This window comes from Sinohyriopsis cumingii, chromosome 2, assembly GCF_028554795.1.
Source record: "Sinohyriopsis cumingii isolate HCF-2022 chromosome 2, ASM2855479v2, whole genome shotgun sequence".
Taxonomy (NCBI): domain Eukaryota; kingdom Metazoa; phylum Mollusca; class Bivalvia; order Unionida; family Unionidae; genus Sinohyriopsis; species Sinohyriopsis cumingii.
In genome coordinates, this window is record NC_142962.1 from 10,332,742 (window position 1) to 10,476,920 (window position 144,179).

Consider the following 144,179-nt stretch of genomic DNA (forward strand, 5'->3'; position numbering starts at 1 on the left):
ACCCCATCACACACTCCACCCGCATAGCCATCAATAAATGTAACACACATTTTAGTAACATACGGGTAACTGCCGTCCATGCAGAAACACTTATGCACCAATTGATTAACCAACTACCAATTGAAGATTACCAAGCCGACCCAACAACAAACTACGGCACAACGAAATGGACCAATATCAAACCATTAGTTAACATAAAAAAACACAAATTGGCAATAAAAAAGACCAGGAACTAAAACTAAAAACAATTATCACTACTGAAAGTATGACTAAATACCTAACGTAATTAAAATATACACTGAAGGGTCCAGAATAGCAGACCCCCCCAAAAAAAACAGCAGCAGCAGTGGTGGTACCTGAGCTGAATATTAAAATGGGCACAAGGCTACCTAACCACTGCTCTATTTACACAGCTGAGTCCTGGGCCATCCTGGAAGCCCTCGGATGGATTAAGGACAACATTCCCAAAGCAGTGATTATAAGTGACTCGCTGAGCGTCATAACATCTATATTGAAAAAAAAACAATACTAAATCAAGAGAAAATTTCCTTAGGCAAACATATTTATCAATTAAGGAATTATATAACAACAAACAACTAACCGAATTCATGTGGATACATTGACATTCAAGGAAATGAGTTAGCTGACCAAGTAGTGAAACAAATACTAAATGAACCAACCCACATAGCCATTAATTACGGTGTGAACAAACTCCTAAGCATAACCAAAAACTTTATTGATAGCAAAATGGCAGGAATACTGGAGTCAAAACACCAAAGGCAGGAAACTATGCTCTATTCTAAAAGATATCAATAGAAATAAGAAACCAGATAAAGTCAACAATAATGATCAAAAACCCATAACAAGGATCTATACCGGAAAAACCAAATTGGCCAGTAGCCTTGGGCAATACATAGGACCTCAACCCCACAACCCAAATTTCTACCACTGCCGGGTTCCAGAAGACCTATCCCATATATTCAACACCTGCCACAAACTAAAAAGAGAAAGAACAGAACTAAAAATGGAGCAAAATAAGAATGGATACCCGGAAACATACCCAGAATTTTTAATGAATAACAACCCTAACCTCAATCTCACCTATATAAATATAATAAACTTTATACACGAATCTGGGTTACAAAATAAAATATAAAACCAAAATTACATAATTAAATTGTTATCAACTAGGAGACTGGCTAATAAACCAAACGTTATGACCAATAAGATCAGATGCCTTTGACCTGTCTTAAGTGACCCGAGTTCTTCGGCAAAGAAATCTATCTTTTCCAAATAATGTTAGCCAGAAAATAACATAACACACTAGTACAGGCTAACAAACCTAAACATATGGAACAAATAAGATCAGATGTATTTGACTCGTCTTAACGACCCGATTGATCAGCAAAGACATCTGTCTTATCCAAATAGACATGTTGTTGTTGTTGCATTTTTCAGCACACGATAGGCTATACATGGCGGCCAGTATTAATGGTGGAGGAAGAACCCGTTAAAATCCCGAAAAGAACCACCGACCCACGAGAAGCTACTGGCCAGCTTTCTCACATACCCACATTGGCCGAATTCGAGACTCGAACCCACGAAGACAGAGGTGAGATGGCAGTGATTCCAAATAGACATAGCCTAGTAATAAACATCACATAATTATTATTCAGGCTAAGAAACTCAAATATGGGGGGGGGAAACAAGATCAGATGCCATTGACCCGTCCTAGAGACCCGAGCAATTCGGAAAAGATATGTCTTAGTCTTAATTAAATAAACTTAGCCTGAAAAAATGTAAGTAACACCAAACAAATCCAAACAGATAAAATACAAATAAGGCAACTAGGAAACAGAAATATGAAAGGTGGGGGGGGGGAAACAAATTCTTATAATTATTTGTCTTCTTTCGTATTCCTCCTTCAACGTAACCAATCTTTTCCACTTTCTAGCAAGCACATAATACCACTAATACCTCCGAGATCTCTCTAAACGAAGGTGACAGTCATATTTATACCACGAGAAATTCAAGGCCCCCAAAATTAGAGCATATAAGGTGGTCAAACACCCAAGACCACCAGGGCCCGCTACACAAAGTAGCAAACGTTAAACAACTCTAGGAAAGAAGGACCCCAAATTAACATATATAAGTGGTCTAAACACCAACGACCATCATCAAGCCCAGCAGCACAAGGCTGCAAACAAAACAACGTAAAACTAAACAAGACCCTAAAAACAGAATCCTTCGTATAAGGTGGTCTTAAAAGTCGAAGACCATCAAGATCAGCCACACAAGGTGGGAAACTTTGCTAAAAACTGTCACCTAAGATAACTCTCCTAAGCTAAATTCTGAACTCAGAACAGCACAGAGGTTTTCAAAATTGTGTAGGACGACAATTTAGACCAGATACCCTGAAGTCTAGGAGCACCGACCTGTGACCTTGGAGCCGCCCTTCCACCCTCGCCTCCCTTGCTACGGCCAGACATAAAAACAACACTGCACGCCCTTAATACTGAAAATCCAGTACCAAACATATGAGTGTGTGATGGGTTCATTCCCACTCATACATACCTAAATGCAGCTTAAGTAGTGACAAATGAATAGGTTGAGTGTGTGCTGGGTCTATTCCCACTCGCCTTCAAGCCCTCCATTCAGACAGGACCTCTTGTAAGGTCCACTGCCTGACGGCTTAATTAAAAAGTGCTCCCTGAGTACATAAATGCCTGGGAGAAGTGGTTCCAATTCCTTACCCTAGGAGTAATTAAATAGCCTACCGTGTAGGCATAAAGCAGAGGTACATGCTCGAAAGAGCGCAAACCTCTAAATTCCAACATAGATAGATAGTCATTCGCGCCATTCTACACAGAATAAAAGATGAGCATAGACTTGTTTAACCAGTTAAAGGACAGTTGGTACTGGATGGTGGATGGCACCTATGTGGTGGAAAGGCTAGAGAAGGAATAGAAGTATCCAGTTACCAAGGACTTTGTGAGAAGTCAAGTGACCGGTATGAAAGTAGCCAGGGATCTGGTCCAGGGCATGATCAAAGAGGAAGTCAAAAAGTTACGAGGCTTCGTTCTACTTCCGTATGTGAGAGTGGGCAGCTTGAAGGAGGCCCTTGATAATGTGATGAAAGTAAGGTGTTTTTTGGATAACATACTGCATTGGACAAAGCGGTCTTTTATGAAGTGGGGGATAGAACAGCTAAAGAAAGCAGTAGAACTAACGAGAAAAGTATTGGAAGAAGAAGTGAAGAAGATAAAAGAAAGGTGGAGAAAAAAGAAAATAAGATCAATTTGACAGACCAAATGAAAACTGGATGAAGATGCAGGGAAAATTTAGATCGATGGACCATCCTGACTGGATACCAGAGAAAGAGAAAAAGAACAAGACTGTAATGATTGACAAAGTAAGGAAATGGTGGAAGAACTGGACAAAATAGAAGAAGCCAAAGGCGCCTTTTAGGGTCACTCAGATGCCTCGAAAAGATTTGCTTTCTTGCCTACATTTTTTAAAAGTTAGTTCTATAGTTATTTATATAATGTCCATTCTCTGTGTTATCTTTGTCTCTCTCCCGCCAGTTGCGTTCCCGCCAAGCGTTCTATGTTTTTTTCTCCGCTCTTTGGTCCAACTGAGGTCAGCCCCTTGCTACATTGTTGCTAATCGTCTGTACCGTGACGTCACCTTCCTTCCATTCCTATTATCCCTGTATTAATGATAAGTCCCATTGTCCCTATAATAATAATAATAATAATAATGAGGACTTTGTATAGCGCCTAATCTTTAGAAGCTCTAAGCGCTTTACAACATTAGACAACACCTATAAGGTAAGAAACAGAATAATATTATTACAAAAACAAACAACATGAAATTAGAAAAACATTAAAAAAATAAAAAACATGCTGAGAATATTTCAGGTAGGAAACATTATTAGGTCTTTAATTTTGTTCTTGCAGTCGAAATAAGTGAGTTTTGAGAGCCCTGTTGAATGAGATCACTGTGTCTTTGTGTCTAAGTTCAGTGGGCAATTCATTCCACGTTACTGGGCCCTGGTATGCAAAAGAACGCTGTCCATGTGACTTTGTTTTCATACTTGGAATAATGAGTATACGATTGTCAGAAGAGGAGCGTAAGTATCTTGCAGGTGTTTACACATGGGTGGGGTCAGATAGGTATGTTGGACTAGAGTCCGACAGTGAAATGTAGCACAGAGAACAAATTTTGTGTCTGATTCTGGATTGAATGGATAGCCAGTGTAGGCTACAGAGCAGCGGGGAGGTGTGCTCTAATCGTAGTACTCTAAGTATTACTCGAGCAGCTGTGTTTTGAACTTTTTGAAGTTTCTGGAGTAGATATTGAAATTAACCAGACATAATTGAGTTACAATAGTCCAGTCTTGAAAGTACTAATGAACACACGTGTTTTAGTGGCATCAACTGAAAGATATTTGCGAATTGAGCTGATGCGTCTCAGCTCAAGATATGCAGCCTTGCATATGTTCATGACATGTTGGTGCAATGTGAGAGTACTGTCCAGAGTAACACCTAGGTTTCGTACTGATTGTGTGAATTTAATGTTGGTGTTGCTGATATTTATTGTTTGAGATAAAGGATGTGAATGAGAAAGTCTTTGTGTTGTGATCAGAATGGTCTCAGTTTTATCATCATTCATCTGCAGCTTGTTGCAAGTCATCCATGATTTCACATCAGAAATGCACCTCTCTACACCTTGGATGGTAGCATCAACTTCAGTTGGGTGGCCAGATTTGTATATTTGGGTGTCCTCAGCGTACAATTTGTGAGACATTGGATGATGATCTATGACACTTGAGAGCGACTGAGTGTACAGAATGAAGAGAACAGGTCCAAGAACAGACCCCTGTGGAACACCACAACATAGATCAACTGGGCTGGAGTGTATTCCATTTGCAGATACAATTTGTGACCTGTTGACCAAGTAGGACTTGAATAACAGTAAGGCTGTATCATGAATGCCAAATACATGCTGGAGACTGTGAAGTAATATATCACGTTCTATTGTGTCAAATGCTGCAGACAAATCAAGGAGGGTGATGACTGTAATCTTTCCGCTATCCAACGCAGAGAGAATGTCATTAACTACTTTTAGAAGAGTAGTTTCAGTACTGTGGCAAGGGTGATATGCAGATTGTACATTGCTAAAAAGACTGTTTGAATTTAGATGAGATACAAGCTGGGATAGAACAACCTTTTCTAAGATTTTTGAAATGAATGGGAGATTAGAAACTGGGCGGTAGTTCTTAAAGTCGTTATAGTCTAGTGTTGGTTTCTTCAGCAGAGGCTTTACAATGGCAGGTTTGAAAAATGATGGGAATTTCCCAGATGAGAGAGAGGTATTAATAACGTCAGTTAGTGAAGGCAATACTGGATCTAAGCACTCAAGCAGCAGTGATGTTGGAATTGGATCAAGTTCACATGACTTTGGTGCACTCTTCATCAGGATTGTACGTACGAAATCCATAGAGACAGGTTCAAATGCTGCTAATGGTTGCCGTTCAAATTCTGTATCCCAAATGTATGGTGACGACGAGTCAATTGAAATTGTGGTGTCAAGCTTATCTCTAATCTCTATACAGGCCCAATACGTTTTTGACTGGATTTTCCCTAGTCCCATTACAGGCCCAGGGGGTTCTGTATTGGATTTTCCCATTGTCCCTGTATCGCCCCCCTTCACTACTGACAAGCTGTCTCAGTATACATCAGGTAAAATTTTACCATTGGGTGCACAGTACATGATAACAAAATTTGATTGACATAATTCAATCAAAATGGCTGCTCACTCAAAAACACAAAATTCAGGTAATACTGATTATCTAACAGCGGGGCAATCACTCAAATAGTGGCGGAAAATTCAGCAAATCAATAGAATAAGATTTTTATATTTAAAAAAAATGTTGCTTATTTACATTTTCTTCAGGCTTCTTTTTGGAGTTTCTAGCTGTCTGCAAAGGAAAATGTTATTCCTTTTTCGCACATAACTGTCAACTTGTTGGCCTTATTTACTGAACAGATTTAAATATTTCAGCAAATAATTTAATCAAAAAGCAAATTCATAGCTAACTGTTTTCTTAGTATTGCAATGAATATCAAGCAAGTTCGCAAGCTTTTTCCTTGTTGATGTCACTTTTATATCTTACCCAATACACATATTCTACTTAAAAATGGTTTCACGGTGACTTGAAGGTTTCTCGATAATGGAATACTTTGCCATGAAAGGGGGTAATTGATAACGGCTTTTCTCTAATTCAATTATTGCCCGAGAGCTTAGTAAAATTCGTACAGTATGTATACGTTCAGTATCATTTCACTAACGGGTGTCTTTGTTCTTTTTTGTTTCTTAAACCTGATTACACATACCTTTAAATGGCGATTATTCAGTAATTTGGCTCTTCATATACATCCATATTATTTTTGGAAGATCGCTATTTACGCAAACACATACGACAAAACTAAATGTTAAAGTCGACATTTTTTGATCGAGGTCAAACTGAAGGTGTAATCCAGTACCAACCAGATTGAATATCGCGAGCTGCGAAGTCGCAAAAAAGCTAATCATATTGACAAAAAATTCGTACTACCCTACATTGATAAAATTAGACCCGACATGCTCTTTTCTTGACCCACTTTAATACCCTGCCATCATGGTAAAATTCCAGAGCGATCACACTTTTTTGGCAAGGCAGTTTCTTGATGGTGCAAAGCATATAACAAGCAGGATAGAATAGGCTTTTGTTAAAATCTGTTAGTAATAAACTTTAGAACAAACAAAATTAATTGAAGACGAGTACATGCACCTACATGATCACTTTGAGATGCATATGGTACTAATATAAATTAATTGACCGATATGTAAATAGTGTGCCGATCATTTTCTTCTAGAATAAGATAAACAAATGTGACCTTGAATAAATAACTCAGTCATTATTTTGGTTAATTGGTTAATACAATCACATCTTCCTCCTAGTCATGACGCTATTCAAAGCATTTGTTGTAATATGTCAACTGAAGGTCACAATCCTTAATACATACAGGTCTCTATTACTGCGATAATAGTTTTAATTATAGACTGTCAAGGTGCAGTGATACTAAATTTAGAGCGTTATCACTGAATGTGTAGGTAATGTAGGAGATAAGTTTTCAGAAGCCCTTGGTTCATCGCTCGACTCTAGTATAACACATTACTGAATTTATGACAACAGTTACAATTCCTTTGATATTGGTCTGATGGATTTGTGCTGATACCAAAAACAAGGTATTTTATCCTGTGGCGTTTGAAGATGAATTAAGATCAGTGGGTGTGGTCACTTGTATTCAAATATATATTCTGACCATGATCATAGGCAAAAATATAGGTAATTGACTATAAATATATTTTAATTAATTGACTAAAGTATTTTACAGCCTCGAAGTGGTAGTTATAAAGATTATATTAACAGCAGCAGAACTAGTGGTGGTGGTGGTGATGGTTTGATTAAAACTAGTGAAAACATTGACAATATTTTATTTTTATGGAATATTTGGTTTTGTTCAGATGATGATGATGATGATGATTTTTGTTATTATTATTCAACAGGAGATAAACTTATGTGACCAACACAGAGACGTTTACAGCAAATCAGAATGCTCATCAAATACACGACCAATTCAAGTAATGCTACATACGAAACAAATCAAGATTCCGGAGAAAGTCATTCTGCATGGAGTGTACATAGCTATATTTGCCTATCTCTGACCGTTTTGCTTGTTCCCTTCATCGTGTGTAGCAACAGCGTGGTTGTTCTTTCTGTGTATAAATTCAGACGTTTGCAGATGCCGACAAATTTCTTCGTTACTTCATTAGCAGTTACTGACCTTGTGACTGCATGTGCTCTTCCATTCTTCATAGCAATAGAAATCGTGGACAGAAAAGCCATGCAAGTGTTGCTTTGTATTTCACCCAGTCGTGTTGTTATGACAGCGGGTGGTGTCTCCATCATGATTCTCGCCATTATAGCTTATGACCGCCACACCGCCGTTATGAATCCGCTGGAGTACATTCGGTTAATGACGAAAAAGAAAGTACTAATTCTTGTGGTAACGACTTGGTTGTACAGCGGTTTGATTGCGTGGATTCCGGTGATTTTGGGCTGGTACGACACAAAAGAATTTATATCTGAACATTGCTCCTCAGAAATAGTAAATAGAAAAGCTCAGATATTTTTTATTGGTGCTGTTTTCGCACCTTCGTGTCTCGTTATTCTATTTTGTTATGCAAGGATCTTTAAAGTGGCGAGACATCACGCCAGGGCAATTGCTGCAGTTGAAGCCTCCCTCAGGGAAAATCTGGAAATGCAGTTTATCAAGAAAGACACGAAGTATGCCACAACTATAGCAGTTGTAATTGGAGTATTCATATTTCTATGGCTTCCCTATCAGATATTTATGTTGGTTGAAAGCATAGATGCCAATTTTCAGAACCACTGGGTTCGAACCTATCTTTCTTTACTAGCTATTTTTAACAGTGGACTTAATCCCTGGGTGTACACATATCAGAACAGCGAATTCAGGGCGGCTTATAAAAAGATTCTCGATTCATGGAAGTGCAAAAGACGCATTTCTGGCGGAAACGAGGACCGTCGAACTAGCATTATGTCTGATATTAGCAGCTTGGCTAACATTCGGTTAAGTAGAGCCAGTAGTCGAGTTCTTGCTAGTGATATAATATATGTCCTGAGTAGACAGATGGGTCAGGAACGAATGCAGGAAGCTTTGTCCCGAAGGCTTTCCATAAAGGATACTGCCATCAGTGTAGTGTGTTCGCTGCCAGATATACTGCAGATGTATGCGCAGAACAACCAACAAGAGCTTCTTCGACAAACAATAAAGGAGGAGTCGGACTGTGATAGCGACTATGGCACTAGTGACGCTATTGGAGGGGTTCTTGGAGAAGAGAATGATGAGCAGATGACAGTCGCGAACGTACAAGATGAAAATAAGGAAACTACCGCGTAGTTTGAGGATAACATTTCATAACGAAAGAATTGTCTCAAGCTACAATGACCTAGATGAACAAATCTATATTAATGAAAACTCTAAAATAATAATCAATATGTAATAAACATCTTTTATTATAATTCAGTATAAGCACCATTATGTGTCTGTCTTTTGATTCTTGTAATGTTGATTTTGTCGATGATCTATTCGAAACAGAGATCGAACGACAGATTTAAGGACCGAATTAAATCCCAAATTTGATTAGAATCTCATTTTCTGGACCCACTTAAGGAAGCTTACTCTCATATACCTATCATAATACATACAAAGGGAAACTGTCTGCATTTTATATGCTATGAGGTATTGTGATCTTTTCCCTATTTATTCTCCCGACATGAGCTGAGCTGGTTGCTTTTTATAATGTTTTAGTCTTACTTTCCACAACTTTTTTTTTTTGTTGTTGCTTATGGCCACATTGGTCTTGCGACTGTTTTCTGATGAACTATCCAATTTCCTTGCCAAATTTATCAAACTCTTTAGAAAGGATTCGTGGTGCATAATATAAACTGACCAATCCCAAGAAATTTAGAACTTCTGAGGATGTTTCTGGTCTCCTGGCATAATGCACACATTTGACTTTGGCCACAGAAGGGTGAATATCCAATTCAGGCTAAACAAGTCCCCAAACCTCCAATTTCAGTAACCTTAGAATTATATGCTGATTGTAAAATATCTTTCTTTCTGTCCTCATTAGTAGCCTTGTCGTGATCTGTTAAGTCCTTTATATGTATGGTGATGTCATGAGCCATGTTTCGGGCACAAGTCCTTTGTATTTGTACAATCCTTTACGGGAAACAACATAGGTGGGGTGCTCGTCTTCGCTAAGTTCCAGTTGCTGGAAGACCCATTTTGAAGCCAGTTTCCTCAACCAAGCTTATCTCATTTAATCTATATACAAATTAATCCGTTGTCGGAATAGTGTGTCTCTCTGTAATAACCGTGTTATTGGTTGGTCGATTGCACGTAGAAACAAAGTCTAATTTCCCCAAAATTCTTTGTCGTCGCAACTAAACTCACTCATGGTGATGGACAGTTACTTTGCAAAGATGTCAATTTGTTCCGGTTGTGTAACTTAGCGTCCACTTTTTCTCGTCCACAGAAATAGTGACTTGCTCATATTTCAATTAACCGACACTCTCAAAATAACGCTTGTATTTTTAATTAAGCGAAATGCACACGATACTCTGTTTAAGAAGAGGGAATGAAACTGCAGATTCTTTTCCTAACAGTCAATAACTAAACATTTTGTCATCTCCAACTCAGGATCTTCTATGCTCTTCCAGGCATTTGGAGTGGCTTTTTACTCCATGTACCCATTTCTCTATTCTTTCTGATAAACATGTTAAGAGACATTCGAACCTAGGTCCACTGGTAATGGCACCCATCGCCTAGGATCCAGGAATAACACTTTCCGTTCCCGTTGATGTATATTTGTAATTTTCTATAATTTCTTCTATACCACTTGATTTCTGTCTTAGGAATCCATAATGACTACTTAAATGAGAATTAATTTCGATGTCGACATGCGGGTGTCTGCTACGCACAAATGCTCACACCACCGACGTTTTAGCATCATTTTTTGGCGATGTGTTAATGCTCAAGGTTGTATAGGGACTGGTGCATGCAGGCAAGGCGATGGCTGCAGTTTACCCGCGGACATGGTTCGCATGTCGGAAAAGCAAGAACTCAAAACGTATCTAACCTGTATTATTTATTCGCGTTTGTAAACAATTATATTAGCATTACAAAGTGTTAAATACAGGGATAGCACTTTCCGTTATGTTTGTCAGAACAATAACTTAAAGTAATAACTATTTTAATGTGATTATGGTTTAAATTGACAATCACCTTGGTGTGAGAGCATACGATTTTTCATAAAGTGACAATCACCAACTGCGTGGGTTCGAGTCTCAGCAAACGTGGGTACGTGTGAACGCTTGCCAGTACCTTCGCGTGGGTCAATTGTTCTTCCCGCGTTTTGCAAGGTTCTTCCTCCACCAGTTACACTGGCCCCCATGTATTGAAAAATGGCGTTAAACCCTACAACAACACAAACGTGTGGGAGCATCAGACTAAAATGATTTACACATTTCAATGAAACTAAGATACTGAAATGACTTGCACCTATCCAGCTATACTAATGAAAAATCATATGATCTCACACCAAGGTGATTGTCAATTGTCCACTGATGTCATCGTTAAGCAGTAACTTATTGCTCTCCATACGCCATTTTAATGTTGTTATTGTTGTGGGCTGGACGCCATTCTTATGCAGCCAGTATAACTGGTGGAGTAGACTCCAGAAAGAACCATCGACCCACTGGAAGCTACAGGCAAGCTTTCTTACACACCTACATAGGCCAAGCCTGCGGCTCAAACCCACGCAGAGAGAGAGAGAGAGAGAGAGAGAGAGAGAGAGAGAGAGAGAGAGAGACGAGTTGAGTTGGCAGTGATTGGTACAAGTAATCGCTGTTAGACCAGTCGGCCACCCGGGCCCAATTAGATAACCTATGATATGTTTTTGGGGGCTTCCATTAATAGAAGGTGGAATCCACCATATTGGTTCCTTTTTGCACTTGCGTGTTGTTTTCTATTATATTTCCTATGGAAGCCCAAATCCTGTGGGTTTCTTGCGCTTCAGTTGACTTTGTATTGCGAGGTCATATGACCTGCTGCAACGCATTCAGGGAGCTTGATCTATCCAATATAGGCCGTCGTCACGGATCTGCCATATTTAGGCCTTTCGAACTACCTCGGTTTATATCGCGAAGTATCATGATATTTGGTTATCCTCGGATTTTATCAGTAAATCATATCGAAAGTTGGATATCCTCAGATTTTACCGTTTACACTTGTCATAAATTTAGGATATCCACTGATTTTATCGACAGGTTATGTTTTAAGTTTTGAATATAATCAATACCTACACGGGATATATCTCATTCGCTTAGCGCACCACTGCCGTTGAAAACTGTAACGTGCTTGGATTCAGCGTTGACTGATTTGGTCAGATGCACAGAGAATCCACGTCTGAGAGTTTAAGTTCTCTCGTGACATCAGAGAATATGATTAGAGTTTGCGTTAATGTCGCGGTTGCTAAAAGAAGCATGGTCGGCCTTGATTGCCTGCTAGGATTAATCACCGTGTGGGGAGGCGGAGCTTGAAATAACAGAGCCTCCAAATAAGTCTAAAAATATTCGTGTTTACACAAAGCTGAAGGGTGTTTCAAAATAGAACTGATGGAAACCACTTTGCCCTTCTGGTTAGTCCAAAGAATATCAAAAAGATAGTGCCAGCTTAGCAAAGTACAATACTGTACCAACGTTGTAGTGGAGAGTACATCACGGTGACTCAAAATTGTGCTTTGATCAGGCAATATTGTTTAATGTGAACAGCTGCGAACTTTGAGAACGTGACCATGTCACTGTTCACGCCAGATGGCATCGTCGTCTATATTTCAACGGATCAGAGCAATTATGTTTAGCGCCGAATGTGACTTTGAGCATATCACGACAAAAGCCGCAGATGTATGTCAGTGGCAAGGGACAGGTAAAAATACTGCATGTGTCCACGTGGCTCTTTCGCACTGTGAAGCCATGGTTGACGTTGGGTTTGTTGCCGGTCATTGCAAAGACTCTGTCAGTTCCCGTGTTGTTGGAAGCCTCTGCCTTGCTGCACTTGGTAGTATCGGCGTGGTCTGTTGCATTCCTTGTAACCATCAGCGATGGGCCGGCATTGTGGCCGTAGTCATTGTTATAGCGAGTTAGACCGATGCTGGTTGTGGTTACGTGAACGTGATCAAGGCATTGCTCAATCTCTTTGTCATAGATGAGATTTCAGACACTGTTGAACAGCGCAATTATACCGTTGTTGACAAATACAACTGTCCGCTGCGTTGTAACCTGTCTCATCGCCCTTTGTGAGTTTGCCGACTAACTCGATAAAGATTTCGAAGGTTAGAAAGTATCGCGATGTGTAATCCACACAACCCTTTTGATATCGATCGTTTGCCTGTTACTAGCTGTATTGCAAGTCGCGGATGCTGCGGTCACTGAGCAAAGAGGCCTCGATATTGAGGGCTGGGTTTTGAACGGTTTGGAAAAAATACTATTGCAAAAGATATACTGCCTTACGTTTATCTTTTAAAATGGTGAGAGGCGAAGGTCCATGTCCAAGCTTACGACAACATCTCGCGTTTTCGAAAGACGTAGTTTTGACTGCAGCGCCATTAGCCAAACTTTCAAGGACAGGCTGAACCAGAGCTGCAATTTGTTGAAGGGATACATCAATAACAGCAATTCGTGCCACCTTAAGGTGTAAATTTGTTGGGGCCGCCATATAAAGCTTCATCAAAGAATTTTGCTGATTACTCTTGCGAGGGTTGACAGTGCTTTCTTTGCCTGACTTGCGAAGGTCGTCTTGATAGCATCGACGGCATGCGAGGCGATGGCCTTGGCAGCCGGGTTGCGGTTTTGGCCATTGCTAAGGCGGTCACGAGTGCTGCCCCGACTACTGCACGAAAAACCTGCGGGCGCGGATGACTCATAATCGTACATTGCTTGAAGGGGCTGTTTCCGTTGTGGACGACGACTACAAGCTGAAAAGATAAGTGCAGATTTTTATTTGCGAATATTCTTAAAGCTGAATACAGTCGCGGATTTTAAGGCAACCGTGAATGTCTTATCGTGGAGGTCGAGTACGTTGTCATCCATGTCTGTAAGAGCATAGAGCAGTTTACTGATGTGGGGACTTTGCATGACATGTGGACAGGCCAGGGTGGTGCTAATGCCAGGAGCCAGAACCAGAACTAAATTCATTGATGTAAGTAAACGTAAACGTAACAATAACATTGTCACATTATGAATTAACCAGTTATCTCTAATAACTATTTATAACGACTTAAAACTCGGCAGCGAATGTGTCCTGTATTAAATGAGGCAACTATCTCTAATTTTAAAGATTTAATGGTCATGCCTCCATGCCTTATTCTTGATTCCTTTTCTTGACATTGTAATGGCACTACCCTCCCACTTGTCAACATCTTCATTGCTTTCCTTATCGACTAGCTCCGACGCTCTCTCATCACCAATAAAGTTGTCAAATTCAATGGAAATGTCCCCGAAAACTTCGTCGTCACTTATTGTGTGTGTGTGTGTGTATTGGCATTCCGATTTTTCCCTCACATTTCATACGGCTGGCAGTCGTTAATACGCATCCTCTCCACCCCGAACCGGCAGCGGACACAACTGATGGACAAACACGCCTCCAAGCGGCTCCAGCCAGGATACCATATCGGCTGGGACAAAATAATCCTTTTACATCTTTTATGTTAACTTAAAATTTAACAACTGTCTTCTATAAAATTTGTGACGAAAATTGATTCATGCACTTTTTTGTAAGTGCTGACGCATGTATTGAATACTAGCGTTGGGACACCTTTCTTGAAGCTGCATATCTTGTTATTTGGCAGATATAATGTTTATTATTTTTGTCATAAAATTCTTTTAGGATGCAAAGTCTATGATAAGCATTTCATACTTTCTGCAGATTCATTTTGATTATCGAGTGTATTAATAAAGCCCTGGAAAATTATATATGTGTGTGATTTAGATTTTTAAGGTAGCTTTAACAATTCTCCAGTCATATCGCTACGATGTCTGCAGTATGGTAGTTTAAATTGACGTCTAGCACTGGGGCATCATGCCGCAGACATGTAGCATGATGTCCCACTCAGTCACAGTATCCTGACACCAGGCCGACCAGTCCTAACACTAACCTCTTAACGCTGAGCACCTAGGTACCATTTTAGAAGTCGGGGTTCGAACCAACGACCTCTCGCGTCCAGGGCGGACGCTCTAACCACTAGGCCACCGGAGCGGTCGGAAAATTATATGCCTGCACTTAGTATGAAAACCAGTTGAACTGCAATTTGACAAATCCCAAGATCCTCTGCACTCATTTTATTACAAATAGCACAATAAATTCAAAACCGATAACAAATACAATCTGTTATTGTACCATTCTATATGAAATATAAGGAGACCATTCTTATTTCTCACCCCATTAAAAAATCCATAAAAATGATTTGGACACACACACCTTCCATACCGTCTCCTTCCCTTACCAGGTTTTGGGGATTAACATGAGAATATAAAAACGTTTAAGAAAATCATTTATTTCCTCCATAAAAATGACATATATCCAATAAGATAAGGTAAATATAAATTACTTTTTAAAAATTCAACCTACTTTAAAATCACAAGTAAATTTTAATTTAATCAAGGAGTTTATGCTTTCACTTAAAATATTGGGATCTTCATGAAAGTACTTTAGTTGGTACTAGCTACACTAATGCATAAACTTGGACAGCTGAGTGTGACGGATGCCACTTTCTAAATTGTGCTTTTCTCCTCTGATTTCTTTTTAGTGATTATTCTTTTGATATGACTTTACTGCAGCCATGCTGAAATCACTAAATAGCAACTTGAGCTGACCAGTATGAAAATGACACAATGCGAAATTATTAGTTTTCCTATCACTTACATTTTGTGTAAATATTGTCTTATCAGGAGGTGGGGATTTTGGGTATAGCATTTCACTGTTTAAGTTCCCGAATGATGCTTTACAAACATGGGAACCCATATCTTGGGTTATCCGAGGATTTACCTCCCTTTTTACTGTGCCTAATATTTCTCATTTGTAGCATGCATTTGACTTCAGTGAAAAGGTGCTAATTATTTTATATATGCTCCACCAGAATTATAATTTTTAAGCACTTCTATATGCACATTTTGTACAGTTACTTACAAGAAATGCGACAAACGTCTTTTTTAACTTGCCTTCACTAGATTTTGAGATTTCACAAAGAATTGTACAACTTATGTTGTACTGTCATTGTGCATAGCAGGTACTACCACTACTGGGTTCATCAGCTATGAAAATAATTATCCTGACATGTTATAAGGTAATTCAAGTGGGTCAGGTAAAAGATGAAGTGTGAAGGTGTCTCATTGCTGTTGCCCCATATGACAGCTTCTCAATCAAAGACAAATTAAAGGAAACAAAAATTTCTTAACTTTGCACAGTTTAAGGTTGAAATTTGTTCAAAACAGCCCTCGTTTTTGTATTTGATAAGTGTTTCCCCTAATCAACTCATCTGTGAATAGCTCATTGGATAGTCTCATGTATACAGGTACACAACACACACACAAACAGAAACTAAATCTGTCATTTGGCTTACATTAATTTTGAGTTAGGCTTGAAAACCTATTGATATCTTTAAGACTGCTTTCACAGTTAGACTGCACTGGAGATCAAATGAATAAATTTGTCTCTAAATTGATGGCATGCTTGGTATATGCATTTATGAATGTACATTAAAGAGGTAAATATCTCAAATTTGAGATGGCTGAGGGGTGCTGAACAGAATACCAATTTTGTTAAAATACCAGTGAATCTAACTTCTATTTAAACAAGAAACGAATTACCTGTCCTAACCCTCTGAAGACAAGCTTTAACAAAAGATGGAACACATCAGAGATATGAAATGAAATCAGAAACGTGTCCCTATGTCACATATACTGACATCGCCCCATGATGCAATTAAAATACAAGATTCTAGGTCAAGCAGGTGCCATAACTCCATAAAATTATCAAACTTGAACTAGGTTTTGTTAATGTAAAGTCTCATAACAATTTCAACTTGTGTCCATAAGTTACTGAGCAGAAATGAAAAGTGACAGATATGACATGATGTGATGAAATTAAAAGATATAGGTAACACTATATGCCCCATCTGTATCTGTGGCATGGGCATACAAAATGATCTGTGGCATGGGCATACAAAATGATTTGTGGCATGGGCATACAAAATGATCTGGCAATAAGAAAGAACTTAGAGAATACCCACCTCTTAAAGTAATAATCCAACAAGGCCCATTCATCTTTGGAACAAAACTTCTACAGACAAAATGTTTTTTTTATTGTTTTTTTAATGGAGATAACTCTTAAAATGCACAACAGACATTTTTTTTACAAGACACACTGTCTAGTCCTGCACATCAGACATTTTTCTTACAAGACACACTGTCTAGTCCTGCACATCAGACATTTTTTTTACAAGACACACTGTCTAGTCCTGCACGTCAGACTTTTTTTTACAAGACACACTGTCTAGTCCTGCACATCAGACTTTCTTTTTACAAGACACACTGTCTAGTCCTGCACATCAGACTTTCTTTTTACAAGACACACTGTCTAGTCCTGCACATAAGACTTTTTTTTACAAAACACACTAGCTAGTCCTGCACATCAGACTTTTTTTTACAAGACACACTGTCTAGTCCTGCACATCAGACATTTTTTGTTACAAGACACACTGTCTAGTCCTGCACACAAGACATTTTGTTTAGAAGACACACTGTCTAGTCCTGCACATCAGACATTTTTTGTTACAAGACACACTGTCTAGTCCTGCACATCAGACATTTCTGTTACAAGACACACTGTCTAGTCCTGCACATCAGACATTTTTCTTACAAGACACACTGTCTAGTCCTGCACATCAGACATCTCTGTTACAAGACACACTGTCTAGTCCTGCACATCAGACATTTCTGTTACAAGACACAGTGTCTAGTCCTGCACATCAGACATTTTTGTTACAAGACACACTGTCTAGTCCTGCACATCAGACATTTTTTTTACAAGACACACTGTCTAGTCCTGCACATCAGACATTTTTGTTACAAGACACACTGTCTAGTCCTGCACATCAGACATTTTTGTTACAAGACACACTAGCTATTCCTGATATAAAACATCAGACATGTTTTACAAGACACACTGTCTAGTCCTGCACATCAGACATTTCTGTTACAAGACACAGTCTAGTCCTGCATATCAGACATTTCTGTTACAAGACACACTGTCTAGTCCTGCACATCAGACATTTTTGTTCCAAGACACACTGTCTAGTCCTGCACATAAGACATTTTTTGTTACAAGACACACTGTCTAGTCCTGCACATCAGACATTTTTTGTTACAAGACACACTGTCTAGTCCTGCACATCAGGCATTTTTGTTACAAGACACACTGCCTAGTCCTGCACATCAGACATTTTTGTTACAAGACACACTGTCCAGTCCTACACATCAGACATTTTTTGTTACAAGACACACTGTCTAGTCCTGCACATCAGGCATTTTTGTTACAAGACACACTGTCCAGTCCTACACATCAGACATTTTTGTTACAAGAAACACTGTCTAGTCCTGCACATCAGACATTTTTGTTACAAGACACACTGTCTAGTCCTGCACATCAGACATTTTTATTACAAGACACACTGTCTAGTCCTGCACATCGGACTTTTTTGTTACAAGACACACTGTCTAGTCCTGCACATCATACATTTTTTGTTACGAGACACACTGTCTAGTCCTGCACATCAGACATTTTTTTACAAGACACTGTCTAGTCCTGCACATCTGACATTTTTTTTACAAGACACACTAGCTAGTCCTGACATAAAACACACCAAGATTCAATAAGATACCACAAACAATGAACAAGAAGATACCACAAACAATTAAGTACAAATACAATCTTCAGACATGAGGAGATAACTCTAAAAGCACTAACCTGTCAAAGCTGATTCTTATATACGACACAAAGTCTTGTCATGATTCAGTTGCAAACCATGCTTCATGAAGATGTCTCAAAGGATTTATCATGATTCCATTGCATACCATGCTTCATGAAGATGTCTCAAATGATTTATCATGATTCCATTGCAAACCATGCTTCATGAAGATGCCTCAAACGATTTATCATGATTTCATTGCATATCATGCTTCATGAAGATGTCTCAAATGATTTATCATGATTCCGTTGCATACCATGCTTCATGAAGATGTCTGAAACGATTTATCATGATTCCATTGCATACCATGCTTCATGAAGATGTCTCAAATGATTTATCATGATTCCATTGCAAACCATGCTTCATGAAGATGCCTCAAACGATTTATCATGATTCCATTGCATACCATGCTTCATGAAGATGTCTCAAATGATTTATCATGATTCCGTTGCATACCATGCTTTATGAAGATGTCTGAAATGATTTATCATGATTCCATTGCAAACCATGCTTCATGAAGATGTCTCAAAGGATTTAACATGATTCCGTTGCATACCATGCTTCATGAAGATGTCTCAAATGATTTATCATGATTCCATTGCATACCATGCTTCATGAAGATGCCTCAAACGATTTATTATGATTCCATTGCATACCATGCTTCATGAAGATGTCTCAAATGATTTATCATGATTCCATTGCAAACCATGCTTCATGAAGATGCCTCAAACAATTGATCATGATTCCATTGCATACCATTCTTCATGAAGATGTCTCAAATGATTTATCATGATTCTGTTGCATACCATGCTTTATGAAGATGCCTCAAACGATTTATCATGATTCTGTTGCATACCATGCTTCATGAAGATGTCTCAAATGATTTATCATGATAATGTTGCATACCATGCTTTATGAAGATGCCTCAAACAATTTTTATCATGATTCCATTGCATACCATGCTTCATGAAGATGTCTCAAATGATTTTAGGAGATATTATTCTGAGAAGAAACCAGTGGTCATAAAGATAGAAGAACACAATTTGTACTAAAACTCTAACAGCACTGATCCAAGAAAACTGAATCTTATACGGGACACAAAATCTTGTCCAGATACAAATATATACCAGTTAGTTTCATAATGATATTTAATATGGTTCAAGAAATATTAAACTTTGTTGCCTGGGGTTTTAAAAAAAGGGGGGGGTTGAACTCCATGGAATGTAGTGGCTTTCCAGCAAACCATGCTTTCATGCACGATCTGTAAAACCTTTATGAAATATCTTGTTTACAATATTAGCAGTGTTGATGCTGTCACTCTCATTACCCCGTAAAAACTTTATGAAATATCTTGTTTACAATATTAATGGTGTTGATGCTGTCAGTCTCATTACCCCGTAAAAGCTTTATGAAATATCTTGTTTACAATATTAACGGTGTTGATGCTGTCACTCTCATTACCCCGTAAAAACTTTACGAAATATCTTGTTTACAATATTAACGGTGTTGATGCTGTCAGTCTCATTACCCCGTAAAAGCTTTATGAAATATCTTGTTTACAATATTAACGGTGTTGATGCTGTCACTCTCATTACCCCTGTAAAAGTAATAGCTATGTCAAATCACAGGCAAGATAAAAAGGTGGTGGTGGTTGTGGGATTTAACACCATTTTTCAGCACATAATAGGCTATGCATGGCGGCCAGTATTAATGGTGGAGGAAGAGCCCAGGAAAACTCCAGGAAGAACCACCGACCCATGAGAAGCTACTGGCAAGCTTTCTGTGACACATACCCACATGGGCCGAATCCTGGACTTGAACCCATGCAGACAGAGAGATAAAATGGTCCCTAATCAGAGAGATAAAATGGTCCCTAATCAGAGAAGACTTGGGGCACATTTCTCAAGAACATTAAAAAGCTACCTCCATTCTATAAACTACTGTAGGATTCATTCTCTTATAATCTGTATGTATGATTCTCAGTTGAAAGGTATCTGGCAATGTTTCAAATGATAACAAGAAAGAACTTTGAGTATGTTGACAATGCAGATACTACATACATTGTATAGTAATATGTCTGTCATTATCAGCTAAAGCACATAAATGTTCCAAATCTGACTAAAATGTATTTTTTTTGCTGAACCTGGATTACTTGGATGGTTATTTTCAGCCTAGCAAACAGTAACATCCATTCCAAAATTTATATCTGTAAAAATTCAAACTATCCTTTTCAAAATTAAGTCAAGTTTATCTATTTGTAAGCATGCTGAAAAAAATTACCTATTACCTGGGCCAATAACTGACCTCATGGTAAATACCACCTTGGCCAAAAATTGCCCTCATGGTACATACCACTTTGCCCAAAAATTGCCCTCATGGTACATACCACTTTGGCACATATTTATTGTAAACTCATCCATTTCTTTTAAAACAAATTCTTCCCAACAATGCTATGAACTGTGACTAAATAATTCTCTGATCTCCCTCTCGAACTTCATAAAATGTTTCTCCATTAAACTTAAACTTTCTACCCATTTATTCTTCTCAGCCCTTGAGGAAGTCCGTAAATTTTCTGCAAATTGCAGAACATTTTTCCACATTCTGAAATAAATGAGAACAGAAAATTAACATAACAGACAATTAAAATAGGATTCTTTCCACCATAAAATACTTCTATGCTGCTTCTGTTTGCCATTTCTGACACAAAGAAAAATATTCAATGCACAGATCCAAACAATGTAGATAGGTATGATAGAATATCAGTCATCTCAGCAACTCAGTAAGGAACAGGCCATAATGATGATGGTTAAATTATTTATAACATTCTCCATGAAAATATTAAAATGTCTTTCATTTAAAGCATTTATGACAAGAGAATCATAAAGGTCACATGACAGACACATCCTGTGACATTTACTAATTAATGACCTTGACCTTTGAGCTAGGGACATGGCTGTTATATATACAAAGTTTCATCAAAATATCGTAAGATAACAGCCCAGATAAGGAAACAGGCCTTTACTTACATTTGCCCTTGTTGTGACCTTGAGCTTGAGACAGGGCATATGACTGTGCATATATAAGACACTGCCACGTCATGATAAATAACAATCTAAAATATCATTCAAATATCTTCATTATTGTAAACATTATACGTGGATAGAGATCATTGATTTATATTTTCTCTTGCTATGACCTTAACCTTGAGGTGGAGGTGAGTTGGTATGTAACACATCATCAATACATGATATATATATTTCCTATATTTTCACAAAAGTCATTCAAAGTTATACTCCAAAGATACAAGTCACAGAATTACATTTTTCCTTGCCATGACATTGACTATTCCTTTGCCATGACACTGACCAATCCCTTGCTATGAAATTGACCTTACCTTTGCCATGACATTGACATTTCCTTTTCTATGGCAATGACCTTGTCTTTGCCATGACACTGACCTTTCCTTTGTGAGGTCTTTGCCATGACACTGACCTTTCCTATGCCATTATAATGATTTTTCCACTGTCATGACATTGACCATTCCTCAGCTATGATTTTATGGAAGGTGATATGGCTAGTGTATGTGGCACGCCATCTAGTCATGATATATAATTGTGGAAGGTGATATGGCTAGTGTATGTGGCACACCTTCTAGTCATGATATATAATTATGGAAGGTGATATGGCTAGTGTATGCGGTACACCATCTAGTCATGATATATAATTATGGAAGGTGATATGGCTAGTGTATGTGGTACACCATCTAGTCATGATATATAATTATGGAAGGTGATATGGCTAGTGTATGTGGCACACCATCTAGTCATGATATATAATTATGGAAGGTGATATGGCTAGTGTATGTGGCATACCATATAGTCATGATATATAATTATGGAAGGTGATATGGCTAGTGTATGTGGCACACCATCTAGTCACAATATATAAATGGGCAAAGTTTCACAAAAGTTTATTCAATAGTCACACAGTTAATGACTAAACACGCAAATGTTAATTGATGGATGGACAGGCAATGCCATAACACTATATACCCATATTGCGGCCGGCATATAAAAAAGGTGGCATTGAACATTCTGTCCCACAACACTATGATGTGTATCCTTTGAAAACATTCACATAAAATACCTAATATCACTGTTGTCATCACTGCTGGTAAAATAACACTCATGTCCAGCTATTCAATGAGGCAACACAAAAAAAAGACAATACTCTGAATGGCTTAGTTTTCAGGGACATTAGGAGTATACAGAAAGAGATAATAGGACTCTGTCTCAATAAAGATATTTCAAAACCAAGCAGAATTATTGTTTGAAGCCATTTGCTCCTGAAAAATGTAATTCCCCATTGCCAAAGGCCCCATTTCTAATCAATTTTGAAAAATGAAATTTAGTGACCTTCAAAAATAAGTAATTATCATGTGAAGACAGCTTACCTGATCAGCTTGCTCTGTCGTGGTATGGTCATATTAGACACTGCATCCAAACTGTGCAATTGCCACAAAACAATAAAGCAAACTGTGGTGGCTGACAAGTAATAACTTGGACAGCTGAAGAAGAAAAAACAAATAAAAATAAATAAATAAATAATAATAATAATAATAATAATAATAATAATAATAATGATAATTATAATAATAATGTGTTCAGTAATAATTTTGATCAGCTTTTGATATTTTTATGTCAAGAAGGAACATATCTAGACAACTTGCTACCTCAAAAAGAGATACAAAATATTCTTGTCATCGTAACTAAAAAAAGATGAAAGAAATCCATTTTTGGACACAAATATTTTTTGCTGAAAATATTTAACCAATTATAATACATTAGCAGAACCACTAACGTGCAAATTCTTTCCTCTCAAGCCTGTTTTCAGCTTGGAAGTCAGACAAAAATGATCTCTTGGACAGAGGGATTGGTGCCAAATCAGGTATGCATATTGTCAGGTTTTAAAAATGTAACTGCAGGGAGGCTGTACCCGTATTATGATCTGCTTAGTATTATTAATTAGAGAAATAATTAAATCCAAAAATTAGTATTTTCTTCAAATATGTTACACCATCATAATACATTACAATATGCAAGTGGTGAAAGGAATTATATCCCATAATTCCAGAGAAGGCCTAATCTCTGGTCCCCTGATGTACATGAAGCAACTTCAAATTGTGTTAGAGATATGAGCATCAATTAGCATAAAGATATGTCTGGATGCAGCTTGTATGGAAAACTTTCCTCACACAAATCCAGTGAAGTCAAGTGGAAGGTGGCCTGTTATGCTACTGCTATAGATCAAACTAAAATCTTTTGTCAACCTTAACAGTGAAAGCAGAAGCCATCTTATTAAAAATTGAACCATTGTGACAGAACAATAAGACATGTCAGAACACATGGTAGATGGCATTTTGGGCATATAAAATTTTCCAGTAAATTATGCTTTTCTGATAATACTTCTGTCAAATACATTATCTGATCACAACTTTCTTTGCTACCTCTGAATCTGGCCCTATGGAAAACAATCTATCTTTTGTATAGACCAAGGGAAGCAACTCTTGCAGGGTAACTCCCTTTGCAACCTGCTAGGTGGCTACCATTATACTTATTTTGTATTTCTTTTGGTGCTTTTTCCATGAATGATAACTTAAAGGATAATTTGGTTGTGGGGATATTATCTGTAATGTGACCATGTAAGTACAATCGAAGATACATAATTTACTACATAAAGTTTTGACTTCTTGATCGAATACATTACCTGATCACTTTGCATTAGTAGAATAGGTAAGAATGAAAGGCCAAATAATGTCTGGGTCAGGTTTGTGCTTTCATGGAAGTGGTCACTGTCTGTGCAGTTACCACTACCCCAGCAAGATTCAGTTAGTGATGCATTTAGTCATAATTCCTCAGCTGGCAGCTTCACACCATTGTGTAGGTTGCAAGATTTATGTAGTCATGTGACTAGAAATGCAAATGGCAAGTACCTGGTCAAATTTCATCAATGCTGTAGTTTTGTCTAATCTGTCAGTGGATTAAAGATATAACAGTTATAATATTCCAGCATTCACAGAAAATATATCATTTTCCTATAGATTACTTGCAGGTGTGACTCAATGTAACATTGTTGATGTTTGCTAGGCCCTCTGGTAAACAGCTACCCAATGTAACATTGTTGATGTTTGCTAGGCCCTCTGGTAAACAGCTACCCAATGTAACATTGTTGATATTTGCTAGGCCTTCTGGTAAACAGCTACCCAATGCAACATTGTTGATGTTTGCTAGGCCCTCTGGTAAACAGCTACCCAATGCCCTCTAGTAAACAGCTACCCAATGTAACATTGTTGATGTTTGCTAGGCCCTCTGGTAAACAGCTACCCAATGCAACACTGATGATGTTTGCTAGGCCCTCCGGTAAACAGCTACCCAATGTAACATTGTTGATGTTTGCTAAGCCCTCTGGTAAACAGCTACCCAATGCAATTGCAAACTCCAACTTTTCTATAGGCAACTGACTCTGACCCAAATGGCTTCCACTGATATGATCTATTCTGCAACCTACGAATGATCTGGTCAGAACTCAATAAATTTAACTTTTGATTAGTTCAGTTCTGACTTATTTTATGTAATTGTTCCTCTCATCAAGTGGTGGTGTATATATTCCCGTATTTTTTTTTGACTTCCATAAATATTTGCAAAAGTCAAGGACAAATATAACATTTCTCCTGACTTTTCCCGATTTTCTGGTAGCATGGGAAACCTGGTCATTAGAATGATGGAACCATCAGAACAGACTGGCAAGTATTTAGAATCTACAGAATGGCAAGTATTTAGGATCTACATATGTTGTATGTAGCTCACTCACTCTGAAGAAAGCATTATCATAAATTGCATGTCTTATATAATAACTACTTCAGTGTGTGTCTGTATAAAATGGAAAATAGTAGCTTGAACTTTGAGGAGTTTGCCAATGGAGAGATTCCACTATAAATATTGTGAATGTGGTCTGGATATGTCAGAATTGGCCTGCAAGTCAGTGATTACCTTGCTGCAGCCAAAATCATCTCTTCCATGAAGTCTGAAATGTGTCTGAGATCATGGAACAGTATGCCTTGATTGTGATTGGAGCTAACTTCTGGTCTTCAAAGAGAAAATAAAAGAAGTTCACCACTGGAGAATGTGTGACTTCACTGATGTGATACCAGTCACTGGAAACACATGATTTTCCCCTGTATGTCATCAAATGGAGACTTTTTAGCTGTTATGATCCCTCATTTTCAACTGCCTGAGTAGAGTGAGGGTAACTCTGACTCATCTCAGTACGTTAGTCACTAATGAGCAGCCACCCACTTCTTACGGCCAGACTCCCTTGCCACCAACTAGTTTGTATTCAAAAGTACCCCTCAAGAATGGCCACCCCTCTAACACGACCAGCATATTAGTACATAAATGTAAAATGTTCCCCTTACAAGCTGCCACTTTTTATTTCAAATGTGTCCATAACCAAAAATTAATTCATATCATGATGTAAGGTAAGTAATCAGATTATCTCTACCATCGATACATGTCTCCCAATGTCGGGTTTCTGTTACTGAAAGAAGTGTTGGCTAAAGTATATGTAACACTAAGATTAATATTATATCATTGTCTATAAAAGACGACATTTACAGGAAATGGGACCAGCAATGTTATGATAGAGTTTTGAGCTTCACAATATGTTGAGTTCTTCTCTTTGATGATACAACCAGACCTAATTGTCAAGGTCATAACAGGGTCTGCATAGCTAAAAGTAGGTTTTGTGGATACACACACATACAGAAATTAACCTTGATCAAATCAGGGTACCAGACAAAGACTGATAAATCACGTGACAATAAATTTATCGATTTGTATATGAAGAAGGCATTTCGTCCACTCTACAAATGTTTTGTCTGCATAATTAAATCGCATACAGTTAGCAACATCCAAATAAGTCATTACCAAACATTAGCATGTCATCATATAAATGGAAACGTATTATTTTAGAAGAAAGTTGGTTATTCTACTCGACGACGTTGGGTGGGGAGGTGAGGGGGGATTTGCCAAACAATTTTATGTAGAAAAGACTCGAAAAAAACAAATTTATGTTGAAAAGACTTAAATAAACGTAATAACCGATAAGGAGATTATTCAGCAGCAGTGGGAACATGGAGCAAATGGAAAGAGAATTATGTATGTACCAAGATTTAAATGACATTTTTGAATGGTTTTGCAATGTGCATGACAAAAATACCCGCTTGCATATCACACTTATGTCAAGAATAGGAACTATTAATGTATATTCAGTTGAAATAAGTCTATTATTATAACAAGAAGAACCGTTTAATAATTAATGTTACTTTTAAATGAAGATATTAAGTGCTTTGAAGTACGTCGCTTTCTTACTACATACATTACATATACTTCTCACAAAATATTTAGTCCCCCTCTGGAAAGACCACCTGTCTAATAAGACCACTTTGCCAGTGTAAAAGAGGTGGCCACATAAGATGGGGATCACTGTATATTAATCATTACTTGAACAAATACAAGTGATACAAGATACAGGAGCCACCAAAGGTAACCAATTCTTGGCCAGAAAGTTGGGTTGGTTAAGATGGAAAATGAATTTTAGTTGCCACTGAATTGAAGGCAACTCATTTCCATACATAATGTGTGAATTTCAATCCTTGCTCATCATAGTGTGAGAAGGAAGATCATCTTTAAAAAGTAAGGTTCTTGAAGGAAACCTCACTCAAACATTCACAAGTTCGTTTCAATAACGACCAAAGAACATCGGAAAGGTTCCACTTAGGCATTAACAAGTGAGAAAATGGTCTTTGAAGTTCATAATACTTGATAAATTCTGAAAGATGAGTCTGCTCTATGGCTTTGAAAGATGGTGACTGAGCAGTCTATTCTTGCTAAAGATAGATGAAAAATTAGCAACTGTGGTCTAAATGGGGATCATCAAACCAATAAGTTGCCGATACACCAATTACAGAATACTGCCTACAACACCAATTACAGAATACTGCCTACTATACCAATTACAGAATACTGCCTACTACACCAATTACAGAATACTATCTACTTGGTGTTGCTACTTGGTCCTGGCTGCGGAACAATGACACTGACATCAGAGTTGGACTTGTGAATTGACCAAATCTGGGGCTGTTGCCCCCACTGATGCACTGTCCTGGAGGGTGACACATTTGGTTGGGCAATGACTTAAGTCTGATGTCCGGTCACCAGTAGATCCAGTCCCAAGAACTAGACTAAAAAGGAGTTGTCTGTTCCAGTAGACCCCATCCAATCCCTGAAAGTATCAGTGGCACTTCCTGGTTCAAGGAAATTGCCAAAAACAATAAGCAACTTCCATCTTTCAATTAGACAACCAGTGAACAGAGCTTGGTGCCCAGTACCCAGTGACAGATGACCGCTGACCAGCATATCACCCATTCTTATGCAAGGCGACCAATGCCTAGGTTTGGTGATTGGTGCCTGGTGACCATTATTCATAGCCCTGTCCAGTGAAGAGAGACCTACCTGTGGAGTCACTATCCAGACTGAGACCCCTCTGACTTAGGCACAGGTGTGCCTGAGCAATATAAAGATGACCATGCTTTCCTTGCTCCGAGAGGGTGGGACTTACCAGAGCAGTCAGAAACTTCCTTGAATTCTCAGGTGTAGGATGTAGACACCTTTAAGTTAGGAACAGGTCTACTCAAGTTATCTAAAGTTTTAGAGGACTGCTTTTTTCTGGTGCTTGAAAGATGAAAGTTGCTTATTGCTTTAGACAATTTCCAGGAACCAGGAAGTGCCACTAATACCTCTAGGGATTGGACAGGGTCTACTGGAAGAAGTGGAACAGTCAGTTCCCTTTTCCCTGCTGCTGTCTGGCCATGAGGCACAGAAAGGCATACCTGCCATATTTCCAGAAAATGTTGGATTTTTTTTAGACTCATGGGGTGTCAGTGGACATCACCAAAATAATCCACATCATCCAGGTGAGAATAACTATTTTTCATATGAACCAACAGAAAATGATTGGAAATTAAAATCTGAATAAAAGAATATAACTTGTATGTTTTCTTCAAAACATTCAAAGAAAGAAATATTTGGTAGACTTAGCATTGTCCAATATCATCACCATACACATATGTGCAATCACTAACATAATCACAACCACACTGAAATTAAATAAAAACAAACATCAAATTTCTGTCACTAAAATCCATTGGATGACAAAATATATGCTTAATTTGATATAATTATTGCTGCTCTCAATAGTTTTTTTTGTGTTCATCTTTATACTCACTTGAGATTCTATGGTACTGTTGTCCAAGCTTCCCTGTTGGATTTTAAGAGTAAATCCTGGTCAAAACTGAGTTGTTCTTGATGGCCATAATACCAGCATTTCAGAACTGTATCTGATGCAGTATGACCATGAGATATGCTTGTCTCTATAGTATGACCATGATATGCTTGCCTCTATAGTATGACCATGAGATATGCTTATTTCTATAGTATGACCATGAGATATGCTTGTCTCTATAGCATGACAATGAGATATGCTTGTCACTATAGTATGACCATGAGATATGCTTATTTCTATAGTATGACCATGATATGCTTGTCTCTATAGTATGACCATGAGATATGCATGTCTCTATAGCATGACAATGAAATATGCTTGTCACTATAGTATGACCATGAGATATGCTTGTCTCTATAGTATGACCATGAGATATGCTTGTCTCTATAGTATGACAATGAAATATGCTTGTCTCTATAGTATGACCATGAGATATGCTTGTCTCTATAGTATGACAATGAAATATGCTTGTCACTATAGTATGACCATGAGATATGCTTATTTATATAGTATGACCATGAGATATGCTTGTCTCTATAGCATGACAATGAGATATGCTTGTCACTATAGTATGACCATGAGATATGCTTGTCTCTATAGTATGACCATGATATGCTTGTCTCTATAGTATGACCATGAGATATGCTTGTCTCTATAGTATGACCATGAGATATGCTTGTCACTGTAGTATGACCATGAGATATGCTTGTCTCTATAGTATGACCATACGACATGCATGTCTCTATAGAAAAATGAACCCACATCACATCAGGGACTGACCATTTAATTGTCGGAGGGGACGGAAAGGGTCTTACCGGTAATATTTTCAAATTTAATGTGGGTAATACAGCAGTAATAAATGCTTCTGTCCAGTTGGATGTTAACACTTTATCAACACAAATCAACTATGCAACATGAGCGTATGCTTATTATTGTCTTTCAATTACTCTAATGCATGGCTAAAATCGTCCTGAAAAGCATGGGTCAATTAACAGTATTTTAACAAGATAATTAATAATAACAAAGAGAACTACCAACTCAGAATGTTCAATTCAGCATGTCAAATACATTACATATAGATGGTGCTCTTATTTTGATGGACATCATACACCCCACAATGTCTTATGTTGACATGCTGTTTGCATCATGTGCAAAGAATTAAATGCTCCCCCTTGCTGGTGTGCTTCATAAATGAGTTTTGATAAATAAATTGGGCTGGGTTTTGCTTGCTTTGCTTATTGCTTCCTGAATTGCACTTTTCGAAAATGAATTACACATAAACACTATTTCAAGAACTGAAATAATCATGCTTTGCATTTTACATATGGAGTAAAAGCCAACTTCAAAGAAACATTGCCAGTCTCCCCAAACTTGCCAACTATCTTTAATACGGAAGACTTATACATTCTCATTCAAGGCAAAGATAAGTAATAACTTTTGTTCCTCAACATGTATCAATCATTTCTTTAATTTACCTTGAACCTAAAATGAATTTTACCTATGAGCAGAGCAGTCTTCAAAGGAATTAATGCACCACCCTAGCCATCGTCAGGCACTTAGTTAGAATAGTCCGCTCTGCCACACCAGTCTTCAAATTAACTAATGCACCACCCTAGCCATTGTCAGGCACTTAGTTCATGAAATGGTTGTCATTTATATACGACTTCTTTGCCGTTTAATTGCCTCTATGACATTTTAAATGGTGGTAGTTTATATACGACTTCTTTGCCCTTTAATTGCCTCTATGACAATTTGCTGCATAAGCAAAGGATAATTTTACATTAGCTCTATGTGGGAGTGTTTACCATTAATACATGCTTTATATCACAGAAATATATGATTTTTTTTTAGGTTACTCAAGATTGTGTTTTTTTAAACATGACCAAGCCAGGTTTGGGAGTAAAAAATTCAGTATTTCTTTGCATGACATGTCATGTTATGGCAGGTGTGTTTTCTCTGCATGACATATGTTATGGCAGGTGTGTTTTCTTTGCATGACATGTCATGTTATGGCAGGTGTGTTTTCTTTGCATGACATGTCATGTTATGGCAGGTATGGAGATGGCATCCATCCATGTGAGTGCACTTAGCTCACACTAAGCAGGTGAGGTGAGTGTCTCAAAAAAACTTTCCATTGGCCATGTCTGCCAACTATATGTGACATGCAAAATGGCTGAAAGAAAAAAATAACAAACAAATGGAACAAATTCATAGATGGTAATATCTACCATAACACTGGTTCCAAATGCAGGGATATAGTTTAGAAGCACTGATCAGAATAATCAAATTGTGGAAAAAGATAAAAGCAACAAGGACTGTGGAGAAAATGTCAAATATAACACACAAATGGATATACTTGAATAAAAAAATATCCTAAAAGACACTAAAAACAGTGAAAATCTACAAGCACCCATAGGCACATATAAACCAAATGGAGTCCAATGAAAAGGACAATATTCCAAGTGAATGAAAAGACCAAGACCTCAGACAGGGATGATAATCACTTCTGGACTTGGGTCACAATTATTACTTCCAGGTCAGTACCCATAAATGTAGTCCCAGTCTATACCCATAAATGTAGTCCCAGTCTATCTTTAAATAATTTTTTCTTCTCATTTTGGTGGTGATGCAAAAGTTTGATTCTGGCATTCTTGGTATTAACAGTGCACAGTGGGTAATGTGGCATTGCTGGAGGAGCCAATTCACTCTGGGCTAGTGCCAAGCAAAGTGGAAGCAATGCAATAATAATGGGTATAGTTATGGTTATCAAAAACAATATTTTCAAAATGACAGCTGTATTTGAGATATTGGGTGTTTGAGAGGCAAAAGTTTATTTTAGGACCAACAAGACAATGGGATGAATGTGTTTTCATGGCAAACCTCCAGTAGTTTAGGAATGGTGATAACAGTCAATGGATAAAGGTGTTTTCATGGCAACCTCCAGTAGTTTAGGAATGGTGATAACAGTCAATGGATGAAGGTGTTTTCATGGCAAACCTCCACTAGTTTAGGAATGGTGATAACAGACAATGGATGAAGGTGTTTTCATGGCAAAGTTTAGGAATGGTGATAACAGACAATGGATAAAATGGCCATAACATTAACTGTTCTTTGATACAACAAGAAGAATTCAAATTTGTTTAGCACCAGTACTTTTTATAACCAAAACTCACCATGAAAGCAGCTTCTTAAGGTTGTCTCTCTGCCTTGACCTCAGCTGTTTCTTCTCAAATTGATCCTGGCGCAATTTGACAGTTTCATGAATTTGTGAAAGAACGGTGTTGAATTCCTGAGATATTTTAAGTAAAAGGCCTATAGCTTCCACTGCTCTTGAAGTAAATGCAGTTTCCTCATCAGTACTGGAAGCCTAGAAAGGAGAGGCATGAACTTCCTCAAAGTTCATCTAATAGTAATTACACTAATCTATAACTAGTAGTAATTACACTAATCTGTAATTAATAGTAATTACACTAATCTTGGCTAATAGTAATGACATTCATCTATAACTAATATTAATTACACTAATCCATAACTAAAATAATTACACTACTCTATAACTAATAGTAATTACACTAATCTATAATGATAATTACACTAATAGACAGCTAATAGCAATTGCACTAATTCATAGCTAATTGTAATTACACTAATCCATGGCTAATAGTAATTACACTAATCCATGGCTAATAGTAATTACACTAATCCATAGCTAATAGTAATTACATTAATTCATGGCTAACACTAATTACACTAATCCATGGCTAATAGTAATTACACTAATCCATGACAAATAGTAATTACAGGACACACGGTACTAATTATACAGAAGAACTGTGAACCAGTCTAGAAATGGGTGAAGAAATAATAGAGTATTTATGGGTTTGGTGGTCCATAATTGGTTAATAATGAAAATTAAAATTTTAGTAAAAATATTTTTTGAGAGCTTATCCTATATATAATTTAAAAAAAATATAGACAAATTTCTACTGATGCAATTTTAGCATTCTTACAGGCTTGACTCAGGAGTACTCAATAATGAAAGTAGCACCTGATTCATTTGGTACAGAATCAATAACATGTGTTTCATGCACATGTATATAAACCAAATGCCGCGGCTCATATGGTGTTCTCCACACATAAGCTTGCACCAAGGTTAGATGTGCATGGAGAATTATAGGTCTCATCATCAGCACCCTAAAAAATTTTAAGTTATTGAATTTTGAATATGATGGTGTTTCCATATGTTTACTATTGGAGTTGAATTAGTACAGTGTGTCCTACAATAATCCATGGCTAACAGTAATTACAATAATCCATGGCTAATAGCAATTACAATAATCTATGGCTAATAGCAATTACACTAATCCATAGCTAATAGTAATTACACTAATCCATAGCTAATAGTAATTACACTAATCCATAGCTAATAGTAATTACAATAATCCATGGCTAATATCAATTACACTAATCCATGGATAGTAGTAATTACACTAATCCATGGCTAATATCAATTACACTAATCCATGGATAGTAGTAATTACACTAATCCATAACATCTTTAAACATCAAAAGTTAAGTGATCAAATTTTGCTTTCTTTCAAAGATATATCCAAAGTGCAGGAATAGTACAGAATACTTGTGCTACTGATCATGAAATTATCATAAGCAAACCATTTTTATGAATTTAGGAAGGCAGTGATGTTTTAAAATATATTCATGTTTTGTATCAACAGAGCTATACAAAATGCACCTTGTCAGAACTGAAAGAATTTCATGTCACAAATAGGTTAAATTTATTGAATTTCAAGGAACTTACTAACTCTTACAAAAATATGTGCATACACTGGTTTTAGTGTCCAAATTTCAGATTTTTTATTTGTCATACAAATTCATTCCTCCAGAAACTGGACTGCACATTTAATGAATTTTACTCAGTATTCAAGATGATCGACAGTGAGTGATGATGAAGAAAAACAAAGTGGAAGATGTAGGTCAGTTACTTTTCTCTTAAATATGGTGATGATGTACTTCTCAGGAATTCAAAAGCCACAGCCAAATCTTCATTGATGCTACTTCACTTGACATTATTTTACTGCCAATTAAATTTTCTCTATTTTTCTTCATGTCCTCATCCAAATCCATAGCATAAGCCAAGGTTGACATATGAGACTAGTCACTTTATTGACATATGAGAATAGTCACTTTATTGACATATGAGACTAGTCACTTTATTGACATATGAGACTAGTCATTTTATTGGCTATGTGATTTTTTTTCATTGCCATATTATGATTCTGAATGTCATCAGAGGGTGACCACTTGCCAATTTGGAATCTGAAGTCACAAATGTGACCTTTTTAAGCACAACTTGCAGCATTGCTTTTGGCACATTAAAAAAAGCAATGAAAAGTAATTGACTGTTGTTCACCCATTGTTTGAACTCACATTAGTGACTTGCTTCTGTAAGAAGGTAAACTCATCTTACCTGAGTGACTGACTTTCCATGTTTATACAGTGTGGATACTCTTTTACTAAGAAGGAAATCCATCACAGGATGGGATTTGGAGAAAGCTGGAAACAAACTAAAGAAATTTTGTTATATATAAATGGCACACAAAAAATGGATATCATAATAACATATGAACTTAACAGAGTACTTTTCTGCTATTAATAAATGCATGTACTAAATTAAAATCACATAGGCACAAATTCCTCCAGTAAGTTACTTTTTATACCATGCCATTGTTGTCAAAGCAGCTCTGTGATATTAAGGATGATCATCTTAACTACATGGGTCAGGTTGGAAAACAATAGATAAATTAAATTATGAAAGAAATACATTTAAAAACTGAATGTGCTTTTTCAATTTATTCCTTTTATATTTCAAGTATTATTCTTTCCTGGAAGGCTGGGAAACGGGACGTCACACCTCATGATATTCTCTCCATATCAAAGGTCAAAATTCTTTCTTTCGTAAGGCTGTCCTGACCAAAGCCATGTATGACCGAGAAGACAGTCTGGGCAGGGGTTGAACACCTATGACCATGGTTGTTTGAGACATTTATCTTGCATATCTGACCCTTCAACTTCTGTATTATTTTTGATACTATGACCATGGGTGGGCAGGCAAAGGTCCACAACCCTCCAACTGATTGACTGTGCATCTGTTTATGAAGTTTCTAGGTCCAGAACTGAGACATGAAGGTGGGCAAAAAGGTTGATTATCAGACACCCCCAATGTGCACAAATCCAATGATAGACTGATGGAATGACCATTCCCTATGAATGATTTGATCCTACCAGGAAAATGTCGGCCAGGACACTGAGACTGCCAGGGATGTGCCTGATTTGTATGTTGATAAGGAGTTGGTTGTACCAACACAGAAAATGCCAAACCAGAACATACAGGTCAAATGATTTGGTGCCCAACTGCTTGAGGAGTTTATCAATGGTCCACAAATTAAAGGCATTGATGATAGCCTTCATTTTAAGAAGCTTGATGTGGAGAGGCAGTTCCCTTGGCCCCCACATGTTGCTAGCCATAATGAAGCCCAAGAATCAGGTGGGTTCCCAAACTGTTCATACTGTCACTTCCGATTGGGGCTGTTGCAGAGGAATTCCTGTCATGAGGAAGTCCATAACCAATCAGCACTTTGTAATTCCAATGATAATCCAAACAAATGATTCCTCTCAAATTATATCTAAACACAACATTAAATACATCTGCATATAGACTTTTAAAAAAGAACATAGGAAATAAGAACAAATTATTTGTTCAACTCTTCATCTCTATATGGGGGCACTCACCAGTTATCATGTACTTTTGAGAGAGTAACGTATGTAAGGTGAAGTTCTTTGCATTTAAAACATGCACAGTGGAGAGAATGTTGGCAGACCTCTATGCTACTTTAATGTAATGTAGCTGACATTTCTTTAGATATTGTACTTTTGGAAACTGTTAATGATCTTAGCACACTGATAACTAAAATGACTGCTCCCTTGTGCTCCAAAAAATCAGCCTGAATTTGTCTAAAGTACACTATCCATTGCAGCTATTAAAATGCAAAAATGAATTTTGCCACACTAGACAATACCAGCTTCTGAAAGTGCAATGAATGAATTACCATATATATAAAACGTAAAAAAAAGTTATCAGCTCTTTTTTTTTATAATTTACCTCTGAAGTTCAGGAAGTGAAAATGACTAAGTGGAGCTAGCACTTTTTTGAAAGGTGCACATCTGGAGTAAGAATAAGCTGTATACTCTATAACCCATAATACACCTTTCAATCATACAACAAAATAAAGGGAATTAAAGGTTCTTTGAATAATACCTAAGATATACAAGGTCTTTTTTAAATAGCCAGTATAAACAGTGAGGAAAGCCAGGGAAATTCTTTTTCTTTAAAATTCTAACCCTATGCAAAATACGAAACTGTAGAGTGCCACCTTAACACAAATATAAAAATGTATGCAATTATTTTTCTTATTTTCATGTGTGTGTGTGATTTAGATTTTTAACATAGCTTTAACAATTTTTCAGTCATATCGCTACGATGTCTGCAGTGTAACAGTTTATAGTGATGTCCAGCACTGGGGCATCATGCCACAGACATGTAGCATGATGTCCCACCCAGTCACATTATCCTGACACCAGGCCGACCAGTCCTAACACTAACCTTTTAATATTTCACAATACCTCATGTTGCAACAGAACTCACCTGACTTAACCATCCAATGGGAAATTACCTCAAACTTGTAAACAGGTATATTATTTAGACTGATTTTAAAACTTCTTAACACCTATTTATAGTGATTGCAATCTACAGTTATGCACCAAAAAATAAAGACACAATATAGACACATATATATATATATATATATATATAGCAGGAAACACATTCATGTCTAGTTTGTAAACATGAAGAACAGACAAGTGGATCACCACTAAATTATTATCCAGAGATGGGAGTTGAGTATGGAAGGTTTCAGTCTGTTTTGTACCACTGTAATAAAGTAGCTTGTACTTGACTTTCATTAAAGAAAGCCTCTGGCATTCCCCTGATCACCGATTCTTTCAGAGAGATAGTCACTAATTTCTCTGATCTTCACTGACTGGGAAAACAGCTGGAAGGACAGCATTTCTTCTTTATCATCAATGTATATTGAAGCTTTTACATTATAGTCATGCGCTGTGGGGTGGAGGGCATTCTTAAGTCAACAACACCTCATACATCTCTTCAACGAATCAGTAAGCTGGCTAAGCTGGATGAATTTGTTATACTGGTACAGATGGCTGGTTTGCCAGCCAGCACAGACCTCATGGTGCCTGTACTGTCCATGCCATGGGAAGGATGGATCTATCACAAAAATCAAATTAGGTATGTCTAGCAACCGACCTGGCATAATGAAGAGATCTATCACCAAAATCCCACAGCAGTAGAGAGATGAAACCATAGGCATGGCTAGATGGATGTAACTATTAGTAAGATTCCCAGAAAGACAGCCAGGATACCATAGTACAAAATATATCCAATAGATCTACAAAAAAAACAAGCATCTGGATTTACAGGCACAAAGGCCATGCTTAGATGTGGTTTATTTTTACACCCACTTGGCCGCTTGAAATTGGGGGGCAGGACACTCCCCAATTTGAAAGAATTACCTGAACATAAGAGAGGAATACAGGCAATTTGCCCAAAATTTATTAACCGCATTGTGATCTCTGCACCAGTCAATGTATCTGTAATTCAAAGGATATTAAATACATAGCTGTGATTGCAAATCCTTATTGTTTTGCTTCCACAGATGTAATAGTAGCTGATGGTTGTATGTGTATTGGAGGGGGGTCGTACTTTGGAGGGGAGAGGGGAGTCATCAACATTCACCACAAGGCTTGTAAGTGTCTTTGGATTAATAGTTAATATGTTTGTGTTATCTTTGCGACATTTTCAATTCTGACCTCACCAAGACAGCATTCTAAACATCCTTGGACCATATTGCATGCACACTACAAGTATGAAATACATTTAGTGAGGCAGGACATGTACATGCCTTCCCTGGGTTTGAATTATTTGCGTTTATTGCACTACATTGATATATTTCACTAAAACACCACCATGGTACAAAAAATGGGTAAATTAATTCTGCAGCTTGTTCAATAACTCACTCAAAGAACACCCATTAAAAACTGTGTGAGTGAACAACAGGCAGTGCATGCTAAAATGTAAAGCACTGCATGCATGAACAATAGCATGTTTTTCCTCTCTGTCTACAAAGACAAAATCTGAGAATTCACAAAAATGTTGGCAAAAATTGTAACAATTGTAAACCTCCTATAAAGGAATGGTTAAAACAATATAAATCCAAATTCCTGGCTAGCTGGCTAAAATTTACATTCATATTGGCATGGATATACAGAAGGTGTCTTGTACCATATGACTGTATGACAGCAAAACTTAAAAACCAGTGACACCTGGTGGCAGCAGGTGGAGATAATGGGCAACTGTGATTGCATTCTTTCTATATGATATAAATACAAATGATAATTTTTTGTCCTTTTAGTAGGGCTGGATTTTTTTGAGGTAGCTAGCTAATATCACTGACATTAATGTGATTGGGGTACATATTCAAAGGAGAAATTAAGCACTAAAAACACTGACCACTTGTCAATAGGTAATGCTGTTAATGCAAGCTATGATAGATCACTGGTCACTACTGACCACACGACTACTTAATACTGATGGTAGCTCATTAAAATTACAGTGATCACAATAAGCGTGATTGACAAATTAGCTGAATCACTAAATAATGCATCTTCTACCCTGCTTGTGTCACAGAAAACACAGTAATCTTAAAAAATACATTGGACAACTCTCAAAGGTAGAGAAAACTGTACATAAACAAAAATTACAAAAATTAATATATGCAATACATATTTTATAAACTACCATGTTTATCTATGGTTCAAGCCCAATGGAACAGTTCATTCTGAAAAGAACTGACACAAACCTTAGAAGGCTGGAATGGAATATTGTATCTGTGTGTATTAATTAGTGTCAATATAAGTGAAATTAAGCTGATGTGGTTTCCTTGAGGACAAATTAATAAAACTCTACAATGTCACTTATGGAGGTATACAGTGTCTTCATGTTCTTGTAGCAAAGGTAAATGTGCTTGAATTTCCAATTATACAATAAGAAATTAATTAAACTTTTTAGATGAAAACAAACTTCCCAGAACTGACTGACTCACTCTGTTAAAACTTCTTCTTTCTTCAACCCAAAGGACCAATGTTGGAGAATTACGTCTACAATTTCTTCAATAGTTTTGTTGAGTCCTATATCATCGTCAGTCTTGGAGAAGCAAATTGAAGGATCTCTGCACAAAAAATACTAATTACAAAATAATACAGCAGAAAAAGCAATAAATTTCATCTTTTGGGGTGTTTAGAGAAAATTTAAATTCTTAATATTTAGTCTGAATTTATAAGGTGTTTTCATGAATAACAGAAGTTGTAATTGGAAATGGCAAACACAAGTCATAACACTTGGAACGGAATGCTTTGGGATTTCCATGAAAGTAAATTTCAGTTTTAGAGCTTTGTTTATATTAAATGCTACGACTAAACCGCACAAAAACACACTTCATTATAACATGAATTCTGATGTAGCATGACCATGGCAAGACTATAAATTTTACAGTAACTTAATCCGATTCTTTTAAGTACTACAAAATTTTGGTCCCAAAATAAACACAAATTTTATTTAATAATTTGGCAATACGTGTTTTATTCTTGAAGAATTATTTTTTTATCTTACCACTGCTTCTTGATCTTTTCTGAATCTGTTATCTCATTAATTTCTGATTATTAATCTAATTATTACTGGACCATCAAAAATAAAGACACTGATTTCTCTCTCTCTTCAATCCATCCTGTGTACAAATGTAGCTCAATCTGGGGTAAACACAGACAACAGTCAGCTCAGTGATCTGGCTTATACAACCAAGCATCAAATAGTGCTGTTGTCTAATGAAACTCCTCACCCAAATTAGAAAATTACTTTACCTAATTTTAACTGACAACCACTACCTGCTCAATCAACCCTCATACACATCCGCAAAAAAATTATAATCGCCAAAATTATCAAGAGTAGTTTCGGACATTGCTGTTAACAAGCTAGGGTGCAGAGGTTTATTATTATTATCAAAGAAACCACTCCTGTTTTTTATCAGCTCTTGTGCAAAGTCAGTTACAAACAGTTTTAATGAATATTTGTCACTTTATCCTGTCCTTTACAGAACAGTGACTCAAATGTTTTTATGGAGATCACACTTATCAATGAAATCGATTGGTTTACTTCCAAACATTGGGCAGTTAAATATGTATGTTGATTGTTCATCTCAAATTATGAGGCCATAATCCTTGACCTCCTGTATCAAATTTCAGTTAAAGTGCTTTTCAAGCCAAATTACAAGTTTGTTTTTACAAACTTCCAATATCAGATTCATGCACTTTATTGTCAATCAAAGTTAGTACCTTTTGACATATCCAGCAAATATATTTTTTTCACAAGCTTGAAAAATTCATGTACAAGTTTCATTTTTCAAACCAATGCATGATATACTTTTAATAGTGGTATGCAATTACCTAAAAAATCCTTTCAGCCATTTGACATGCTTTGGTATGAAATTAAACTGGAAAGTGGACATTATCATTTGTGAACATAAATAAACAATCTTTTTCAAAATAACTGGTATGTAGGACTTGAAAACTGTGCTTATGGGTGGCAGGTCCGGGACCTGTCACCCTCTGAGGAAGCCAGGTCCGACATGCATATGAACATACACTAGTTGCTGAGCTGTTCTGAGTAACTTTAAATTCAGTACAAAAGCATAGTTATATCTATGAACTTTAATTAATGAAACAAAGTTGTTATTTTTAAACAATGCAGTTTCTTTTCTTACTGATCTTAATAAAGTGTCCAATAGTTGGTCTCTGAAAGCAACATTTTTCCTGATCATATTCAACCCACCGCCAATTTGTTTCCAGTGTTCTTTAAATGTGTGAAATGTTCATCATATTTTGCATCCTGCTTTGACTTATTCCTTTTCACTGGGGGGTGGGGCATTTTCTTCATTTTGGGGTTCCTGCAGCTTTGCCCAAGGATTAGAAATCAAGGTTACATAAACTCATGACTCATACTGATCACTGAACCATGTGTTACAGGTCAGTTCATGTTGTAGTCAGTGGCTAATTCAACCAGTCATGCAAGACATTTTTTTCAGCCAGCCATTTCTTCAAGACATCTCAGTCTCACTCAACAAGGCCTCAAGCAGATGGCTCTGGAATTGTCCAATTAATAAGGTAAAGCTTCTTTGAATGAGAGTAGACTTTAGGTCTTGGGACTTTGAGACTTAAGTGGAAGGGTACTCAAGTTTACAGGTAAAATAGCACTGGCTTACACACTTTACTATACATGTTATATCAGCCTGACTATCACATACACAGCGAAGTGTTCCAAGGCTTTGAGTAACATTGCTTGCATGTAATTTACATATATATTTGTTGACATTTTACACTTTGTTTACGAAATAATTCTGAGACTGCCAAGGAATACTTTTAATTTCCACTTTTTGGAAAAGTGGGAGGTCAAACAGACTTCTGACAAGTTTACTTCTTGGGTACAGCTGGGAAAATTGCAGGTCCCAGACCTTGGACAAAAGCTATTTTCAAGCCATGACATGTAGGGTGATTCTGTTCAAACAACCAACCTGTATTTTTTTTTTTTATCCTTGGAAGTCCTAGTCTTTTTATTTTATGCATGCATACAGAAAAACATACATCTTTCTAAGTCAATTTTGTTGTAACCCATTTAACTAAGTCAAAAATAAATAATTCCCACAGACCTCAATTCAAACTCAGGTGTTAACTTGACAGCATCATTCAATTCTGAAGTTAAATCATGCAGATGATGGATCTGAAATAAAAATGTACATCTAAATAATTTTTCCCAATGAAATAACTACAGTAATGCCTGGATACTATTTGCATCTGGTGTACGATTACATCATGGCCTCAAGGTATCTCTATATTCCTTCTAATGACCTGCGACAAAAACGTCTAATAAGTTTGATGTACAGTGGCATCCCTCATGAACAGCCTTCCCTAACCAGTGGCCACCCACTTTTTACGGCCAGAATCCCACAGCACCGACAAGCTTGTGTTCAAAAGTACCCCTCATGAAAATCCACCCCTCTAATGCAACCAGCAGCCAACATATTAGTACAAAAATGTAATATTTACCCCTCTAATGCAAAAAGCAGCCAACATATAAGTACAAAAATGTAATATTTACCCCTCTAATGCAACCAGCAGCCAACATATTAGTACAAAAATGTAATATTTACCCCTCTAATGCAACCAGCGGCCAACATATTAGTATAAAATGTAATATTTACCCCTCTAATGAACCAGCAGCCAAGATATTAGTACAAAAATGTAATATTTACCCCTCTAATGGAACCAGCAGCCAACATATTTGTATAAAAATGTAATATTTACCCCTCTAATGCAAAAAGCAGCCAAGATATTAGTACAAAAATGTAATATTTACCCCTCTAATGCAACCAGCAGCCAACATATTAGTACAAAAATGTAATATTTACCCCTCTAATGCAACCAGCAGCCAACATATTAGTACAAAAATGTAATATTTACCCCTCTAATGCAACCAGCAGCCAACATATTAGTACAAAAATGTAATATTTACCCCTCTAATGCAACCAGCAGCCAACATATTAGTACAAAAATGTAATATTTACCCCTCTAATGCAACCAGCAGCCAACATATTAGTACAAAAATGTAATATTTACCCCTCTAATGCAACCAGCAGCCAACATATTAGTACAAAAACGTAATATTTACCCTTCCAAGGCAGCTACATTTTATTATCAACATGTGTCCAAAACCAATATTTAATTCATATGGTACAGTAAGTAACCTGATTATCTTTCCCGATGTCAGGATTTCGTTAATGAATGGAGTGTTGGCTAAAGTACATGTACCATTAAGGTTAGTATTATATCATTAACGCCAACATTTACAGGAAATAGGGTCAGCAATGTTTTGATAGAGTTTTGGGCTCCAAGCAGCAGATGAGTATTTTTATTTGATGATTATGACCGGACATTGTAGTTATAGGGTTTAACACCATTTTTCAGTGCAAGAAAGGCTATACAATGAAAACCAGTATACCGGTAAATGATGGATGAAGAAACTTGGAAAACCCCGGAAAGAACCACCGACCTACGAGAAGCTATCGTCAAGCTTTCTTACATACTCACACTGACCGAGCAGGAGACTCAAACATACGCAAACTAAGGTGAGATGGCAGTGATCTGTAATGGTGAGCGCCTTAGACCAGTTGGCCATACAGGCTTATGACCAGACGTAATTGTCAAGATCATAACATGGCCAGCATAGGTTAAATATCGATATTGTACATTAACACAAAGACAAATTAACCTTGAGCGAAACGTGGTACCAGACAAAGACTGAAAAAATCATGTGAAAGTACATGTGTCATGTATAAACAAGCATTTCATTGCTACAAAAGTTTCGTCTGATAATTAAACTGCACTACTGTACAAATAGCAACATAGGAAAAAATCATTAAAAAACTTCAAAATGCCATCATGTAAATGGAGAAGTAACACATTAGAAGAATAATTAATATTTATTCGACTTGATGACAATTGGGAGAGTTCAAGAGCTCTTGCTAAATAACTATGTTAGGTAGATTTAAAAAACATCACAGATAAGAAGAATATTCTGCAGCAAATGGAAATGGGAAAATTGAGTGAATGGAAATGGGAAAATTGAGTGAATGGGAATGGGAAAATTCAGTGAATGGAAATGGGAAAATTGAGTGAATGGAAATGGGAAAATTGAGTGAATGGAAAAGATAATTACTCTCATTGCTAAGCAATGTATGTACCAAGATTTAAATAACATTTTTTAACAGTTTTGCAATGCACAGGTCAACAACACCCCACTCTCATTTCACGCCTAAGAATAAGAATTATTAATTAATATTACCTTGAAATAAGTTTGCTTTAAGACAAGAAGTATATTTTTTTTAAATAAGTTTGCTTTAAGACAAGAAGTATATTTTAACAATTAATTCTGCTTTTGAATGAAGATATTAAAAACTTTAAGTTATTTGTAGCTTTCTTACTATATACACATACATATACATAAACATACTTCTCACAAAAATGTCAGTCCCCCTCTAGAAAGGCCACTCATTTTATATGGCCACTTTCCCAGTGCAGAAGGGGTAACTGTATAAGAGGGAGACCACTGTATTCATAATAGTGTGTGTGTGTGTGTGTGTGTCTGTGTGTGTGTGTGTGTGTCTCTGTGTGTATGTATGTGTGTGTGTGTGTGTGTATGTGCATGTGTCTGTGTGTGTATGTTTGTGTCTGTGTGTTCATATAGGCAAAAAAATATTTCACAGAACCTTAGATATCATTTAACGACAAGTTTTACATAATGAATTTGTTTCTAATTTTAAAAAAATTGAAAACATTTATTCTACATGAAATTAATTCTTGTTCTTTTATTTGAAAACATTTATTCTACATGAGATTAATTCTTGTTCTTAGACATATTATGTCTGCTATCTATGAAAATATCTTTTTCTATATTAGTGTGAAATTGAGAAATTAAATTAATGTTCCTCATCAAGCTGTTTCATGTAAGATTCATTTCACACTCAAACCAAATGTTCAGATGGAAGCATCATTTCAAACTCAAACTAAAATCTCTAGACGCAAACATAATTTCACACTAAAACCAATATCTTTAGATGGAATTATCATTTCAAACTCAAACCAAAATATTTTGATACAATATTCATTTCAAGCTCAAACCAAAATCTTTTGTTGGGAACATCATTTCAAACTCAAACCAAAATCTTTTCATTCAAGCATCATTTCAGGTTAAAACGAAACAAGCAACTTCAGTGAGTTTGTTTCCTGCCTAACATCATCAAGTCAAATGTTCACAATAATGAAATCTGAAAATGACCTCTAAGAACATACTGTTAAGTTGCTGGGCAGGCATGGAAAGAACCTAGTTTCATTGTCATATCTCAAATGGCATTTGAAGAACAGTGCAGAAAAGGGGACAACAAATTTATCAGTGGCTTTCACCTTGAAGATAGCACCTCGACTGTAATATACGATACATGAAATGCCATGAAACTGAGGTGCATAAGTGTACCATGTTCCATAAGGGGCCATCCATTTAGCAAAAATCTGGCAAAGCTTGACCCTCCCCCCTCCCTGTACACATGCATACTTTTTACCCCCCCTACCTGCGTATGTACGCTTGATGCCCACCCTCACCCCTGAATTCTAGAGAACGGCCTGTATTTAATCCATGCAGAAACAATCAAGGATTAATAATATTAACGTGTTTAATCAAACAGATTGTCCACCGACATTGAGTGTCTGACTGCATCAAAGAAATAAACTGGGTAACCTTAAAAAGTTTGTCTAGTGTCAGCTAAAATTGAAATGCTGACTGAACAGTCAAACAGGTTATGTATTAGACAAATTATTATCGGGGTTTCACCACCCCACCCACCGTTTCCTATGCATATGTACATTATCAGTAGACCCCCCCATATTCAAGCATATGTATTTGGGTTAACTCCCCCTCCCTACATGCGTACGTGCTAAATGGATGGCTCCTAACTGGGCCTAAGAAAGCTTTTAGGATATAATTCAAAAGCAAGAAAGCTTGGAAAACTAACCTTCATGTTGAGACTTATAATGTGCAATGCATCTATGTGTAAGTACATAAAGCTTATGTGAAACAGTTGTAAAAACTTGAACACAGGACAAATGTGACTGAGATGTCAGACATTGACCTGTGACCAAGACCTATAAGACATGACCCAATCAACACCTTTTAGTGATGACACATAGTTACACCAAGTTTCATCCCATCATCTCAAAAGGTTCCTTTATTTTAGAGCTGGAAAAAAATGACACTGATACTGCTCTTGATGATAAGAATCCAAATCTGTCACACAATGACAGTTGCAACCCCTATACAAAACATCAAACAAATCTGTCACACAATGATGACCTATACACACCAAGTGTCACACAATGATGGCCTATACACACCAAGTTGCAACCCCATTACAAAATATAAAACAAATTTGTCACACAATGATGACCTATACACACCAAGTTGCAACCCCTATACAAAATATAAAACAAATCTGTCACACAATGATAACTATACACACCAAGTTGCAACCTCTATACAAAATATAAAACAAATCTGTCACACAATGATGACCTATACACACCAAGTGTCACACAATGATGACCTAGACACACCAAGTTGCAACCCCATTACAAAATATAAAACAAATCTGTCACACAATGATGACCTATACACACCAAGTTGCAACCCCTATACAAAATATAAAACAAATCTGTCACAACGATAACCTATACACACCAAGTTGCAACCCCTATACAAAATATAAAACAAATCTGTCACACAATGATGACCTATACACACCAAGTTGCAACCCCTAATCTCAAACAGTAGGTATATGTCTACCAAGTTCATCCAGGAATCTGAAATCTTAACGTTGTAAAGTTATAGAACAGAAATGAAAAGTGTGACAGATGTACAGACAGACTGAAATCTTAATGTTTTAAAATTAAAGAAAAAAATGAAAATTGTGACATATGTACAGACAGACTGAAATCTTAATGTTTTAAAATAATAATAAAAAATGAAAATTGTGACAGATGTACAGACAGACTGAAATGCAGATCTCAATAGGCTGGGGGACCTTTTCCCCATAAAACTGCAGCATAGCCTCTCAAGCAGCTCACTCAAACACCTTCTTAAAGATTCTCCATTAGTTTTCTCCCTAACATAATCACTTGCGGAAAAACTGAACCTGTACATACATGCATTCAATCATTAATTTTTTCATTATAAAAAATGTCATGATTCATTAAATTATTTTCTCAAATGAAAAGTCTCCAAGTTTATCAAATCACCATGAAAACTAATGAAATAATGCACATCTCATACATCTGTAATTTAGAAAATGGTTTAAATGAAAAATAAAAAGAAACAAACTACCTGTTCCTTTATTAACGCTATCCTGTGAAACTGGGATTCATAATCAAGAATGTTAATCCGCATCTTATGGAGACAATGCTGGTACTCCAGGTCCTGAAAACAATAAACTATTATATTACAATAATTAAAGAACATTATATATCAAAGGTCTTAATAAGGCTGATAATCTAAATACACCTTTTTTAAGTCAAATTTGTGCGAACAATATTTTCCTATAATGAAACCAGTGCAACTTTCAGCATCTACCTTTTCCTTTACCAAGGGTAATTTTATTAAACATGCTAATGTTTGGATCAATATATTTACAAAATGTATTCATTGTATCACTTTTGCTAATATTTACAGGCAAACATCATACAGCATCTGTAAAGAAATTAAGATTTTGTCATTTGTTCTTGTCTTGAAAGTCCCATGCACAAGATTGGGTCAAAAGTAAGAAGCCAATTACATTCACATCATGGGAGAAAAACTAATGTCGTTTCATCTTTTGAAAATATATGAAAGAAAATTACACTTACACATCTAATATTGAGTAACTTATTTCTCAGCTAATGATCGCTTACAACTGAGTCCCAAATATCAAGAACAAGACTAAAGTGAACAGACATAAATTGGATTTCATGCAGGAGGAAATGCTGAGAATCCTACCCTCTACCTGTGTGACTCAGCAGGAGCATGATTGTGCTATTAAAAGAATGAGCTTCTCCTATGTTAGTTAAGCACAACAAGAAATAATTTGTTCAGACAAATGTGCTAGAGATCCTTATGAGATTCCAAACTTGATTATCGTCTCACCATAACAAATCTCCCTGGTGAATCAAATAAATATGGCCAACTCATGTCTGGGTCAAAGGTTGTGCTTTCATGAATGGGGTGTGGTCACTGTCTGTGCAGCTACCACCAATCCAAGATTCAGTTCTCTCTTTAGCAAGGCCATGTCATTCAAATGGAAACTAGAAAATGCAGACTGAGTGTGCCCAGTCGGCTGACTCTGTTATGTCTCAAATTGAGACATTACAGTGAAGGCCTGGCTCAAGGAAGTCTTTCCTCTTTCATGAGCTGAAATCTTCATTAGTGTACCTGATCCTGTGAGAGTTCAGAGTAGAATGATTCAATAACTCCACTTAGCCAAGTGGCCAGTGCTTCTGGGGTTATGTCTTGTATCCCTGCCTTCAGCAGTAGGAACAGACTTCTTTAGTTGATGTGGATACTGGTAAGATCAGAGGGTATTACGGGGTCATGCATTATTGCTTCTCGTGACAACTCAATCAAGGAAAGGGATCAAATAGTTATTGTTGGTTGACTAGTGAGGCCGAGCTGTTCTTAGGAAGGAACCAGGTTGTGTCATTCAAACGAATGAAATGTCAGAACAGAACTGCATTGTACTTTGGATCTATGGATACTGTATGTAGGTCACTAACTCTACATGTTGAAGTCAGAGTCCTAATAAATTCAAGTCATATATGACACCTGCTTCAGTGTGCGCGCATGCGTGCGTGCGTGTGTGTGTGTGTGTGTGTGTTGGGAAGACAGTTGGTCAAACTTAGATGAGTCAAGCCCAAGATGAGTTTGGCCATGTCAAGCAGAGATCCCATTTTTAATGGTGTTAGTGACCATGTCTCGATATATTAGAACTGAACTGTAAATTGGAGATGACCTTGTTGCAGCCAAAATCATCTCTTCCATGAAGTTAGAACATGGCTGATAGGGGAACACTTCTTGTCTTCAAAGAGGAGGAGAAAGAAGTTTGCCATTGAGGAATGAGTGCTGAGAGTGGTATGATTTCCTTGATGTGATACCAGTCACTGACAACATGATTTCCTCTTGGATGTCCGCAAAGTTGAAAATCTTTACTTGTCGCAATCCTCTCCTGCATTGAAGCTCCAAACTCCTTTTCAATCAAGACATCCCTGAAATGAGCCAGGAGTGAAGGAGGAGTTTGCTTGGAGACATGTGGATTACTCTCAAACTTGAATGGAGTGGAAGTTACTATGACTAGTCTGTTTGCTAAATCGAGCAAATGGTTGATCCAGTGTTTAGTGGGTCAATCAGAACTATTGCAGCCTGAGCCTCTCATTTCTTAAATGATTTCAGAATCACAACTGACGGAGGGAAAGTGTATGTTACAATAACACCCAGGTGATTAAAAGTACATGTAGAGCCCATACTTCCAGTCATGGAAAAATGAAGAAGAAAAGTCAAGGATTGGATGGCCCCAAAAGGAAAAATATCTGAAATAACTGGAATATAAAATGTTCTGCCTTTCATATATTTTTTTTAAAGTGTTTCACAAATTAACAAAAAGCAAGAAATTAGTGGGGGACACAAAAATTCATGAGCAAAAGGACTGATTATGTACTTGTCTTGTTCATTGCAATTTTTGACAATCATTGACAGTCATTGCAGGACCTGACTTTGGATTCTAATGTATCTGTCAGTGTTCATGTTTCTCTGTCAAATACATCAACTGATCATATTGTGTTTGGATAATGTTAGAGATAGCAAATAATGTTATTTGCTATCTCTAATGTAGTCCTCCCAGAAAGACGAGAAAATATTTCTCTCTCTCTATTAATTATGTAGACAAAGGGAAGCAACTCTTACAGGTTAACTCCAATTTCTACCAATTCTGTGGCTGCCATTATACCTGGTTTAAACCAGTTTTTACTTTAGCACATTTTTATATGAAAAAATTTCCCAACTTTATATTTACAAAGGAAGTTTAAGATGCACTTTGACTTACTGCATATACAGTAACCAGTATTTCACTAATATATTTCAAGTTCCAAAACTAAATCTATCCAGTATAAATATATTTTAAGTTCCAAAATTAAATCTATCCAGTATAAATGGGTATGCAATGAAATCATCTATGTCTGACAGTTCAAAGACTTCACCTATATATATATATAAATTGTAACAACTTGAGCTTGACGTTTTTATCAAAAATTAACATAGCAGATTTCTATTTGTGAAATTTTTAAAAAATAAATGTTCAAAGGAGGTATAAAAAGTTGTTGTAACAAAGAGAACATTTATATATCTAATTATTTAATCAACCAGAAATGAGCTTGTTGTTGTTGTTGTTGTTGTTTTAGGGTTTAATGCCATTTTTCAGCACACGATAGGCTATGCATGGTGGCCAGTATTAATGATGGAGGAAGAACCCAGGAAAACCCAGGAAGAACCACCGACCCACGAGAAGCTACTGGCAAGCTTTCTCACATACCCACATTGGCCGAATCCTAGACTCGAACCCACGCAGACAGAGGTGAGATGGCAGTGATCCGTAATGGAGAGCACTTTAGACCACTCAGCCACTCAGGACCCCCCAGAAATGTGCTGTTTTGGGTTCAAGATTTACCACGGTTTCAGTTTTAGTGTCATCCACCCATACTTCATACATTTTTTCTCAATCTATTTATTTTTTTTAATTTTTTTTTCTTCAGAAAATTATACTTCAGAATTTTCAACAGACCATATTATTTAATGCCACTGTTCCATTTTTAAAAATTAATTATTAGCTAACACTAAATATACCTACTATCTTGAAAATACATAACACTTAACAGGCATCTCTGGTAAAGTCTAATGGTAAAATTTTATTTGGCCAGGTCCTCAATCAAAGATAGCTGTTGTCTTTTTTCTGTTAAATTCGGGCCTAGGCTACACATACTTTGTTATAAGGCCAAAATGTGCTGACACATTGCCAGACAGTATAATAAAAAAAGCCACAAGGTATGAGGGACAGATGAAAGGGCAACTCTTTTATTATGAAGTTTGGATAAGACAGTGATTTGCTCTCACACCTCGTTTGTCTTGTATTTCTGGCTACACAGTGTTTGAACAACTGGGAAAACACATAATGACCAAATAAATACACAGGATAATTATGGGCACCTTACAGTCAAAGTCTGAAATATGAATATAAAAAATGATCTCTTTTGTAATTATTGTTGCTACAGGAATTTGTGCATAGCAGACACACTTGCATATTGACATGCTAATTAATTCCCATCTAACTACACAGTCACTCTGGATTATTGCAACATCAGCAACTTTGCTCCATCCTGTTGGTACATGGCAAATTTTGCCATAACCTGTGAACCTGCATTCGGGTCTTGGTAGGAACTAAATTAAAAGCTCTCTAACCTGTATGATAATATTTCCTCTCAATGCAAAATAATTTCACTCTGTGTTATCATTCATTCTCAAGTACAGATAGCACCTTTTGCTCTTTCTAGTATATATTTGTACCTCTCTACATTAATTTTTAAATGCCTTGATTTCTGTGACAGGCATCTTCACTTGTAATTGCTGACTAAGGTATAGATGAACAAACTGACAGCATCTCTACTGGAGTGTAATCCTGGTGTTCATGATTTAGATACTGTATGTATGAGAAGCAGCATTTAATGTGATCTTCAAAAGGCACCATGGATGGATTTTAAAATAATAATATTGCAATCTGAAGTTTTCTCATGACAAAAGATAGAATTCTGCAAGCATAAAAATCTCCATGCCATCTCCCCTTCTCAACAATATGCACACAGCAAGTATAAAAATCTCCACTTCTCAACAATATGCACACAGCAAGTATAAAAATCTCCATTTCTCAACAATATGCACACAGCAAGTATAAAAATCTCCACTTCTCAACAATATGCACACAGCAAGTATACAAATCTCCACTTCTCAACAATATGCACACAGCAAGTATAAAAATCTCCACTTCTCAACAATATGCACACAGCAAGTATAAAAATCTCCACTTCTCAACAATATGCACACAGCAAGTATAAAAATCTCCACTTCTCAACAATATGCACACAGCAAGTATACAAATCTCCACTTCTCAACAATATGCACACAGCAAGTATAAAAATCTCCACTTCTCAACAATATGCACACAGCAAGTATACAAATCTCCACTTCTCAACAATATGCACACAGCAAGTATAAAAATCTCCCCTTCTCAACAATATGCACACAGCAAGTATAAAAATCTCCCCTTCTCAACAATATGCACACAGCAAGTATAAAAAACTTCCCTTCTCAACAATATGCACACAGCAAGTATAAAAATCTCCCCTTCTCAACAATATGCACACAGCAAGTTTAAAAATCTCCCCTTCTCAACAATATGCACACAGCAAGTATAAAAATCTCCCCTTCTCAACAATATGCACATAGCAAGTATACAAATCTCCACTTCTCAACAATATGCACACAGCAAGTATAAAAATCTCCACTTCTCAACAATATGCACACAGCAAGTATACAAATCTCCACTTCTCAACAATATGCACACAGCAAGTATAAAAATCTCCACTTCTCAACAATATGCACACAGCAAGTATAAAAATCTTCCCTTCTCAACAATATGCACACAGCAAGTATAAAAATCTCCCCTTCTCAACAATATGCACACAGCAAGTATAAAAATCTCCCCTTCTCAACAATATGCACACAGCAAGTATAAAAATCTCCCCTTCTCAACAATATGCACATAGCAAGTATACAAATCTCCACTTCTCAACAATATGCACACAGCAAGTATAAAAATCTCCCCTTCTCAACAATATGCACACAGCAAGTATAAAAATCTGCATGCCATCTCAACAATATGCACACAGCAAGTATAAAAATCCCCCCTTCTCAACAATATGCACAGAGCAAGTATAAAAATATCCCCTTCTCAACAATATGCACACAGCAAGTATAAAAATCTCCACTTCTCAACAATATGCAGACAGCAAGTATAAAAATCTCCCCTTCTCAACAATATGCACACAGCAAGTATAAAAATCTGCATGCCATCTCCCCTTCTCAACAATATGCACACAGCAAGTATAAAAATCTCCCCTTCTCAACAATATGCACACAGCAAGTATAAAAATATCCCCTTCTCAAAAATATGCACACAGCAAGTATAACAATATCCCCTTCTCAACAATATGCACATAGCAAGTATAAAAATCTCCCCTTCTCAACAATATGCACATAGCAAGTATAAAAATCTCCCCTTCTCAACAATATGCACACAGCAAGTATAAAAATCTCCACTTCTCAACAATATGCACACAGCAAGTATAAAAATCTCCCCTTCTCAACAATATGCACCCAGCAAGTATAAAAATCTCCCCTTCTCAACAATATGCACACAGCAAGTATAAAAATATCCCCTTCTCAACAATATGCACACAGCAAGTATAGCAATATCTCCTTCTCAAAAATATGCACACAGCAAGTATAAAAATCTCCCCTTCTCAACAATATGCACACAGCAAGTATAAAAATCTCCCCTTCTCAACAATATGCACACAGCAAGTATAACAATATCCCCTTCTCAAAAATATGCACACAGCAAGTATAACAATATCCCCTTCTCAACAATATGCACACAGCAAGTATAAAAATCTGCATGCCATCTCCCCTTCTCAACAATATGCACACAACAAGTATAAAAAAATATCCCCTTCTCAACAATATGCACGCAGCAAGTATAACAATATCCCCTTCTCAACAATATGCACACAGCAAGTATAAAAATCTCCACTTCTCAACAATATGCACACAGCAAGTATAAAAATATCCCCTTCTCAAAAATATGCACACAGCAAGTATAACAATATCCCCTTCTCAACAATATGCACATAGCAAGTATAAAAATCTCCCCTTCTCAACAATATGCACATAGCAAGTATAAAAATCTCCCCTTCTCAACAATATGCACACAGCAAGTATAAAAATCTCCACTTCTCAACAATATGCACACAGCAAGTATAAAAATCTCCCCTTCTCAACAATATGCACCCAGCAAGTATAAAAATCTCCCCTTCTCAACAATATGCACACAGCAAGTATAAAAATATCCCCTTCTCAACAATATGCACACAGCAAGTATAGCAATATCTCCTTCTCAAAAATATGCACACAGCAAGTATAAAAATCTCCCCTTCTCAACAATATGCACACAGCAAGTATAAAAATCTCCCCTTCTCAACAATATGCACACAGCAAGTATAACAATATCCCCTTCTCAAAAATATGCACACAGCAAGTATAACAATATCCCCTTCTCAACAATATGCACACAGCAAGTATAAAAATCTCCCCTTCTCAATAATATGCACACAGCAAGTATAAAAATCTCCCCTTCTCAACAATATGCACACAGCAAGTATAAAAATCTCCACTTCTCAACAATATGCACATAGCAAGTATAAAAATCTCCCCTTCTCAATAATATGCACACAGCAAGTATAAAAATCTGCATGCCATCTCCCCTTCTCAACAATATGCACACAGCAAGTATAAAAATCTCCACTTCTCAACAATATGCACATAGCAAGTATAAAAATCTCCCCTTCTCAATAATATGCACACAGCAAGTATAAAAATCTGCATGCCATCTCCCCTTCTCAACAATATGCACATAGCAAGTATAAAAATCTCCCCTTCTCAACAATATGCACAGAGCAAGTATAAAAATCTCCACTTCTCAACAATATGCACATAGCAAGTATAAAAATCTCCCCTTCTCAATAATATGCACACAGCAAGTATAAAAATCTGCATGCCATCTCCCCTTCTCAACAATATGCACACAGCAAGTATAAAAATCTCCACTTCTCAACAATATGCACACAGCAAGTATAAAAATCTCCCCTTCTCAATATTATGCACACAGCAAGTATAAAAATCTCCCCTTCTCAACAATATGCACCCAGCAATGCAATATGATATTCTATAGTCATTACATTTTTTCTGAAAATATTTTAGTTGCTAAAATTGTCATCTGCATTACCTGACATTTCTTCATGTAATCTGAAACAGACATGTCTGCCAAAATCACAACCAGCTGTAAAAGGACTTGTGTCAACTCACAAGGAAAGGTGTCCCAGTCAGCCTCTCCATGACTTAGTCTATCCCTGATCCGTGGTCCATCTGGGTACATCAACAAATCCATCAGCAAGTCCTGTCACATGACATGAAATCACAAGTGATTGAGTAACACAGAAACCCCAGCATAACATACATAAACATTTCAGATAAAAAGCCATATTTTTTTTTAAAATGGGCCTTGAATGGACAAATTTTGACAGTTGAATATTTTACAATAGTAAGAAATATGCAATAAAGCATATTCAAATATTCCCCAGGTTCTTTTGCGTTCTATTTCCATATTGCCATTCAGTGCCAACCACCCCTGCTCTAAGTTAACACAAGAATTTTTCAAACCAGGACCTGAAAAATATTGACATATACAATTATTTAGTGTATCAGTAATGCGATTCACTGTGAAAGTTTCCATGACAGAAATGGCTCCCATTCCAATTTTGTAACTACTCATTTCTAACTTTAACTTTCTTTCATGAAATCCCTGCTTCTCAATTTCACTTTGACACTGAACCTCCAACCAAAGAGAATGCATCCCCATGAAGGAGAATTTAATGAAAAAGTTTCATTGTGTAAGTTTATGTACAGCAAGTGGGATACTGTAATAATTGTAAATCTTGGGACACCAAAAAATCATTTTGTTTACATGTCCCAAGATCTATATGCTCAAAAAAAATATAGCATTTCTGGCATCCCAATATTTGTTGACACGAAAAATGTTAAGACAAAATTTTCAAGATCGATACACATGACAAAGCAGAGATATAAGTAATCCAACAAAGTGATGTAATCAACATGAAAAAGTATGTAAATTTAATTGTATAAGGCACTTAACCAGCATATATTCACATAACTGCCATATGTTCATGAAAGAATGGTCATAATATAAATTAAAATTCTGAATATAGATCGACTATGATCATCAATTTAATTTAGTTTAGTGTTTTGACTTAACCAAATCATAATCTTCCACATATTGTCAAGCTAGTTGTTGCAGTGTCTCCTTTTATAATTTGCAGATCTATCTTTTGTTTTCTTGAAAGCAATCCAGGCCAGTTAATCGTTTAAACCTTGAAACTGGCTTCAGCAAAGAGGGAATTTGCTTTGTGGCCATGCTGGTACATATATGTGTAATTGCTTTGCCTTGTGGCCATGCTGGTATGTATATGTGTAGTTGCTTTGCCTGGTGGCCATGCCGGCACATAGATGTGTAATTGCTTTGCCTGGTGGCCATGCCGGTACATATATGTGTAATTGCTTTGCCTGGAGACCATGCCGGTACATATATGTGTAATTGCTTTGCCTGGAGACCATGCCGGTACATATATGTGTAATTGCTTTGCCTGGAGACCATGCCGGTACATATATGTGTAATTGCTTTTAACTCAATCATATCATGATTACTGTAGCTCTATAAATATTACAGTCTCTTACATGAAAGCAAGCGAGTTTTTATGGTATTATAATTATTTCCAAAGTAAAATTTCCAAGACTTCTTTGTTGTATTTTGGAGACATATTTTTAAGTTTAGTGCAGTGCTGCCCAAGATTTGAATCCAAGGGATGTACTTCATTCAGGGCAAGTTAAAATCTTCAATGTATATGCGGTGATGCCATGATGTAAATATGCACACTAAATGCAAGCATTGAACCAAACATTTTTGTTGTTTGTTGTTGTGATACATGGATCACATTTTAATGAGTCAGGTACTTACACTTTCAAGGCAAACTAAAAACATATATACTGGTGCATTGATGGAAAATTCCAAGGCAATAATCTGTAAACAAACAACAGTAAACTAGGGACAAATGGGAGCAGTTACTTTTATAAATATCATTATCTAATGACATTATACATATTTGAATTAGGTATAAATAATACGGAAAAAGAAGAAAATTAAATATATTTATTGACTTTTGAAACAAATTATATTAATTTATAACATTTCCATATAATAATTCATGATTATAGTTCTTTCTTCTTTTAAAATGGCATTATGGTACATAAAACAAATCAATCGATTAGAAGAAAAAAGTGTCAAAGGTATCCCAAGACTTGCAATACATGAACAAATTACTATAATTTCATGTTCCAACATTTAAAGGTCATAAAAAATTTACTTTGGAAAATAATTAAGGGTGTCCCAAGTCTTATTGCCCGTAAAGGGTAATTTTATTCTTACTTTCATCACTATCAAATATATAACCTTGATTACTATCAGAAACTTAACACAAGTGAGCTTGAACCTACCATTACTGGTTCTCCAAGAAAAGAGCTGAGCTGATTCTCTGTCCCATTTGGTAAAAACTGGTCCAAAATCTTTAAGAAAATAATAAAAACAGTCTATATGTGAGTCTGAAAAAGGATGTACTAAATTAAAAATAACTGTCATTCTGATTATTATTAATAAATGAGTAGATCTTTTTTAATTAGGAAATTATAAATAGACTTTACAGAACTCAATACATACTTATAAAATGCTTACATAGTTACTTAAAATGGCCTGCTGACTGGATCCGGACCTGGGACCCTGCTTTACTAAACATCTCATATTTTCTCCCTCAAATTGAAATGTGTGAATATATTTCTTGTTTGTTATGTTAGCAAGAAATTTTCATTGAACATTTCACACTTACAAAATATAAAAATTAAATCACTGGATTCTTTTGAAAACAGCCATTTTATATCTGAAGAAAACCTAAGAATTTCCACACATTTGAAATGTCTTAACTTTTTTTGTAAAGAATAAAATGATTCCTTGATGTTCAATTCAAAATCTTGTTATTTTTAATTTTGTACACTATAACTATATCTGAAAAAAATCACAACATCATGAGTATTATAAACAATACAACATTAATATCAATTTCATCGGAAATTAAAGAAATTTAATTACACTGGAGATAAGAATCCAAATTGTTCAACCACTCCCTTTGCACCTCTATCATCCTGGGTTTAATTCCCACTACTAGAAGGATTAATGACTCCTGTTTGATCAGATTATTTTTTTGAAACATCCATATTATACTGCAATTATCATTAATAATTCACAAGATCATGAAAATCAGTAAGTGAGTGCAGTGAACAAGTGAGTTCCCTGATCTTAAATGAGAGGGAAATATTAAATATAATCATTATACAACGATATAATCATCATGTGGAATAATGTTATGCAAGATTCTTCTTTGCTGTCAACAAAATAAGTAGTTGTTCTGGTTTTGTCCACGCTGAATGAATGCATGAATACACTCTAATGACTGATAAAAATCATAAATGTATCATAATATCAAAATGGATAAAATGTGTGTGGCATAATACGATCGTTTTATTATTATTGGAAACAATGTGTGTAAATAATGGCAACCAGAGCAGACAGAAATGGGAGTTAAGCTGTAAGAGTTGCTTTCCTTTGTCTACAAAATATATAGACAGATTTAAGTAGTTCCTGACAATATGCATAACCAAAACACCTTATGTATGACTGACACCTCATGATTTCTGAGAAAAAAATTCTGCAATTCACCAGGTCAAAATTATCAAAAATAATGGGATTCATTTTCCAGTAAATTACTCTTAAAAAACAGCAGTCCCTCAAAAGGACCGATGTTCAACTTAAATAAAAGAATGTCCAGGAATTCAAAATAAGACCATTTCTTTATTTTAGCTGCTGAGTGTGGTGCATATCTAATATTCCTCAGCAACAAAAAGATTGTCAAATTAGCTACTGTGGTGGACATATTGGATGTCAGATTGACATCATTTTCATTCAGGTCTGAGTAGAAATCATAACCTTATGCTGATATGACTTGCCATTTTGGAGGGATAATGATAATAAGATTTTCAAGATGGCTACCAGAGTAGCCATACTGGATATCAGATTGGCACCACTACCAATGAGGACCAACTAGACATCATAAAAGTTTTTGGTGATAGCACAATTTTGGTATGACAAGTCATCTAGAAGAAGTAGTGTTAAGAATTTCAAGACGACCGATGTGGTGGTCATTGTCAGATTGGCACCATTTTCATTTATGACCAACTAGACAGCTTAAGAAGTCTTTCAGTGAAAATGTCTTGCAGATATGACCATTATTCAAGAGTAGTGATAATATTTTCAAGCTGGTCACTGTGGCAGCTAAATTGGATATCTAAGTAGCACCATTTCATTAAGGACCAACTAGAAGTCTTTAACTATAAACCCCATGTTGATATGAACTTCCATTATGGAACAGCAATCATAATGTCCATAATGGATATCTTCTGATAAACCTCAAAGGCAATATCTATTTATTCTTGCAGAGTAATAGTGATAACAACAGTTTCAAGATGGCCAATGTGGTGACCTTATTTGTCATCAGATTGACACAATTTTTATTTAGGACCAACTAGACATCTTAAGAAGTCTTCAGGTGAAAACCCAATGTCAGTCTGACTTTCCATTCTGGATTAGTAGTGATAACAAATTTTCAAGATGGCTGCTGTGGCAGTCTGACTTGATTTCAGATCAGCACCATTTTCACAGAAGGCTAACTGGACATCACAAGACGTCTTATGGTGAAAACCCCAGGAGGAATAGCATTAAGATTGGTTACTGTGATGGTCATACTGATTTACGAGAAATGCCATTTTTATTTAGGATCAACAAGGTCATGGGATGAATGTGTACATAAAGCATCATGGTAATCGTCCACGTAATTTATGAAGAGTAGCAATAATAAACTTGATTAGCAGATCTAATAATTAATAATACTACTTTGTTCACCCCAAAAACCATTCAACCTGAGTCATAGAAAGTATACTAATATATAAGTTGCTAAAGTTGTTAAACTGTCAAAATTAATAAATAGAGTTGTTGAATGGCCAATGTTTAACAGCACTTGTAACAAATTACTGGACATATCATGCTGAGAAAATGGGAGATAAGTAATTTTCACAAGGACACACTCAGGCAGTGAACCCCAGCATGTATGGAACCTATGTCCCTTCAGTTTCAAGTTCAATGCTCTACAAATGAAGACTTGCAATTAAAAATCAATATAATTACCTCATCAAATGTTGTATACAATGTTGTTGACTGAAAAAGAAGACAAATTTAATTGCAATCATTTAGCTTCAATTGGTACTACATCCTATGCTAATGAAAGAGCCAACATCAAACATTCAATTATGGTCTTTAATGACAATAAAGGCAGCATGGCTTTCCCACACAAATTCAAATAAAATCATATCTGGGTTTAAAATAAACCAACTAATCAGTAACTTCCTAACTTACCATTTAATCATTTAATTAATGAATATATTTGCTAATAATTTGGGTCCAACTGCAAACTGCAAAGACCCAGATCTGCTGTTGAATATATAATACACCAGCAGTTCTTGGTCTATGTTGTTTGTTAGGAGAAATCAGCAGAAATAAACAACATAGACATAAATCTGCCAGTGCAATATGTGATGCCAGATCTGGGTCTACACTGTTTGTTAGGAGAAATCAGCAGAAATAAACAACATAGACATCGATCTGCCAGTGCATTATGCAATGCCAGATCCTGGTCTATGCTGTTTGTTAGGAGAAATCAGCAAAAATAAACAACATAGACATCGATCTGCCAGTGCATTATGCAATGCCAGATGTGGGTCTCTGATGTTTGTTAGGAGAAATCAGCAGAAATAAACAACATAGACATCGATCTGCCAGTGCATTATGCAATGCCAGATCTTGGTCTATGCTGGTTGTTAGGAGAAATCAGCAAACATAAACAACATAGACATCGATCTGCCAGTGCATTATGCAATCCTTTTTCTTGGTCTATGCTGTTTTCAGCTGCACTCAACTAATATGCAAGTATAGATAGTAATGAAAAATAAATGAACATTTTTCTTCTGAATATACATTTTTTTAAAGTAAAATGAGATTGAAGTAAAAAAAAACAATGTTACACATGATTTGAAAATAGGCACTGAATAACCTTAAAATTATTTAAAAGAAACAAATAACAATATCTAGTCCATATTTTACCCACCTCTGCTGTTTGCAATCTCTCGAGGCAGTTGTGAACTTGAATAAACATTCTATCTAGTCCATATTTTACCCACCTCTGCTGTTAACAATCTGTCAGGACAGTTGTTAACCTGGACAAACACTCTCCTCAGACCCTGTTCCAGCTGACACAGCAAAAGAGCAGCACACTGACCATATCTAGAATACAATGTATTATATGCTCAGTTTAAGACAAGTATACTTAACAAGAGGTTGCTGTCTCAACTGAGGACAAATCTAATATACACTAAATGATTTGACTTTTAGGCCATCAAACTTGAGATTTTACAAAAAATTACACTTTAACCATTAGAGTAAAACCTGTTATGAGCAACCTCTGTTATGAACAACCTCTTGCTATGAGCAACCACCTGTCATTTCCAACCACAACTGTAATACACAGATTGACTTTTTTATATAAATGCTCTGTCATGAGAGACCACCTGCTGAATTCAACAAGTGACCATGGTGTCTTGGCAAAATATGCATTTTGACACTGCTATGAATGACCACATCACAAAAAAAGGACAAACTCCACTGACCTTTATTTAATCCCTGTAACAATTACTGCTTATACTGCTCTAAAAAAAATAATTAAAAATTAAAAATTAAAAAATAAAAAACAGGCTGGCAAATGATATATGAAATTTTGTAGGTATGCTATAAGTTTTTTTTACAGTTTCTGTTGTAAACCAGACTAAACGTACATGTAGATTATTCCAGCACTTAGCCTGGTTCCTGGTGTTATTACAGCTAGCACCCATATGTACGAGTAGGACCCAGTATCCAGCTCCAAGAACGACTGTCTCGCAAGAACACAGACACCACTGACATATATGTAATCATTTGTAACAATTACCACTTTACTAACAAAGACTGTTCTGATAAAAACAAATGTAAAAAAAAACCCACAATTTTTTTTTTGAAATTAGGATTGTAGCATCTGGTGATATATGATACAGTCTGTAAACCAGGCTAATCTAAATGTGGCGAATTGCTATTGTTGTGGTGAGTAAGGTCATTGTCTATTAAACCAGCAAGAAAGAATCATCTGCAGGATTCGATTGATAGTGTTAAAGGCTTGTGATGTTTGTTGTTTTTCTCCCCCAATGTTACAGTGATTACATCCCTATCACCAAGCTATCATCTATCCAAGTTGGTGCGACCTGGTTACACACATTGTTCATAGAGTTCATCCCTGTATGTCTTTTTTGAATTATATCCTTGACTATTGTGTCTGAGTAAATAATTCTGTTTTTGGATGAGATAACTGTTACTTTTTATTTCATGAATTGTTAAATATGCAATGCAAATGCATAGCTGCCAACTTTCCAGGCTCACAATTAGTGAAAATAGGGATAAAAAGTCGTGAATTTGGACATTAATTAGTGAAAAATACCATGACAATAACTCCATCCACTCTGACCGTCAATGCTACACTATATCAAGATCGCAATATAAAACTAAAACACTACAAATATGCAGAAATATTTATTTATCAAGACATGATACTGTGGCAGACTTGAACGTCCTCAACTACTTGATCGTAAATTTGTTTTCTAAACAGTTCAGACTTCTTGCCTGCTGGTTGAACTTGGTGACTACAACTGCTGACAAATTTTCCGCAGCTAAGGAGGCCCTAAAGTCTGTCTTATTTTTCCTCACTAGAGAAAATACTCTTTCGCTGTCACTGCTGCTGTGAGGAATACACAAGAGCTGCAGCACTTTGGGTGTTTCCACAGGAAAATTTGGAAGCGATTTTCGAGTCAGGGAACATTTGTCGGAACAAATGTTTAGTATGGTCTCCAGTTTATTTAGGTAGATTGTGTTTGACAAGAAAACTCACAAATAATGCTTCAGCGTTGGTAGCTTGAAGGTGTTCCGCCGATGGCTTAAAATATTCCAGAGCTGAAATCTGCGAATTCTTAATTTTCCCAACTTCTACGTGTTTTTTGCAACCGATGTGCTTCCTCACATTTTTGATATATTCCAAATTAAACTTCACTTTTTGAGCAATACATTTCTTTTTCCTTGGTGGTGAAGACACGTTGAAGATCTTACATGCGATGCTGAACGGTAACTCAAATCAGTGTTGGTGACACATGTGCGGAGCAAATTCCGGTTAGGCCCCAGTTTCTCTTGATAGCGTTTGTAAAACTACTCTTATACATATAGATTAAAATAGGCTAAAATGCTTGCTACTGGGCCAACTGTACTAATCGGCTGTAGATCTACTAATATCGTGACCAGCAGTACCGGACTGTTTCGGCAACTGCGAATATCATGACTAGCGCTTAACGGGAAATCGGTTATTTTAATAAAGATTTAAAATAATTGAGAATTGGAGAATTTGCCAATTTTTGGCTTGCAGCGTGAATCTGTGAATCGCTTAAAAAGTCATGAAATTCACACCAAATTCGTGAGGGTTGGCAGCTATGCAAATGTAAAGATATTACATATTTTACCAAAACCCAGTCAAAACCATCTTTACAGTCAATATTACAACTTAGCACTAATAATGTTAACACCTATTGCCTTAATTACAATGGATGAACCTCCAATTAAAAAGAGACAAATTTTAACACTGGAGAAAATGATTATTGTAACTGAAAGAAGTGAAAAATAGCAGACCACTTGCAAAATACCAGTTGGTAAAACAAATTTAGCTTGTTACAAAGAAAAGGAGGAAATCAGAAACGAGTTCATATGCTAATATATCTACATGTGATCTTCAAATGAAATGTGATTTCATGTTTAATGACAGAAGTATATCCTTGTTGCTATATAATTTCGTTTTCAGATCAATTAATACAATATTTTAGCAAGAACTAGTCATAAAGAACAGAATATATACACACAGTGATTGTGGTTATTTTTCTTTAAATTGTTCTAAAACTGAACCTTGGAAACTGCTCTATTTGTACAAACCTGTTATGAGAGACCACCTTTCTTGAGAGACCATTTTTTTGTTGGCAGAAGGGGTGGTCTCTCATAACAGTTGTACTGTACTTAAATTTCTAGATATCCCTTTCCTAAGAAACAAGATTCACTTGTCTTTACTTTATGAATCATTGTTCATTTGTCTTTGAATCTGAAGTATGTAGCAAAGAAACAAAATCCAAGAAAACAATTGGTACCACACGAATAATAGTGAATCCAGAGAAATGTAACAAATATCAACATAAGAAACAGGTGTTGATTAATTTGAATAATCTTTTTTATGCAGTCAGTAATTTGATTCTAAAATGATATTAATTTTGGACTGATTCATCTTCTTTTGATTACACTCGTTTGGCCATGTAGTGGTGTATATTATCATGACTCAGAAAATGGTTCTGTATTAATTTGGCCATGTAGTGGTGTATGTTATCGTGACTCAGAAAATGGTTCCGTATTAATTTGGCCATGTAGTGGTGTATGTTATCGTGACTCAGCAAATGGTTCCGTATTAATTTGGCCATGTAGTGGTGTATGTTATCGTGACTCAGCAAATGGTTCCGTATTAATTTGGCCATGTAGTGGTGTATGTTATCGTGACTCAGCAAATGGTTCCGTATTAATTTGGCCATGTAGTGGTGTATGTTATCGTGACTCAGCAAATGGTTCTGTATTAATTTGGCCATGTAGTGGTGTATGTTAGCACGACTCAGAAAATGGTTCTGTATTAATTTGGCCATGTAATGGTGTATGTTATCATGACTCAGCAAATAGTTCCGTATTAATTTGGCCATGTAGTGGTGTATGTTATCATGACTCAGAAAAGGGTTCCGTATTAATTTGGCCATGTAGAGGTGTATGTTATCGTGACTCAGAAAATGGTTCCGTATTAATTTGGCCATGTAGTGGTGTATGTTATCGTGACTCAGAAAATGGTTCCGTATTAATTTGGCCATGTAGTGGTGTATATTATCGTGACTCAGAAAATGGTTCCGTATTAATTTGGCCATGTAGTGGTGTATGTTATCATGACTCAGAAAAGGGTTCCGTATTAATTTGGCCATGTAGAGGTGTATGTTATCGTGACTCAGAAAATGGTTCCGTATTAATTTGGCCATGTAGTGGTGTATGTTATCGTGACTCAGCAAATGGTTCCGTATTAATTTGGCCATGTAGTGGTGTATGTTATCGTGACTCAGCAAATGGTTCCGTATTAATTTGGCCATGTAGAGGTGCATGTTATCGTGACTCAGCAAATGGTTCCGTATTAATTTGGAAGAGATCCAATCACATCCATATGAACTCAGTTTATGTATATATGGGTGTCACACTTTTACTCTTTGCTAGATTCTGTTGATATAGTAGTTCATCCTTTACACACACAAAGTAACTGGGTTGATGTCCTTGTTAAAGTTACTGCAATCTGAATGCATTGAAAATTTAGTCTTGTAGATTATGTTCATATTTGGTTAGTTGGTCAGCTACAGGCTATACTGACCAATCACTAACAAGACAATTACTATATAAACTCACTTCTGCATACAACACAGACCCTGATCTGCCATCGTATAATGTGCCAGCAGATCTGGGTCAATGCAGTTTGCAGTTGGACTTGACTTATAAGATTAGTATATACAGTACTAATCTCAAGGCTACACCAAAAGGTCTTACAGCACAGGCGTCCTTTATGTTAGGGTTGGCAGTAAATTTTAAAAAGGGGCTCCTGTTATTAAGTGTCATTTATATGCAGATGTCATCAAAAGTCAGGTTACACCATTACAGCATAATACATGTATCCTACCTTTTCAGTTGGTACAAACTGTACACTGTTTCCCATACTTCCTGGCTTTTATGTGGTATAAATGGAGAATATACAGGATATATCTTGCATATATCTACTGGAAAACCTGGTCAAAAGAAGAAAATTCATGTAGTAGAAACAACATCTGTTTTTGTACTGATCTTTCCTCAAAGAAAACTGGGGACTATGTAAATAAGATTTACTGATTCCATCACATGTATGTGTGCGGTATAGGAAAATCCCAACCTGGGGACAAAAGTTTATATGCAGGAATAAATCTTTGCCAAGTTCCAGCTTGTAAATTAAGTAGTGTATGACAGCAAATTCAAGCCTCAAGATGGTATTTCTCTATCCCACATCAATCTGCATAGTGGATTATTTTTTCTAAGTGGAAACAAGATGTCAGGATATTGGTATAAATTTAGCTATAACAATACATTGCATTTTCCAAAATACTGCTTCATTACTATAATATGAGCAAAGGATTATTTGTTATCTTTGTTGTTAAATAGAATTTACCGCTTACAAGACTATACAAACATGAATTTTTAATATTAAAATTGTTTGAAACAGAACATTAACAATGTCAGCAGCCTAGCATCATCACTCAAATGAGAGATTCTTCTCATCCACCAGACCTGTTATCCACTGCACTTCTCTGGCCTAGATAAATCTATCTGCAATGAGGGGTAGATAAGTCTTAAATTATACTATCATTTCTGAAGTGGGGCCAGGGGCCCTTGGAATTGGAAAGCTCTGTGCATACAGTGATCATACTAGATGTAGAATCAGCCCCTTTTTCATCTAGAGCCAACTAAACATAAAAGAACTTTTCATTGAAACCCACTTTTATATGACCATTAATTCAGATGGAGCAACAATAACAAAATTTTCAAGATGGACACTGTGGCACTATACTGGCTGTTTGAGCTGCATGAACATTCTCCCTTAAGACCAACTATACATACTAGTAAACCCCCATGTTACTTGGAAATATACTGTTACATAGCATACTAGTAAACCCCCATGGTACTAGGAAATATACTGTTATATAGCATGCTAGTAAACCCCCATGTTACTAGGAAATATACTGTTATATAGCATACTAGTAAACCCCCATGTCACTAGGAAATATACTGTTATATAGCATACTAGTAAACCCCCATGTTACTAGGAAATATACTGTTAAATAGTATACTAGTAAACCCCCATGTTACTTGGAAATATACTGTTATATAGCATACTAGTAAACCCCCATGTTACTCAGAAATGTATTGTTATATAGCATACTAGTAAACCCCCATGTTACTCAGAAATATACTGTTATATAGCATACTAGTAAACCCCCATGTTACTTTTAAATATACTGCTATATAGCATACTAGTAAACCCCCATGTTACTCAGAAATATACTGTTATATAGGATACTAGTAAACCCCCATGTTACTCAGAAATATACTGTTATATAGCATACTAGTAAACCTCCATGTTACTCGGAAATATACTGTTATATAGCATACTAGTAAACCCCCATGTTACTTTTAAATATACTGTTATATAGCATACTAGTAAACCCCCATGTTACTTTTAAATATACTGCTATAGAGCATACTAGTAAACCCCCATGTTACTCAGAAATATACTGTTATATAGCATACTAGTAAACCTCCATGTTACTCGGAAATATATTGTTATATAGCATACTAGTAAACCTCCATGTTACTCGGAAATATATTGTTATATAGCATACTAGTAAACCCCCATGTTACTCAGAAATATACTGTTATATAGCATACTAGTAAACCTCCATGTTACTCGGAAATATATTGTTATATAGCATACTAGTAAACCCCCATGTTACTCAGAAATATACTGTTATATAGCATACTAGTAAACCTCCATGTTACTCGGAAATATATTGTTATACAGCATACTAGTAAACCTCCATGTTACTCAGAAATATATTGTTATATAGCATACTAGTAAACCCCCATGTTACTCAGAAATATACTGTTATATAGCATACTAGTAAACCTCCATGTTACTCGGAAATATATTGTTATATAGCATACTAGTAAACCTCCATGTTACTCGGAAATATATTGTTATATAGCATACTAGTAAACCCCCCAAGTTACTCGGAAATATACTGTTATATAGCATACTAGTAAACCTCCATGTTACTCAGAAATATACTGTTATATAGCATACTAGTAAACCTCCATGTTACTCAGAAATATATTGTTATATAGCATACTAGTAAACCCCCATGTTACTCAGAAATATACTGTTATATAGCATACTAGTAAACCTCCATGTTACTCGGAAATATATTGTTATATAGCATACTAGTAAACCCCCCAAGTTACTTGGAAATATACTGTTATATAGCATACTAGTAAACCCCCATGTTACTCAGAAATATACTGTTATATAGCATACTAGTAAACCTCCATGTTACTCGGAAATATATTGTTATATAGCATACTAGTAAACCTCCATGTTACTTGGAAATATATTGTTATATAGCATACTTGTAAACCCCCCAAGTTACTCGGAAATATACTGTTATATAGCATACTAGTAAACCCCCATGTTACGCAGAAATATACTGTTATATAGCATACTAGTAAACCTCCATGTTACTCGGAAATATATTGTTATATAGCATACTAATAAACCTCGATGTTACTCGGAAATATATTGTTATATAGCATACTAGTAAACCCCCCAAGTTACTCGGAAATATACTGTTATATAGCATACTAGTAAACCCCCATGTTACTCAGAAATATACTGTTATATAGCATACTAGTAAACCCCCATGTTACTCAGAAATATACTGTTATATAGCATACAAGTAAACCTCCATGTTACTCGGAAATATACTGTTATATAGCATACTAGTAAACCTCCATGTTACTCGGAAATATACTGTTATATAGCATACTAGTAAACCTCCATGTTACTCGGAAATATACTGTTATATAGCATACTAGTAAACCTCCATGTTACTCGGAAATATACTGTTATATAGCATTTACCTTTAACTGCTTTTTGGAAATATGCTGCCTGAGGAAAAGTGACAGGTTCCCTGTGATTAATCACAGTTATTCCTCTTTGTTCAAGCACCTTCCCTAAGCTGGGCAATATCAGCAGTAAGAACCAAATGTACCTGCATAATAAAACGTTTTCTTGTATACAGTTTTTCTTAATATAAAATAACAAATGCTACTGCACCAACTGATGCACATACTAATGCATATCTCCTAAAGGGTGGACCTCAACTGTAGTGTGCACCCTACCAGTGTCCACTGATAGTGGAGTACAAGCGTGTTGTGTCAATTTCCACCCAGTGAGACAGAAGTATCAACAAGATACTTATGGACAAAAGTATTGTCCTTAATCCAAATATATGGATGTTCCAGTTTCCCAGACACCATTTTTTTCAAAATTGGCAATAATTTTTAACAGTGAATAAAATTTCCAGAAACAAAGTATGTTTCTTTTAGCTCATGGAAAAAATTAAATTTGGACCTTGAAACTGATTTGACTACAATAATAGCATGTGTGGCTCTGGCCCTTCCAGTTTCACTTTTTCTTTCTACTGGCTGATATGTTAATGTCTCTGCGGGGTCACAGTATCTTCCATCCACTGTCACACCAAGTAAATAATTTACAGTCATGAACTAGTACACTTACTGGGCCAGAAATAATTTTCATTTCATTACATACTAAAATAAAATCTTGAAAAGTTTTTCTTTCCTATGCAGAGACCATCAAATTTTCAGGACTGAGGCTATCAATTCTGTTTACCATTACTATTGTTTTAACTTAAATGGAATACGTACAAAGAATGGAATGTCCCTCTTCTAAAATGATAACTGATCTTTGTGAACACTTGTCTCCAGTGACAGTACATTTGCATGAATGACAAGAAAAACAAGCATCAGAACTGCAACCAGTACTCATTATTGGTAACAATAGAACTGCAACCATTATTGGTGAAAGATAACAATATAATATTATCATGTACTAAGTGTTCTTCATTTGCAAGCAATGTTATAATGAAATCTAGTTTACTTAGCTAACTTATGACATGCAAGCAATGTTATAATGCAATCTAGTTTACTTAGCTAACTTCTGACATGCAAGCAATGTTATAATGCAGTCTAGTTTACTTAGCTAACTTCTGACATGCAAGCAATGTTATAATGAAATCTAGTTTACTTAGCTAACTTCTGACATGCAAGCAATGTTATAATGCAGTCTAGTTTACTCAGCTAACTTCTGACATGCAAGCAATGTTATAATGCAGTCTAGTTTATTTAGTTAACTTCTGACATGCAAGCAATGTTATAATGCAGTCTAGTTTATTTAGTTAACTTCTGACATGCAAGCAACGTTATAATGCAGTCTAGTTTACTTAGCTAACTTCTGACATGCAAGCAATGATATAATGCAGTCTAGTTTACTTAGTTAACTTCTGACATGCATTAAAGACTGAACATCAGAGCACAATAGATATAGATTGTTATGTATATCTAAAAAAAATTAACTCTTGGTAAATGATTATGTCTATATTTTAATTCCTGACTATAAACTGTAATGATCATCTATAATCAAAATATTAGATAGATACTTTCTGTACTTTCTATTTTAAAATATTAAGAGTGTAGACTGTGTAGCATCCATGATTAGGTGTTTACATACGTGTTTACAATCATTAATAGTAATATTAATAATAAAACCTACTGACAAGTTTGGGGTAATTTCTCACCGGCTGCTGGCATCAGGTGGATTCTTGGAAGAAATTAAGTTATCTCCCATTGGATGGGTTAGGTCAGATGGGTTCTTTACAATGTGGGATATTTGCAAAAAGTCAAGTGGCTAGCAGAAGCAAAATGTGTTTTCAACCCTTTGCTTGTATGTGGAGGTGTAGAATTTTTTTATTATTTTTTCTAATGTTCTTGTTGTCACATCAGTCTACAGACATATTTCTAATGTTCTTGTTGTCACATCAGTCTACAGACATATTTCTAATGTTCTTGTTGTCACATCAGTTTACAGACATATTTCTAATGTTCTTGTTGTCACATCAGTCTACAGACATATTCAACGTTGTGTATTATTTGAGAAGAAACATTTGTTTTGATTAATAATTGGAATTACAAAAGTGCTCATTGGACTAAAATAGTATTCTGGGACTACTGTGAATTATTCAAAGGAGTTCTGGATAAAGCCATATTGATATATCATGACTGTTGGCAGACCTGAACATTCAGAACATTTGACTTTTTTGGACTTAAATAGTTTTTGTTGTTGTTGTTGTAGGGTTTAACGCCATTTTGCAGCACAAGATAGGTTTTCCCGGGTTCTTCCTCCACCATTAATAGCCTATTGTGTGCTGAAAAATGGCATTAAACCCTATAACAACAACAATAAAAGTGTTAAATATAATACTAAATATGCTCTGATATCCATCAGGCACAACCAGACAATTTTCATGATTTTCAAGAGGAGCACCATTCCTGTTGCACCAGAAGACTTTACAATAAACACTCTGTAAAGTTCAAATGCAAATGGAAAATCATTCTTCACAAAACCAAGAGCATATAACATTATGCAAAAAATTTATAATGAAATTCAAATGTTGACAAACTAGAAAATATATTGTGGTGAAAAAATCTGAAACAAGAATCTCTAGAAGACTGATGCTTTCCAGTTGAAAAGAATTTCCAGGAATTAAAGATAAAATTATTTCTTCTTTTTAACTGCTGAAAGCTGAAACCATTTCTGATATTCTCAAGTGATAAAATGTTGAAATTAGCTGCTGTGGTGGCCATATCTGATTTAAGATCTGCACCATTTTTATTTAGGACAAGCTTGATCGCACATGATGTTTGGTGAAATTCCATGCTGATATGAACATCTATTTATTCACGAGTGGTGATAACAAGATTTCCAAGATGGCTATAATTGATGTCTGTGTGACACCATTTTCATTTAGGACCAAGCAGATATCATAAATTTTCTGGTAGCAACCTCATGTCAAAAAGGAGCAACATTTTCATTTAGGACCAAGCAGACCTTCAATGAATGTGTGTATGAAGCAATTCTCCAAGTAGTTTAGGAGTAGTGATAACAAACTTGTGCCAGTAGATAGACAATAGGCCATCGCCATAAGCTCTTTCCATCTGTGACCAGAAGAGCTTTAAATAAACCCAGTAAACCTCTTTCTCTGACACCTAATAATGAACTGACTTCTCTTCTGGGTGAAACTCAAATTAATCACTCCATTTTTAGTTTGTAAAATAGTAAGATTATCATCAATAATAATACCACCCCATAATTAAAATTGCTTTTCCATTGTCTGGAATGGTCATAATTGGGAGGTATTGCTGCAATAGATACATTTGTATTGCTTAAATGATTTGGGAGCAATTTTGTACACAGGAAAGACAATAAGAAACTTTAAGAATACCTATCAGGTACTTCTCCTGGAAAAGGAAATCCATGCCAGACAATATTTCTGAGGTTCATGGATATTGGTGGACCAATTAATATCCTCAGAACTTTAATCTGGAACAAATTTAATTATTTTAGTGCCTATGGAGAGAAATAAATTAAAAAAATTCCCTCAACATTAAGTTCATTCTCGAAATATTTATCTTTCCAACTGGCACTATTTAACTTGACACACACACACGCATGTACTGCCAAAATGCAATTAAATGGGGACATAAACCTTTTTCGTTTTATTCTATACAATCTTCAATGTATAAATTTTTAATACTAAGTGGTCAGCTTCTAAACTGCAAATATCTGATAAAAACAATGCTTCTGTTATATGATGGCTATCAATTTTTTAAATACAAAAAACACCTGTTCTGTCATTAAACATTGTATGACAGATAACTTAAAAAAAGACAAAAGTACATTTTAATATTCTAGCATTTCTAGTGATTTCAAAAATATATAAGATTGGCTGTTGCATAAATTCCATGCTTTCTGAATGAATTATGTCAGAGAAAAAGAAAGTTTTGTTTCTCCAAAATCACCTTAACATTAGGAAATCACTATATGCCACCTCCAAATCAAATCCTCCCTGAAGTAAACAGCTTTTTGTCTTTATAACACATAGATGAATGGAAGCAGCTACTAAATCCCTTTGTTCCTGCTAGACAGCCACCATTGTCCAGTTTGAGTGAAGTCTATAAAATGATGCTAGCATTTGTGGCAAAGAGTAGGCAGGAATGCATGATTGATGGTAGGTAATACAGTAGGTATTCTGGAGAAACATAATTTACTAAATAATTTCCCTTCTCCATCACATACATTACCCAATCCTATTAGCATTAGGAGATTAGGTAAAGAGGAAGACGAAATGCTTAAGCATCCAACCTCAACCTGAATGAGCATGATGGTTGATGATCAATTTCTCTTTATGTGAATTTAACACATAAAATGATTATGAATTTATACATGTGATGGTGATTCCTAGTGAACACAGTGTAAGTTGCATGGTCATGCCTAGAGCTACATTTGTGCTGTCATTAATTGGTTCTGAAAACTGTCTGGGCCACTACCAGTGGCCTAACAAGATTAAGCTATCTCTTTTGTGAGGCAATGTCAAGCAAACAGAAGATGTAAAAAGTAGACAAACAGACTCTAACATGTCTTGAATTGAGATATTATGGTACATTTTAGGGCAAGGCTTACGGCAATTTTCTGGGTTATGTCTTTCCTTCCTGCCTCAACCGGTATTAAAAGCCCTTGATGGTTGCCATGGACATTCTCCGTACACCTCAGCCAGCACCAGGTTGTAATTTGTTTTTGCCCATATTGATGGTAATCTGCAGGTTGCATCATTAGTAAAAATGAGCCACTGGAACCTAACAATGTGTACCTTAGATCCACACAGCCACTCACTCATTCTGAAAGCTGAAGCTAGTGCTATCAAGAAGCAGGTTTTGTATGATAATTGCTTCAATGATGTGGAAGACAAGGGTTTAAACTCTGATGAGTTAAGCCAAATCAAGACCTAGGAGAGGTTCAATTTAGGAAGAAGGTGAGTGACCATGACCTCGATATACTGAAATCGGACAATAAGTCAGAAAGGTCATTGTTGTGGCCACTATGGTGTCTTCCATGATGTCTGAATGTTTCTGAGTACATGGAAGTACCTCTGGTTTGCAATAGGGGCCAGCTTATTCTAGGAAAAGAGAGGAGTTAGTCCATTAGGGAATGGAGGCTGAAAGTTGTATGTTGTTTACATGACACCAGTCATTGAAAACTTACCACTCCCCTTTATATGCCTTGAAAGTGAAGGGCTGTCTAGCTGTCACCATTATGTCCACAATCGAATTGCTATACTCCTTTTGCACTGGGCATCCCTGAATAGAGCTGGGTATGAAGGAAGAGTCTCTATGGAGATGGATGGTATATTGGTGACACTGTCTGCTTGAGCAGCATGGGGGTTGCCATGATTTTCCTGGGTAAGAAGGAGGAGTCTCTATGGAGATGGATGGTATATTGGTGACATTGTCTGTTTGAGCAGCATGGGGGTTGCCACGATTATTGGTGACATTGTCTGCTTGAGCAGCATGGGGGTTGCCATGATTTTCCTGCATATGTCCAACACCAGATTGAGCAGATCACTGATCTATGATCTGTCCCATTGAAAAAGGGCAATCAAAACAATTTCACAAGCCCTGTCCCTCATTTTCAGGATTAGTGCCAGTATTAGAACCAATGGAGGGAAGGCATATTCAATCCCAGCTGATTGAAAGTGCCCATTATCTGGGTCAAGAAATGGCGAGATGAAAGTGGACAGTTAATTGGTCCACCTCACTGCAAATAGGTTAACATCAGTTGACCCAATAGGATGCAGATTCAGTGCAAGACAGTGCAAGACTGACAGATGAGAAGACCACTTTATATGAATCAGATGGCTTCTCCTTGATAATGTGTTGACCAGGACATTAGGCATGCCTGGGATGTGTCAGAATTGTATGTTTATATGATATTAGGCACACCAACAAAGGTACTTTCACACCATAACACAAAGGTCTGGCAATGTCATCCCCCTTCCTTGTTTGAAGAGGTAGTTCACTATGACCAAACTGTCTGACATTATCAGACCCATCTTCCTTCTGATGCATTCCACCCAAGCATTGGAAGTGTTAAGAATGGCCTTCATTCTAGGAGACTGATGTTAAGGGCCTTCTCTTGCAGTGTCCACCTGCTGCTAACCATCGCAAATCCTGCAGTAAGTGTTCCCACCAACTTGACAATCTGGCTTCTGAAAAGATTGCAATTTACAGTTGTTAGACTTCTAAAGGCATTCCTGCCACTAGCCATTGTGTCCTAGCAGTGAATCAAGAAAAGTTTCATTTCAGCTCACATCACAACCTAAGTGATTAAAACAACCTGGAATAGAAGACCACTGTGCCAGTCTTCTGCAGAAGGTGTAATTAAAGGCAGCTGGGCCACTGGGCCGGATGAGTCATTTGCCTAGGGTGTAAGTAAAGGCAGCTGGGCCACTATGCCAGAAGAGTCTTCTGCAGAAGGTGTAATTAAAGGCAGCTGAGACATTGGGCCAAATGAGTCATCTGCCAAGAGTGTAATTAAAGGCAACTGGGCCACTGGGCCAGAAGAGTCACCTGCAGAGGGTGTAATTAAAGGCAACTGTGCCACTGGGCCAGAAGAGTCACCTGCAGAGGGTGTAATTAAAGTCAGCTGCAGTATAATAGGTCCACAACCGCAATGGACAGGCCATGGAGTTGAAGAAACTCCTATGCTGAAATGAATGTCTTGGCAGATGCCTCCTCCATTTGTATGCACTTGGGAGGAAGACGAACCTGTTGGATATCAGTCAGAAACTCCATAACAAGATAAACAAAATGCTTTGAAGAGACAAGATCCCACTTCTCCATATCGACTGTCCATCCCAAACTGTGAATGAGACACAGAAGGTTGTTCACTTCATAAACCCCCAAAAGATTATTGAATGTTCTTACATTATACTGTCCAGGTATGCCATCATCACTGTGAAAGAGAATGTCCTGAAGCAGGATAAGGTACAATCCAACATCCTGGTGAAGGCCTGAGGGCCTAAAATGTGGTCAAATGGAAGGGTGCAAAAATATGTAGACAACCCTTAGGTAGCTGAAATGAAGTAATTTGTGTGATACAATGTGAACAGGTATGTGAAATTATTAATCAGACAGATTGAGACTGATTGCATATTCATTGTCACACAGACATATACACAACCTCGAACTTTGGGGAGTAATGAACTGAGTCTGCTTAAGTCTATGACAGGTCTCAATGTTTAAGTCTATGACAGGTCTCAATATTTAAGTCTACAACAAGTCTCAATGTTTATGTCTGTGACAAGTCTCAAGGTTTAAGTCTACAACAGGTCTCAATGTTTAAGTCTATGACAGGTCTCAATGTTTAAGTCTCTGACAAGTCTCAATGTTTAAGTCTATGACAAGTCTGAATGTTTAAGATGGACAAGTCTCAATGTTTAAGTCTATGACAGGTCTCAATGTTTAAGTCTGTCACAGGTCTCAATGTTTAAGTCTGTCACAGGTCTTGAAGTTTAAGTCTGTCACTGGTCTCGATGTTTAAGTCTGTCACAGGTCTCAATGTTTAAGTCTATCACAGGCTCAATGTTTAAGTCTATCACAGGTCTCAAGGTTTAAGTCTATCACAGGTCTCAGTGTTTAAGTCTGTCACAGGTCTCAATGTTTAAGTCTGTCACATGTCTTGATGTTTAAGTCTGTCACAGGTCTCAATGTTTAAGTCTGTCACAGATCTCAATGTTTAAGTCCATCACAGGTCTCAGTATTTAAGTCTGTCACAGGTCTCAATGTTTAAGTCTGTCACATGTCTTGATGTTTAAGTCTGTCACAGGTCTCAATGTTTAAGTCTATCACAGGTCTCAATGTTTAAGTCTATGACAGGTCTCAATGTTTAAGTCTATGACAGATCTCAAAGTTTAAGTCTATGACAGGTCTCAATGTTTAAGTCTATCACAGGTCTCAATGTTTAAGTCTATGACAAGTCTCAATGTTTAAGTCTATCACAGGTCTCAATGTTTAAGTCTATGACAAGTCTCAATGTTTAAGACTATCACAGGTCTCAATGTTTAAGACTATCACAGGTCTCAATGTTTAAGTCTATGACAAGTCTCAATGTTTAAGTCTATCACAGGTCTCAATGTTTAAGTCTATCACAGGTCTCAATGTTTAAGTCTGTCACAGGTCTCAATATTTAAGTCTAGGACAAGTCTCAATGTTTAAGACTATCACAGGTCTCAATGTTTAAGACTATCACAGGTCTCAATGTTTAAGACTGTCACAGGTCTCAATGTTGAAGTCTGTCATAGGTCTTAATGTTTAAGTCTATCACAGGTCTCAATGTTTAAGTGTGTCACAGGTCTCAATGTTTAAGTCACAGGTCTCAATGTTTAAGTCTATGACAAGTCTCAATGTTTAAGACTATCACAGGTCTCAATGTTTAAGACTATCACAGGTCTCAATGTTTAAGACTGTCACAGGTCTCAATGTTTAAGTCTGTCACAGGTCTCAATGTTTAAGACTATCACAAGTCTCAATGTTTAAGACTATCACAAGTCTCAATGTTTAAGACTATCACAGGTCTCAATGTTGAAGTTGATGACAGGTCTCAATGTTTAAGTCTCTCACAGTCTCAATGATGAATATTCAAAATTTATTATAAACTGCAATGGATTCTTTGGAAGCACTGTTCATAGTGGTTTTAACTGGTAACATCCAAGGGATATTAATGGCCAACTAACTGGAACCAGGAAAGTTAATCTGTAAGGGCTACTTCCCTTTTTCTAAAAGTATATGAATGGAAAGATTTTGTCTTTGTCTTTCAGGGAGGGCTGGATTCCAAGGGAGCAGAGATTAATTTCCTAATGTTAATATCAAGAAATGTATTTAATTGAGAAAAATCCTTTTAATACAAACATTTATATGCTATTCACCAACTAGTAAACTTCTACCTTTATACTGCACCCATGACTACAATCACACACTGATAAAGATCGGCCTTTGTAGGAGGGTAATATAGAAAAATACCTGAATTTTTTCATTTACACACTTGTATGTAAGCTTTCATCCCGGCTGAGATTCTGATCACACACCAAGTAAAGATCACTGAAATGAGTCACATACTGGGATAAAGAATGGCCACACTTGTGAAGAATCTTTTTCAAAATTTATCTTACCGACAGTAAGAATGACAAAAACAATACATAGTGAAATGGTCACTGTGACAAATCTGTTTTCTACTGTGTAACTTCAGTAACAGGTTATATTATAATGATTACCTACCACATGTTTACCAAGCATCTCTTCAAGTTCAGGTGTCACTAACAAATCTTTCAACATGGATGGACAAGGCCGTGATGTCTGTGTAGTATTATACACCTACAAAATCAAAAGAAATGGTGCATTCAGACTTCAAGAAAGAAAGCAAAATTTTTAATTTTAGTACAAAAGAATCAGGATACAAAAAGTATTTTGAAATTTCTGAGTGAATTATGTGGCAAAGCAGCATGCCTGCATAATTTGTCACACAATCTATCTGCTTCATGTTCACATCTTATGCACCACTGTCCATTACTGGAGTGGAAAATCCCAAGTCCAGGAGCCTGAGACAAATTAAAAGTATTGTTGGACAAGTACAATGTTGTGTTTTTTATTTGCATTCAAATCGTCACAAAGCAAATGAAGAAAAATTTCACATTTTGTACAATTTTATAAATATCTTAACCTGGACAAATATGATATTTATAAATTATCAAGCCCCAATTACCCAAACACCAAGAAATTAATCAAAAATTAGAACTGTCCAAAACTACCAACTGTCCCAAAATGATTTTGAAGTTTCTATACTTTGCCAGCAGCTGCATGTGTGTGTGTGTGTGTGTGTGTGTGTGTGTGTGTGTGTGTGTGTGTGTGTGTGTGTGTGTGTGTGTGTGTGTGTGTGTGTGTGTGAGATTAGGATTTTTAAGATAGCTTTAAGAATTTTTCAGTCATATCGCTACAATGTCTGCAGTGTGGCAGTTTATCGTGATGTCTAGCACTGGGGCATCATGCCGCAGTCATGTAGCATGACGTCCCATCCAATCACATTGTCCTGACACCAAGCCGACCAGTCCTAACACTACCCTCTTAATGCTGAGTATCAAGCAAGGCAGCTGTTAGTACCATTTCTGTAAGTCTTTGGTATGACATGGCTGGGGTTCAAACCCATGACCTCCCACTTCCAAGGCAGATGCTCTAACCACTAGGCCACCGGAGCGGACACCAGCAGCTGCATAACATCATAAATGTGCATATGGAAATAAAAAGTACTTAAGGAAATAAATAGTACATAATAAGTAATACATAAGGAAATAAACAGTACATATGGAAACAAATAGTATATTTGGAAACAAAAAATACATAAGGAAAAAAATAGTACATAATGAAATATAATAGTGCTAATGGAAATAAATAGCACATAGAAAATATATAGTACATAAGGGAAATAAATAGTACATATAGAAATAAATAGTACATAAGGAAATAAATATTCACACACATACACACTTTACACACAGGTATGAAACTACTCAGGTGGCCTAGTGGTTAGAGTGTCTACCTCAGATGCGTTAGGTCGTGGGTTCAAAACCCAGCCGAGTCATAAGAAAGAATTATAAAAATGGTACTAACAGCCGCCTCAGCATTAAGGAGTTAGTGTTAGGAATAATCATGGAAATTCTTATTCCTATAAATCTAAAATAAATTAACAACTATGAATTCAAGTATTTTTGTGGATATCAATGTCTTTTTTGTTTTGTAACAAATGACGTTTTTGTATGTACAGTCAAACCTGTCCTAATAGTCACCTTTACTCAGCAGTCACCTGTTCACAATGGCCACTCTAATTTCCCACAAACAATTTTCCTACATAAATGTCCTATATGTAATGGTCATCTGCCTAGCAGCAGGGGGGGCGAATCGGACATTTTGTCCAATCGTTATTTTGCTTAATTATTACTTCTGCACTCAGCGGATCCGGTGTAATCAGCGCTGGTAAAAAAAAAAACGACGTCGGTCCATCTTACACGATGGTGACGTCATTTGGTTTAATGCGCGCCGATCCCCAGCGTCGTCAGCGTCCGGTAAGCACAGCGACGACCACGTCGATGTCATTCCCCCCCCCCCCGCTGCTAAGTGGTTATTTACAACTAACCGAATATTTGGTCAAGTCCGATACGATATCGTGTCCGAGGATCATGTAAATTTATCGTTACAAATCCATGTGGGGTTGACTGAGCATGACTAAAAAAGTTTCGAAAACCATTAAAGTCCATGTCACCGCCACACCAAGTTTGCCAGATATTTCGTAGCGTGTGTGTATCAACGCCGTTGAATACAGCAAGAATATTACAGTTGTCTCTGATTACTTTTGGAATCTGAGTGTATCGTTGAGTGACATATATCACGTCGGTGTTTTTATGCCTGCCTCTGGAAAATATCCTAGCTGGGTTTTTTTGATTGTCTAACATAACATCATCGTACACGACTAGATTGTTAACGTCGCCATCAATATCATCAATACCTGGTGCATCATTGATATCTGTAATAAACTCAATAACATTTTTTTCAGCGATCGCTGATGCATTCTCGTTAAAATCTTTTAACACCTCGTAGCATCGTTGATCATCCACGCTAGGAGCAACTAAATACAACTTATCCCACTTCATCCATCTCATTATTAAATTGAGTAACAATTGCGTCTTGCCGGATCCAGATGGTCCGATGATAATCATCCGGATCGAGTTTGGTAACGCTGCAACATGCTTAACTGGTTCTCTCGTTTTAGTTGCCGAAAAATCAATTATATTCATATCTCTATACATAAATTATGGATCTATATTGTGTGAAGTGTAGAGTGCGTACTGGCACAAATGATATGACAACCGTTACAACAAGAAATAATAGATCGGCGCTTACTGGTAAGTGTGTACAATGCGGTACAAAGAAATTTAGATTTATTTCTGCTAGACATAGGGGATGCTTTAAAAAAAAGCGAGGAGGTGATATTGCAGCCAAGTTATCAAAACTCCCCGGAACACCGTGGGCAAAGTATCCAGGAGAAAAGCACCTCCCAGGATATAGCTACTGTGGCCCCGGAACACGATTAGATATCAGACTCGATGATCAAAATCAGCCCAAACCCGGTGAGTATCCAATAAACGCTATCGACGAAGCATGTCGGATACATGATATAGCTTATCGTAGCGGTGATCTGCAACAGCGTCATATCGCGGATGTAAAATTAATTCACGCGTTAAATGCTATTCCTGATAAATCATTCAAAGAAAAATTGGCTTCATGGTTGGTAAAATCGGCTATGAAAGGTAAATTAATGATTGGAAGCGGAGCTTCTCGCGCTGGTAATTGAAAACGCTAGCGTTTATAATAACAACATGGAATCCATCTATTATTCTCCGAGAGGATACTGGAAGGGGAAGGCCGCAATTGGTAAGCTTGCAAGCGCTGCAAAGGTAACAAAGGCCACTGCGGCTAATTGGTTATCCAAACAGGCTATATGGCAAATTTACCTACCACCGCCTAAACAAATCAACTTTTCGCGCTTTGATGTCAGCGTACCTAATGAAGTTCATCAGGCTGATATACTATTTCTGCCGCATGACAACGGTTACAAATACGCGCTAACCGTAGTTGATGTTGCGAGTCGATACAAACAAGCGGAGCCGTTAAAAACAAAGTCAGCAACTGAAGTAGCCGATGCGTTTGAGCGGATTTATCGAAGGGGTCCTCTGCGCTGGCCAAATCTATTACAAGTTGATCCTGGCAATGAATTTCGCGGTGCTGTTTTATCAACGCTGAAACATCATAGCGTCGCGATACGACGAGGTCATACTGCGCTACATCGTGATCAGGCAATTGTTGAACGATTCAATCGGACTCTTGCTGAACGGTTATTTGGATATCAATACGCGAAGGAATTCATCCAGGAAAAACGATCTCGTGAATGGGTTAAAAGATTACCAGGCGTAATTGCAGTGTTAAATAACAAGATTACCAGAGCAATCAACATGAAGCCCAGCGACGCGATTAAATACGAGTACATACCCGGAAGATCAAAAATAGATAGCGTTTCCAAGCCGATTCTCGGCAATGTCACTGTTAGATATCTGTATGAACCAGGAGAAGGCGGTAAAAAAAGAGCTACTGATCCTATTTGGAGTGTTACCACGCATAACATATCAACGATAACACGATCAACTGGTAGACCACTGATCTATAGACTGGATTCAACTGCCCCACAGCGCGGATTTACACGCGAGCAACTACAAGTGATACCTGACGATACTCAATTGCCCCCGCGTGGTCTTAACTAGCGCCGTTGCGTCTATTGCACTCAAGACAGATCAACCTCACATTACCACGGATATGACCGAGACTGTTATCGATCCTGTCCACGGTAAATTGGCGAGCGTCTTTATCCGAATAATGCCAGCGCATTACACAATTGCAACTCGCGCAGTGATTATTCTGTTGTTGTCGTAACTCAATTATTAATTCGGCATCAATATCAAAACGCCGCTGTTTTTTATTATCCTGTTGGCGGTAACCCGAGAGTTTTCTATCAATGACGCTTGCATCAATAATGTCATCGTTGTCACTGGCTTCGTCAATAACAATTCTTCGAAGCTGATTCATTCTCCGTACTCTGGACACTGCAAGATAGACTAGATTTGACCATTCGATGCGATTATCAACTATCCAAACAATTGTATCCGTGATAGTTAATCCCTGCGAGGAATGTATTGTCGTTGCGTATCCTAGCGTCCACGGGGATTTATCAGCACGTAGCGCGTCCTCGACGACGCTGATATCAACGAGCACGATATCATTCAGCACAAGAATTTGTTTTTTGTCCCTGACGCTGTCGGGCCCGGGATTTCAACTTCAATGTTCTGCCGCCGTGTGTCCGCGGGTCTATAACATAACGGCACTGGGCGCGTTGGAAACTTTTCCTTATGCAACGTAAACAACTTTTGCTGAAGTGTGTCTCTGACTATCTTTCTACTCGCTACAATCAAATCGTTTGGTTTCCATGTTTCCCAGAATTCATTTAACGGCGTTTCCGGAATCACCTCGCGGATTATTTCACATTGAACTCTATCCGGCTGTAATCTGATTAATTTTTTAACCTCGCGCAGTTGTTCATCAAGTGCTCGGTAATCAGTATCGGTTTCTTCATAATAGTCCACAAAACCCTTTAACCAATCATGTGGACCCTCGCCGACAAATGGTGGTGGTTGGCCATGATCTCCGCACATGATTACCGCTGTATTCGCGCGCAGCAACCACTCAAGAAACATTTGTAAAGTATCTAACGAAACAGTACATATCTCATCCCAGATGATAACCTCAGGAATAAATTTTTCCCCCATTCGATCAGGAGTCCACTCACCGCCGCTGTATCGAAAAAAGCTGTGATAAGTAACGGCGTCAACATTTCGTTGTTTTATCTCTCGCGCTAGTCTATGGGTCGGTGTAAGCACGATTATACTTGCCCGCGTTCGAAATAATTCAATTGCCCTAGTCGTCTTTCCTGACCCGCCACAGCCGCTTAAATAAACTGTTTTGTGTCTACAAATTGGATCAGAACACGGTGGTGCATTAGACCATTCTGATAATTTATTACCGCGTAAGTAATTATTTTCAACGGTGACATCTGCTGACGGGGAATAATCGCGTCGTATTTCATTTTTAATTCTCCATATACCCCAACTCTCGTCCGGACTAGTAAACTTGGCTATGTTTCCCTTGTACTTTACGTCTATATAAAATGAATCAACGGCTACTCTAACCGCGGTGTCGGGAAATCTATTTATCATCGAGAATAAATTGATAGCGGCGTAACCCAGCATAGACGCCCTCAAATGCGGATACGCGGGGCTGTCTCCATCGAAGTAGGTAACAACTGTACCCAACTTTGTTCCATTGGACAAGAAAGCTGTTTTGCAGTTCACGTATCTATTTTTTGCCACTGCATCCTTGATTACGAAATCATATTCTGCGTCATCTATAATCAGCCATGAGCAATATCGTTTGTAGTCGCAGTTTTTTCCACCTTGTGTGAACTTACCGATTATTCTTCTACCGAGATCTTTTGCCTCTATGTTTCGTTGGTTGAATATTTTTTTGGACCATTCGATGATATATTCCTCATCGGCATCAATGTGTTTTCTGGACTCGTCAATTATGCTATCTAGACGCTCTGGTTCTGGTAACCAGACTTCAGTCTGCGCCCGATATGATATAATCGCGTCACTGACAATCAACGATACAAGCATTTCACAATCAATCATAAACCGTAGCAGCGCTATTGGCAGCCACTTCTTTTCAGCCATGTGTCTACCAATCCAAATATAACAACAGCGATGAAGCCCTGCCGCGAATTCAAATGATACTATGCGAGCGAATCCGGTTAAATCAAAATCAGGCAGTGGTCCATTAATAGCAACACGAGTCATTTCATGTCTGGGGTGTCCAAATCGTTTGAAATACTCAGCGGCGGATCCATACCCGAGAAAACTCGCTGGATAACAGGCAACCATATCAACGGAAATCATAGCGTCGCGGTTGTATTCAGTGTTCCATAGTCCACCGTGATAATATTCCAAACAACTGGATTGTACATCCGGTAGAAATTCCTTGCGCGTTGGTCTCCACGCATTTTTCCTTGCTGCAACATGAGCCGCAACCGATGAAATCGTAAAACAATTTGTTAGCAGTTGTTCATCATGCTCTTCAAATTCCATGGCGGTTTTTTTCATCTTGTTGTGAAACGCTTCAGTGCGATATAATTCACCGTTTGGTCTTACAAACTGATCAAAGGTATCCGCATCGTTTTCAGCGCTGCGAAGTAACCACACTGATACAGGGTCATTTTTACACAAGCAAGCAATAGCATCAAATAGTTTCCTCTCCGCGAGAAAACTATCCTCTCCCAGGAATTCCCCCGGAATATACTTTACTGTTCTATCCCGTGGAAATATTGTGACCGCGGGCGTCCACGCGTGTTCGTTATGATCAATAATTTTGATTGGGGCTCCCTTTGATTTATACTTTGATTCATATAATACTTCACCGGTTATCGTTGTAACGGTTATTGGAAATCTCAGCGACGTTTCTAATTTCGCTATGTCGCTGATGGTTGCTCCTCGCTCGCGCACTGTCTCCTCCCATTGGTTTATTTTACTACGTCGTAAATCAGTCAATTTGTTTCCTCGACACGCATTTGTAAAATGCTCTATTACTCGTTCTGCTACACAATTTATCCCCGTTGACTGTTTCATCGGCGCTAGTTTTCCGATATCAGGTTTCTTATTTAACGGGTATATTCCATAGACAACTGCTGTTTCAGGATACGCTCGTTCATAGTATGGTCTGTCAATTCCGGTTAACAACCCTGGCTTGGAGTCGCGGCTAACAATGACTGTTTTCTTATCGCTGAGAACCGGTTCAAATTTATCACGTATGATCCAATTACCTGATTCCACCCGGACAATGAATTTTACTCTGAAGAAATATCTTTTACCGTCAAGTTGTGATATTATCGTTGCTGCGCGGTTGTCGTTCATGGTAGCATCAACAACACCATCAATTCGAAATGTTGACCAACTATGAGATGCACCATCACGCTTGAATTCATTGATACAGTCGCGTATTTTATTCAGCAGGGTTCTATCGTTTATTAACGCTTTTGGTGCGTCCTTGAGGACTCTATCGAGATTAAACCTAATATTTTTCCAGGGCTTAATTGCTGCTAATCTCTCAAACTCTTCCATATAATTAAAACAAGTATTTAAATGATAGAATACAGTATAATGAATCACTGCAAATGGTTGATGATTGGGTCGACAACCCCGTGCAATAAATCATGTAGAGGTGAATTCTGCGGGTATCATTTACAAAGCGTTCGTAATGGTTCTCTTGGCCCCCTACCGTGCTTGGTTTGTCACGTTGGTGTAAGAGGAAAATCGCAGTTGTGTATCAATTGTGGCGGAAAGTGATACAGAGAGTTAAAACGTTATTATGATAAACGAATAAAAAATGCCGTCATTGACCCCACCGCAGACTTCGTCATCAAAACTCCTCAGGACTACATTGCAAGGTTTATAATTAAACCAAATAATGAATTAGACAAGTAGTATTATTATACAAATGAACCAAGAATTTCAGCCGCATCCCGTGCTCGTTAATTACGAGGCATCTCGCGACGGCGTTGTTAGAAATTGTAGACTGAAGAAGCCGATTGGTACCGTAAATAATCACGGATACTTGATGTTTGGTGCCGGAAAGAAGAAATATCTTGTTCACAGGGTGGTATTTGAAGCATTCAATGGATTAATCGAGGACGGTCTCGTTATTGATCATATTGATGGATGTACTCAAAATAATTCTCTTATAAACCTGCAAGCTATCTCTCAGAGTGAAAATAGTAAAAAAGGCCAAACTGGTAAATGCTCAAAAAAAGCAAAAAGCGTAAAGTCATTTGATACAACAACTCACGAGGAAAAAATATTTCAGTCGATGAATGAGGCAGGAAAATATTTCGATATTTGTAGAGCCTCAATACAATTTGTTGCAGAACGAGTATATCAAACAGCGATCTCAAAAAAGACGGGTCATAGAATTCGATTTTCGTATATAGATACGAAGTCACCGTGACAAGGTCACGTCTGTTCCGGAAGAAAATAAATTATCCTACGGTTAACACACCTCGGGATTGATACGCGGGGTTTCATTTTTTTTTTGATATTAGAAATAAGATGTTTTATAAGAATATGAATATCGAAGACATCAATAATATATTAACCGAGATTTTAAAATTAAAAAATCAAGGAATTGAATTATCTGATAAGCTTGATAACCAAAAAATATTGTCCGATTATGAAATTATTAACGAGCAATCAAAGAAAGGTCGATATACCTTGCCACGCGAGTATTCTTTTATAAAGCGATTACAATATACGATCAATGAAAACTTGTATGGCAATGACGTAAATGCATTTATTGGACTATTTACTGCCGTTGAGACAGTACGAAAAAAACTCGGACAGGCTTTTGAACGACGTCGAGAAATCTCTAATAAAATTAAAAACATTAGAAGGATTATAGACAAAAACTCCGTGGAGCCCCTAGGACATATCCCCGACACACTCGGCGGGAAATTAGAAATTACGGAGCAATTGCAATAATGGTAGGCGAATCACTTACTACTCGGCTAGCCAGAGAGCGGCTAGTAGCGCTTAAAAAGTTCATACCGTTACGAGACAGGGTCCGAAAACAACTTCAAACGCGGCAACAACTACAAACTGATTTTGCTGTTGGAAGCGAACAGCTCTTTGCTCCGGTAACTAAAGCGACCAAAGATGTTACGGCGGCAACTGTGCCCGTCCTCGGTGCGCTTGAAAAGATAGCGGCTCAGACCGAGCAAACAAAAGAGTCTCTGGAAACACTCCCTGCGAAAATAGCATTCGCTACAACACGGAGGCCGCCACCACTCGCTATAACGGACCCACAAGAACCTTATGTTACAATAGCCGACGAGGAAGAACTAGGCGCCACCGCAAGAGAACCAGAAGAAGAAATACCGGAGGAAATACCGGAAGGAATACCGGAAAAAAAAGAAAGAGGGGGGAATATACCCCGTAATGTTCTTAAAAAGAGCACAATAGATAAAATTAGAACCTTCGACAGCGATGACGAATTAGTTAATTTTACTGTTACAAATTTTGTTAAGGGCACACGAGATGAGCATATCAATAGCGGCTACGAGAAAAATATAAGGTCGTTAAAGGATTGGACAAGAATAGTGTATTTAGCAGGTAGATATAAAGATGCATTACCACATTGTGGTGATCCCAATTACGACGCATTCCACAAGGAAGTTAAGAGTAGAACACCAAAACACGGAAAAGGATACTCTGTTGGTAAAGAATCCTACGGCGTTACCTGTCCTGGTAGTGTTCTCAGTGATATATCACGGCTAGAAATACTAATCGGAGGAAAACGAGCCGGAAATAACTCTCCGGAAATAATCAATGAGGCCGCTGATATTTGCAGGCGGTTATTTGCCGGTGGTATCATGGACATTAATGTATATCGAACGCTCATAGACGAACTCGTGGACCACGGTCATTACAGCGATTGATCAATCACTGGTGACCAACCACTAATTGGAAAACACTGGTGTTTTTTATAATAAAGATGATTATACACTACAACCATGATAAACCAGTCAGCGTCTACGTGGTAAACTCACGATTGCCCGTATACCGCGCGTGGTACGGAGACGGTCTCGGTAGCACCATTGCGGGGTTATTTACAAGAATGGCTCCAAAAGTAGCGCCGTTAGCCAAACAATTAGGAATGAAGGCTATTGATGTTATTCGTGATAAGGGTATTAGTGCTATTGGAGATGTCGCCGGAAGGGCGTTTTCTGCAGCAAAGGACAAACTAATGTCGTTGGTAAAATCCAAAGGATTTTCACGAAAACCACCGGTGATGCCATCAACGACAGTGATGCCTGCAAATGTCAGTAAAGTAATAAATAACGCCGTGGAAGAAAAACTAGCGTCGTTGGTAAACAATAATCAAGATGACATCGCAAACATAATAGCGGGAAGTGGTTTAAAACGACGACGATGATTTAGATGCATCAGCGTATTATTAAATAAAATGTTTAAACGAACAGCCGACCCGGCGTTTGATATGGACGCACCAGTGCACAAGGATGATTCTGTCCGTAATTATCAGTTTTATTCCTATCATGCAGTACAACCCAACATACGATCGCGAATTGAACTTCAAGTCCATGATACCAGTAAATATTTTTTACCGTGTGAAGCGTTTATTGAAATCGAAGGAGAACTTGTAACAGAGGCCGATACTCCTGCTGTACCAGCACCGTATCCAGATGGTACCAAAGTTGGCTTAGTCAATAACGGCGTAATGGCACTATTTGAGAGCGCAAAATATCTCATTGATGGAAGAGAGATCGAGTCTATAGAACGTGATGTTGATGTTGCTACAACAATAATCGGGCTAGCAAGATATTCCGACGATTATACAAGATCAGCGGGTCCATCTATGATGTTTGCAAAGGATACTAGAAACACTGCTGGAAACTCGCAATTTGTGGTAAGACGACCAAGAAATAATGCTAATAACGCTGATGCTGATGTTGAGAATATGATTATAAACAGCGATCCTAATTTTAACATCGGAGCTGCAACACGCATATCAATGTTAACAGGGCCGCGTAGATCTTTCTCATGCGCGATTCCACTGCATCATATATTTGGATTTTGTAGGAACGTGCGAAAAGTTATCTACGGAGCAAAGCATACCGTGGTGCTTGTGCGAAAAGGTGATGATAGAAATGCAATTTGGAGAATTCCAGCGGATCTTGCGAATCCAAATAATGACTCTGGTAAAGTCGTTTTAACTAAAATATTATTGTGGATGCCAGTAATGACTCCATCCATTACCACAGAGGCACGATTGCTATCCTTTATGGAGCAGGGAGGAAAATCATTACTAAGTTGGCTAACAACAACAACAGATACTAAGCAATCAAATATCAATGGTATATTCACATGGAACCTGGCATCACAACAAGGCATTTCAGCTCCGCGTCATATATTTGTTGCGTTGCAGGATATGACGAGAGTTGATAATCAACTATCCAGCCATATGATATTTGATCGATTAGGCGTTACTGACGTCTCGCTGAGAATAAACGGCCAGCAGGAACCATCTGAGGATATACAACTTAATTACGGTCAAAACCATATTGCACGCGTGTACCATCGGTTGCTGTCGTATATGAGTCGTGATCAAAACGTCGACACTGGTTTGCAAATATCACAACATGATTTCAAAGAACTATATCCGATCTATTACTTTTCGCTGGAACATCTTGATTTAACAAGACAATCCGTCATTGATATACACTTCCGAGCTAATGTAACTTGCGGCGTTATTGCCGATTATAGAGCGGTTGCTGTCATTCTCAGCGATAAATCAATGCTGTTGGAAGGCGTTGGTGGACGAATGAGAATCGTTGATGCACCAGTGGAAAACATGTAATTGAAAACATAAACGCGTTTACAATAAAAATGTCGTATAATGTTGTCGGCGTAGAGTTGACCGATGGTCAAGTCAAGAAATTACGATCAAAGTCGGCTAAACAATGTGGAACCACAATAACGTTAAAGCCGTCACAGATGGCAGGTGGTAATCATAAGATATCGTTGACGGCGCGTCAAATAAAACATTTCAATGATGCGATGAAGAATAAAAAGGGTGTTCAAATAGATTTTTCGGCCGCAGCGATTAAAAACATGGAAAAGACCGGTGGGATATTTCCGTTGTTAGCTGCGATTCCAGCGTTGATTGCCGCGGCGGCCCCAGCAGTGGCGAAGGCGGCGGCGTTAGGAGCCGTTGGTACCGCGGCGGAAATGGCATTGAAGAAGGCAACCGGGAAAGGCTATAAAAAAAAACGACCCGTAGCCGGAAAGGGTCTAAGACTACCGGGAACCCCGTATTCATGGTACTCGGGGAAGGGTCTAAGACTACCGGGAACCGTTTAATGACTCCAATGTCTAATTTTGATTTAATAGATGCCGCAAACGCGTTAGCGATAAAAAACTTCAGAGGTGTTTTCATGAGGGATCAATTACCGACAAAACCAAGGAATATTGAAATCGGTATAATTAACCTCGATGGGTCCTCCGGAGCGGGAACTCATTGGGTTGCATACGCAATTGATCCACGTGCGATCGTCTATTTTGATTCATACGGGTTAGCCCCGCCAAACGAGTTCATGCGGTATATCCGGGCGTGTTCAGCCCCGGTTTTTTATTCCACGCTGCCAACACAACAATTAAGTGACCCACCGATATGTGGCCGTGAGGTATTGAACGTACTCGCGGCGATTTCATCATCGCGGAAACCACCTCATGTGGTTGTAAACGAATACACTAGTGGAGTCGTAGAGGCCCGGCGGGTTAATTAAAAACACTGGTTTTTTTTACAATAATAATGATTGATATTTGGGGACGACCGGTTTCGGCGCTGAAAAAACCCACGGAAACGCTCGCCACCGATGACATAAAAAAACTAATTGAGGATGAAATCGCTGATACGTTAAATTTAACCAGTGTTGACCCGGGCGAAATAGTTGTATTTCAAGACCGCCAGGGTAAACTGAAATCCAGTAATGTGTCGCTGAATGACGTTTTAATACGAAATAATGATGCCGCCGAGAACACTATCGCGTTGTATACCGATGACGGACGACTTAAATCAGGTGAATCCATCTTGACGATAAATGGAAAAATAAGTACACTTGGCGACAATTATATATCCGTGTCGGATTCGTTAAAAAATTTGTATGATAAATTTAACGCGCAAGCAAATCAGTTCGAGGGGATACAAAAGTCTGTCACCGATATACAACTCACTACTGCTAGTTTTTTTTGAACCCCGACGGTAACCGAACCGAATCTTGTAGGGATAAAAAATACTATTTCGGAGTTTACAACGCTGTCGGGCCAATTTTACACGTTACGAAAAAATTTTAACAGGGCTGATAACACCATTGATAAATTCTTTGGTAAAAAAAATACCAGACCGGAAGAAATTACAATAACTATAAATGATATCACTGCGTATGGACAGGAAATAGAAACAATCAAAACTGATGTTGCAACGAACAAAGCGGGGTTATACGTTCATATACAGGAAATAGGAACAGTCAAAACTAATGTTGCAACGAACGAAAGGGGTTTATACGTGCATGAACGGAGAATAGAAACAATCAAAAATGATGTTGCAACGAACAAAAGGAGTGTAGACGTGCATGGACAGGAAATAGAAACAATCAAAACTGATATTACAGAGATTAAAGACAGATTACCTAGAATGACAGAGCAACTCGAAAAAATGAAAACACCTCATGGGAGCATCGGCAATAGCGTATACACGGTTCAATACGTATCATTCGATTGGACTCCTACGAATGATACAGTAAATATCACCGCAATTGTTAAGGGCATTTATCGATTGACATTGATTTCAGCGATGCAGTTTAATATATCATCGTCGAGTTCATCTGTGTTTAACAATACAATATCAACAATTATAGACAAGGACACAGTTGAACCGTTTACAATTAAAGCCGTTGATAGCAGTCTATTTAGGGCAAACATCACATGGTATGTGGAATTTGTAGCGGATCTAAGTGAGTAATTGAAAACACTAGCTCTTTTAAAATAAAATGCCCACCAGGGTAATTGAATCAGAGGTATCACCGACGTCACATCAATATCGATTCGATACCGCAAAAGAATTCTCCGCGAGCTTAAAAACGCTTTCCGAACAATACCGTATAAAAATAAAAAAATACCGTCGAAAAATAACCACCATCGACGCGGTCGTGTACTCGGTGTCAGGTATAGTAGCCGTTACCGGTGTTATTTTATCCACGGTGACCATGATAGCCCCGATCGCTGTTCCAATCGCTATCTCCGCGGCGACAACAATTGCTGGAGTCGCCAACGCAATCACTAAAAAGATATCATCGTGTGCTCAGAAAAAACTCAGCGAGTATACAGTTCGCCACCAAATAGTATCCGACGCGTACTCGAAATTATCCGGGTTGATCTCGTTGGCGATAGATAATTCGTTTATATCCGATGATGAATTCTCCACGATGGTCCAGTTGTATAACTCCGCGATGTTGAAATTAGAAATTGAAAATAACTTTAGTAATAACAATAATGTCACTCAAACTGCTTCAACGGATCGCGGAGAACACAACTCCGATACAAACAAACATGATATCGATAACATCAACGAAGCCAGAATTCAGTGTAAACTTCCCATCACCGGTTCCAGTGAAGGAAATAGCGCTGGCAAAATTGCGAGTATATCACAGTTGGCCTAATATCCGAGCGGAAGCATTTAACGGACAACAACCTAATAACTCGCTGGTTTTTGCATGGACGAATAAACCCGATGGGACCCCAGACTGGAATGAGGTTACAATACCAACTGGGTCATACCAAGTAGAACAAATCAATAAAGAATTTCAACGCAGGATAAAATCGATCACAGGAAAAGAATCAAAAATCGATATTACGGTTCATGAACCGACGTTATCGTCGACGATTGAAATAAGCACACCAGGGTATATGGTTGATATTTATAACAGTTCAATAAGAACCATACTAGGTTGGCCCGAGAATCCACCTAATGAAATTCCCGCGGATTTGCACACGAATGCGCAATCGTATCATGAAATTATTCCCAGTTATCGAGATAATTTGTCTATTATAAAAAACACGTTATTACCCAGTTGGTTTTTATTTCAAAACAGGAATATCATGCAGTGGTTTTTTCAGTATGAAAAAACCCCTGAATCGATCGTCATATTAACAGTTATTTTAAATGATATCACTAATGCTTTTATCGAGATTAATCATTATTACCAATTGCAACTAGAACAACTACGGAAAACAAAAGCACGAAAACACGTTGAGGTGTTAAATCAACTTATATCAGACATGGAATATATCAATGAACGAATCGTTAAAATGATATCCGATAACAGCGATGATAATAAACAAAAATTCCTAACCGAGTATAATATCACAGAAGCCGATTTACCCGATTTCAAGTTTCCAGAATACAACGTGCCAGAACTAAGAAAGTCTCTTAATGATTTTCTCGGTCCATCAATTATCCTCAGACACGATAACGGAGATGGTGGTAGGCATATTGCTCCATACAACGTAAATATCGCATCGGTGATAGCAATCAATCTAGTGTGTGATGTTATCGAAGGGAGTTACCAGGTAGATACCAAGCAATCAAATCAAGCTCAACAGGGGTATATCCTTTATTCATTTTCGCCAACAGCCCCTCCAGGATTCTTAATCGTTGAGAGCCCAATTAATCCGGTCTATATGCGATGCCATAATCGGTTTTTAACGAGAATTAATTTTAGACTTACCGATCAGTCAAATAACCTAATTGATCTACAAGAGGAGGAGTTAGTGATCACTCTGTTTGTTAGATCATTGTAAGCAGCAGGGGGGGCAATGACATCAACGCGGTCGTCGCTGTGTTTACCGGACGCTGACAAAACTGGGATCGGCTCGCATTAAACCAAATGACGTCACCATCGTGTAGGATGGACCGACGTCATTTTTTTTTTACCAGCGCTGACTACACCGGATCCGCTGAGTGCAGAAAGTAATAATTAAGCAAAATAACGATTGGACAAAATGTCCGATTCGCCCCCCCTGCTGCTTGCCTTCTGCATTCAGGGGCTATGTGTTTCTTAATCAAACAATGGTTTCTCCCTGACTTAAGTGGTCACTGGCAAGTATCTACAGTGATCACCCAGTCTATGCAAATAACATTTTTGTTTTACAAGGAAGGTATTATTTTAGATAAAGAAATAGCTTTGATGTGCAAAGTTTGTATCTCTATTGTTACTCGCTGTCAGTGCAACTTAATGTGGCAATAAGTCAGTTTCGAAAGCAAAGCAATTTTTATCATTGGTATAAGGTCAAGGCAATTCATTTGCAGGATTGTGTGAAATGTAGTTGTATTATCGCAGCAGAAATGGAAGTCACTATTTGTGTCAGTGTGACAGGTATAGTTCAACATTTTCATCTCTGTGTCTGTGAATTCAAGCTATCTCTGAAGAAAGAAGTTTGTCTCTGAGAAGAGATACCACTGTGAATTCAAGCTATCTCTGAAGAAAGAAGTTTGTCTCTGAGAAGAGATACCACTGTGAATTCAAGCTATCTCTGAAGAAAGAAGTTTGTCTCTGAGAAGAGATACCAGCCATATCCCTTTTCATTAAGGTTAAGGGTCATGTAGTATTCGGCAAAGACAGGTGAAGTTTCAGTTTATGGGTCACAAAGACCCATAAAGGTCACAAAGATATATGGCTTCTCACATAAGCCGACTGTCTCTTAAACTGAGCAATTGACTAACCCAGCTATTATTTCAAAGGCATGAAAAGCTGTCTCCATGTGAAATGAATACAAGTTGCCCGACCAAAGAGTTAGTCCTTTGTTTAGTCTCATGTATGCTGTCAGTCAAATCCCTGTTTTGCCATTATGCACAAAACAAACTAAAATCAGTGACTATTTGAAGCCAGTGATGATTAAATTTATAGGCTGGATTAAAGTGACCAGGATACAGCAATTCTGTGTAGAACATAAATTTGGGAGAAAACATATGTATTTATGATTCTGTTGAATAATGCTCATAAAACAACCTTGATGAGGAAGTAATAGCAATAATAACCATACAACTACTACTACTACTAACTACTAATATTAATGTTTATAATTACAACAATATTTGGTGCATGGCATTTATTCAAAAACCATTTTTAAAAAGTGAACCTGTGTACAAAAGGTCAGCTTTGCCTTTCCCATTGGTGGACACTATTGACAGGTTTCACTGTACTCAAATTTATGGATTGAAAAAGGAATGCCATTATCTCCACTGAAGGATCACTGTTCACTGGTTCTTAAATTTCAAACTAAACCGGTGCAGCATGAAAAATGAACTTTAGTAATGATACAGTTGTGACATGTTTAATATCAAAGACAAATATCCCAAAATGCATCATAATACATGCTTGCTTCCTTCCTTACTTACTATATGAAAAAGAACTCACATCACCAAGTGCTCTTTCAAGGACAGCACTCAAAAGCAGCAAAGCCACAAGTTTTTCAACATCTCTGTCAGACTTCAGGTGACAAAAACATTCTGTAATAGTCTCAACAAAGAAATAAAAAATGGGTTGATTTAAATTACTGACAGATACTGTGAATCATAGTTTTTGTGACATTAAATTTTCATGAATTGAGTTGATCATTTTCACAACCTGAAATTTTCAAGATCTGTTGCCTTGGCAACATGCATATATTGTTATGTACATTTAATTTAATTATTTGTTTGTTAGTTTTTAATTTTTTTAAATTCTATTACATGCTATTGTAATGTAACTTTATTTACTGGATTTGACATTGTCCAGAAATTCAGTTCAGTTCTGTCTGACTTGACTGTTTCTTTTATATAAACAACTAATAATAAAAACACTGTATCTAGTTTCTGACTTTGATTCAAAACTAGTGATAGTTTTAATGAACAACTTTTTTTCATTTTTTTAAAAATTCATTCTCAGAGTAAGAATTATTATGTTAAGGCCATACCTGGACAACGTGATATTTATAATGTAATAAACTTCCATTTCTTGAACGCTGACCCCATCCGGGAATTTGTTTTGTGTCTTAGTTAAACTTATTATGGATGTTTTGAGAAAGAATAGTCATTCATGCCTTAACCCTTTACCTCATACAAGCGTCTTTGGACGCCTTTACTCCATTCGCATGGAAGTGCCTTTTGACGCCTCTATAAGATTCGCATGGAGGCGCCTTTTGACGCCTGCTATAAACATCAGCCATTTTGAGCTAGTTTTCATTGCGCCACCTTCGGGGAAAACCCCCCTAGTAGATACTACATTCATTTCTGTGAATGACAATTATGTCAGATCATGTGGTCGCTATTCATGCACTGGTCGATATCTGCTATTTAAAGTAACTGGGTCGTAATCTCCTGTCTCCAAAATGGCAGCCGCGGATTTCATTCAGTACGTACGAAGTTTTCACGCTTAGAATAACAACCACGAAAGATTCAATAAATTAGGTAAAGTCTCTGATATTGATGTAGGCAGCAATTAGTTTTTAAAAATTATCAAATTCAGATGACTTAGTGATATAGACGCACACGAAAACCTTGTAAATTTCGAGTATTGGAAATGGCAGCTACGGTTGGTCACGCGGCCTCACTGACATGACGGTGAACGAGTTCTCTCAAGATTTTGAAGCACATAAAAAAAATCTTCTGTGAAAAATAATTACACAGCTATAACAATTGGACTTTACTCTTAAATTTGTCCACATATAATATATGTGTACCAAAACTGTAAAATGGTTAAAATTGATGTTAAACGTAACACACACTACATTGCTTAACAGTTCACAGGCAGGATTTCAATCAGTACTTACGAAGTTTTCACGATTAGAATCACAACCACGAAAGATTCAATAACTTAGGTAAAGGCTCTGATATGTATGTAAGCAGCAATTAGTTTTTATTGATTATCAAATTCAGATGACATAGACACAGACGAAAAACGTGTAAATTTCGAGTATGGGAAATAGCAGCTACGGTCGGTCACGCGGCCTCACTGACATGACGGTGAACGAGTTCTCTCTCGATTTTAACGCACATAAAATATTCTTCTGTGAAAAATAATGACACAGCTATAACAATTGGACTTTACTCTTAAATTTTTCCACATATAATAAATGTCTACCTAAAACGTAAAATGGTTAAAACTGCTGTTAAACGTAACACCACTACATTGCTTAACAATTCACAGGCATGGCTATGCGAATGCGGTCGGCAAGGTAACAGGTGTTCTATTTATAGCGTGCTGCACTTTGTCACTATGCTCTATGAGGTAAAGGGTTAACACTTGAGATGTCCAGGTGTTTTATGTTGTGTCCAGTTTGGGATAACTATTTTATTTTCTTCAAATTGTTTTGAAGAAAACTGATTCTTTTCCCTGGAAATAGTGCTCTAAATAAATTCTTGGATAAGGACATTTATCGAAATTTATACAGAATTAGAAACTTGGAATAATATCTTCTGTGATTCTACAAGAGATTGTTGACACTTTGCTGAAAATTAATGACGTCTTTGTCTTCCATTTTGGATTTCATCGGGATTCAAAATCAGTTTCATTCAGAACTTTTTTTTACTAATACTTCTATTATTTTAATTCTTGGATTATTTTTGGATTTAATTCATAAAATCGTAAGTTCCTTTTTCTCATTTTTCACTTAATATTCTAGGGAAATAAATTATTTGTTAACTTTTACAAAGCTTGTTGTGTTCACTCTTTTCTGTTAATTTTTGTAAGAGCCTATACTCATAACAATATTATACCTATAGTGAGTAATATTTACAGGAAAATAAACTTTACAATTTCAACTTTTCCAATGGGTGATGTTCTGCAACCTCCCAGTGAACCAAATTTTGCCCAAAAATCTAACACTGAGACTCAAATTAACAAACTATATGCAAATCTCCATATGCAAAAATCAGAAACATTGTGAATTTATCTTTTGATCAAATCTTTTAATGACAAACATTTTAATTAATTTTATTCAAAAAGTCAAATTATTTATCCTAGCTAACTCTATCTAATCACCTGCTCTTTTGCTGTCCAACTACAATATGATCCATAGATGCTTTTAAAATCTTCAACACTGCCAAAACGGGTTAGAGATTTCTCCACAAAAGTGAATACTGCAGCCAGGGATTGGACTGAGCTGATGAAATACTTCTGGCTGTCCACAGGATCTGGAATAGGAACTCAGAATAATATCATAGATCCCAAATAGTTTATCACGTTACCAACTATTTAACAACAAGGGTTCTGCACAACATAATATCTCATTTATTTGGAGTGTGTTGAACATTAGTTTGCCCATAAGAAATTTTAACAATGGCTTGCATGTGTCAGAAACTTTCACACTGGCATGCATAAAATACTTTTAAGTTACCTTGCATGTCCCCCACTTTAACATTATCTTGTACATGTGACGAACAGTGCCATAAACATTAAGTGAAAACACCAAGGAACCAAAGTCAATGAAGCATGAAATAAAAGTCACAGTATTCTCTTTTTAGTAGGGGTAAAGTACTCATGGAAAATTATCCTCTAATTAAATTTCATGACTGCCATGAACACAGCCTGAACAATTAACTTTGACACCATAATTAAACAAAGTCAGTGAAGTAGGAATACAGGTCACAATAATCTATTAAACAAAGTCAGTGAAGTAAGAATACAGTTCACAATAATCTATTAGACAAAGTCAGTGAAGTAAGAATACAGGTCACAATAATCTATTAAACAAAGTCAGTGAAGTAAGAATACAGGTTACAATAATCTATTAAACAAAGTCAGTGAAGTAGGAATATAGGTCACAAAGTCAGTGAAGTAAGAATACAGGTCTCAATAATCTATTAAACAAAGTCAGTGAAGTAGGAATACAGGTCACAATAATCTATTAAACAAAGTCAGTAAAGTAGGAATACAGGTCACAATAATCTATTAAACAAAGTCAGTGAAGTAGGAATACAGGTCACAATAATCTATTAAACAAAGTCAGTAAAGTAGGAATACAGGTCACAATAATCTATTAAACAAAGTCAGTAAAGTAGGAATACAGGTCACAATAATCTATTAAACAGAGTCAGTGAAGTAAGAATACAGGTCACAATAATCTATTAAACAAAGTCAGTAAAGTAGGAATACAGGTCACAATAATCTATTAAACAAAGTCAGTAAAGTAGGAATACAGGTCACAGTAATCTATTAAACAAAGTCAGTGAAGTAGGAATACAGGTTACAATAATCTATTAAACAAAGTCAGTGAAGTAGGAATATAGGTCACAAAGTCAGTGAAGTAAGAATACAGGTCTCAATAATCTATTAAACAAAGTCAGTGAAGTAGGAATACAGGTCACAATAATCTATTAAACAAAGTCAGTAAAGTAGGAATACAGGTCACAATAATCTATTAAACAAAGTCAGTGAAGTAGGAATACAGGTCACAATAATCTATTAAACAAAGTCAGTAAAGTAGGAATACAGGTCACAATAATCTATTAAACAAAGTCAGTAAAGTAGGAATACAGGTCACAATAATCTATTAAACAGAGTCAGTGAAGTAAGAATACAGGTCACAATAATCTATTAAACAAAGTCAGTAAAGTAGGAATACAGGTCACAATAATCTATTAAACAAAGTCAGTAAAGTAGGAATACAGGTCACAGTAATCTATTAAACAAAGTCAGTGAAGTAGGAATACAGGTCACAATAATCTATTAAACAAAGTCAGTAAAGTAAGAATACAGGTCACAATAATCTATTTTTCTAGTTGGGATGTAGCCCTTATAATGATAAATCATTTCCTTAGATTTCAATACTCTATTAACAGTTCACATAAACAACTTTAAAAACTAAAATTGAATAAAGTAAGAGAAGTATGAAATATTGATCAGAGACATATTTTTGTAGCAATGTTCAAGTGCTTCTTGAGGTGCATTTTCTCCCAAAATTTCTTTTTCTATTTAGAATATGATGTACATAAAGTGAATAAAATGTAATGAAGTCATGAGCTAACCAAAAGCTTAATCCTGAACAGATTCATGGAAAACAAAGTTAGCTCCCTTGAGCTATCTCATGGGATCAGATCCATGAAACCACAAGAAAAAGTTTCCTGTTGTTGAAAACCTGAGAAACAAGAAATGTTTGAGATGCAAGGAGGATCAGATCTCCCACTAGTAGATCCATATTAAGAGTCATTTTACCCCAAAACTGTCAAGTCCTGGAGTCACGTTCAGATTTTTGGAGTAAGTGCTAATGGTTAACATGATTTGTTGTATAAAAACTTATGCCAATGGCTGGGACACTACAATAGCACTCTTATACTCACTTACAAGTAGTGTCAAACTGCAAATGACATAGACCCTGATCTGCTGTTGCATAATGCATCAGCAGATTAAAGTCTAGGTTCTACTGATTACTCCTGATAAACCCAAATCTGCAGTTAACCTCAACTTATAAACAAGCATATACGATATCTGGCTAGAAACGATCCTGACAAGACTTATTCCAACTGTTACATGTGTGTTGTGAACTTGAATATGGATCCCATAAGATGGCACCTTTTTAACAGTTTTTGCAGGGTTTATATCACTGACACATATATCAGTAGTATTACCAAAGTGTACTCTTACAAGCTAAGAAGTAAAATTTGCTTGAACAAACAAGAAATAAAAAATCCTTGGCTTCCTGTCCCACCCATTTCTTAATGTATTCCCCTTAACCTAACTTGTAAAATCTATGAATTGATAACAAAATCATCTGCTGCTGAGAAAGTGACACTTACCATATATCGGAACACGGTAATGCTGGTCAGAAAAGATGAATGTAGGACATAGAGTACATGTAACAAGGATTTCCAAGGTGGAATTATTCTGTCCACCTAGCATAGTTGCCATTGTGAATGTCTACATTGTTGGTTTTATTGTCCTCACTGGAAAAATGACTAGGTAATAGTGGACATCTACTACATCACATGAAACTTACCTGTCTGATTAGTAGAATGACATTTTTAAAATGTGTATACTGCTTTTAATGTTCAAATACTCACCCATCAAAGCACATTAGGGACATACCATTTAACTGGGGGGGGGAGAAAAAATTAAAGGATTTGTTTTAAAAAGAATTGCAACTCCCAAATAACTTTTATATCGACTACAATAGTTGCAAGAAATTATTTATCTCGATGTACAAGAAACAAAATAGCAATGTTTCAACAAATATTCCCAGCTCCAACCCACCCCACCCATGAAAAAATTAAAAGGCTGGTTCCTTAACATAAATGTATTAACAGAGATGAAAGATTAATTTTTCAAGCAAAAGAATTATCACATTGACACAAAAAGGAAAAAGATGTTACAGCAATCTGGAAGATGACTGTATGGACTATTCAGTTAATCAAATAAAGAATATGAGAAACACTGATCTTTTTTTTGTCTGATTCTGTCAGTCACTTTACAGACTTGCTTAACATGTTCGACCTCTATGATATCCATCCTCTGAATGGCACATCCACTGGGTGTGATCAAAATTATTGTATTTACTGTAAAAAAAAACACTTGTTTTTGTACAATGGATTATTTTTACTTTAAAAGTGAAATATCTTTTCATAAGTTTTTTCTCATTTATCTTGTATTATATTACGCATAAACTTTACATTTCATTTCAATCAATAATACCTTCAATACTGTACCAAATTACTACCAGCAACGTGTTTGTCAACACTATAAAATCTAACTCATTGTACTTGCAGCAATTGTTCCTAATATGTGGCTTCATATTTTGTAAAGATTTTAAACAGGTGTCACTGGTTGAACTTCTGTATTAACTTCGAACTGAAGATGGGGTAGGCTATGGCTACAAAGGCTATAAATATAAATTTGTTGTCTATTTTTTGAAAATTGTGTATCAATTATTGGGTCACTACAATTACTGTGTTTTCATTCTGATTACTGCAGCAATAGTCTCATTCGACTTTTAATCTATTTATTTATTTTGCATGCAAGAAGGCATTAAAATCAAGTCATTCAAGTCTTTACAGTACATAAACATTATCAAGCTTTGGTGACTTCATTTGACAGTGGTTATGTTTTCAAAATGATACCCATAACATCCTTGGATTTTAATTTCAGTAATTTAAGACTTACATGCAATTTGAAAGATTTATCAGGAAAATAAAAAATTACATTTGGTTTGCTTTATATACTGCTTGAACTCAGTGATATGCAAAACTATCAACCATTTAATTTTCAGTTTGCAGGGGCTGAAAAAATTCAGGACCCACCCCATAGCCTGAAAAAAAATAATCATGCTCTCATTTTTAGAGAACAAGAACAAACTATACCCATTACATTACTTATAGAAAAAATGCATCTCAAGACAAAATATATCCATTACATTACTTATAGAAAAGACAAAATATATCCATTACATTATTTATAGAAAAAATGCATCTCAAAACAAAATATACCCATTACATTACTTACAGAAAAAATGCATCTCAAGACAAAATATATCCATTACATTACTTATAGAAAAAATGCATCTCAAGACAAAATATATCCATTACATTACTTATAGAAAAAATGCATCTCAAGACAAAATATATCCATTACATTACTTCTAGAAAAAATGCATCTCAAGACAAAATATATCCATTACATTACTTATAGAAAAGACAAAATATATCCATTATATTACTTATAGAAAAAATGCATCTCAAGACAAAATATATCCATTACATTACTTCTAGAAAAAATGCATCTCAAGACAAAATATATCCATTACATTACTTATAGAAAAAATGCATCTCAAGACAAAATATATCCATTACATTACTTATAGAAAAAATGCATCTCAAGACAAAATATATCCATTACATTACTTCTAGAAAAAATGCATCTCAAGACAAAATATATCCATTACATTACTTATAGAAAAAATGCATCTCAAGACAAAATATATCCATTACATTACTTATAGAAAAAATGCATCTCAAGACAAAATATATCCATTACATTACTTATAGAAAAAATGCATCTCAAGCCAAAATATATCCATTACATTACTTATAGAAAAGACAAAATATATCCATTACATTACTTCTAGAAAAAATGCATCTCAAGACAAAATATATCCATTACATTACTTATAGAAAAAATGCATCTCAAGACAAAATATATCCATTAGATTACTTCTAGAAAAAATGCATCTCAAGACAAAATATATCCATTACATTACTTATAGAAAAGACAAAATATATCCATTATATTACTTATAGAAAAAATGCATCTCAAGACAAAATATATCCATTACATTACTTCTAGAAAAAATGCATCTCAAGACAAAATATATCCATTACATTACTTATAGAAAAAATGCATCTCAAGACAAAATATATCCATTACATTACTTATAGAAAAAATGCATCTCAAGACAAAATATATCCATTACATTACTTCTAGAAAAAATGCATCTCAAGACAAAATATATCCATTACATTACTTATAGAAAAAATGCATCTCAAGACAAAATATATCCATTACATTACTTACAGAAAAAATGCATCTCAAGACAAAATATATCCATTACATTACTTACAGAAAAGACAAAATATATCCATTACATTACTTCTAGAAAAAATGCATCTCAAGACAAAATATATCCATTACATTACTTACAGAAAAAATGCATCTCAAGCCAAAATATATCCATTACATTACTTATCGAAAAAATGCATCTCAAGACAAAATATATCCATTACATTACTTATAGAAAAGACAAAATATATCCATTATATTACTTATAGAAAAAATGCATCTCAAGACAAAATATATCCATTACATTACTTCTAGAAAAAATGCATCTCAAGACAAAATATATCCATTACATTACTTACAGAAAAAATGCATCTCAAGACAAAATATATCCATTACATTACTTATAGAAAAAATGCATCTCAAGACAAAATATATCCATTACATTACTTATAGAAAAAATGCATCTCAAGACAAAATATATCCATTACATTACTTATAGAAAAAATGCATCTCAAGCCAAAATATATCCATTACATTACTTATAGAAAAAATGCATCTCAAGACAAAATATATCCATTACATTACTTATAGAAAAAATGCATCTCAAAACAAAATATATCCATTACATTCCTTATAGAAAAAATGCATCACAAGACAAAATATATCCATTACATTACTTATAGAAAAAATGCATCTCAAAACAAAATATATCTATTACATTACTTATAGAAAAAATGCATCTCAAGACAAAATATATCCATTACATTACTTATAGAAAAAATGCATCTCAAGACAAAATATTTCCATTAGATTACTTATAGAAAAAATGCATCTCAAGTCAACATATATCCATTACATTACTTATAGAAAAAATGCATCTCAAGCCAAAATATATCCATTACATTACTTATAGAAAAGACAAAATATATCCATTACATTACTTACAGGAAAAATGCATCTCAAGCCAAAATATATCCATTACATTACTTATAGAAAAGACAAAATATATCCATTACATTACTTATAGAAAAAATGCATCTCAAGCCAAAATATATCCATTACATTACTTATAGAAAAGACAAAATATATCCATTACATTACTTATAGAAAAAATGCATCTCAAGACAAAATATATCCATTACATTACTTATAGAAAAAATGCATCTCAAGACAAAATATATCCATTACATTACTTACAGAAAAAATGCATCTCAAGACAAAATATATCCATTACATTACTTATAGAAAAAATGCATCTCAAGACAAAATATATCCATTACATTACTTATAGAAAAAATGCATCTCAAGACAAAATATATCCATTACATTACTTATAGAAAAATGTATCTCAAGACAAAATATATCCATTAGATTACTTATAGAAAAAATGCATCTCAAGACAAAATATTTCCATTAGATTACTTATAGAAAAAATGCATCTCAAGACAAAATATATCCATTACATTACTTATAGAAAAAATGCATCTCAAGCCAAAATATATCCATTACATTACTTATAGAAAAGACAAAATATATCCATTATATTACTTATAGAAAAAATGCATCTCAAGACAAAATATATCCATTACATTACTTCTAGAAAAAATGCATCTCAAGACAAAATATATCCATTACATTACTTACAGAAAAAATGCATCTCAAGACAAAATATATCCATTACATTACTTATAGAAAAAATGCATCTCAAGACAAAATATATCCATTACATTACTTATAGAAAAAATGCATCTCAAGACAAAATATATCCATTAGATTACTTATAGAAAAAATGCATCTCAAGACAAAATATATCCATTACATTACTTATAGAAAAAATGCATCACAAGACAAAATATATCCATTACATTACTTATAGAAAAAATGCATCACAAGACAAAATATATCCATTACATTACTTATAGAAAAAATGCATCACAAGACAAAATATATCCATTACATTACTTATAGAAAAAATGCATCTCAAGACAAAATATATCCATTACATTACTTATAGAAAAAATGCATCTCAAGACAAAATATATCCATTACATTACTTATAGAAAAAATGCATCTCAAGACAAAATATATCCATTACATTACTTATAGAAAAAATGCATCACAAGACAAAATATATCCATTACATTACTTATAGAAAAAATGCATCTCAAGACAAAATATTTCCATTAGATTACTTATAGAAAAAATGCATCTCAAGACAAAATATATCCATTACATTACTTCTAGAAAAAATGCATCTCAAGACAAAATATATCCATTACATTACTTACAGAAAAAATGCATCTCAAGACAAAATATATCCATTACATTACTTATAGAAAAAATGCATCTCAAGACAAAATATATCCATTACATTACTTATAGAAAAAATGCATCTCAAGACAAAATATATCCATTACATTACTTATAGAAAAAATGCATCTCAAGACAAAATATATCCATTACATTACTTATAGAAAAAATGCATCTCAAGCCAAAATATATCCATTACATTACTTATAGAAAAAATGCATCACAAGACAAAATATATCCATTACATTACTTATAGAAAAAATGCATCACAAGACAAAATATATCCATTACATTACTTATAGAAAAAATGCATCTCAAGCCAAAATATATCCATTACATTACTTATAGAAAAGACAAAATATATCCATTACATTACTTACAGAAAAGACAAAATATATCCATTACATTACTTCTAGAAAAAATGCATCTCAAGACAAAATATATCCATTACATTACTTACAGAAAAGACAAAATATATCCATTACATTACTTCTACAAAAAATGCATCTCAAGACAAAATATATCCATTACATTACTTATAGAAAAAATGCATCTCAAGACAAAATATATCCATTACATTACTTCTAGAAAAAATGCATCTCAAGACAAAATATATCCATTACATTACTTATAGAAAAAATGCATCTCAAGCCAAAATATATCCATTACATTACTTATAGAAAAAATGCATCACAAGACAAAATATATCCATTACATTACTTATAGAAAAAATGCATCTCAAGACAAAATATATCCATTACATTACTTATAGAAAAAATGCATCTCAAGACAAAATATATCCATTACATTACTTATAGAAAAAATGCATCTCAAGACAAAATATATCCATTACATTACTTATAGAAAAAATGCATCTCAAGACAAAATATATCCATTAGATTACTTATAGAAAAAATGCATCTCAAGACAAAATATTTCCATTAGATTACTTATAGAAAAAATGCATCTCAAGACAAAATATATCCATTACATTACTTATAGAAAAAATGCATCTCAAGCCAAAATATATCCATTACATTACTTATAGAAAAGACAAAATATATCCATTACATTACTTATAGAAAAAATGCATCTCAAGCCAAAATATATCCATTACATTACTTATAGAAAAGACAAAATATATCCATTACATTACTTCTAGAAAAAATGCATCTCAAGCCAAAATATATCCATTACATTACTTATAGAAAAGACAAAATATATCCATTACATTACTTATAGAAAAAATGCATCTCAAGACAAAATATATCCATTACATTACTTATAGAAAAAATGCATCTCAAGACAAAATATATCCATTAGATTACTTATAGAAAAAATGCATCTCAAGACAAAATATATCCATTACATTACTTACAGAAAAAATGCATCTCAGGCCAAAATATATCCATTACATTATTTACAGAAAAAATTCATCTCAAGACAAAATATGTCCATTAGATTACTTATAGAAAAAATGCATCTCAAGACAAAATATATCCATTACATTACTTATAGAAAAAATGCATCTCAAGACAAAATATATCCATTAGATTAATTATAGAAAAATGCATCTCAAGGCAAAATATATCCATTAGATTACTTATAGAAAAAATGCATCTCAAGACAAAATATGTCCATTAGATTACTTATAGAAAAAATGCATCTCAAGACAAAATATATCCATTAGATTACTTATAGAAAAAATGCATCTCAAGACAAAATATATCCATTACATTACTTACAGAAAAAATGGATCTCAAGACAAAATATATCCATTAGATTACTTATAGAAAAAATGCATCTCAAGACAAAATATATCCATTAGATTACTTATAGAAAAAATGCATCTCAAGACAAAATATATCCATTACATTACTTATAGAAAAGACAAAATATATCCATTAGATTACTTATAGAAAAAATGCATCTCAAGACAAAATATATCCATTAGATTACTTATAGAAAAAATGCATCTCAAGACAAAATATATCCATTACATTACTTATAGAAAAAATGCATCTCAAGACAAAATATATCCATTACATTACTTATAGAAAAAAAAAATGCATCTCAAGACAAAATATATCCATTAGATTACTTATAGAAAAAATGCATCTCAAGACAAAATATATCCATTAGATTACTTATAGAAAAAATGCATCTCAAGACAAAATATATCCATTACATTACTTATAGAAAAAATGCATCACAAGACAAAATATATCCATTAGATTACTTATAGAAAAAATGCATCTCAAAACAAAATATATCTATTACATTACTTATAGAAAAAATGCATCTCAAGACAAAATATATCCATTAGATTACTTATAGAAAAAATGCATCTCAAGACAAAATATTTCCATTAGATTACTTATAGAAAAAATGCATCTCAAGACAAAATATATCCATTACATTACTTATAGAAAAAATGCATCTCAAGCCAAAATATATCCATTACATTACTTATAGAAAAGACAAAATATATCCATTACATTACTTATAGAAAAAATGCATCTCAAGCCAAAATATATCCATTACATTACTTATAGAAAAGACAAAATATATCCATTACATTACTTCTAGAAAAAATGCATCTCAAGCCAAAATATATCCATTACATTACTTATAGAAAAGACAAAATATATCCATTACATTACTTATAGAAAAAATGCATCTCAAGACAAAATATATCCATTACATTACTTATAGAAAAAATGCATCTCAAGACAAAATATATCCATTAGATTACTTATAGAAAAAATGCATCTCAAGACAAAATATATCCATTACATTACTTACAGAAAAAATGCATCTCAGGCCAAAATATATCCATTACATTATTTACAGAAAAAATTCATCTCAAGACAAAATATGTCCATTAGATTACTTATAGAAAAAATGCATCTCAAGACAAAATATATCCATTACATTACTTATAGAAAAAATGCATCTCAAGACAAAATATATCCATTAGATTAATTATAGAAAAATGCATCTCAAGGCAAAATATATCCATTAGATTACTTATAGAAAAAATGCATCTCAAGACAAAATATGTCCATTAGATTACTTATAGAAAAAATGCATCTCAAGACAAAATATATCCATTAGATTACTTATAGAAAAAATGCATCTCAAGACAAAATATATCCATTACATTACTTACAGAAAAAATGGATCTCAAGACAAAATATATCCATTAGATTACTTATAGAAAAAATGCATCTCAAGACAAAATATATCCATTAGATTACTTCTAGAAAAAATGCATCTCAAGACAAAATATATCCATTACATTACTTATAGAAAAGACAAAATATATCCATTAGATTACTTATAGAAAAAATGCATCTCAAGACAAAATATATCCATTAGATTACTTATAGAAAAAATGCATCTCAAGACAAAATATATCCAATACATTACTTATAGAAAAAATGCATCTCAAGACAAAATATATCCATTACATTACTTATAGAAAAAAAAAATGCATCTCAAGACAAAATATATCCATTAGATTACTTATAGAAAAAATGCATCTCAAGACAAAATATATCCATTAGATTACTTATAGAAAAAATGCATCTCAAGACAAAATATATCCATTACATTACTTATAGAAAAAATGCATCTCAAGACAAAATATATCCATTACATTGCTTATAGAAAAAATGCATCTCAAGACAAAATATATCCATTACTTATAGAAAAAATGCATCTCAAGACAAATGAAAAAAATATCCTGGTTGGAAGAAATTGCAAGGCCTCCCATCCCCCCAAGATAAAAAGTAAATGGTCAGGTTACATGCATTACAAGTCTAAAATAAAAATTTCATAAAGTTTTAATAATGTTTGGTTTTGAGATTAAAATTTTCACTTGATACTGAAGAGTATGTAAATTTCTGCATGTGTATATGCTAGCAGGTAAATATACATGTGTATATGCTAGCAGGTAAATATACATGTGTACATGCTAGCAGGTAAATATACATTTGGTCAATCAAAGGGGACGAACATTGTTTCTAGGTAATTATTTGGATGTACACTCTGGGTGTAATGATATCCAAGAAATTTAAAACATGGTAATTTTTTCTCTGTTCATTTGTAAGCTAGACCACTGATAAATACCACAAGCAATGTTGCTACTATATAGTATATACAAATAAACATATGAAATTGACACCTGCTATATTTGGGGTTATGGTGTCAGGGTTTCTCTTGTTTGTTTACTGTGTTGATTCATGGGGTGAATGCAATAAAATAAACCAAGGGTGTCAAAAATTCCACTAAATAAAATCGGTGATGGAATTCCAATAGATTTTGGGGACATCTACCAAATGCGGTGGACATTAATCCATATGTAGTAGACACTTAACTTCTTGGGGGCCGTCCATTTAGTATGTATGCATGGAGGGGGGTAACCCAAATGCTTATGCTTGCAAGTGGGGGGGATCTACTGATAATGTACGTAAGAATAGGAAACGGGGGGAGGGGGTGAAACCTCGATAATAATTTGTCTAATACGTAACCTATTCGTTTGAATTTTAGCGGACACTAGACGAACTGTCTAAAGTTACGCAGCTTCTTTCTTTGATGCAGCCAGACACTCAACGTCAGTGGACTAACTGTTTATTAAACACGTTAATACTATTAGTCATTGATCATTTCTGCATGGATTAAATATAGGCCATTCTATATAACTGAGAGGGATGCATAAAGTGTATGAACGCAGGTGGGGGTTGTACAAAATTATGGATGTGTACAGGGAAGGGGGGAGGGGTCAAGCTTTGCCAGATTTTTGCGAACATACTAAATAGATGGCCCCTTGCCCCTCTGTCCACATCTGAGGTACTGAGAGTGAGCAATCTGAAATTGACCATGCATGTACTTTAATACATCTTAAATTTACTGACCAAATGAATTGTAAGTGAAAAACTAATCGTCAATAAGGTAAAATAACCATTCAATTCACATTGACTAATTACCTGGTGACATTGGTTTACCTGTTAATAATGAATTCAAATATTGAAAATCAATCATTTCCTCAGCATCAAGTGTTAATGAGTCAGTTTCAGTACTGATTCCCTCTGTTAGCAGTAGTTGCCTGACATATTGGGACAGGGCTGACTCATCACAAATATGAGGTTTTTCATCTTCGTGAGATAGTGACATCCTGTAAGTTTGCCTGAAATAATACAAAAACTAATCAGAGACCAAAATGCTATGAGATAATTTTTGACAAGTACTCCTCCACTACTGCAAACATATATACATGCACTCAGGGTTAGAATTTAACTTTTTTACTTCATTCTTTTTACAAGAGGAGGAAGAAAAAAAACCTAGTAAAATCCTATTCATACTGGCAATTTCTTTTACTGGTTATTTTATTACCTACATTGTAATCAGAGTTTTGGGACAAAAAAAATGCTCAACATACCTGGGTTCTTGAGAAATGGTTGTGGAACTTCTCTTCTGGTGTCAATTATAATTTTTATTATCAATTTAAATGTTTTTACAAACTACATTTACAGCCTTACTGTTTTTCTTCATTATAACTAAAATCTGATTAATACACATGTCCAAGTCTGTATTTTTGGACCATGATTGTTTCATAACAATGACTGAACATGAACATTTCGGGGACAACCACTTGGTTTTAGGGAATAATTAGGACAATATCTAAACTAACTGTCTGTAATTGACCATCCTATAAGAAAATTCTAGCAGAGCAAGTCATCATTAGAAATATAGTAAAAGTTTTTACCTATCTGCAATATATTTCCGTATGTTAATAAAATGGTTGGGTGCAAAAGAGATACCCTGCTTCACCTTGAAAATATGTTGGTTTGGTCTTAGTCCACTGTGAAGTAGTAAATGTTTACAGGAAACAATATCATAACATCATATTTGCTAAACAATTTGTACCTGATTTAAACTAATTTGTAATCTCTACCGTAACCTTCAAAATATATTGCAGAATGCAGCAACATCATGGCAAAGCTGCAGACAGTGTATTGACCAAATTTTCAGTTGGCAGATATGTTGTTTTTGTTGGCATGAATCAATATCTGAAAATTTCAACTGACTTGGGCAATCACTATTGCCAATCCAGTTTTCTTTGTTTGATATAACAAGCTGTATACAAAAGATTTTGTCTAGATCTGCAGCTTTGCGTGTATATTGCAAATCTTTCATGTCTGTCCATCTGTCAAACCATGTTGATCTGTCTCTGTGTCAGTCATTTATCCTTGCACATTAACTTCAACTCTTTCGACACTAATTAAGACAGCATAATAATAATTTCCTTGTGGCAATGTTCGCTGGAAACTGAATAAAATAAAGAATGTTGATAATTGTGATGAGTTTCATCTTTATTAAAAGTAAAATTACTATAGAGTAAGTGAGGATAGGACTAATGTGGACTAATGTAAACTGTAGACTAATGTAGACTGTAGACTAATGTAAACTGTAGACTAATGAAGACTAATGTAAACTGTAGACTAACGTAGACTGTAGACTAATGTAAACTGTAGAATAATGAAGACTAATGTAAACTAGACTAATGTGGACTGTAGACTAATGTATAATGTAGACTGTAGACTAATGTAAACTGTAGACTAATGTAGACTGTAGACTAATGTAAACTGTAGACTAATGTAAACTGATGACTAATGTAGACTAATGTTAGTAAACTGATGACTAATGTGGACTAATGTAAACTGTAGACTAATGTTGACTGTAGACTAATGTAAACTGTAGACTAATGTCTAATGTAGACTGTAGACTAATGTAAACTGTAGACTAATGTAGACTGTAGACTAAACTGTAGACTAATGAAGACTAATGTAAACTGGAACTAATGAAGACTGTTGACTGTCTAATGTAGACTGTAGACTAATGTAGACTGTAGACTAATGTAAACTGTAGACTAATGTAGAATGTAAACTAATGTAAACTGTAGACTAAAGTAGACTGTAGACTAATGCAAACTGTAGACTAATGTTGACTGTAGACTAATGTCTAATGTAGACTCTAGATTAATGTAAACTGTAGACTAATGTAGACTGTAGACTAATGTAAACTGTAGACTAATGAAGACTAATGTAAACTGTAGACTAATGTCTAATGTAGACTGTAGACTAATGTAGACTGTAGACTAATGTAGACTGTAGACTAATGTTGTTGTTGTTGTTGTTGTAGGGTTTAACGCCATTTTTCAGCACACGATAGGCTATACATGGCGGCCAGTATTAATGGTGGAGGAAGAAACCGGGAAATCCCCGGAATAAACCACCGACCCTCGAGAAGCTACTGGCAAGCTTTCTCACATATCCACATTGGCCGAATCCGAGACTCGAACCCACGCAGACAGAGGTGAGATGGCAGTGATCCGTAACGGTGAGTAGACTAATGTAGAATGTAGACTAATGTAAACTGGACTAATGTAAACTGTAAACTAACGTAGACTGTAGACTAATGTAAACTGTAGACTAATGCAGATCAGTGCTTATAGCTGGTACATTCTTCTATGCATGATCAAGATTCAAAAGCACATAATTTTCAATTCAAGAAACAATACAAGAATGCTTTTTAACAGAGATATTCTTTCATAACAAAGATCTATTGAATTATTTTAAGTTGAATTAGACAATTAATGTTGATAATTAAATGGTAACATTTTGACAAAAGAATGTCATTTGCACCATTGTCAACTGCTTGGTCAAATGGTAAGAATGGTGACATTGTCATACAGGAGTTCCTGGTTTGAATCCCACAATGTACTTAATTCTTTTAAATTGTTTCTTCAAGTCTTTTTTTTGCCCTTGAATTAGCAAACAGAATTATGTCCCAGCTCATATTTTCTACTCCCAGCTCATATTTTTCAGCAAAACATAAACAGTAAACAACTGAAATTATCACACAGGATTACATAATAAATCTTCTACTCCAATTTGTCAAACACTTTTGCTAGCCAATACATTAGAGCATGAAGTAAATGAATCTTTGCTTGTTCCCAATCAAATAAAGGATATATTTCATCTTGCGGTTTTAAACTTTAGTGTTTTCACTTGTGATAATGCCACTCATGACAATTTCAGATTTTCAACCAAGTGATGAAACATGTTATTAATTTGACCCTCTACTGATACTAATTTTATTTTCCTTGTTAATATACAATATTTTAGACTTTTGACAATAAAAAGCTTAATTTCTGCATTTTTCTTTTTTAGAGTTTTATTAATCCGTAACTCTTAGTCTTAACAAATTTTCTGCAATTTAGTTGAAACAACAAAACTAAATTGCATAAATAAATTCTTAAAAGTTCTGATTATTGCTGTCACTTTATGTGCTTTCACAATTAAGATCTGTGATCAAACTTTGAGAAGTTTTAATTTGAATACAAATTCCACAGCTTATGTTATCTACATTTATTCAACCAAATAAGTGTTATTTTCCTCACATATCAAGATTGTTTCATCATGGCCAAAACAAATAATAGTTTTTAAAATAAACAATAAATAAATCCATAAAGAAGATTTTATCAATGAATGGGGCAGCCTCTACAATATATATTAACAAGTTGAGAAATATGGTCACAAAGGGAAAATTTTACATGAAAAAATGTTTTCTGCATAGATTAATCATATATATTGCATAAAGAAAAATCTGTTACATATTTCCAAGTCCAGAAAAATAAAACTACATACACCTACAAATTTAAACATCAGGTCATTTATGCAAAAACTGGATGTGTTACTAGTCATTTGAAACAAAGACAGAGAATTACTGTGGGGATATAACTGCTCAAATTTAGCAGAATTAATATTTCTAAAATTCTCTTATGGGTTGAGAAACATTCTTTTTTGTTGCAATTTTATGAAATATGTGAAAAATTGCCCCTTTTTAAATTTTTGAGCGAACTTCAGTCTACTCCTATACATTATGTAATGCAGTGACATCATAGAGGTTTATAATGAAAGTCCAAATTAAAAATGAAAGAGTACATATTTATGTAAATTTGTTTCATGCATTGAAAACACACAATATATATGCAAAGCACTCATGAGGTGGTGGGGTGATTGGCATGCACAAACTCGTCTGTACGAAATAGTATTGGTATTACTGGCTGCTAAATAGATCTCTTATAATGAGTACAATTTTATGGGGAAATACCAGTGGGAAAAATGTTTCAAGAACATGGATTAAAAGTTGAATGATTTCGCATCGTGACGTCAATAGACTTTGTATCTTTCTTAACATAAACATGTATACAAATGTATAGAAGATTTACAGTGCGTGGCATAGTAAACAGACCTGGATATCTACAAAGGATCGGTCAGTGCCTGCTAATATTAACTCATATGAGTCAGACAAACTGAACGGGAGTTTCCCTCCCGCGTCCCATGCAAAAAATAACAATACGTATTTTTCTGCACTTAAGAGGACACAAGAATTTGTACGAAAGAAATTAGAGCATTGACGGCATGACATATCAAAAAATAAAATTTATTTATTTTTCTCTAAATACGGCCAAGAACAATGTGCATGTTAAGGCGTGCGACACAAAACAGATGGAGGCCGCCATGACACCAAGGCCTTGTGTAATGCACACTCCGCCGGTCGGCATTTCCAGGAGAAAACTAATGTCGACCTTATTTGTAGGTCAGCTCAGGAAGGAGATTCCATGATGACTTTATTTTGCATATCACAATTTTAATTGTATAAAACAGCCATTTCCAAACATGTATTAACATCGATTTTACTTAGTTTTAATTATAATCAAGACTGTGTTGTGCTACAATGTAAATAAATTCTATTATATTAAAAAATATTCTGTCTTCTTTCTTCCAATCATTTTGCTAAAGAAATAAATATCTGTCTAAGAATGCTGATGTAAAATAGTTTACAACATCCTTGAACAATAATGAAAACAACATATTTATATTATTCTCTCTCTCTCTCTCTCTCTCTCTCTCTCTCTCTCTCTCTCTCAGGAAAATATAATTATGTTTGTCCAACTGAGCAAATTTTGTAATTTGTTCGAAACAAGAAATGAATTTACAGATTCTTCTCCTTGCACGCAACAATTTCTAACATTAATTAATTTTTTGATAATAATTAACAGTACCTCAGCTTTAGATAGATTTTGACTATCAAACATCAAATGTAAGTAATTTTGGTAATGACTGCAAAAGTAAGAAAACTTTTTGGACCACTTCATCGCTGATGTATGCGGTACTTGTTATGTTTTCCTTGATCTTGTACAACTATTTTCTTTTTAAATTTATTTATTTATTTTATTGCTAGTCATGTTAATAGATTCCCTCATGCATACGATTCAGTGTTTTGCGATAATGCTCTTGATTTGTTGTGTTGACATTCTAGTTCAAGGAAATACAGTTTTTCTAAAACAAAATTACGTGATTTTTAATTTTTTTGGTCATGCCGAATATCTCATCAAACTGGCCGTGTGTGTTTGTATTAGACTACTGTCGGAGTACAATACTATAATATCGCATAGAGTTGGATCCCACACTATACAAATTTACTAAAGATACGTCAGTTATGAAAAGTATTCTATAAATGTAAAATTTTACATATTTCTCGCGTCATTCATGATAGGTATTTCAAAATAGTAATGGACGTTTGTCAGGAATTTCCCTTCACGGGTATATTGTCATCAGTGAGCAGGTTATAATTGTACCAACGATAAGAACAAAACAAATAAATGTTGACTAAGTTTAAAAAGAAAGTGCAGATCACGTAACTGAAGTTTAAATGCAATCCCAAAAAGTACAAGTACGCATGTTTTTTCCTCTCTCTCGCATTTCCCATACTCTATATCACTATATGTTATATATCTTGTGGAAGAATATTTTGTTATCTCTTAATATATTGCTACCGTTTGTACTCGTTTATAAGACGAATCAAAATGCAAACTGCACAGACCCTGATCTGCCGTCGCATAATGCGTTGGCAGATCTGGGTCTGTGCAGTTTGCTAGGAGTAATTAGTAAAACAAACAAACAAGATGGACCCTGATATGCAGGCGCCTTATGCGACGGCAGATCAGGATCTTTGATGTTGTCAGTTTGACTTGTGTTATAAGCGAGTACAGGCCGTATGTTGATTGTGAGGCAGACTGGCAACATTTATTATCTAATTAAGCCTTTCTGGTAGTCATTTTAACAAAGTTTTCATTGACTACAATTTTATCGGATAGCCATGAGAAAAGTAACACAAACAACCAAGGACACGCATATTTAACGTGTTCTATTACACTGACCCCAAAACAATAATCTTGTGGATTATTTAATGATTGATTGTGTTTCTATAGATGGTTAGTACTTGAATGAGGCTATAAGGGGACAAATAGGAATTAGCATTATGCCCGTATGTTAATATGCCTGATGCCATTGAAGGAAAAAGTGCTATGTTTAACTGATCCATATCCTTAACATGGGAATGGGTTTATAGGGACAAAAGTGTTTATAGGAACAAGCGGTAAGTGTTACAAGTGGATGACCTCAATGGGGGTGTGATACATTGTCATAGTTGACCTCAATAAGTTCCACTACAGGTACGTGCGGGAAATTTTATGTTAAACTGGTCATTGAGTCTAACATGAGAATTGGTTTGCATGGACAAATGTGTTTACAAAGGACAAAAGTGTTTAAGGGCAAAACGGTAAGGGACAGAGACAAACAAACACACATGTACATAAAACATAGACAAACACATATTGGGATAATTGAACAGTATCTCTTGTTTCTAGGGATGTGGTTGATCTTGAAAAGGGAGATATGGGTTGTTAACCTAAGTTATTTAACATAAGTGTCATCTCACTAGTCTTCTTTTCCCGAGTGGCCGAGTGGTCTAAAGCGCTCTCCGTTACGGATCACTGCCATCTCGCCTCTGTCTGCGTGGGTTCGAGTCTCTGATTAGGCCAATGTGGGTATGTGAGAAAGCTTGCCAGTAGCTTCTCGTGGGTCGGTGGTTCTTTCTGGGGTTTTCCCGGGTTCTTCCTCCACCATTAATACTGGCCGCCATGTATAGCCTATCTTGTGCTGAAAAATGGCGTTAAACCCTACAACAACAACAACTACAATTTCCTTAAACTTCTTCGCACAAAGGGTCCGTACAACAAGATCCTCTAGCAGCAGAGAGGGTGAACAGACCACTTAAGGGAGTGGTCACCCTTGTGTTTGGACCCAAAAAAATAGTGACCCTTCATAGAGGTCAATACCACGTCTACGATTATTGTTTGTCCCAAACAGAATTGTAGACGCCCCCTCTCTGCTGCTATCCATGTTGTAAAGAAATTTTAAGTTTGATGAATATTTTTCTTTTCATCTGAATCTTCGGAATCTTCGGAATTTGTTCTGTGTTTCAAGTAATATTCAAGTTCTGATGGTGGCTTTTCTATTTTTGGATTTATGTTCTTTCTGTGTTTATAATATATCATTAAACTTCGATATCGATCTCCACCGCAATTTTTGCAAATCTGATATAATCCTCTAACGCCGTTGTTACATCCAACACAACTTCGTGGACCAGCATGAGGGTTTTTCTTTATAAGATAATTATGCTTTTTACAATATTCTTCACGGCATTTTTTATCACATTTGTTAGTGGTTCCTTGACGCAGCCACGCACAGTTGTTCATTATATGAACGATATCTTTTTAATTAAATTTATACCTCTTCTGCTGATATTAATTAAATCATTATGTTATAATAAAATGGTACATTCGGAATCTCATACTGCAAGAATAGCTCGAGAACGATTAGAAGCGATTAAAAAATTTCTTCCTGTCAGAGACTCATTCAGAAAAAATCTACAAGCGCAGCAAGAAGCACAAGTTGAGTATGAAGAAGAAACTAAAAAACTGTTTAAGCCCGTCACTGCAGTCATCAAAGAAGATCTTCTTCCGGTATCAAAACAAACTGCAGCGCAGACTGAAAAAATAGCAAGAAGAACTAAACAGGCAAAGAAGATTTTACGAGACCTTCCAACTGACATAGCTGCAGCTCAACCTCCACCTGTTGGTGAGGAAATACTTGAAGGTATTGGAAAACTTCGTACTGAAGTCGCCGATGTGAGAAAAGAACTTGCATCTAAACCCAAACCAGTAGAAGAAAACTTAAAATTAATTGCAAGATTTAACGAAGGAGTTGTTGAGGAAATTAGAAATACTGAAAGAGAAAAATTACCTGAGATGATATTAAATAATATATCTGATAAATCTAATATTTTAAAACCCCTTCATGAAAAAACAAGTGATGATAATTTCATTAAATGGATATATCGCGTATATTACAACAAAAATCAAGCTAGAGGTTCAGAATTCAAAAGACTTAATGAAGAAGTAAAACTTTATATGGAGAGACTGAAACAACTAGAACAAGAAGAATTCTCCCAGTATCATCTTCCTCCACCTCTGCAACAAATAGAACAACAGCAATCTTCTTCGCCGCAGCAAAGGTTGAAGTCGGAACTTAAAAAGGCTGAAGAGCTACTTAAAAAATCAGCAGAAAGATCACCCTTAAGACTATTCAAGAAAACAACAGAACAAAGAGAACAGATGTTGGCAGAAAGGGATGATGATGATCCTCCGAGCGCTGTTGGAAGTGGTTTTCTGACTACATCGGAAGAAAACAATTTTGTTTGTCCTGATAATATCATCAATGACGTGTCACGGTTAGAAGTTCTCATAGGAGGAAAACGTGCTGGAAATAATTCACCAGAAATAATTAATGAAGCAGCTGATATTTGTCGGCGATTATTTCAAGGTGGCATCATGGATATCGGAGTTTACCGAGAACTTATCGATGAACTTGCTGATGACTAGTTGTTAGATAAATGGTAAATAAAAATAAGATGATCATACATAATAATCATCGCAAACCTGTACAGGTCAGAGCGGTAAACTCACGATTACCAATCTATAGAGCTACTTACGGAGATGGACTTGGTGATGTTATTCAGGGATTATTTACAAGGATAGCTCCAAAAGTAGCACCTGTTGCAAAACAATTATCGATGAAGGCTATTGATATTGTTCGTGATAAAGCTCCTGGTGCAATTGTCAGTGTTGCTGGTAAGGCGTTCTCGGCGATCAAAGAAAGACTAGCACGATTATTGCGACGAAAACAACAACCGGTAAAATTACCAAGTACTGAGGTGATGCCTGCAGATGTCAGTAAAATAATAAATCAAGCTGCAAATCAAAAACTAGCAGCGTTAGCAGATCAAGGACTCGGTGAATCTGGAAATAATATCTCAAGTTTAATATCCGGGAGTGGAACTTCCCGAAGTGGAATTTCCCGAACGCGGTAATCAACGTGTTAGACGAAAAATAATTATAATAAAATGTTCAAGCGTGTATCCGACACAGCATTTGACATGGAAGCACCCGTCCTTAAGGATGAATCGGTACGTGATTATCAGTTTTATTCTTATGACGCACGAGAACCAGATCGACGTGGAAGAATTGAACTACAAGTTCATGACACAAGTAGATACCTTTTACCCGCTGATGCTTTTCTTGAGGTAGAAGGTAGAATTGTAAGAACAAACGATGCTAATTACGCAGATGCGATAAAAGTTGGTTTTGTCAACAACGGGATCATGGCATTATTTAGTAGAGCCACATATATGATCGATGGAAAAAATATCGAATCGACTGAGAAAGATGTAGATGTTGCTACAACAATAATAGGGTTGGCAAGATATTCTGATGATTATACAAGATCAGCAGGTCCTACAATGATGTTTGTGAAAGATAATACCGGTCACCCTGAAAGCGATCAGTATGATATAGGACGACCAAGAAATCATGCCAATAACGCTGATGCTGATGTGGCGCCGGTGATTAGAAATGTTGTCCAAAATTTCAACTTGAGATTTGCAGCGCGTAAAAATATGTTGCTAGGAGACGATAGAAGATTTTCATGTACAATTCCACTATCGCATATTTTTGGATTTTGTAGGAATGTTAGAAAGGTTATTTTTGGAGCTAGACACACGGTTGTTCTTGTGAGAAAAGGTGATGATAATGATGCTCTGTGGAGACCCGCTGCTTATGCTGGTAAAGTAGTATTATCGAAACTTTCACTGTGGATGCCGGTAATGACTCCAACGATCGCAGAAGAACAAAAGTTGATTTCTTTCATGGACACTGGTGGTAAGTTCTTGTTGTCATGGTTAACAACAAGCACGGATAGCATGCAAACTAACGTTAACGGTCAGTTTACATGGCATATAGCATCACAACAGGGTGTTTCTGCACCACAACATATTTTTATTGCTTTTCAGAACTATGATCGATTAGGTAATCAAGAAGGTTCTCATATGATATTTGACAAACTAGGTATCACGGATATTTCCTTACGGATAAACGGGCAACAAGAACCAACAGAGAGCATACAACTAAATTATGAACAGAATCGTATAGGACGTGCATATCATCGTTTGATATCATTTATGGGACGTGATCAAAATGTTGATACTGGGTTGCAAATATCACAACATGATTTCAGAATTTTATATCCGATTTATTATTTTTCATTAGAACATCTTGATCTATCAAAACAATCTGTCGTTGATATACATCTCAAAGCAACATTAAATACAGGTGGTGTTGATTACAGAGCAATCGCGGTCATACTTAGCGATAAAGCCATGTTACTTGAAGGTGGTAGTGGTCGAATGAGAGTCGTTGATGCACCAGTGGAAAATCTTTAATTATTCAAAAAAAAATATTATTTATATAAAAATGTCGTATAGTCATGTTAATGTTACTCTGACTCCCGGTCAGGTAAAAAAGCTTCAATCAAAAACCGCCAACAAATGCGGAACTAAAATATCACTAAAACGAGATCAGATTGGTAGTGGTCCAAACAAATTATCGTTGACAAATAATCAGATTAAACATTTCAATAAAGCCCTAGAATCAAAAACTGGAGTTCAATTTCATCTTTCCCTGAGCGCCATCAAAGACATGGTTAAAATAGGTGGTATATTTCCACTTCTTGCGGCTATTCCAGCGTTAATAGCTGCTGCTGCTCCAGCCGTAGCAAAAGCAGCCGCGTTAGGTGCTGTTGGAACAGCTGATGGAATGGCTCTAAAGAAAGCAACAGGAAATGGATACAAAAAAAGGGACGCGGCTTAAGATTACCGGGATCTCGTTGGGGGAGAGGTCTAAGGCTTCCAGGATCACTTCGTTAGACGTTCCAGCATCAAATTTTGATTTACTTAATGCTGCTAAAAAAATTAAAAATAAAAGCCTTTAGAGGTGTTTTTATGCGAGATCAATTACCGAAACAACCAAACAAACTCGAAACAGGTATTATTAATCTAGACTCGAATTCAGGACCCGGTACTCATTGGGTATCATACGCGGTTGATCCACGTGGAATCGTTTATTTTGATTCGTACGGGTTAGCTCCACCCGTTGAATTTATCAGGTATGTTGCACCACTTCACGCAGGAACCTCTGGTTATAAAGTTTGGTATTCAACGCTACCCACACAAACAATGACAGATCCGCCAATATGTGGCCGTGAAGTAATTAATGTACTCGACGCTATATCAAAATCATCCAAACCACCACATAAAGTTGTGCATGATTATACAAGTAACCAATTCGTTGCGCGTAAAGCGTTTTAAACAACAGGTCTTATTATAATGGTTGATATTTACGGAAGATCTTCTACTAGTAAGAAAATAAAATCCGACGTTGATCTGTCGTAGTATGCGACTAAAGATGAACTCGCTGATATTATGAACCTGGCTGGAGTTGACCCAGATGAAGTTGTTATTTTTCAAGATCGATATGGTAAACTAAAAACCAGTAATATCAAATGGAATGATATAGTTCGACGAGTACTTGGTGCAGTTACGGATAATATTCCCGTGTTTACTGATAGCGGCAAAATCAGAGATTCAAGTGTATCATTAGCAACAATTAGAAATGAAATTGCAAGAAGCGTTGCTAATCGTATGAAAAACACCGGCGACACAATGACGGGTGAACTCAGCATGAACGGAAATAAAATAGTAGTTTTAAGAGATCCAACATCTGACGAAGACGCAGCAACAAAAAAATACGTCGACAACGTGGATGGAAAACTATCCACGCTGCGGGCCGAATATGATGTTCACGTAACCGCTTTTATAAGACTTCGAAGAAACTTTCAAAAAACCAATGATTCTGTAGATGAGTTCTTTGGAACTCCTCCCGTCATCGACATAAAACTCGTTGATATCAAAAGTAACCTAGACACGATCAAACAAACACAGCAAAACATCGTAGCGGGAATTCCTGAGATTGTCAATAAAACCAATTTGATTAAAATTCCAGCTGGAATAACTCCCGGACATATCACAAACATCGTATACACGGTATCATCGGGTTTTGCAACATGGTCCAAACAAAATAATACTATCAAATATACAGCAACAACCACTGGCGTGTATAGGCTGTCTGTGTTTAGTGCTGCAAAATTTGAAATATTTACAACGTTTCCATGGTGTCATTCCACAGACAGGTTTTCCGGGGTTGTATCTGTTATATTAAATAGCGGAACCGAAGAAATTTTTATTCTGGAAGCAGCTGATAAGAAATTAACCACAACATCTTACTGGTGGTGTTTGGAATTTGTAGCTGAAACACCTCAATTGGTTACTGCATAAAAATATATATGGACGGTGCACAATACAGGTACAATCAAACGCGTGAATGGCAGGCGGCGCTAAAAGATCAAGTCGAACAATATACAGTAAAAGTAAAAAAATATCGACGACGATTAGTTATCGTTGATGTGATTGTTTATTCAGTATCCGCTGTTGTTGCTGGAACCGGTGTCATATTATCAGCGTTGACAATGATGGCACCAGTAGCTGTAACTATTTGTATTTCAGCAGCAACAACTATTGCAGGTGTGCTTAATATCACCACAAAAAAATATGTACTTGCACGAACGAAAAATTATCCGATTACAAAATAAAATTACATACAGCGACGGTAGCATACTCGAAATTATCCTCGTTGTTATCAGCGAGTCTCAGTGATGGAATTATATCTGATTTCGAATTTTCAATGATGACCAAAATATACGACGAAAGTATCGGTATTAAAGATACAAGTATTAATAATGACAGAATTACTCCAGCAGATCGTGACCAACACAACTCCGCCAAAGATAACGATGATCTCGGTAAGTTCAACTAATCCTGAATTTAGTGTTAATTTTCCTACTGCAATTCCAGTAAAAGAAATAGCACTAGCACAATTACGGGTATATTACAGTTGGCCAAATGTCAGATCAAAATCATTTCATGGTACACCAGCAAATAATTCGCTTGTATTTGCTAGTAAAAATAAACCCGATGTGGAACACCTGACTGGGTTGTTGTTGGAATACCAACTGGCAGTTACGAGATTGAAGAGATCAATGAGGAATTTCGACGTAGAATAAAATCAATAACGGGAAAAGAAGCAAAAATATCAATTAATGTTCATGAACCGACCCTGTCCTCGACGGTTGAAATACATTCTCCCGATTACGTCGTTGATATTTATAAATCTTCAATCAGATCCGTGCTAGTTTGGCCTGAAATTCCCCCGGTGTATGAAGGACTACCAGAACCAACTCGGGATGATTTTACATCATCGAAAAGTTTTCATCATAATATTAAAATGAATTATACAAGTTTCTGGTGGAATATAGAAAAACGTATATGGGATAAACGGGATCAATTTCGTGTCGATAAAACCGGTGAGTACTACTGGCTCTTACACAACGTTGATGGCGGTAATTCATTTTACGATTTGAATATCAATAATGTCATTCATATCGTAAATTCAGATCATGAAGAACAACTGGTTAATTTACGTATCCTTTTTCATGAATATTTGTCCGATGTGACATCTACGCGTGAAGAAATTATTAAACGAGTGGAAATTTTAAATCATATAGCTGATACTATTGAATATTTTCATAACAGAATCATAAACCTGGTTTTTGAATCATCGGGCGATAATAGAAGATTTTTCGCAGCCAAATACAAAATACCCGAAGCTGACATTGTAACGTTTAAGTTTCCTGATTATAATCCGGATAAATTAAGAAAATCTGTCAATGATGTCATTGAAGAGTTTTTTCCTAAAATACTCGATGCACGGAGAAAACTAGCACCATATCCAACCGTTCTTAGATATGATAATGATCCACATGGCGGCGGAAGACACGTATCTCCGGGAATCGTTAATATAACACCGACGGTCGCGGCCAATCTGGTTTGTGACGTAATCGATGGCAGCTATCAAATAGATCTCGGAAGATCAAATCAAGCTCAACATGGATACATCCTGTACACGTTCACACCACAAGTTCCCCCTGGAAGTTTAATCGTGCAAGAACCAACTAATCCTGTATATTTACGGTGTCACAATAATATGTTAACACGAATAAATTTTAAATTCACAGACCACCTTAATCGCTTAATTGACATACGTGGAGAAGAACTTGTGATAAATCTGTATGTGAAATCGTAGATCTTTGATCTTAATATTATGTAATGGAGTGTTTTTATACGCGAGGATTTCTTAACAGTTAGAAGAACATTTGTAACAGAGATCAGACTCAAATTCGATCAACTTAAAAAAAAATGAATAAAAAAATATTTTATTACTGATACAAAATTGTGTTTGGTACAAATTAATCGGCCTTGCAAAAAAAAATATGTTTTTATTTTTTTTTTGTTGAAAATTTGATCATTTTACACTACACGTGGTCAGCGTTGACAGGGACCCCAGTTACCAAAACTTTCATTTTCATTATCATCAGTAACGGGGTTACTTTGGATCGTTTCACCAGTAACGAAGTTACTCTCTGACATAATTTTTCTTAATTGTCTTATACGAGTATTAATCGTTTTCTTTGCCTCGTACTCGTGGGATAATAGCGATTTAATTCTTTCTACGGCGGCAGAGAGAGGAACGAACTCCTTCACCTGATTATCTTCTACGGTAGCTAGCGCTGAAACATTGCCGCCTGAATCCGTTTCATGAGCTTGTATTCAGATGATAGTGTGTGTGTTCCCTGGTTTTTACGTTCTTGTAAAATCTCAAAGTCAGAAACTATTTTTTCAGGATTTAGTTCATCGGATATATTAATTCCATCTTTTTTCAATTTTTTAATAGCAACAATTACATCATTGATATTTTCATGGTTCATTATATAATATATAAATCTTTAAAATAAAAAAAATTATCCCTAGAACCCCTATCGAGTCTTTAGCGAGTTCGTCGGGATGTTTCAAGGACAAAAATGAATGAAGAGCCCCTATCGAGTGTATTAGCGAGCTCAGATTATGCATTGGACAGCACAAACATATAACTTAATTAAGGAAATGGATATATACAATGAAATGGATATATACAATGAATGAAGAGCCCCTATCGAGTGTATTAGCGAGCTCAGATTATGCATTGGACGGCACAAACATATAACTTAATTAAGGAAATGGATATATACAATGAATGAAGGAAAGTACAAACATATACGCTCAGCAAAATCCCACCCACAATAATCAATCCAGTGGGTGATACGAAAATATGTATAAACCACCAGTCAATATGATGGCTGAATTTTGCTGAGCAGGGGGTTTTACGGTTCCCCCATTATTATAAAAATCGCAATTATGCCCACCACCGACAAATTGTCAGCCATGGGGATTCGATCCTGGACCGCGAGCGTCACAGTCCAATACCATACTGACTGAACTATCGAACCTTGTTACGAACATATGTTTCGGAAGTTAATATATAGCTAAGGAACCAATATTTACACTAAAACAGCGGTTTCTGAATAATAACGGTTTCTGTATCATAACAACAGTTTCTGAATATAAAACAGCGTTTTTCCTAAGCAGACTGCGAATCAATAATGACAGCGGTCCTAAGCGGCTTGAACACACCTGCAAATCGATTTATACCATAACAACGGTTTCTGTTCTGTACCTATATTACAGCTTCCTTGCGGATCAATAAATTGTCATGATTTCTCGTAATGTTGTATGATGGGAAATATTTAAAAACCATAAATAATACTTCTACGAGTAATTAATTACGTCGTAATTAGTTAAACTGACTAATTACGATCATAAACAATAAAAAATCTACGAAAAAAACTATATATTAAAAAGTAATCTCCCTTTTATATAATCAAAAATTCAGTAGTATACGATCAGACAGTACTGGGTCCCCTCAAATAATGATATAATTCAATGTGGTGATGATAATTATTGATACTGAAAGGTGATTTTCTGTTTATATTTTTTCGAGAAAGCGGTTTTATATATATTTTTTGCCACTTTTTGTACTGAAGACGGATTAATATCAAAGTATTTCGCAGCTGAATACATTGAACGAAATATTATTTCTTCACCAGTTTCTGTGTTTGTGGAATTTACCGCCCTCTTTCCGATTGTTTTACATCTTCCTGTATTACCACATGCAGAGTTCACGCTTCGTGTGACAACTCGAAGGTTGTGCAGGGAGTTGTTCTGAGGATTCCCATCAATATGATCGACCACTAGACCGTCATTGATCACTCCAAAGAAACATTCGTAGATAAAACGATGACAGAAATAATGTTTCTTTCCCCCCTCGTATGTGAACCTTTGATAACCATGATTATTAATACAACCAACTGGTTTTTTTAACCTACAGTGTCTGATGACACCATTAATATCTGATTCGTAATTCTTAATGACAGGATGTGGGACAAATTTATTTTGCTCCATTATAATAATATTATTTGTTTAAATCATTGTTTGTCTGAAATCTTGATATATAATCCTCCACGGATTTTATAGCGTTTTCACCATTATTATTTTTTTTGGTCATAATATCTTTTAAGTTCTCTGAACCGTTTTCCACCGCACTTTCCACATAATCCTGTTTTTCCTCGCACTCCAATACCACACCGCAGACATGGTATTGGTCCTAGACTTCCTCGTCGTATGTTTTGTGAGTGCATCCAGCAAAATTCCTTTCTGCAGGATTTGTTGCATCGATTTATTGAGCCGATCATCAACCATCTGCATTGAGACATTGTATATATAATATTTTTTATTTTAAATATTTGTTTTAATTATATGAACGAATTTGAGAGATTATCCCAAACTAGGCCTGTTAAATATAAATTCAACCTCGACAGATTATCTCCAGACTTGCCAGTGCGAGATTTGGTTGATCCGAAAAATAAAAGTTTGATCTCGAAAATTCACGACGCCAAGAAGGAATTTTACACGGATGGTGCATCTCATACATGGTCAACGTTCAAGATTATACGCAATACTGACAAAGTCAGTGTTGACTCTGAAACGGACGCCACAATGAACGACAAGCGAGCGGCAACTATCATCAACTACATCGCTGAATACGAGGGCAATCAAAAATATTTCTTCAGAGTCAAATTTATTGTATTAACAGAAACAGGTAGTTGGATTATCCGTGACAAATATGATCCTGTCCTTGGTAATAATAGAACTGTCATATTAAGTAAAAATTCCAGACCGGGTCTACTGACGGGTATTGACAAACCGTATTATGAGCGAGCGTATCCTGTAACAGCGGTTATTTATGGAATCTATAAGATAAATAAAAAACCCAACGTTGATAAACTAGCGCCGATGAAATTTTCAAGGTTAAATTGTGTAGCCGAACGAGTAATAGAACACTTCACAAACGCAATGCGTGGAAATCGATTAACTGATTTAAGGCGTGAAAAAATAAACTCGTGGGCTGATTCAGTTAAGGATACCGGTGCTACCATAAAAGATATTGATGAACTAGGAAAACTATTAAAATTTCCAATAACCGTAGCGACAATAACGGGAGAGGTACTGTACGAATCTAAATATAAATCGAAAGGAGCTCCAATAAATATTATCGATCATAACGCGCACGCATGTACTAGTGCAGTAACAATATTTCCACGTGATCGAACTGTTAGATTTTATCCCCCAGATACGAGTACGTTTGATTTTATTAACGAAATAAGTAAAACCGATCCTGTATCGGTATGGTTATTTAAAAGTAATGAGGAAGGTGAATTTGATCAGTTTGTCAGACCAAATGGTGAAATATATCGAACAGAATCCCTCCATGACGAGATGAAAAATCTTGCGGAGATGTTTTTAGAGTGCAAGCACGCGGAAAATACTGAAAAATTACTAACTCATTGTTTTACCGTTCCATCTGTTGCGGCTCATTTCGCTAGAGAACGAAATTCATGGAAACCAACACGATTTGATTTACTCGAGGACGTACGCGCAAGTTGCGTCGAATACGGACATGGCGGATTATGGAATACCAAATATAATTACAATGATGTTATTTCGGTTGATATGGTTGCATGTTATCCAGGAAGTTTTCTGGGATACGGAGATTGTTCTGTGTACTTTGAAAGATTTGGTCACCCAACAAACGAGATGACGCGAGTGGCAATTAATGGACCATTACCTGATTTTGATCTGACTGGATTCGCCTGTATTGAATCATTCGAGTTTAACGAAAATCTTCACAAGATTTGTTATGTTTGGTTTGGTAGACATTTTTGTGTAAAACGTTGGGCACCTATAGTTTTGTTACGATATATGCTAAATTGTATGATACTGACATCGTTGGTGGTCAGTGAGGCGATTATATCATATCATGCACAGACCAAAGTTTGGTTGCCCATGTCAGATTCTGAAGTTATTAGCGAGTTTAAGGATGATATTCCTAATAAACTCAAAACCGCAAAAGATCTCGGTAGAAAAATTATAAGTAAATTTACTCAAGGTGGTGCATATGATTATAAAAGACATCACGCACGATTAATTCTAGATGATGCCGAGTACGATTTTATAATCGCTGATACAACAGCGAGAAATATATTTGCAAATCGAGAAAGTGTTTATTTATCCGACGGAACAAAATTGGGTACGATCGTTAGTTACATAAATGACGTTTCCCCACAGTATACTCATCTAAGATCTTCCATGTTGGCTTATGTTTCCATAAATTTATTATCGATGATTAATAGATTTCCTGAGACCGCAGTCAGAGTCGCAACAGATTCGTTTTATATTTCAAGTAAATATTTAAAACCTGTTATGAAATTTACAAGTAATGATGAACGATGGGGTTCGTGGAGAATAAAAATAGAACTATTACACAATTATACAGAATCAGCAGATGTTCCAATGAGAGATTTTTATCGTAAGGGTAATAAAATATCAGAAATGTCGAAAGCGCCATCGTTGAGTGATCCAATAACTAGATATAAGACAGTATATCTCAATGGACCTGGTGGATGCGGCAAAACGACTCGAGCGATTAATGTTTTTAGAAATTCAGATATTATCGTGCTGACACCCACACATAGACTCGCACGCGAGATGAAACAGCGGCAAGTACAATCGTGTTCGTATCATAGTTTCTTTCGGTGGCGTGGGGATACATGGACTCCTGAACGGATGGGAGAAAAATATATACCTAAAATAATTATTTGGGATGAGATATGCACGGTCTCATTAGATACATTAAAAACGTTTCTTGATTGGTTGTTGACGAAAAATACCGCTATAATAATGTGTGGCGATCATGGTCAACCGCCGCCTTTTGTTGGACCATCTCCACATGATTGGTTAAAAAATTTCGTTGATTATTATGAAGAAATAGATGATGATCATAGAGCTCTTGATGCAAATTTAAAGGAGTTTAAAAAATTAATCAGATTACAATCAAACAAAATTCAGTGTGAAATAATACGTGGAGTGATCTTAAAGACATCAATGGGTGATTTTTTAAATTTATGGAGACCCACCGATTTTATCGTAGCAAGTAGGAAAATAATCAGAGACGATTTACAACAACAGTTATTTCAACTACATAAAGAAAAATACTCAGAATTACCCGTACCGTTGTGTTATAGACCATCAGATACACGAAAACAGAATATTAATGTTGATATTCCAGGACCCTTGACAGAGTCAAGGAAACAGAATCTCGTGTTAAATGATATTGTGGCCGTTGATATCAGTGTGGTCGAAGATGCATTACACGCTGACATATCTCCATGGGTGTTGGAATACGCCATGACAATCCACTCGTCTCAGGGATTAACTATTTCTGATACACGAGTCTGGATTGTAGACGATCGTATCGAGTGGTCAAGTTTAGTCTATTTAGCGGTATCGAGGGTCAGAAATATATCTCAATTACGTAGAATTATAATTCCTGAAATGGTTGATAAATTTAACATCATCGATGATGATATAATAAGAAAAAAATTAATCGGATACAAACAATCTGATAAAAAAAATAAACGTGACTTTGATCTTGATGTTGAATTTATTATTGAGTTAAAACAGCAGCAGAATAATCATTGCGCCAGTTGTAATTGTATAATGCTGTGGAGGTATTCGAGTAATGATTCAAGACAATTTACCGTAGACAGAAAAGATAATAGTCGCGGTCATACACGAGAAAATACCATGTTGACCTGTCTTGAGTGTAATCGACGTAGAGGCGCCAGCGCCTTGGGTGCTAGTTAAGTGATCGAAATCACTGAAGTGATTTTGGCGGTAGTTGTGTATCCGCGGCAATTATTTGTAGTTGTTCACGTACAAATCCACGTTGAGGAGCAGCCGAATCTAATCTGTAGATTGCAGGTCTACCTGAGGATCTTGTCACGGTGGATATTTTGTGTGTGGTAACACTCCAAATAGGATCAGTCGCTCTTCGTTTACCACCTTCAAGTTCACCAGGCTCATATAAATATCTAACTGTAACATCACCCAATATTTTTTGTTTTTCAACATCTTTTCGTTGTGTTGGTATATTTTTTTTTGTAATTGCATTAATGGGTTTCATGTTGGTTGTTCGTGTAATCTCATTATTTAATGCAGCTATCACGCTTGGTAATCTTGCAACCCATTCGCGAGATCTTTTATCCTGAATAAATTCCCTCGCGTATTGATATCCAAATAATCGCTCAGCGTGTGTTCGATTAAATCGCTCAACAATTGCTTGATCACGATGAATTGCAGTATGACCTCGTCGTATTTTGGTATCATGTTGTTTCATCAGCGATGATACTGGACCAAGAAATTCCTTACCAGGATCAACCTGCAATAATTGTGGCCATCGCAGACCACCTTGTGGTCCGAGTCCTCGCTGATAAATTCGTTCAAACGCGTCGGCTACTTCAGACGATGTTTTTGCTGATAGCGGCTCTGCTTCTTTATATCTACTTGCAACATCAACTACGGTTAACGCGTATTTGTACGTTTTTCTACGCACAGTATCATGCGGTAAAAACAGAATATCAGCTTGATGAACTTCATTAGGAACACCGACATCGAAATACGCGTACTGAATTCGTTTAAGACGTGGTAGATAAATTTGCCATATTGCTTGTTTGGATAACCACGTTTTAGCAGTAGAATGTTTAACCGCTGCTGCATCAGCAAGTTTACCAATTGCTTCTTTGCCTCTCCAGTATCCTCTTGGTGAATAATAAATCGATTCCATTATTAATTACCAGCCCCAAGCGCTAATTTACCTTTCATCGCGGATCTTACTAACCAATTAGCTAATGATTCTCTAATATTTTTATTTTTTATGGAATTTAATGCATGAATTAATTTCACATCTGCAATATGTCTATCTTGTAGATTTTGACTTTTATAAGCTACATCGTGAGCGTGACAAGCTCGATCAATAGCGTTTATTGGTTCCTCGCCTGGTTTTGGTTGATCTTGATTATCGAGCCTGATATCAAGTCTGGTACCAGGACCGCAATAATTATATCCCGGTAGATGTTTTTCTCCGCTGTATTTAGCCCACGGAGCACCTGGAAACTTTGACATCAAATTAGCAATATCACCACCGCGCTTATTAGGTAAAAACGAAAATTTCTTTCTGCCGCATACAGAACATTTTCCACCATACGCTATTTTTTTATTTTTTGTTGTAACCGTAGCTAAATCAGTAGTTGGAGTTTTAACTCTACAACGTAAGCAATATAAATTCATGTTATAAAATATATGGATATAATTGATTTCTCAGCGACAAGAAAACGAGAGCCAGTTAAACACCATCCTGCGCTACCAAATTCCATCAGAATGATTATCATAGGACCATCTGGATCGGGTAAGACGCAGTTTTTATTTAATCTGATAATGAGATGGTTGAAATGGGATAAATTGTATTTAGTAGCACCATCCGCTGATGATCAACGATGTTATGATGTACTTAAAGATTTCAATGAAAACGCGCGATTACTGGATGAGGGTAATGATGTTATAGAGTTCATAACCGATATTGATGAAGCACCATCCGTAGATTCCATAGACGGATTTATTAATAATTTAGTTGTATACGACGATGTGATGCTAGATAAACAATCAAATCCAGCCAGAATATTTTCCCGAGGTAGACATAAAAATACAGACGTGATCTATGTTACTCAACGATATACACAAATTCCGAAAGTGATCAGAGACAACTGCAACATTTTAGTTGTGTTTAATGGCGTAGACACACACACACACTTAGAAATATTCATCAAACTTGGTGTGGTGGTGACATGGATATAATTAAATTCAAAAATTTCTTCTCACGAGCGCAAGCTACTCCACATGGATTTATAACAATAAATTTACATGATCCAAGAACAAGATATCGTGTGGGTCTTGATAAAATATTTGGATAAATTTAATTAAAAAGATATCGTTCATATAATGAACAACTGTGCGTGGCTGCGTCAAGGAACCACTAACAAATGTGATAAAAAATGCCGTGGAGAATATTGTAAAAAACATAATTATCTTATAAAGAAAAACCCTCATGCTGGTCCACGAAGTTGTGTTGGATGTAACAACGGCGTTAGAGGATTATATCAGATTTGCAAAAATTGCGGTGGAGATCGATATCGAAGTTTAATGATATATTATAAACACAGAAAGAACATAAATCCAAAAATAGAAAAGCCACCATCAGAACTTGAATATTACTTGAAACATAGAACAAATTCCGAAGATTCCGAAGATTCCGAAGATTCAGATGAAAAGAAAAATATTCATCAAACTTAAAATTTCTTTACAACATGGATAGCAGCAGAGAGGGGGCGTCTACAATTCTGTTTGGGACAAACAATAATCGTAGACGTGGTATTGACCTCTATGAAGGGTCACTATTTTTTTGGGTCCAAACACAAGGGTGACCACTCCCTTAAGTGGTCTGTTCACCCTCTCTGCTGCTCCTCTTCAGACAGTCTTGCCTCTCCACGTAGATTCTTTTCTTCCATAGGGCTGTGTTGCTGATTATGGTGATGATCTGACATACATCAGTTAATCCGGGTTAAATAGCATCCCCGAAACGAGCGTAGATTTCTCTGGGCTAGCCAGAATGGGAGACAGCTTGATCGGTGTTAAGACCATCCGAAACAATAGGACAAGGCACTTGTATTTATAGCCTAAGGTCGGATATAATCGGATTAAAATGTTTCATCATTCGTGTGTCCTACAAGACCAATATGTCAAATGTATCAGTCTTGTTTAACTCTACCCAAGAGAAAGAGGCCTTTACGTGCCAAGCATTCCAACGCAGCCTTGCTTTATCTACTCTCACTACCAAAGAGATGCCGCCAGCAGCAGTGACTACTACCAAAACAACCACAGTAGCAGGAGAAGAAGTACAATTTGGTCGTGGAAAGAGCTTGGGACAGATAAAGCTCATCATATCATGAACATGAACTTGTCAAAGGTAAACACCCAACGGTCTCTTTCAAAGGCAAACACCCAACGGTCTTTTTCAAAGGCAAACACCCAACGGTCTTTTTCAGGGCCACCCAGATCTCTACAAAAAAGATACTACACAATGATTGCCAGATCAAGTAAAACTTAAATCCCTTTTCCCTCACGATTGAATAGTGTGTGTGTGTGAGTGTTAAGTCACTTATCCATAGTATTAAAAATTTGTTTAGTATATTTTCTTTTTTAAATCACATTATACTAGTAAAAGTGTTAGCTCAAACCCGTTCGATTGATTTCAAAGAGGACATGAGTGAGCATGAATTATTGCACCACCCACCCCCTTCTGCCACATAAACAATAGTTCAGATCCACACAAAAAGAAAGTTGTTCGGCAGTTCCTGAAAATTATTACCACCTTCGAGATAAGCAAAAACCCACTTCATGAAAATTTAGAACGACGGCTTACATCTACACGCTGAAATTTAAGTGTTCATGTCCGAAGTGCCACTCCAGAAGGGAGATGATTTCATTACAGACTTGTGTAATTCCTTGTTAAAGACACTGAAATGACAGTGCCAAATTAAAGAGGACGATCATTTGAGACTTTCCATCCATCACGAGAGTTTGAAGTCGCCTGTTTGGATCCAATTTTACACACTGGCAGAATTAACACCGTTTAAAGTCAGAGACAAAGTTCCAAACCTGCAGAAATCAAATGACGAGCTTAACGCGACCGATTGAAAGCCTACACTTTACATGACTCACGTTTCATCTCCTAAAGATAGCGGACCACGCAGAAAAGTGTTGCTGATGGACAACATTTGCAGTACCAAACGCAGCCATATCCAAATGAACAATCCCAATGCCAGATGTGCTTAGCCCGTGCATAGTCGTAAGTCGAACTAGTGCCGACAAGAACGAAACTAATGGAAAAGAGCACGGAAGAGCGTTTGAAAATAGGTCAGACACAAACAACGGAGATAAGCAGAACTTTTGTTACAGCAGGTAAGTATATATAAATAGACCGCGTGTATCATTCCTGAAATGCTAAAACTCCAAGACGCCTTGGCGCCTCGCTATACGTTCAAAGTATACACTCTAGTGGTTGGCGTAGTCCAGGTGTTTCGAGGGCACGATTTCCCAGACAGAACATACATTAACGTGTGTCATAACCAAGAGCATTTCGATAACATTATTAGCATCACCGGATTTTTCTGATATTCTTTTTATTATGAGAAATGTTGCCAAGGAATTTTCTGTCGGAAGCAACAAATTCACTGCGGAGAGAGATGCCGGAGTTGTTTAGCGTTCAACCATGCATTACCGAAGGAAAAAGAAAACGAATTCATTGCTCTTTTTGCAAACGAACCTTTGTTAGTCCTACGTGTTACGAACAACATCGCATGAAACAACTTCAACAACAGAAAAATGCTTGAGAATTACTTAGATTGTGCTGCGCTTATGGACAATATCGATCCAACAACACGAAGCACACGTTTGCCCAGGAATGAACAGATGCCGCTTTGTGACTACATCGTGAACTTTGAACACCAATGCTACATCCAAAAATACGACAAACAACTGGAGGAAGACAGGCACTAAAAGAAAAAGAAACAATTGGATTTTATCTTATTTACTTTGAATCTCCTTAATTTCTGAGTAGCCCTTCGGGCTTGCGAGAAGTGCATGCAAGAAGAATTTTGTTTCACTGTGCCAACTGTAGTAAAGTTCCAGAAGGACATGAAAGGATCTTTCGGGGACCCCGTATTCTTCCCGATTTTTCCGAATGGATCTTAGATCCTATCGATGACACTTGGAGCGAAAAGGACATCTAGCGTTATGGGGAATGCCAGTGATATGCTACATTGATGACTCACAGTTTCTCGGGATATGATGGACAATTTCTTCTTCAATATTGTTCAGAACAATGCTCTGAATGCCTCATAGTCACCATGAAGAAAGCCAAACTCATCTACTTGAAAGTGGGACAAGTACAATTTAAAGATTCTATGAGTTATTTGGCCATACATTTGAGTCGAATGTATCTCTTTCGAGGATATATTCATACATTTACCACTCGATATGGTAAATCATACCGAACCAGATCAGTAACTAACTTATACACCTCACGCCGTGAAGAAGTCTCTTATTGAGGCGATACTTCCTTAGAATTTTTTAAAATTTATTTATTTATTATTATTTTTGTTTTTGTTTTGCAACGCTCTAATTCTGGTATGTCTTTTTGAAGTCTTTGTACCACTGACACTTTGTAAGTAGAAATCGTAGCATCCCAAGTCTTCTGATTCTTTGGTAGCTGAAATGTCTGTCCATTTGAACATTTTCAAAAGAAGCAATCCTCGTATAGCATTCAGGTACCAGTGGTTAAAAATCAGTATCAAAAAGTTTGTCATTGTTCTTTGAGTTTCACTTGTATCTTTCCAAGCACTCTGTAAATACGTTCTCTTAGCTCAAGAGACAAAAAAAACGAATGTTCTTTTTTATAACATCAATGAAGTATTATTTTGGTCCAACCAAAGGAAAGTAGTGACAGCGCTGAGACCATCTAGCATGTTCCAGGTTACTCCCATTCGTGAAGTCTCACACCACGACTGAAACACTTTAATGTATCTGCTTCACCTAAGCAGACAAACCTAGCTCTGGTTAATTTGTTGGTGGAATGTCCATCTTGATATTTAGGCTATTTCCTTTGACCATCTGGAGTCGGCTTTCTAAGTCGCAATAACAAGGCAAAACCTCTGGAAACGAGTATTCTTCACTGATGAGCACATCTTGATGAACTAGTGGTGAGATTGATTAAATGCATTCCAAATCTTCCTGACATGGATATAAAAGCTTACCATGCCACGAGCTTTGTCTGCAACACATTCCGAGGATGGATGTCAATTACAGCATTCAGAACTTGGAAGATTATCAAAATCTTTAAGAACAATTGCTTCTATTGAATTGTGGACGCCATTTAGTGCGCATGTAAAGCGACAAAATTTTCTCGGATTTCGTTTACCTGCAGATTCTTTGTGGACTATTTATGAACACTGCCTGCAAAGACATAATGGTCACTCCTCGAACTTTAAATGTTCACGAGATGAACATGACTGGAAATGTCTTGGCTTTGATGCATGGACGCAAGAAGTGGCTGACTATGACAAAAATATGTGGCACTGGAATTGATCCAAGAGAAGAAGGTCACTTAGAACCGCTGCCAGAACGTGACATTCATGACCATGTTAGAAACAGAGGTAGAAGACAGTTGGAAGGGGTGGGCATCGGGAGAGTTGAAATAAGTACAAGTTTTCAAACCAAATGAAAACCACCCCAAAGTAAAAGTTATTTCCAATTTGTTTATGACAGTTCTGTACTGTTTATTAATCTACATTCAAAAATAATATATTTTTCTGTGTGTTTACATTTTAAAATGACGTGTTGGGTGGCAAAGGAAGGATTGTCCCCGGGTGTTAAATAATTTAGGTACGCCGCTGCCCACCACTCCCTATCATTCGCAATTTGATACTGATCAGTTTCAAACCTGGTATCAAGAAGGAACACTTGTCAATTACACGTCTCCTTTGGCGTCTCTCAGAAACAAAAAGTGTAAAAACATCATACACAGCTCTTCTTTCAAACAGTCGTCGACATCACTTCCTTTCAATCTTATCTTCCTGCCAAATTGACTCATGCACTGTATGACATCAGTCGCGAGCAAAATGCATATGTCTGTGCCCATTTGTTAGAAGTCAGTCTCAACGAATTCTTACGATGCTTTACTTCGACAGCATGTCAATCATTACAAGTTATCATTCACATTCTTTATCAGACAAAACGCTTTTTTGAAATACATAAAGTAGCACTGTCATAATTGGCAGATCCAAGAATTTATACTAAAAAAAAAAGCAACAAATTATTTTTGAACCTGATGGTAGTGGTTCTCTAAGATGTATCGTCATTTGTTCCCTTTTAAAATGGGATCCTAATATCCAAGGTGCAACCATGGAAAAGTCAAATATATACCCAAAAGACGTCGAAGAAGAAGTGTGGTTTTGCCACGACAAGTTCATACCACTAGAAAAGAAAAGCGCCAAGAAGAAGAAATGTCCCAAAACACATCTCCTACCAGAACGTGAGAAAGGACTACTGTTAGGTAAAGCCAAAACGATTCCGTTGGGTGACGGTCTCGTCTCTAGCCATTTGTACTTCGTATTTGGCCATGGTGCCTGCCGAACCCGATTTAACGACTTTTTCAAAAATTTGATGAAAAACGAGATACATTTTTTAAAGGAACTTTATGCTAGAGGCAACGATTACATCTTCATTATCCGCTAAAATATTGGCCTCACCCAAGACCAAAGTCCAAGACAGAACAGGGATATTAAAGGTTTAGTGGATTTATCCATACAGGAACTATAACAATTTAGTTTGTTAAAAGCACTTCAACACCTCAGCATCCGAAGAAGTGACTCGCGACAACGATGTGTTGGTGTTTGATCGTTTGTGTGTAACGTCACCTAATGCTCTCAAGAAACAAGGAATGTAAAAGACGGGAGAATGGATTACAATTTGACACAAACTAAACGCACCATCGACAAATGTTGTTTACCGAACTGGACCACCGAATTGTTTCGTGTCACAGTACGAGTACACGGCCCTGATCCTCCGGTCTATAAACTGGAAGACATGCAAGGAGAGGTGTTAGAAAGAACATTTTACTTGCCCGAGTTACAACAAGTGACCAAAATAGACGACGTGTACAATATCGAAAGCATTCTCGATCGACGAACACGTAATATGGGTAAGCGTCAACTCGAAGAAGTGAAAGTTTGATGGAAAGGATATCCACCTAGTTTTAATTATCGGATTACTGCTTTGCAAGTCATCAGCTATAACCAAAAGTAAACATCATGCAGTTAAACACACCAGCTATCTCTCCTCAGATTTCCTTTCCTAAAGAACTTCAAAAGCTATCACTGTGGATGTAGCTTGAAGAAAATGTGCCCAAAACTCAAATCATCTTCTTCTTGCAAATCTTTTTGGTGTAATGCGTTATCGGATCAGCCAATACCAATTAGAGTTTGCAATCACGAGACAAACAAGTGTGAACCATTTCACTCAGCAGTTGCATTTATTCTCTTCTTTCCAGCCCTCCCTTAAAATATTCTACAGGCAGTAATAACGGTAGCCTCGCGACTAACGCCTGTCACAACAATTGCAGCAGCAGCAGCTCTCTTTTGGATCATTTGGAAAATCATTCTCCTTTCACACCGAGTGACTCTTCAGAAACCAGAACCATCGAATTATGAATAACCAATTTTATTTAACTTTAAAGAGGAACAGTTCTATGGATTTGTTTCCCAACCACGTCTTATGTTGTCTCACGGCCAAAGTACCTCAGGTCATACAAGTGGATCAAGAAGCTTGTTAAACAGTAGCTTTTTTAGAAATCATCCATCCCACGTAATTCTGAATACCACTGAAGATCAAAACTCTGTTGTCATCGAAATCCGGAAAGACCAAGTTCAAAAACAATTTGACAAAAATAATCATCTCGTTTGCGAACCCAAAAGACCATCATCGGATAATCTTCTTTTTCCATATGAATTCCTGTGGGGTATTATTTTAATACTCGACATCTGGTCGAAACCATTTCCACTATTTTCAACGATCGGCTTGGTACAGCTCTGGATAAAATTAAACAAAGTGTACTGATCGAGTACCATAAAATTATTGATCGTCTTAGAATGTATTTTATGGATTGCAGAACACAGTCCATTGAATCTTATCCTAAGCTGTTTTGTATTCTGAATGGTAACACAAAATAGCACCACTTTCAAAATATACCAATATCAACATTATTTCCGTCACCCTTTGCATTTCAACCAAAAAATAAATTTTATATTTGTGTACTCGAATGTGGCGGAGTTGAACACGATAGGAAACAACTATTATGTTATTCAGAAACATTCCTTTCAAAGTGAATTCTACCGTCGTTGCTTATGAAGAAGGTGGAAACAGGTTCAGTTCCTCATTCGTCATGTCTGTAGATCGTATTTTGACAGTGTCAACATTGGTATAAAAGCATATTTGGAATAAATTATTCCTCTTTCTAATGGAGAAGTCATGATAAAACAACATTTTCGAAAACGATTCTCTAGCGACTTGTGACCCACTTATCCTGTCTACCAAGATGTCGCTCGCCAACGAGGACATGGTTTATTCAAATCAGCTTTCCTTACGGTAACACCCATCTTAAAAATAATGGTGTCTCGAGGATTGCATTCTTTAAAAGATGCCGTTTTGATGCAATGAAAGGAATTTCTTCAAAACGTCCTCATCGACAAACAAAGTCCCAAAGAAGCCTTCGTGAGAACGGCAACAAATGTGTTACTTCAAACTGGAAAAGACCTTTTGAGTCGCCGTGACATCCTTTTAAATTCGATTCACCTTTCAGGCAAAAGTATTACTTCAGCTTCTACGCTACAGCAAAGACGACAGAGAAAGAGACGTCTAAATCCCATTAGATCTCAAAAACACGTTTAACTGAAATAGAATATGATGTTCCAAGTCCGAATTGGATCTGTTTGTCATGCCAACAATTATGATGACTATGCAGAATTCCCAGGTGGCAGAATTTCATCAAGTGTTGTCTTTGAATACTCAATCCCTTTTGAACTTGAAATCAAAGGACATACCGAAGATAAAATCGATCTGAATAACATTCACTTCTACCTGAAAACCATAAGTTCTCAAACTGGAGAACGTGCCGATGACGAAAAAGAAACCAATGTCAAACATATGGATGCTTCCGTTGTATGGAAGCCTGACACTTTGGACAAGTACAGCGTCACGCAAGACAAGTATTTGTTGAAAGGAGTGTGTGCACGTCTGAGATTGAATTGAACCAATGCCGTCTTTCATTTAATAGCTAATGATAAAGAGTACAAAACCATTATCGAAGAAACCCGATTTTATGTACGCCATGTAGAAGGTTTACCTAAAGTGGGAAACAACGTTCAGTCAAACTAGAAGCAGAACGACAGCCATTTATCCGATACGACTAGTGGAAGTGAAATTTTTACCATTGCCTCTGGACTCCGATCTGAGACTGAAGGCCGTGTTTTCCAAGGACTATTACCCAAACGTTTACTCATCGGCATCGTAAGCAATTCAGCCGTAAACGGAGCCATTAATAAAAATTCTTTCGAGTTTCAACACGTCAGCGTGTCAAAGATAGTCACACAATATGGCTAGACCTTACCAGACCCTTGGAACCTAACTTTAAAAGAAAGCTTAGTTTAGATCTTACTTGGCACTGTCTGAAGCCACTGGACAGTTAGGTACCAACAATAGGCACCACATTTTGTACCACGATTATGCAAGAAGATAAGCTTTGTGGATCTTTGCTTTCACACCTGACCAAGGTAGCGACCAAGGACATTTGCTCCCTATAAAATCGGGCCAGTTTCGTATGGGACTTCTAACAGCTTTGATCAACATGGTGAACGTCATCTTGTATGGAGAATATGACAATACTTTGTACATCAGCAGTTTGAGAGAAATGATTCTAGAGTGTTAGAAACAAACATGGAATTAATGCGAAGAATATATATAGATATGTGACGATGATGAGTAATAGCCAGATCAAGAAGAAAAAACTACAGAAGAAAAAGACAAAGAAAGAGTCATGATGTCTAGATGACCAGAACAAGAACAACATTTAGTCTCCTGCTTTGCTACTTACCTGGTCGAAAGAGTTACAGGTCTGACTAATGAACATTGTTTTGCTGTCGCAGCGATCATCTCAATCAGATTCAACACGACATATGTATGATGACGAGTCAAGAGAAAAGGTAGGAAGAGTGTCTGCATGATGCCGGGAGTCCCTTCTCCAAAAACAGAGTTTTGAGACAGACATTTTCAAAGAAAACGTCAAGTGTGTATTGATGACTCGTCGTTACCTATAAAAAAGGAATAGATAAATTTCATTACCTTCTGACGCATAGTTTCTTTCACGGATTCTCGGAATCAAAGTGGTGTGTGCTATAGATGAACTTTTCCATCCTTAACCTAAAGACATTCAAGCCTATGTCAATAACATAGACTACAGTTATCAACCAGAAAAATATTGGGTAACCCTCTACGTTACCAACGATCACACTGTGGACTGTTATGATTACTATGGAAGACGACATCATTGACTTTAAGTGAAGAAATTCCGTATCGGTTTGATTCAATAATATGCGATTCTAAGGAACATATTCGATGGTGTGTGGACAATATTGTGTGTATTTTCTCCATCAGCAAAGTCGTGGCTACCCCTTAGAACATTTAGTGACTTGCTTTGATCGTGAATATAATAGAAAAGATGATAAAGTAGAAAGATTGTTTGTGAACATTATGGCTATCTCTTGTATTTAGCTCAGGGACGTAGCGTGCATCGATGGCAAAATGGCAGTGCCTTGCATCAGAGGCAGTCAGGTTTGACTCGACAACGTTGTCAACCTTGCAATAACGTTCCTGTTTAAAATAGCATTCGTTGAGGTTTGAAATGGTATTGTCTTGTTTTTTTTTTTACTGGAACTGTTTGAATATGCTCTTTCATATTTCTTTCTTTCGATCATGGTCATGTCTTCCTTCACATCGGCGTTGCCGAATCGAAAGGATGGTCTCCATCACGTCAATGTTTTAGGAATATAAAGCGATGCGTTTACCAGTCTGATCACCCATTGTTAATTTGTCTTGGTTTTTATACAATGGATAAGTGACTTAAATACACACGCACTCGCACATGACACTATTCAACCACGAGAAAAAGGAATTTTGGTGAGTGTGTATGATATGTTGGATGGTATATATGGTTGGTTGGATAGTATGTTTGTGTGACTTCTTCTCCTTTAAATAATATCATCTTCTTCTGATTGTTAGTGTGGGACTTTAGACAGTGCACAAGGCATTTTTGATAGTGTGTATGGGGTTTGGATGGTAGAGGTGATATGCTGGATGGTATGTTTATGTGATTTCACATAAATTCTTTTTCACACCATACCCCTTTTTTATGATAGTTGGTGTGGGGATTTTAGATACTGCTCAAGGTG

At 36.2% G+C, this 144,179-nt stretch overlaps 2 protein-coding genes across 2 annotated transcripts; one reads left to right on the plus strand and one right to left on the minus strand.

The window, feature by feature from the left end:
* The first annotated feature begins 7,626 nt into the window (after positions 1 to 7,626).
* On the plus strand, positions 7,627 to 9,048 carry LOC149804328 (octopamine receptor beta-2R-like). The gene has a single exon (XM_089932523.1). The coding sequence runs from the start codon at positions 7,662 to 7,664 to the stop codon at positions 9,030 to 9,032; it is 1,371 nt and encodes a 456-aa protein (XP_089788649.1). The 5' UTR covers positions 7,627 to 7,661; the 3' UTR covers positions 9,033 to 9,048.
* Positions 9,049 to 15,072: 6,024 nt separating this feature from the next.
* On the minus strand, positions 15,073 to 115,848 carry LOC149804329 (endoplasmic reticulum membrane-associated RNA degradation protein-like). Its single transcript, XM_089938890.1, has 19 exons — positions 115,573 to 115,848; positions 111,261 to 111,442; positions 98,437 to 98,588; positions 95,833 to 95,934; positions 78,357 to 78,452; positions 72,470 to 72,567; positions 69,030 to 69,160; positions 65,986 to 66,091; positions 61,304 to 61,406; positions 60,255 to 60,284; positions 57,461 to 57,529; positions 55,119 to 55,289; positions 47,309 to 47,401; positions 42,030 to 42,100; positions 39,375 to 39,500; positions 34,607 to 34,703; positions 32,295 to 32,488; positions 23,174 to 23,287; positions 15,073 to 21,321 (listed from the first exon to the last, which is right to left on the minus strand). The coding sequence occupies exons 2-19, from the start codon at positions 111,427 to 111,429 to the stop codon at positions 21,171 to 21,173; spliced, it is 2,073 nt and encodes a 690-aa protein (XP_089795016.1). The 5' UTR covers positions 111,430 to 111,442; positions 115,573 to 115,848; the 3' UTR covers positions 15,073 to 21,170.
* Positions 115,849 to 144,179: the final 28,331 nt, after the last annotated feature.

What these genes read in the sequence shown, in the direction of transcription:
- LOC149804328 (XM_089932523.1), top strand. Translation starts at nt 7,662, where the DNA reads ATGCTCATCAAATACACGACCAATTCAAGTAATGCTACATACGAAACA.
- LOC149804329 (XM_089938890.1), bottom strand. Translation starts at nt 111,429, where the DNA reads ATGTCACTATCTCACGAAGATGAAAAACCTCATATTTGTGATGAGTCA. An exon ending in TTTCCAAAAAGCAGTTAAAG is followed by an intron (nt 66,092 to 69,029) that starts GTAAATGCTATA and finishes TCTTTTGACCAG; the next exon opens with GTTTTCCAGTAGATATATGC. An exon ending in TAGCGTTAATAAAGGAACAG is followed by an intron (nt 42,101 to 47,308) that starts GTAGTTTGTTTC and finishes TTTTTATTTCAG; the next exon opens with ATCCATCATCTGCATGATTT.